At 44.0% G+C, this 144,179-nt stretch overlaps 2 protein-coding genes and 1 long non-coding RNA gene across 16 annotated transcripts; 1 reads left to right on the top strand and 2 right to left on the bottom strand.

Moving 5' to 3' along the window:
• Positions 1–42,985: 42,985 nt before the first annotated feature.
• Positions 42,986–46,016, bottom strand: LOC147022351 (uncharacterized). Its single transcript, XR_015060648.1, has 2 exons — positions 43,602–46,016; positions 42,986–43,403 (listed from the first exon to the last, which is right to left on the bottom strand). It is a non-coding gene; the product is annotated as an uncharacterized LOC147022351 (long non-coding RNA).
• A 10,238-nt stretch (positions 46,017–56,254) lies between these two features.
• On the bottom strand, positions 56,255–107,720 carry LOC147022350 (uncharacterized). Of its 11 annotated transcripts, none has more exons than XM_085893148.1 (10): positions 107,524–107,720; positions 98,027–98,085; positions 79,615–79,722; positions 72,598–72,679; positions 63,537–63,941; positions 63,221–63,415; positions 61,366–61,396; positions 60,291–60,316; positions 56,902–56,948; positions 56,255–56,785 (listed from the first exon to the last, which is right to left on the bottom strand). In XM_085893148.1, the coding sequence occupies exons 5-10, from the start codon at positions 63,655–63,657 to the stop codon at positions 56,675–56,677; spliced, it is 531 nt and encodes a 176-aa protein (XP_085749274.1). In that variant the 5' UTR covers positions 63,658–63,941; positions 72,598–72,679; positions 79,615–79,722; positions 98,027–98,085; positions 107,524–107,720; the 3' UTR covers positions 56,255–56,674. The 11 variants fall into 11 exon arrangements, with proteins under 11 accessions (XP_085749274.1, XP_085749273.1, XP_085749279.1 ...); XM_085893147.1 differs by having other exon boundaries at positions 79,615–79,708; positions 107,524–107,663; XM_085893153.1 differs by lacking the exon at positions 72,598–72,679.
• Positions 97,329–139,509, top strand: LOC147022349 (pancreatic propolypeptide YG-like). Of its 4 annotated transcripts, none has more exons than XM_085893159.1 (5): positions 97,329–97,410; positions 121,528–121,723; positions 137,219–137,299; positions 137,566–137,639; positions 137,782–137,989. In XM_085893159.1, exons 2-5 carry the CDS (start codon positions 121,542–121,544, stop codon positions 137,811–137,813), a joined length of 369 nt encoding a protein of 122 aa, XP_085749285.1. In that variant the 5' UTR covers positions 97,329–97,410; positions 121,528–121,541; the 3' UTR covers positions 137,814–137,989. The 4 variants fall into 4 exon arrangements, with proteins under 4 accessions (XP_085749285.1, XP_085749284.1, XP_085749287.1 ...); XM_085893158.1 differs by lacking the exon at positions 97,329–97,410 and adding an exon at positions 107,525–107,654 and having other exon boundaries at positions 137,782–137,973; XM_085893160.1 differs by lacking the exon at positions 97,329–97,410 and adding an exon at positions 114,944–115,079.
• Positions 139,510–144,179: the final 4,670 nt, after the last annotated feature.

The following is a 144,179-nucleotide window of genomic DNA, read 5'->3' as shown; positions in this document are numbered from 1 at the left end:
TGTAAATGTGGACTCAACCAAACCAAAAGTGATACATATCCAAACAATCACCCAAATCAACTGAAACAAGTATGAAAACAATTGAATAATATAGGTGTGTTTAATCCATTGCAAAATAACAAAATATATTAAACATTAAGCATTTTATTATTTTAAAAACGATATTCGCATTGACATTTCGGCACATATGTGATAACCCATATTGTGGACTGAACCAAAAGCGAGGATTGATGGGGGAGTAGTAGAATGCCGAACTTAAAAACATATGATAGATTAAAGCCCTCCTAAAATAACAAAATACGTATGTGAAACATTAAGCATTTTAATACTTTAAAAAATTGCACGTGAGAAATAAAATAAAATAAAAAATAAAACAAGAAAGCAAAGGCCGTCCACATCTGCTTTGGGGAAAAGGTATAAAATTTGGTGGTGTGAGGAGTGAAGAGGGGCCTGATTGTTAATGTGATATTCTCACAGCGTTTTTAGATGTCGAAAACTGAATATACAAAAAAAATTGCAGAAACAAGAAAAAAAAAACTTTTCAACAAATTATGTAAAAACATAGAGGGATGAAATCTCAAAAAAAAACAACCAAACAAGGTTGGAATGACACCCCATTATGATGCCACAATACGACATCACAATCCTCCAATCGATTACCATCACGACATCTTTTTGACATTTTACTTTAGTTGTGGGTTGTGATGGATGAAGAAGAAGACGAAGAATAACAATGAAGAATGACACCACATTATGATGTCACGATACGACACCGCAATCCTCTTCTGGTTTAGCATCATGATACATTTTGACGTTTTTCCATCACAATCCCACAACAAAAGGAAAATGTCAGGTTAAAGAAGATCACATTCCTCAGAAGATGACTCACTACGAGGACAACCTTCCTTGGGTCACAAACAGCATAAGACGACTCATAAAGAAACAAGACAGACTAATCAAGAAGTGTCGCAAATAATCAGGAGCGGCATTGGTCCGATACCCCGATACCACGTATGCCATGGGAGAACAGATGCGAATCCTGACGAAAAACATTCAGGCTGAAGTGACAAAAGCATTCTGTAATGATGTGCAATTAATCTTCACACCCGAGGAAAACTCAAAACATTTTGTATGCATGAAAAGGTTTCGGAGATTTGTCAAGTTAAACAAATCTGACGGCGGCGGAATCACTCAACTCAAATTTGAGTGGAAGATAGTGACAGAACCTGCTGATAAAGCGAACATCTTAAATTAGAGAAGGTCTTCACCGAGGAAACTCCAGTTCCACGTGATCTCCTCTCTCTCATGACTGCACCAGTGAGCTGAGATGGACCTTATCGTGTTCTCAATCCATCGGATCACACACAGCACGCTGTTCCTGTGAACAGATCGAGCTTTGTTGGTGGCTCACGCAAAACACACTGAGCTCATGACAACCAAAGAGCGAAGAGAAAGGAAGATCATATCTGTGACAAAAGCACAACAGAGCATACGTGGGACACAGGCAAATGGCTTCACATCCGAAGCAATAATACAACAACAACAACAACTGATACTGCAGTGGCCACTTTCTTTCCTTGGGGGGAAAAAAACTTCACTCTGCTAACTAACATTTCTCGTTACCGAGTACAAGTCAACATGCACGTGATATCGGTACGAATCTGGAAACCATTCACATTCACACATACAGTTGACCCAAAGTTTAGTTATTTCGTTAAGTATATGTGGATAGTTAGAATCCCTCCCCTATGTCTCATGGGGATTTAATGTGTGTGCTGCGGGTTTCTTTTATAGTCAGGTTTTTTTTTAACATCGTTAAATCTAACGACGCCAGCGGAACCCTCGCTTCACTCCTCCTCCCACTCTGCAGGCGAACAAGCGCTTCACCCGCCCAGCTTTCACTTCACACTACGGCGCCATGACGCACATGTTTCTGACTATGGACGTGGAAGGAGCCCCCCTCTCACCTCAGAGCCGACTCCGCCCCAGCAAGATGGAATGTTTCTCCCATCCAATCAGGGGTGAGATCGCCTCAGCTATAACTCCACCCCATCATAGAAGAATGTCTCCCCTCTCGACACTGGCGAAGACAACAAAAGAGCCTCTCTTGGGGGAGGAGCACCGAGACGCCGACACGCCCGCCTCCTCCAATCGCGGCTGGTCACCACGACACCCGAAAACGTCCCATCCAATCCGGAGGCGAGTTATCCAAGAGCGGATCCCTCCACCCCGCACGGGGGAGGGATAAGAAGGATCGCGAGCTGTATCCGTCCGTGGGTGTTAGTTCCTTGGTTCCTTGGAGGTCGTTCCTTGCTTCTGGTCTGCTGGGCTCTCCTGGTCGTCGGTCATCGTTCATGGCTGGCCGGGTCATTCGTAGGATCCTGGCTGCACTCATTGGATTCTGGTGCGTGGGTTCGAGTCCCATCGTGGTGGGTTGTGTTGGAGTGCTCGAGCTGGGGATCCTCGTTCCCTTCCACGGACTCCGAGTTCCACAAGTGCGAATCGATAAAACCGCACGAGGTGGCCAGGTACCAGACCAGACTCTGACCCCCAGCTTGCCTATCCTCCGTGGCTGGAGGATCCAATAAAGGCCAGCAGGCTCCATTTCTTTTTGGGTGTGTGTGTCCGTCTGTGGCCAGTCTTGTCAGTAAAACTGTTAAGTGATTGCCATTGTATATTTGCTTGCATTTATATTAGTGATTAAGTCTGCTCTGTATTTCCCTCCCTATTTCCCCTTGTAAATAAATAACCGTTAAATGTTCCAGTTCGTTGTCTGTGTTTTCTTTCATTGACCCAGTATGGTTCGGGCTTGAGAATTAGGGAGGCTGATTGTGCCGTAAATTGTTATTTGGGCCGGCGCGGCTTTGGTAATTCTCGCTTGGTTACGCCGGATCCGAGTCAGTAATAGCGATTCGGTTTGGACAAAGCCGGCCGAGGGTGTGGCTTCCCCGGTAGCTCGACCACGCGGATAATTAGGTAAATTGGAATCAGACAAAAAGACCCTAACCGTGTGGTCGAAATATTGGCGTCCACGGTCCATTAAGCGACCCGTCGACTTCGGAGTTATCTGGAGTGACGACCTTCAATTCCGGGTGTTTGGAGGGGAGACGGCCCAACTGCTCCGTCTCGCGGTTGTTCCTCACCCCCGAACCCAGCACCACAACAACATATCAAGATGTTGAGGAAATGTAAATTGTTGGGAATAAACACCAGTAAAATTCAGTCACACCATTGAATAATACTGCATTGCTGGTACATCACTAAAAAACTGAAAACCAGAACAATATTTGTACATGTGCTTGAAGGTAGTAGACTGACGATGCCAGGTTAAGAGGAAAGGCACGATCACCGGATTGACTGTCCTCAGGCGCCTGGTGATTATTCTGCCCTGTTGACACATATGCAACCACTCATCCATCAAGAACGTAGTCATCCAAGTGTTTAGGCCGAGAACGTAGATGTCCTGACCTCATGGGAGGTGACATGGTTGGCGTGCTGTCAACACCATGGCGTTGAACCTGGGAATCACAGGGATGATCAAGCATAAAGGGAAGAACTGCAGGAGGGGGACTTGGAGGCAGAACATGTTCAGCTGGAGTTGAGAGAATGGGAGGTATGTGAGGTGGATCGGGGGGAGCAAGAGGTGGCCCCTCCGAGTCATCTTCATCACGGAGAGAATAATCACAGGAACCTCGGTGCGGATGCGGGATGGTCGGTATCGTCCACGTGGTTACCATGTAACGTTCAGATTGTTGTACACGATACGATGAGCGTTGGAGTTGAGAGCCAGAAATCTTGCGGATGTCGCGCCAGTTTCCGTCCACAGACACAACCAGGTAACGATCCTGTGCTCGAAACTTGGACCCATCTGAGTGTAAGTACACCAGGTCTCCAACATGAACCGTCGGAGTAGCAGAACGTTTTGTTGTTTGTTTGGCCACAACACCCTCGTCCCCTCGGTCTCCAAGTACGTGGCAGGTAAGTTCTTCTAGTGCCATTTCAGAATCAGGCACACCCATAGCTAATTGGGCCTAGACCTTAACACCACTAAATAGTCGCAACACCACAGTACTTCATTGACTTTTTAGATAGGGGGATTTGATAAAAGGCATTAGTCAAGTCAGTGGTCATTAATTATTAGTCAAGCTGTCAGCTTGACCACATTAGTCAAGTCGCTGCCACCATGCCAGTTAGCTGAGATAGACCTTATGGTGTCCTCATTCCTTCGGATCAGACACAGCACGCCGTTCCTGTGAACACACCGAGCTCATGGCAATCAAAGAGCGAACAGGAAGAATATCATACAGGCGACACAAGCACAACAGAGCATGCAGAGTTATGGAGGCGGATGACGTCACGTCCTAAGCAACAACAACAACAACAACAACAACAACCAATACTGACCCTGAGATAACTAAAACAACAAAAGGAAGGAAGGTGCTGGAGAAACCAAGCTGGTCCAGACCAAAAAATGGTCCTACAATCCTCCTGGTCCATGCAGATGACATCACACCACTTCTCTTCAGCAATCTGTCTGGTGTCATTGCTCCAATGATGCGCAACTTCTCCAATAAATCCTATGACACCGGTGAGGTACCTGATGAATGGCGTCAAGATAATGTTGTGCTCATCGACGAGAAGGTGGACAAGTCCGAGCCAGAGAATATTCTAACAGTCAGATCATTCTATATCCTCTCCAACACCGATTCAGGGACGACAGGTCCTGTGGGCTCGTCAATGGAAACACTCAAACTCAGTAGCAAAACCCAACCTGTTACTCCTGCTGTTCCATTCGAGCAGGTTCAAACAGAAGCTTCACCAAAGAGAAGTTTCTGTCCGTAATGAACACTCCCAGCCTTGAGGAATGTTTGGTATTCTGAATATATTCTAAGTCAATATGCTTCTCATTAATCAGTAAATTTATCAAGAAATATATAAATATTAAAAAAAAATTAATTGTTTCCTTTCCAATCGATAAACTGACCATTGTTGTTCATCGATACAAGGGGACTAATAGGAATAGCAGGAGAAACAAGCAACTGAAGACAAGAAGTAACACCTGCTGTAGCATCAGAGTACTGTAACACCTGCGGTACCACCAGAGTACTGTAACACCAACTGCACCACCAGAGTACTGCAACACCCACAGTACCACCGGAGTACAATAACACCTGTGGTACCACCAAAGTACTGTCACAGCCGCTGCACCACCGGAGTAACGTAGCACCCATATTACCACTAGAGTACCGTAAGTTCATATTACCAAACCGTTTCATGCATGAGTACCGTAAGACCACTGCACCACCGGAGTGCCAAGACACACACTACCACGAGAGTACTGTAACACCCACTGTACCATTCGCTGCACCACCAGAGTACCATAGCAACCAGTATGCCACCAGAATACCATAACACCCGTGGTACCACTGGAATACGGTAACACCCACTGCACGAGCAGAAAAACATAACACCAACTGAACTACCGGAGTACCTCAAACCCATTGTATCACCGGAGTACCTCACACCAATTGTATCACCGGAATACCTCACATCCACTGTATCACCAGAGTACCTAACACCCGCTATACCACCAGAGTACCTCACATCCACTGCACCACCGGAGTACCTCACATCCACTGTATCACCAGAGTACCTAACACCCGCTATACCACCAGAGTACCTCACATCCACTGCACCACCGGAGTACCTCACACCCATTGTATCATCGGAATACCTCACATCAACTGTATCACCAGAGTACCTAACACCCGCTATACCACCAGAGTACCTCACATCCACTGCACCACCGGAGTACCTCACACCAATTGTATCACTGGAATACCTCACATCCACTGTATCACCAGAGTACCTAACATCCACTGCACCACCGGAGTACCTCACATCCACTGTATCACCAGAGTACCTAACATCCACTGCACCACCAGAGTACCTCACATCCACTGCACCACCGGAGTACCTCACACCCATTGTATCACCGGAGTACCTCCCATCCACTGTATCACCAGAGTACCTAACACCCGCTATAGCACCAGAGTACCTCACATCCACTGCACCACCGGAGTACCTCACACCCATTGTATCACCGGAGTACCTCACATCCACTGTATCACCAGAGTACCTAACACCCGCTATACCACCAGAGTACCTCACATCCACTGCACCACCGGAGTACCTCACACCCATTGTATTACCGGAATACCTCCCATCCACTGTATCACCAGAGTGCCTAACACCCGCTATACCACCAGAGTACCTCACATCCACTGCACCACCGGAGTACCTCACATCCACTGTATCACCAGAGTACCTAACACCCGCTATACCACCAGAGTACCTCACATCCACTGCACCACCGGAGTACCTCACACCCATTGTATCACCGGAATACCTCACATCAACTGTATCACCAGAGTACCTAACACCCGCTATACCACCAGAGTACCTCACATCCACTGCACCACCGGAGTACCTCACACCAATTGTATCACCGGAATACCTCACATCCACTGTATCACCAGAGTACCTAACACCCGATATACCACCAGAGTACCTCACATCCACTGCACCACCGGAGTACCTCACATCCACTGTATCACCAGAGTACCTAACACCCGCTATACCACCAGAGTACCGAACACCAGCTGTACAACTGACCAAGCAGTAATTGAAAGTGAAAAATATTCGTGAAGCAAAACAGGTACAACCATCAATAAATTATCAGAACACAAATAGTTTCATGAACGAGCCTGATTATACAAATAGTTTCATAAACAAGCCTGATTATTCAAATAGTTTCATAAACAAGCCTGATTATACAAATAGTTTCATAAACAAGCCTGATTATTCAAATAGTTTCATAAACAAACCTGATTATTCAAATAGTTTCATAAACAAGCCTGATTATTCAAATAGTTTCATAAACAAACCTGATTATTCAAATAGTTTCATAAACAAGCCTGATTATACAAATAGTTTCATAAACAAGCCTGATTATTCAAATAGTTTCATAAAGAAGCATGATTATTCAAATAGTTTCATAAACAAGCCTGATTATTCAAATAGTTTCATAAACAAGCCTGATTATTCAAATAGTTTCATAAACAAACCTGATTATTCAAATAGTTTCATAAACAAACCTGATTATTCAAATAGTTTCATAAACAAGCCTGATTATTCAAATAGTTTCATAAACAAACCTGATTATTCAAATAGTTTCATAAACAAGCCTGATTATTCAAATAGTTTCATAAACAAACCTGATTATTCAAATAGTTTCATAAACAAGCCTGATTATACAAATAGTTTCATAAACAAGCCTGATTATTCAAATAGTTTCATAAAGAAGCCTGATTATTCAAATAGTTTCATAAACAAGCCTGATTATTCAAATAGTTTCATAAACAAGCCTGATTATTCAAATAGTTTCATAAACAAACCTGATTATTCAAATAGTTTCATGAACGAGCCTGATTTTACAAATAGTTTCATGAACGAGCCTGATTATACAAATAGTTTCATAAACAAGCCTGATTATACAAATAGTTTCATGAACGAGCCTGATTTTACAAATAGTTTCATGAACGAGCCTGATTATACAAATACTTTCATAAACAAGCCTGATTATTCAAATAGTTTCATAAACAAGCCTGATTATACAAATAGTTTCATAAACAAGCCTGATTATTCAAATAGTTTCATAAACAAGCCTGATTATTCAAATAGTTTCATAAACAAACCTGATTATTCAAATAGTTTCATAAACAAGCCTGATTATTCAAATAGTTTCATAAACAAGCCTGATTATTCAAATAGTTTCATAAATAAGCCTGATTATTCAAATAGTTTCATAAACAAACCTGATTATTCAAATAGTTTCATGAACGAGCCTGATTATTCAAATAGTTTCATGAACGAATCTGATTATTCAAATAGTTTCATGAACGAGCCTGATTTTACAAATAGTTTCATGAATGAGCCTGATTATACAAATACTTTCATAAACAAGCCTGATTATTCAAATAGTTTCATAAACAAGCCTGATTATACAAATAGTTTCATAAACAAGCCTGATTATTCAAATAGTTTCATAAACAAGCCTGATTATTCAAATAGTTTCATAAAGAAGCCTGATTATTCAAATAGTTTCATAAAGAAGCCTGATTATTCAAATAGTTTCATAAACAAACCTGATTATTCAAATAGTTTCATGAACGAGCCTGATTATACAAATAGTTTCATAAACAAGCCTGATTATACAAATAGTTTCATAAACAAGCCTGATTATTCAAATAGTTTCATAAACAAACCTGATTATTCAAATAGTTTCATGAACGAGCCTGATTTTACAAATAGTTTCATGAACGAGCCTGATTATTCAAATAGTTTCATAAACAAGCCTGATTATACAAATAGTTTCATAAACAAGCCTGATTATTCAAATAGTTTCATAAACAAACCTGATTATTCAAATAGTTTCATAAACAAGCCTGATTATTCAAATAGTTTCATAAACAAACCTGATTATTCAAATAGTTTCATAAACAAGCCTGATTATACAAATAGTTTCATAAACAAGCCTGATTATTCAAATAGTTTCATAAAGAAGCCTGATTATTCAAATAGTTTCATAAACAAGCCTGATTATTCAAATAGTTTCATAAACAAGCCTGATTATTCAAATAGTTTCATAAACAAACCTGATTATTCAAATAGTTTCATAAACAAACCTGATTATTCAAATAGTTTCATAAACAAGCCTGATTATTCAAATAGTTTCATAAACAAACCTGATTATTCAAATAGTTTCATAAACAAGCCTGATTATTCAAATAGTTTCATAAACAAACCTGATTATTCAAATAGTTTCATAAACAAGCCTGATTATACAAATAGTTTCATAAACAAGCCTGATTATTCAAATAGTTTCATAAAGAAGCCTGATTATTCAAATAGTTTCATAAACAAGCCTGATTATTCAAATAGTTTCATAAACAAGCCTGATTATTCAAATAGTTTCATAAACAAACCTGATTATTCAAATAGTTTCATGAACGAGCCTGATTTTACAAATAGTTTCATGAACGAGCCTGATTATACAAATAGTTTCATAAACAAGCCTGATTATACAAATAGTTTCATGAACGAGCCTGATTTTACAAATAGTTTCATGAACGAGCCTGATTATACAAATAGTTTCATAAACAAGCCTGATTATTCAAATAGTTTCATAAACAAGCCTGATTATACAAATAGTTTCATAAACAAGCCTGATTATTCAAATAGTTTCATAAACAAGCCTGATTATTCAAATAGTTTCATAAACAAACCTGATTATTCAAATAGTTTCATAAACAAGCCTGATTATTCAAATAGTTTCATAAACAAGCCTGATTATTCAAATAGTTTCATAAATAAGCCTGATTATTCAAATAGTTTCATAAAGAAGCCTGATTATTCAAATAGTTTCATAAACAAACCTGATTATTCAAATAGTTTCATGAACGAGCCTGATTATACAAATAGTTTCATAAACAAGCCTGATTATACAAATAGTTTCATAAACAAGCCTGATTATTCAAATAGTTTCATAAACAAACCTGATTATTCAAATAGTTTCATGAACGAGCCTGATTTTACAAATAGTTTCATGAACGAGCCTGATTATACAAATAGTTTCATAAACAAGCCTGATTATACAAATAGTTTCATGAACGAGCCTGATTTTACAAATAGTTTCATGAACGAGCCTGATTATACAAATAGTTTCATAAACAAGCCTGATTATTCAAATAGTTTCATAAACAAGCCTGATTATACAAATAGTTTCATAAACAAGCCTGATTATTCAAATAGTTTCATAAACAAGCCTGATTATACAAATAGTTTCATAAACAAGCCTGATTATTCAAATAGTTTCATAAACAAACCTGATTATTCAGATAGTTTCATGAACGAGCCTGATTATACAAATAGTTTCATGAATGAGCCTGATTATACAAATAGTTTCATAAACAAGCCTGATTATTCAAATAGTTTCATGAACAAGTCTGATTATACAAATAGTTTCATGAACGAATCTAGTTATACAAATAGTTTCATGAATGAGCCTGATTATACAAATAGTTTCATAAACAAGCCTGATTATTCAAATAGTTTCATGAACAAGTCTGATTATACAAATAGCTTCATGAACGAATCTAGTTATACAAATAGCTTCATGAATGAGCCTGATTAGACAAATAGTTTCATGAACGAGCCTGATTATTCAAATTAATTGGGAAAATAGAGTAGGCTTCCAAAAACATGACATCTATAAAAAATGGTTCGGCACATTTTGGGGCCATTCATTTATTATGTACACAATGTGGTGGTATTTTTTTTTTTTTTAATCCTCTTCCCTCCCTCCCTCATCCCCTTTTTCCCCACCCCCACCCTACATGTTAAGAGTTCGGGGAGTATCATATTGAGACTGACCCCAGCATCAAACCAGTCGTGCATACACCATGCAGAGTTTCAGTAGCACCGCGTTCCAAGCTCGGGGAGGACCTCAGCCATTTGGAAGGGCTGGGCATCATCACACCGGTGACAACGCCAACCCCCTGGATGAACAGTATGATAACTGTGATAAAACCAGTAAGTATGGTATGTGATAAAACGGTATGAGTAAGTTTGGTATACGTGAGTAGAACGCTAAAGTACGCTATCTTACGTCGTAGTAAGTAGAGTACGTCAATAAATTTTAAACATGTTCAAAATTTTACGACGTACTCGGCGTATGACACACGTTCCGCATGCGATGGGGATAAGTTTTACACACGATATGTGGACGCTTACACACGTCCACAAAGGCTACTTATAAGCTACTCATAAGTCGAAACACGTCGCGGTAATGTCTTTTTTACGCGAAACTTATTTCTAACTTGTGTTTGACGTGCTTTGAACCAATTCTTTACGTAGTCCCAACACACATCGACGTATGTAGACGTATTCCAATGACGTCTTCCGGTCGACAAAAAAAAAAAATGAATGTGTTTCTAGGTTACAACTGCCATATAAAGACGTGTTCCCAGCGGTTTTGGGAATTGGTATATAAAAATGCTGCTCATAAAAGGGGAACCCAACAGTGTTTTCGAGTCCTTTTGAAGTCGATGTCCATGTCAGCAGTAACAGTATCAGTATCAGTATCAGTATCAGTATCAGTATCAGTATTAGTAGTAGTTTGTTCATGTTGGCAGTAGTAGGTGAGTGTGAGGGGGAGGGTGTGGGTTATGATGGATCGTCCTTGCGTCCGCGTGTCCACGGGTAGGTTCATAGGCTGCCACTCAACGATTTAAATGGCTGCATCTCCACTATTGAAAGTAGACGCTTGCGCTCAACAATTGGATTTTTTTTACACTCAACGACTTTTAAACGGTACCACTCAGCCATTTTCATTGTTTACAATGAACGATTTAAATTGCTGTCACTCGCCTTTGTTTTTTGACGCTGGGGTTTGGAAATTTGAAGCGTTTCTTCTGAACGTGTTAAAACGCTCAAACTCGACTATTTTAAATAGACGCTGCCGATGGACAATTGGAATCATAGCCAAGCTAGACATCGAAGTGTGAACATCCTCGTCATGCCGAAGAAAAGTTTGAAGAATGCTGCAAATAAGTGTCCTGGCCGTGGCCGTGGACGCTGACGCAAGGACGATCCATTATACCGACGTCTTTCAGCCTATGAGTAACTTAAAAGTAACGTCTGTCGACGTGTGGCAACGATCGTGTAACGTGTCAACAACACGTTAATCATAGGTTAGAAATAAGTTTCGGGTACGCTAAACATTACCTCGGCGTGTCTCAACTTATGATTAACTTACAAGTAGCATGTGTTGACGTCTGTCAACGATCGCAGACCGTGCATACAACTTGTGGCCAGCGTAGCGGAACGTGTGAGTCATACGCCGCCGGCATACGTCGTGAAATTTCAAGCATGAAAAAATTTGAGGACAACCGAAAAGTACAATGTTTAAAGCCAACGTACAACGACGTATGGCAGTGTTTTTCAGCGTGCTCTCAATGTTATCAAAACTTACCCATAACGTATTCAACGTGTGCCAGCGTTTTAGAAAAAAAATTCAAAAATCGGCATACGTTGGCTAAAACGTCAAGGTGTGACCGGGCCTTTAGGTCGGCATACGCTGGCAAGATCGCCAAGGTGTGACCGCGATGTTGACACTTCCATTTCTACGGCAGTTATGATTCAAATCGTTGTGCATCAGCCTTTTAATAGGCTACGTCACGACATCGTCGGCGATGCGTGCAACGCGCTATGCCGAAGTTAGACGATCGTTGGGCATCGGTTGTGTAGGCCGACAACAGGTTCAGCATTCGTTGGTATAAGTTATCTATAACACAACGAAACGTTCTGTGTCCATTACTAATATGTTATGCATACGACCAACTCGTTATGAATACGTCTGAATCTTAAAAAAAAAAACATCAAAAGTTCAACGACAACCAGCGTTTTACATACATTTTAATACATTGCCATCGCTGGCTAAAACGTCAAGGTGTGACCGGGCCTTTAGGAAGGAGGGAGTGAAGCCGGACCCTCATAAAGTGCACGTTTTCGTTGAGATGCCCACGCCGACGTACGTACCTTCATCGGATTTGTTATGTATCTCAGTAAGTTTCTGCCAAAGCTAAGTGACCTCTGCCATCCTCTTAGACAACTGACTCAGAGAGATATTGTCTGGCACTGGACAGAAGTCCATGAAAATGCACTGAGGTCAAGCGACTCGTCACTGCACAGCCCGTACTACGTTACGATTGCCCACATACTGAGCTGACCCTTCAAAAACAGCCAGGTGCGTTTGCCAGTAGGGCCATGTCTGATGCAGAAACTAGATGTGTGCAAATTGAGAAAGAACTTTTGGCTCTACAGTTCTGGCTCGAGAAGTTCCACCGGTATACTTATGGCCAGAAGTGCACCCAGGTCACAGACCGTGATAAATTATTGCGAAGAAGGATTTCGCTTGAGCTGCAAAACGCTTGCGGAAGATGCTATATGAGGTGGACATTCAATACGGGCCAGGCAGAGAAATGTACCTGGCTGACACCTTGAGCAGGACGTATTTGCTAATGAATACGTTGCTCTTCCTTCGCTCCAATTGGTTCTTCTGACCACGTCCTTGTCAAAGTGGACATCTCTCTGGCTGTTATCAGAGAACCACCTTACCGCCGTCGAGTCTGGCATTTCACTCAAGCCGACTGGCAGGGTCTCCGAGCAGCCATCAAACTTACAGACTGGTCTCCTATCACTACTTTCTCAAACATCAACTCATCCTGGGAATTCTTTCAAAGAAACTTGCTCTCCCTCATGCACAGATTTATCCCCTCTCGTGTTCAGTTGTCTTACCCTTCCTCCCGCCCTTGGTTTACTGAAGCTTGTGGTGAGGCAGTTGTCCTGAAACAACTTGCCTTTGCCTCATGGAAAGCAAACCCAACTGAGGGCAATCTCAGTTCTTTCCACAAAGCTCGGAACAAGTGTGTATCTACCCTCAGGAGAGCCAGAAAACAACATCTTTCTCATCTCATGTCTGAACTCTCAAACCTCTCTCCCTCCTCAAAATCCTGGTGGCGTTTAATCAAATCTGTTTCTGGTGTATGTTCCCCCTCCATCCCCTCCCTTACCTCAAATGGCCGCACTGCTGATTCAACACGTGATAAAGCTGAATGTCTAAACTCGGTGTTTGCAGCTAAATCTTGTGTCCTAAACCCATCACTATCTCTACCCACTTTACCCAGTCGCACCCAACTGTCCCTGGACTCTGTATCCTTTTCTCCTGACAAGGTGGAGAGCTTGCTTTCAAACCTCGAGTCAGATTCTGCAACCGGTCCAGACGGCATCAGCCCACGTGTCCTCAAAGCCTGCTCTTCTGCTCTTGCTCACCCACCCTCTGTTCTATTCACCCTCTCATTTGCCCAAGGTCATCTGCCATCTGCTTGGAAATCTGCTAACATCACTGCCCTGCATAAAAAAGGTGCAAAAACAGATCCCTATAACTACAGACCAATCAGCCTTCTCCCAATCATCAGCAAGGTGATGGAATCCATCATCGCCTCAGATATGAAATCCTTCCTCTTCTCCAATGGCTTGATTTCCAATCATCAATTTGGTTTCAGACCAGGTCACTCTACCCTAGATATGCTGCTACTGCTCTCCCATCAATGGATGGAGGTCCTCAATGCCAGACAGGAAATCCGAGCCGTATCCCTGGACATATCACGTGCTTTTGACACAGTCTGGCACCCTGCCCTACTCACCAAACTCTCTTCCCATGGTATTCAAGGCCATCTCCACTCATGGCTCGCAGACTTCCTCTCCTGTCGCAGTCAACGTGTGGCCCTAAATGGAGTTCTTTCATCCCCTCTTCCTGTGCAGGCTGGAGTTCCTCAAGGTAGCGTTCTGGGCCCTGTTCTTTTTCTGGTTTTCATCAATGATCTCTCGGTCTCTCTGGAAAATCCTCTATTTCTCTTTGCCGACGACTCCACCCTCTGCCGTACCATCTGTCATCCCTCAGACCGGCAAGCAGCAGCTTCTTCGCTCACTGCAGATCTGGATAAAATCACAAACTGGTCCAACACGTGGAACATGTCTTTCAATCCAGACAAATCTCACACTCTCACTATGTCTCTTCGAAAGGACCGTTTACAAAACCCCCCATCCACTTTCTCAACAATCCTCTGGAAGAAGTCTTTTCTTTCAAGCTTCTAGGTCTCACTATCTGCTATGACCTTTCCTGGGAAAGTCACATTTCCAACCTCGCCTCAAAAGCCAGTCGCCGACTGGGAATCCTCCGTCGTGCTAAGTCCTTCCTCGGCCCTCTTGAGCTCCTGACCACTTACAAAGCTTTTGTCCGTAGCCTGATGGAGTACTGCTCTCCCCTCTGGGCTGGTGCTCCTGCCTCCCACCTTTCTCGGCTTCACGCTGTCGAAACCAGGGCATTTAAGATCATCGGCATCTCCCGCAATGAAGCTGAGTCTTTGGGCCTCTCACTCAATCACCGCAGGTTGGTCGGTGGTCTTTCTGTCTTCTACCGACTCCTCTCCAGCCTTGCCCCCCCTGCTCTCTCTGCGATTTGTCCCTACCACATTTCCACAGGGCGCTCAAGGTCCGCCAACAACCCCCTTCTGGTAAAACTACCAAAATCACGAATCACTGCTCATCTTCACTCTTTCATTCCTCTTTTTTCCTGCCTTTGAAATAAACTTCCTCACTCTATTCTTTCCCATTCTTCCCTCCAGGCTTTCAAAACAGCTGTTCACCACCACCTCTTATCTTCCCCCATCCAAATCCTCGATCTTTTCTACCCCCGATAATCCACCCAAGCCCACTTCCTTCATTTCTCCTGCTTTCCTTCCTGAAAGTCCCTGAAATGTCCATCTTCTCTTCGCCATGTTCCCCGTCCCATCCCCATCCCTCTCCCTTCCACAGTTCACCTAATGTGTCTGTTCCCCACTGTTTTGTCCCTTCCACTCCCGCCCCTCTTGTCTCATGCCTCCTTGCTGTGAGTTGTGCGTTAGCTCTCATACGAGCCTCGACCAAGGTATACAAAAAAAAAAAAAAAGCCTTCTGGACATCAGCAAGAGGACGTCAACATGCTGAACCATGTCCCGTGCTCCCATCGCATCAGTCAGGATATCGCAGCACATACAAGCAACCATGGAACTTTACAGCTGGTGCAGCAAACGATTCGAGATGGATGGCCAGAAACAATCCGCTCTGTGCCCGAGGAAATTCGACCGCACTATCACGTTCGCAATGAGCTCGCAACACAGCACGGAATTGTTTATAGTGGTGAACACCTTGTCGTGCCACGGTCTCTTCGCCTTGATCTGATGAATCGCCTTCATTCAGCTCACCTGGGTGTTGTGGAAGCAGGTTCCTGCTACCTCAAGACAGTAAAATGTAAGTTCATACACAAACCGGTTATTCAGTAAAATAAAAGCCACTCCTGGATACAGGAGGAAGGCCCCAGCGTGCTACATCGTTGCAAGGTGAAGACTCCACTCTACATTGAATATTGGATGTGTGAATACAGTTTCACCAGGGTGTGTCTTGAGAACAGATGGAACTTTAAAATTGCAACATAGAAGGATAAAATTGGTCTGTTTTGGAGCTTGCTTATAGTCCCAGGAAAGGGTGTAGGGGGGGGGGGGAGAGATATTGTGGTTTCAGATGGTCATCAGATCGATGATGACACACACACACACAACCCGATGAAGAGGAGTTGATGAAGAGCAAAAGCAGAGGAGATGAGGCTAACAGTCTCTCAATACCTTGCACGATTTCCCGATTGTGCCACCAATACATTTTGGGGAGATGCTCTGCGATGCGATACCTCCCTGACAGCTGGCACATCGTCTCTTGCTTCGTGGCACTTCATGCAGCTGGCGTGGGTCCAGAGAACAAGACGCGACCGTCGGGCGTGCAAAAGGGTGACAAGGAAGAATGAGCGATTTGTGTTTGTCGCCTTGTTTTGAAAAACAAGGCATATGTAGCCGTGTGAGATGAGCTATGTAAAATTGGGAAATGCATTCTCAGGGGTAGTGGGATTATGGTGCCACAGACGTTGAGACCAAGACTGGTGATGCCAGCACATGAAGGTCAATTGGGAATTGTTAGGACCAAACAGAACTGGAGGACAAAAGTCTGGTGGACAGGAATGGAAAGAGACGTGGAGAAATGTGTCAAATCCTGCAATGGATGTCAACAAGTTCGTCGACCAAATCCTCCAGAGCCTGTCCGAAGTACATAGCTTCTCGTGGGATCATGGGAAGATGTAGCTGTCGACATTTTGGGTCCGTTACCATCTGGAGAGTCGGTAATGGTTGTGATTGACTACGACGGTCATTACTACGAGTATGTAATCATGAGATCCACTACAGCAGAGAAACCGGTGGCAGCATTAACAGAGATTTTTGTGAGGCATAGTATACCAGCCGCTCTGTATTCTGACAATGAGCCACATTTCATTGCTCAGACATGTTCGAATTTCATGGACACCGTGGGCATCTACCACCATCATGTGACTCCAAAGTGGCCACAGGCAATTGGTGAAGTCGGGCGTCGGAACCAGTCTCTGGAGAAGCGTATGAAGATTGCACAAGCTCAAGGGAGGGACTGGAAAGATGCAATGTTGTCATATGTTGCGGCATACAGGGCAGGACCTCACTCTACCACAGGGAAAAGTCCAGCAGAGCTGTTGTTTGGAAGGAAAATCTCAATGGAGATGCGAGAGCTGAAGGATGTCTTGGCTGACCAGGAGGTTCGAGTTCCTCCTGGAGTAATCAGAAGGAACAGAAGGCATCTCCAGAAATTGAGGGAGGGAGGGGTGATTGATGACGGTAACGTGGGTGAATTCCTCATCTGAGGTTTGTGAGGCACCTGAAGATGAGGTTTGTAAGGACCTGACAGATGTTGGTGCGTCTGATGGTCTGACCAGCGTTGAGCCACCTCCAGTCCTGGGTGAATGTGAGACCGAACCCTCGCGGGAGTCAATGATGTATAATCAACCCGGTAGGCAGACACGGTCTGGCAGACTTGTACGTAGACCCGCCAGGTTGAATGATTCTGTCTGTGATCCGTGACTTAGGGAAATTTCAACTGTTCATGACATTTTTTTTTTCTCATTGTTCTATTTTTCCTTTTCTTTTATTGTTTGGTTGTGTTTCTGTCTATTATTGCTCCATTTACAGATGTGAGAAACATCTCCCAACCATCCTTCTTTTCTCTCCCTATCCCTCACACACACCCCAACCTCATGCCCTCTTTCTCTGAAAATGTTTCCGTTGTTATAAAAAAAACCGGACCGTGCTGTTCAAGTGAACATTTCATTCCTTTTTCACTCCCAGCCTTGAGTCGTGCTGCTTGACATAGATCACACTCAGAATGTTTCCTGACCAAGTTGCTGTAAAGGTGCAACTCCTCTCATTTTCTCTCTTGTCCTTTGTGCAGTGCCAGGTTGCTCTCTTCAGCTTGAGGGAGCTGTTGGAGATGGTTGAAGGAACAGAGGAGCAGAATTAATAATAATAATAATAATAATAATAATAATAATAATAATAATGCTCTTTATTTCGTGCCATAAAGACACATAAGGCTGCCGAGGCAGTTTCATTGGCCTGGATGGGTTACCCCGAATAGTTATTACCCCAATACACTGGAACTCATTTCACCGACCTCGGAAGGATGACGGGCTGAGTCAACCGCACCAGACAAGGGGTTGAACTCAAGACCTTAAGATCCCAAGCCTCCCTTCCTATAGTCAAAAAAAGAACAGAAAATAGAGAAGTCATGACACAGGATGGGAATTCAGACCACGGCTTGACGGAGGAAACCTAACAGTAGGCTTGGAGTAAAACAGAAAGAAACAAGAAACAGAGCAATCAGAGATTGCAGACCCTCACCAGGACTTATTTTGCGTGGCGTTTGTGTTCTGGTCTGTGGCATAATTATTAATAACAGACATAATGAGAACTGTCACTTTATAACTGTTGGCAGTGATGACCGGGTACCAAGCATGCCGCTCTGATGCAACCCCGCTTTGATCAGACTCCTGACCCTGACCCATGATGTTTTTTTTATCTTGCCAAAACGAAGGTTTTGCAAGATATGTTAGTCAGCTTGTATTTTTTTTTTTGTTTGTTTGTTTTTGTTTGTCTGCAATCACGTATAAAAAATTCTGCAGAGCACAGTTATCATTGGAAATTTTTGTAACTTCGCATATCAGAGGCCAATTGAGGTCCCTTTCAGCGCACAAAATGTTGAAGGTCAAGGTCAAAGGTCAAGGTCACTTTGTCACAAATCAGGGGAGTCGACGAAACGCTTATTTTTTGAGTAATTTTGATCGGATCGTCTTCAACCTTCATGGGAATATAGTTCATGGTCTGGTGCTCAGCTGATTAATTTTTGGTGGTGATTGGCCTTTACCTTCATGGTTAGCGCCTCAGGTCAAACATATTTGACCCCAAGGTCAAATTTTCAAGTTTTAGGAACCATATCGTGTAACACCTCAAATTGAACACCTCGATGAGTGCTTTCTAGATCTGTCAAGCTTGAGACATTATGACGTCATTTGGTGACGTTATGACGCAAACGCATATTTTTCATGGTTACTCTGTAGAACGATTCTCATCGGAATCTCTCGTAGGCAGATATTCCTCAAGGAGTCGCTCCTGGTGGATAGCAGCTCTGTTCACCTCAGTGTGACCTTAAAGAAGTCACACATGGTCACCTTCTGGCAAGATACAGGTCACCCTGTGGGTGACATTGGTTTATTTTATTAATATTCAATTGAATTCAGAATGGGATAAAAATAAATTCAAATCAAATCAAATGGAAGACCAAATAGGTACAGTCCTGCATTGGTGGAATCAGAAGGAACCCAAACAAGCAAAAACAAAAGATGAAGTCATCAGGAGGAAACTGGATAGGATTCGCAATTCAGTTGCTACTTCTCTCCCCTCAAATCCATCCAGACACAGTGGAGAGCCTCATTCAAACAAATAATAAAAACCCACATCAAGACATTAAATTATTCTGGTTGCCAGACCATGTGTCTGATCAAGTTGATATTTAAAACATATATTCCCCATCGCTGCAAGGTCACAATTGTGAAGTTTCACATTGATTGATTAAGCGGTTCCAAAGAAAACAATATTTAATTTTGTTTTTTTGTTTGTTTTTGTATACCTTGTTGAGGCTCGGATGAGAGCTAACACACAACACCCAGCAAGGGGGACATGAGAGAAGAGGGGTGGGAGTGGGAAGGACAAAACTTTGGGGAACAGAGTCATTCGGACAGGGGTTCTTAACCTTTTTTTGAGTCAGGGATCCCTTTGAGAATTTGGTGAAAGCTACGGAACCCTCCCCAGAAAAATGCACATAAGCATAGTGTTACGGCTGTGGAAATTCACAGAGCACCATAAAGGTCCTTCGTTCAGTTCGATAGATAAGTCTGTGTTCAGTTAGATTTCCTCACCGTTGTTTAATGGGAATTTATTCGTGTCACAGGGCTGTGATCTTTGAGATAGCCGTTTTTCTTTACTATCGTTAATTTGGACCAACCACCAACATCACTCTCATCAACCGCCTCACAACAACCACAACCACACCTGCCTCTCAACAACCACGCCATCCTCACCACTCCGCCAGAAACCGTCAACATCTCCACACCATAAACATCGCCTCACCTTCGTCCCCAAACGCCACCATCTTTGCGCCAGCCACGGTGAGTTCCCAGCGAACAGCATCACTACAGGCACATGCGGGGGTTCGCTCATCGAGCAAGTCTGGTGATTTCAACCACGTCCGCTCTATGTGGAGGCTTTGCCTCGGAAAACGGATCACAGGAGAGGAAGGGGCGGGGCCTGTGGGGGTCGAAGGGTGATGATTTCAAACACGTCGGCTCGCTCGCGGAGAATCGGATCCAGAGGGTCGGTGATTTCCGCGACGTCCGCTTTCCGTGCAGAGGTCAGAGGTGAGAGGGCGGAGATCAGATCTCGTCTCACCAGCCCTGTAAAAGGCCGCGCAGAGCACCAGTTCAACGAGTCAAGTCGGGTCTGGAGGCAAGTCTGGAGAGGTCGAGGAGCTGCGCAGAAGTCTGCAGCCTGGCGCTTGGAGCCTTCAGTCGGTGGAGTGGTTCGGACACCAGGAGGAGACGCGAGCTGGGAGCGCAGCCCCGCCTGCTGTGCCGTGCATACCTGCGCGCTCGTGTACGAGCCGGAGAGAACTCGCCAACCAGCTCCGAACAGTCTGAGGTGATCGGGCTTCGGGACAGTCCGAGCAGCGCGAGGGACGGACGGGCTCTCAACGAGAGCATCAACTCAAAAAGAGCGAAGGCCTGTTCGTTCCTCTGAGGCATTGCCGGCTGAGCCCAAATCACCGGGCCGTCAGACGAGGCCTGGGCCGGACCGCGGTTATGCTAGCTGCCGTGGGGAAGGAGCGTCGTGGGTCGCCCCAGCGAGGAAGGTAACCTGCGCGGCCTCGCGGAGCCTCTGCGGTCTACACGGCTCCACGTTATAAAGGCCCACGGGCCCAGTCTGACTCCCTTGTCTTTGGGGGTGGTCTTTTTCCTGGGGTTTTGCTTTCGAATGCATGTTGTGGCGCCGTGTCTTGTCAGTAAAACCTGTTAAGTGACTGTATATAATCGCTTATAGACGGTTGTAGTGCTTCGCCTTGCCCGTGTCTTTGTCCCCGTCCCGTAGTCTTCATAAAACAACTGCATGCGTGTTTTGCTTTTTTGACTGTATAAGTGTTTTTCATTGCTTTCTGGTATATGTGTGTGAATAATAAATGTTCCTGTGCGAATGTTAACCCGTTCGTCGTCTTTTTTCCCCATTGAAATGCCATCTTGTATTGCGGAATATTAGTTGGTTTTTAAATAACCGATAAATAGAATCGGGTCCGGCGAGGTCTGGCGATAATACCCGCTCAGTTATCCCAGAACGGAACGGACCGCTTAAGCGGTTTGTGTCCAAGTAGGCCTTCGCCGTGGTACGGTCCCTCGGTAGGTTACCCGTGCGGGTACTTAGGTATATCGATATTCGACGATTGACCCTATTTCGCGTGGGTAGAATACGGACTGGGCCATGGTGGGATTAAAAACCCACCCGTGACTGGTTTCTGGCGTTGTTCCAGAAAGTCACGACTGGATTGTCCGTTCGGTGGGCGAGCGGCCGTTATTAGTTAACGCGGTCACTCGCACGCCGGGCGGGCGGAGACTCGTAACAATATGAACACAAAATTTTGCAGCAATAAATAAATTTTATTGCGTCGGAAAATTATTTCCTTCACATAACGTCATAATCAGAATTATGGTGCAATTATTGTACAAATTGTGCAAATTAAACAAAAAAATAAACTTCAATTCTGCTCAAAAGTACATTTCAGTGAGAAGGCTGTTGTTGTTGTTTGGCTGCAATAAGAAGATGAAATTTGAAGTGGTCTTTGGCAAAGCAACACGCATGTCATGTTTGACATCCAATCGATTTCTACTTTTCGTTTTGATGGTAAGAAGTGCTGAAAATCCTGACTCACAAAGATATGTGGTTGCAAACGGAATCAGAGCTCCCATAGCTCGCTTTGTCAGATGAGGGTAGGCTTGTGTCAAGGAACACCAACATTCTCCAAGACTCTTCGAGTTGAACTCATGTCATATCATTTCCTTTGTCCTCAGGTCAATGAGGTCATCTTTGGCAAGGTCTGCATCAGTAATACAGTTTATATCAGCAAGGAAATGATTACGAATCCACGTTTGAACTTTAAGGTCATCTGAGCAGAAGTAACCTTTGAAAGAGTTCTGCAGTGTTTCCAGGTGTCTGCACATTTCTGCCTGCATAGAAATTGACAGTGCTTTGACTCTCTCGACTCCATCCTGCAGAGGCACTTCCTCCAACATTGGAAAGTTTGCATAGTTGTCTGCCTCCAATCTTCTCTTCCACAGTGGCAGCTTGGCCAAAATTTAATTTTGTTTTTTTGTTTGTTTTCGGTTTGAAGCGTCGGCAGGTCTCTTTCAGGGAGCTCTGCTGACGATCTCAAAGTTAAGTTTCCGGTCGAAATCTGTCCCGTTTATACTGTTTAATTTCTCACCGACATGTTACTGTGTGTTCCTCGTTTGGTTTTGTTTCAAAAATCGTGCTATTTTGTGAGTTTTCATCGAACTTGTCTTACCGGGTGCTTGAGGCCTACCCATCCCTCCCCTCGGTGTACGATCGTGTTTATTTATATTTTCTCCCCATTACCTTCAATTTCTATCTTCCCCACTTTTCCAACGTCCCCCATCCCTCCCAACTAAACACTATTTATTGACTTCAATCCCCCCCCCCCAAAAAAACTACCTTTCTCCTTGCACACTCACGAGTCTCGATCCTTCTTCCTCTTCTTCTTCCTCCTGACGGCACACGGCTTCCTCTTCCTCCTCCTGTTTACAACCCCTGGGTTTACCGATCCAATTCCACCATTCACCTCACGATTTTTTCTACAACACTTCCATGATGAAAACTCTCTCAAACAATAATAATCACAATAAAAACGATCTCTTATAATGCTTCATCTCCCTCTTTCACATGTGTGGTACTCTTTACTGTATCATAATGCACTACTCTTCCACTATTTAAACAGACTGCTCTCAATTCGATCTTTCCTTCAAACCTTTCCTCAAAAATCCAACTGTTACATCATTTCTTCTCTCCCTTCTCTGAATTCACCTTTATTGCATCCATTAAGAAATGTGTTTTATCGCATCTCTGACCTAAAACTGAAAAAAAACCCAGTTTGCAATGAATGTTCACTTTCCCTCAACCATTCTTTTTTTCCAATTTCAGTGCCAACTCACCCCTCTCACCCCTCACTCTCAAAGCAACCATCACATTCTTCTTCCTTAAAGCCTCCCTCTCACCTCTCTCAAAAACTCCTTCTCACCTTTCTCCCTCAACTCTCCCTTCTCCTACCATTCATCCCCCTCACTCACCCTTCTCAAAGTTGCCCCCCCTCTCATCCACAAAGCTTCCTCCTTCCACTGCAATCTCACCTCCATCTCTTCACTCCACCTCCTCAAATCCTCAACTGCCTTCTGCCCCCTCTCTCTTGCCCCCCCTCTCCCCCAGCACCACAGAGCCTTATGTCCTCCTCATCCGGCACCCTCCCCGAGCTATTCTGCATACCCCACACTTTTTCTACAATCCTCCTTACCTCCCCCCTCGTCCCTTGTCCTACACTCCCCCTCCCATCGCACCCCCTGCACCCAAAGCCTTCTCCCCCCCTCTTTATTATCAGTGTGGACTTCAAATATCCGGGGCCTTCGCTCAAACCTGACACATCTTTCCATACAGGTTGCCACTGACAAACCAGACAATCTGCCGAACAGAAATTTTCCTCCCCCAAGACGTCTCTGACTCCCAAGTACCTCTCCCTGGTTACTCCGTCGTCTGGTATGACAGACCTGAGCCTCGTCCTGGTGGAAGAGTTGCTCTCTTCATCAAAGACTCCATTGCTCACTCTCCATGCACTGCCCTCACTCCCCCACACCCCCAGGAATACCGCTGGCTACGGCTTCCCCTCCACTCCCACCTCATGTTTATACGTGTACTGTACCGTCCACCAAACAGTGATGACTCCATCTACACCTCACTATCCAAAAACATGGACCAACTTCTATCTTCTCATCCAAACTCTCTCTTCCTCATATGTGGTGACTTCAATTGTCATCATGCCAGTTGGCTTGGTGTGGGTACCTCTCTCACCTGTCATGGCACCTCAGCAAAAGCTTTCTGCGACTCATTGGGACTGACTCAATCGGTCAACTTCCCGACCCGGATCTCAACCAATGGTACTCCATCTCTTCTGGATCTGATTTGACAAATTTCCCTGACAATGTTTGCTGCTCTTTCTCCGCTCCAATCAGTTCTTCTGACCACGTCCTTGTCAAAGTGGACATCTCTCTGGCTGCTATCAGAGAACCACCTCACTGCCGTCGAGCCTGGAATTTCCTTAAGCCGACTGGCAGGGTCTCCAAGCAGCCATCAAACTTATAGATTGGTCTTCTATCACTACTTTCTCCAACATTAACTCATCCTGGGAATTCTTTCAAAGAAACTTGCTCTCCCTCATGCACAGATTTATCCCCTCTCGTGTTCAGTTGTCCTCTCCTTCCTCCCGCCCTTGGTTCACTGAAGCAGTTGTCCTGAAACAACTTGCCCTTGCCCCACGGAGAGCAAACCCAACTGAGGGTAATCTCAGCTCCTTCCATAAAGCTCGGAAAAAGTGTGTATCTACCCTCAGGAGAGTCAGAAAACTCTCTCTCTCTCTCTCTCTCTCTCTCTCTCTCTCTCTCTCTCTCTCTCTCTCTGTCTCTCTCTCTCTCTCTCTCTCTCTGTATCTCTCTCTCTCTCTCTCTCTCTCTCTGTATCTCTCTCTCTCTCTCTCTGTATCTCTCTCTCTCTATCTCTCTCTATATCTCTCTCTCTATATCTCTCTCTCTATATCTCTCTCTCTATATCTCTCTCTCTATATCTCTCTCTCTTTATCTCTCTCTCTCTATATCTCTCTCTCTATATCTCTCTCTCTATATCTCTCTCTCTATATCTCTCTCTCTATATCTCTCTCTCTATATCTCTCTCTCTATCTCTCTCTCTCTATATCTCTCTCTCTATATCTCTCTCTCTATATCTCTCTCTCTATATCTCTCTATATCTCTCTATATCTCTCTCTATCTCTCTATCTCTCTATCTCTCTCTCTATATCTCTCTCTCTATATCTCTCTCTCTATATCTCTCTCTCTCTATATCTCTCTCTCTATATCTCTCTCTATATCTCTCTCTCTATATCTCTCTCTCTATATCTCTCTCTCTATATCTCTCTCTCTATATCTCTCTCTATATCTCTCTCTCTATATCTCTCTCTCTATATCTCTCTCTCTATATCTCTCTCTCTATATCTCTCTCTCTATATCTCTCTCTCTATCTCTCTCTCTATCTCTCTCTCTATCTCTATCTCTCTATATCTCTCTCTCTATATCTCTCTCTCTATATCGCTCTCTCTATATCTCTCTCTCTATATCTTTCTCTCTATATCTCTTTCTATATGTCTCTCTCTATATCTCTCTCTCTCTATATCTGTCTCTCTGTATCTCGCTCTCTATATCTCTCTCTCTATCTCTATCTCTATCTCTATCTCTATCTCTCTCTCTATCTCTATCTCTATCTCTCTCTCTATCTCTCTCTCTATCTCTCTCTCTATCTCTATCTCTCTCTCTCTATCTCTCTCTCTCTATCTCTATCTCTCTCTATCTCTCTCTCTATCTCTCTCTCTATCTCTCTCTCTATCTATCTATCTCTCTATCTCTCTCTCTAAAATCCTGGTGGTATCTAATCAAATCTGTTTCTGATGTATGTCCCCCCTCCAACCCCTCCATTACCTCAAATGGCCGCACTACTGATACCGCACGTGAAAAGTCTGAATGCGTAAACTCGGTGTTTGCATCGAAATCTTGTGTCCAAAACTCATCGCTTTCGCTACCGACCTTACCCAGTCGCACTCAACTGTGCCTGGACTGTGTCCTTTTATCCTGACAAGGTGGAGAGCTTGCTGTCAAACCTCGACTCCGGTGAATAGAGTGAAGGAGTTTATTCCAAAGGTGGGGAAAAAGAGGAATGAAAGAGTGAAGGTGGGCAGTGATTCATGATTTTGGTAGTTTTATCAGAAGGGGGTTGTTGGCAGACCTTGAGCGTCCTGCGGAAATATGGCGGGGACAAATCGCAGACACAGCAGGGGGGAGCGAGAGCAGAGAGGAGATGGTAGAAGACAGAAAGACCACCGACCTGCCTGTGGTGATTGAGTGAGAGGCCCAAAGACTCAGCCTCATCGTGGGAGATGTCAATGATCCCACATGCCTTGGTTTCCACGGCGTGAAGCCGAGAAAGGTGGGAGGCAGGAGCACCAGCCCAGAGGGGAGAGCAGTACTCCATCAGGCTGCGGATGAAAGCTTTGTATGTGGTCAGGAGCTCAGGTGGGCTGAGGAAGGACTTTGCACGACGGAGGATTCCCAGTCGGTGACTGGCTTTGTAGGCCAGGTTGGAAATGTGGCTTTCCCAGGATGTTGGTTTGTGGTGGGTTGTTTTTCGTGGCAGATTGTGAGACCCAGAAGCTTGAAAGAAAGGACTTCCTCCAGAGGATTGTTGAGAAAGTAGATGAGTGAGGATGTCCAAACGGTCCTTTCGGAGAGACATAGTGAAAGTGTGAGATTTGTCTGGATTGAAAGACATTTTCCACGTGTTGGACCAGTTTGTGATTTTACCAAAATCTGCAGTGAGTGAAGAAGCTGCTGCTTGCCGGTCCGAGGGATGACCGATGGTACGGCAGAGGGTGGAGTCATCCGCAAAGAGATAAAGACGATTTTCCAGAGAGTCAGAGAGATCATTGATGAAAACCAGAAAATGAACAGGGCCCAGAACGCCACCTTGAGGAACTCCAGCCTGGACAGGAAGAGGGGATGAAAGAACTCCGTTTAGGGCAACACGTTGACTGTGACAGGAGAGGAAGTGTGTGAGCCATGAGTGGAGATTGCCTTGGATCCCATGGGAAGAGAGTTTGCTGAGCAGGGCAGGGTGCCAGACCGTGTCAAAAGCAAGCAATATGGCTCTGATTTAATGTCCGACATTGAGGACCTCCAGCCATTGTTTGGAAAGCAGAAGCAGCATATCCAGGGTAGAGTGACCTGGTCTGAAACTAAATTGATGATCGGAAATCAGGCAATTTGACCTGAAGATGACCGTTGACTTCAAAATCAATACGCTTGTCAGTTGAGACTACCTCTACATCTTAGTCATGTTTCATGATGATCAGTTTAGAATTGTGACCTGCAGGCAATTAACAGACAAAGAAACAAACAGACAACCAGACAAACAGACAGAATAACAAAATCGACTGACAAATATACTTGAAAAATCTTCGATTTTGCAAGTAACAAACAAACAGACAGAAAGGGGTGAAAACATAACGTCCTCCCACCTTCGGTGGTGGAGGTCAGAATACACACCCACGCCTTCTCGAGGGGACTAACCTAGACAAGATGACTCTTACACAGACAGAAGGAATAAAGCAAGAACCGTAGATAACGATGGAATAATAGCAGAGGAAGTAAAACGAGTAAAAGTAGAGTGGAGAAGGGGAGGAAGGCGAGGATGATGGTGAGCAGCGTAGACTGAAAGAGGAGATGAGATTGATACCATTTAGGGAAGGACCATGACTCTAACGGAGAGAAAACATCAAATACGAGGAAGAAGTTTAAACCAGCACTCAGAAAAATCAAACAAAATCAACCCCCTTGAAAGAAATCAATATTGTGTGTTTTGCAGCGGCGCAACCAACCCCTCAATCAGACTCACCAGCTATATCACATGTAGAAGATCTAACCATTAATTTTATTTTTGGATCCATAGTCGAGGCTCATGGAAGAGCTAGTACTTTTCACATTTCTTCACGGCATTCCAATTTTGTCCAAACTACCAACACCTTTCAACAATATTTCTACAATCTTGGAAACTGTCCCATATTGAATCACAGGATTGCATCGCCCACCAAATCTTTTGTAACCCTTTTCACCCGAGCTGGACAGACATGGATAAAATGCACATCGAACAATTATTACGCTTTGATATCAACAACTTATTCTCAACAGACATCAAAAATAACTGGGCGTCACCTTGGATACCCCCATGACTGGGCGTTACCTTGGATACCCCCATGACTGGGCGTCACCTTGGATACCCCCATGACTGGGCGTCACCTTGGATACCCGCATGACTGGGCGTCACCTTGGATACCCCCATGACTGGGCGTCACCTTGGATACCCCCATGACTGGGCGTCACCTTGGATACCCCCATGACTGGGCGTCACCTTGGATACCCCCATGACTGGGCGTCACCTTGGATACCCCCATGACTGGGCATCACCTTGGATACCCCCATGACTGGGCATCACCTTGGATACCCCCATGACTGGGCGTCACCTTGGATACCCCCATGACTGGGCGTCACCTTGGATACCCCCATGACTGGGCGTCACCTTGGATACCCCCATGACTGGGCATCACCTTGGATACCCCCATGACTGGGCGTCACCTTGGATACCCCCATGAGTGGGCATCACCTTGGATACCCCCATGACTGGGCGTCACCTTGGATACCCCCATGACTTTTCACACATCACACAGATCAACTCACGGCCAATGTTAACCACAAAATCAACAAACAAAAAGCACTCATGAATACAAACTATGGACATCACACTTTTAACAACCTACCAACAACAGCTCATCCAGACTACCAACAATTATACCAGCCGAGTTGTGCTGCCACTCCTTCAGACCATAATATTGTCGTGGGGATAGCCGGTTCAGGTTAAACCCCCCGAGACCCAAATTGTGTTGACGGGCGGTTAACACCACCAGCCCCTGAAGGACCGAGCGGTTCTTTATTATTAGGAGGCGGACACGTTGATCCTCTGAGATTAATGTGTGTGGCAGGAAAAGGGCGCAATGGCGGAGGGACAGAATAGAACAATACGGGGGGGTGGGGGGGATATACTCGAATCCCACTACAAAATACACGGATGGAGTTACTTAAAATGAACACGTTAAATGAAAATAGACAAATATTTAAAAAGGACAATTCCTCATCTGAGGTTTGTGAGGCCCCTGAAGATGAGGTTTGTAAGGACCTGACAGATGTTGGTGCGTCTGATGGTCTGACCAGCGTTGAGCCACCTCCAGTCCTGGGTGAATGTGAGACCGAACCCTCGCGGGAGTCAATGATGTATAATCAACCCGGTAGGCAGACACGGTCTGGCAGACTTGTACGTAGACCCGCCAGGTTGAATGATTCTGTCTGTGATCCGTGACTTAGGGAAATTTCAACTGTTCATGACATTTTTTTTTTCTCATTGTTCTATTTTTCCTTTTCTTTTATTGTTTGGTTGTGTTTCTGTCTATTATTGCTCCATTTACAGATGTGAGAAACATCTCCCAACCATCCTTCTTTTCTCTCCCTATCCCTCACACACACCCCAACCTCATGCCCTCTTTCTCTGAAAATGTTTCCGTTGTTATAAAAAAAACCGGACCGTGCTGTTCAAGTGAACATTTCATTCCTTTTTCACTCCCAGCCTTGAGTCGTGCTGCTTGACATAGATCACACTCAGAATGTTTCCTGACCAAGTTGCTGTAAAGGTGCAACTCCTCTCATTTTCTCTCTTGTCCTTTGTGCAGTGCCAGGTTGCTCTCTTCAGCTTGAGGGAGCTGTTGGAGATGGTTGAAGGAACAGAGGAGCAGAATTAATAATAATAATAATAATAATAATAATAATAATAATAATAATGCTCTTTATTTCGTGCCATAAAGACACATAAGGCTGCCGAGGCAGTTTCATTGGCCTGGATGGGTTACCCCGAATAGTTATTACCCCAATACACTGGAACTCATTTCACCGACCTCGGAAGGATGACGGGCTGAGTCAACCGCACCAGACAAGGGGTTGAACTCAAGACCTTAAGATCCCAAGCCTCCCTTCCTATAGTCAAAAAAAGAACAGAAAATAGAGAAGTCATGACACAGGATGGGAATTCAGACCACGGCATGACGGAGGAAACCTAACAGTAGGCTTGGAGTAAAACAGAAAGAAACAAGAAACAGAGCAATCAGAGATTGCAGACCCTCACCAGGACTTATTTTGCGTGGCGTTTGTGTTCTGGTCTGTGGCATAATTATTAATAACAGACATAATGAGAACTGTCACTTTATAACTGTTGGCAGTGATGACCGGGTACCAAGCATGCCGCTCTGATGCAACCCCGCTTTGATCAGACTCCTGACCCTGACCCATGATGTTTTTTTTATCTTGCCAAAACGAAGGTTTTGCAAGATATGTTAGTCAGCTTGTATTTTTTTTTTTGTTTGTTTGTTTTTGTTTGTCTGCAATCACGTATAAAAAATTCTGCAGAGCACAGTTATCATTGGAAATTTTTGTAACTTCGCATATCAGAGGCCTATAGAGGTCCCTTTCAGCGCACAAAATGTTGAAGGTCAAGGTCAAAGGTCAAGGTCACTTTGTCACAAATCAGGGGAGTCGACGAAACGCTTATTTTTTGAGTAATTTTGATCGGATCGTCTTCAACCTTCATGGGAATATAGTTCATGGTCTGGTGCTCAGCTGATTAATTTTTGGTGGTGATTGGCCTTTACCTTCATGGTTAGCGCCTCAGGTCAAACATATTTGACCCCAAGGTCAAATTTTCAAGTTTTAGGAACCATATCGTGTAGTACCTCAAATTGAACACCTCGATGAGTGCTTTCTAGATCTGTCAAGCTTGAGACATTATGACGTCATTTGGTGACGTTATGACGCAAACGCATATTTTTCATGGTTACTCTGTAGAACGATTCTCATCGGAATCTCTCGTAGGCAGATATTCCTCAAGGAGTCGCTCCTGGTGGATAGCAGCTCTGTTCACCTCAGTGTGACCTTAAAGAAGTCACACATGGTCACCTTCTGGCAAGATACAGGTCACCCTGTGGGTGACATTGGTTTATTTTATTAATATTCAATTGAATTCAGAATGGGATTAAAATAAATTCAATTCAAATCAAATGGAAGACCAAATAGGTACAGTCCTGCATTGGTGGAATCAGAAGGAACCCAAACAAGCAAAAACAAAAGATGAAGTCATCAGGAGGAAACTGGATAGGATTCGCAATTCAGTTGCTACTTCTCTCCCCTCAAATCCATCCAGACACAGTGGAGAGCCTCATTCAAACAAATAATAAAAACCCACATCAAGACATTAAATTATTCTGGTTGCCAGACCATGTGTCTGATCAAGTTGATATTTAAAACATATATTCCCCATCGCTGCAAGGTCACAATTGTGAAGTTTCACATTGATTGATTAAGCGGTTCCAAAGAAAACAATATTTAATTTTGTTTTTTTGTTTGTTTTTGTATACCTTGTTGAGGCTCGGATGAGAGCTAACACACAACACCCAGCAAGGGGGACATGAGAGAAGAGGGGTGGGAGTGGGAAGGACAAAACTTTGGGGAACAGAGTCATTCGGACAGGGGTTCTTAACCTTTTTTTGAGTCAGGGATCCCTTTGAGAATTTGGTGAAAGCTACGGAACCCTCCCCAGAAAAATGCACATAAGCATAGTGTTACGGCTGTGGAAATTCGCAGAGCACCATAAAGGTCCTTCGTTCAGTTCGATAGATAAGTCTGTGTTCAGTTAGATTTCCTCACCGTTGTTTAATGGGAATTTATTCGTGTCACAGGGCTGTGATCTTTGAGATAGCCGTTTTTCTTTACTATCGTTAATTTGGACCAACCACCAACATCACTCTCATCAACCGCCTCACAACAACCACAACCACACCTGCCTCTCAACAACCACGCCATCCTCACCACTTCGCCAGAAACCGTCAACATCTCCACACCATAAACATCGCCTCACCTTCGTCCCCAAACGCCACCATCTTTGCGCCAGCCACGGTGAGTTCCCAGCGAACAGCATCACTACAGGCACATGCGGGGGTTCGCTCATCGAGCAAGTCTGGTGATTTCAACCACGTCCGCTCTATGTGGAGGCTTCGCCTCGGAAAACGGATCACAGGAGAGGAAGGGGCGGGGCCTGTGGGGGTCGAAGGGTGATGATTTCAAACACGTCGGCTCGCTCGCGGAGAATCGGATCCAGAGGGTCGGTGATTTCCGCGACGTCCGCTTTCCGTGCAGAGGTCAGAGGTGAGAGGGCGGAGATCAGATCTCGTCTCACCAGCCCTGTAAAAGGCCGCGCAGAGCACCAGTTCAACGAGTCAAGTCGGGTCTGGAGGCAAGTCTGGAGAGGTCGAGGAGCTGCGCAGAAGTCTGCAGCCTGGCGCTTGGAGCCTTCAGTCGGTGGAGTGGTTCGGACACCAGGAGGAGACGCGAGCTGGGAGCGCAGCCCCGCCTGCTGTGCCGTGCATACCTGCGCGCTCGTGTACGAGCCGGAGAGAACTCGCCAACCAGCTCCGAACAGTCTGAGGTGATCGGGCTTCGGGACAGTCCGAGCAGCGCGAGGGACGGACGGGCTCTCAATGAGAGCATCAACTCAAAAAGAGCGAAGGCCCGTTCGTTCCTCTGAGGCATTGCCGGCTGGGCCCAAATCACCGGGCCGTCAGACGAGGCCTGGGCCGGACCGCAGTTATGCTAGCTGCCGTGGGGAAGGAGCGTCGTGGGTCGCCCCAGCGAGGAAGGTAACCTGCGCGGCCTCGCGGAGCCTCTGCGGTCTACACGGCTCCACGTTATAAAGGCCCACGGGCCCAGTCTGACTCCCTTGTCTTTGGGGGTGGTCTTTTTCCTGGGGTTTTGCTTTCGAATGCATGTTGTGGCGCCGTGTCTTGTCAGTAAAACCTGTTAAGTGACTGTATATAATTGCTTATAGACGGTTGTAGTGCTTCGCCTTGCCCGTGTCTTTGTCCCCGTCCCGTAGTCTTCATAAAACAACTGCATGCGTGTTTTGCTTTTTTGACTGTATAAGTGTTTTTCATTGCTTTCTGGTATATGTGTGTGAATAATAAATGTTCCTGTGCGAATGTTAACCCGTTCGTCTTCTTTTTTCCCCATTGAAATGCCATCTTGTATTGCGGAATATTAGTTGGTTTTTAAATAACCGATAAATAGAATCGGGTCCGGCGAGGTCTGGCGATAATACCCGCTCAGTTATCCCAGAACGGAACGGACCGCTTAAGCGGTTTGTGTCCAAGTAGGCCTTCGCCGTGGTACGGTCCCTCGGTAGGTTACCCGTGCGGGTACTTAGGTATATCGATATTCGACGATTGACCCTATTTCGCGTGGGTAGAATACGGACTGGGCCATGGTGGGATTAAAAACCCACCCGTGACTGGTTTCTGGCGTTGTTCCAGAAAGTCACGACTGGATTGTCCGTTCGGTGGGCGAGCGGCCGTTATTAGTTAACGCGGTCACTCGCACGCCGGGCGGGCGGAGACTCGTAACAATATGAACACAAAATTTTGCAGCAATAAATAAATTTTATTGCGTCGGAAAATTATTTCCTTCACATAACGTCATAATCAGAATTATGGTGCAATTATTGTACAAATTGTGCAAATTAAACAAAAAAATAAACTTCAATTCTGCTCAAAAGTACATTTCAGTGAGAAGGCTGTTGTTGTTGTTTGGCTGCAATAAGAAGATGAAATTTGAAGTGGTCTTTGGCAAAGCAACACGCATGTCATGTTTGACATCCAATCGATTTCTACTTTTCGTTTTGATGGTAAGAAGTGCTGAAAATCCTGACTCACAAAGATATGTGGTTGCAAACGGAATCAGAGCTCCCATAGCTCGCTTTGTCAGATGAGGGTAGGCTTGTGTCAAGGAACACCAACATTCTCCAAGACTCTTCGAGTTGAACTCATGTCATATCATTTCCTTTGTCCTCAGGTCAATGAGGTCATCTTTGGCAAGGTCTGCATCAGTAATACAGTTTATATCAGCAAGGAAATGATTACGAATCCACGTTTGAACTTTAAGGTCATCTGAGCAGAAGTAACCTTTGAAAGAGTTCTGCAGTGTTTCCAGGTGTCTGCACATTTCTGCCTGCATAGAAATTGACAGTGCTTTGACTCTCTCGACTCCATCCTGCAGAGGCACTTCCTCCAACATTGGAAAGTTTGCATAGTTGTCTGCCTCCAATCTTCTCTTCCACAGTGGCAGCTTGGCCAAAATTTAATTTTGTTTTTTTGTTTGTTTTCGGTTTGAAGCGTCGGCAGGTCTCTTTCAGGGAGCTCTGCTGACGATCTCAAAGTTAAGTTTCCGGTCGAAATCTGTCCCGTTTATACTGTTTAATTTCTCACCGACATGTTACTGTGTGTTCCTCGTTTGGTTTTGTTTCAAAAATCGTGCTATTTTGTGAGTTTTCATCGAACTTGTCTTACCGGGTGCTTGAGGCCTACCCATCCCTCCCCTCGGTGTACGATCGTGTTTATTTATATTTTCTCCCCATTACCTTCAATTTCTATCTTCCCCACTTTCCCAACGTCCCCCATCCCTCCCAACTAAACACTATTTATTGACTTCAATCCCCCCCCCCAAAAAAACTACCTTTCTCCTTGCACACTCACGAGTCTCGATCCTTCTTCCTTTTCTTCTTCCTCCTGACGGCACACGGCTTCCTCTTCCTCCTCCTGTTTACAACCCCTGGGTTTACCGATCCAATTCCACCATTCACCTCACGATTTTTTCTACAACACTTCCATGATGAAAACTCTCTCAAACAATAATAATCACAATAAAAACGATCTCTTATAATGCTTCATCTCCCTCTTTCACATGTGTGGTACTCTTTACTGTATCATAATGCACTACTCTTCCACTATTTAAACAGACTGCTCTCAATTCGATCTTTCCTTCAAACCTTTCCTCAAAAATCCAACTGTTACATCATTTCTTCTCTCCCTTCTCTGAATTCACCTTTATTGCATCCATTAAGAAATGTGTTTTATCGCATCTCTGACCTAAAACTGAAAAAAAACCCAGTTTGCAATGAATGTTCACTTTCCCTCAACCATTCTTTTTTTCCAATTTCAGTGCCAACTCACCCCTCTCACCCCTCACTCTCAAAGCAACCATCACACTCTTCTTCCTTAAAGCCTCCCTCTCACCTCTCTCAAAAACTCCTTCTCACCTTTCTCCCTCAACTCTCCCTTCTCCTACCATTCATCCCCCTCACTCACCCTTCTCAAAGTTGCCCCCCCTCTCTCCACAAAGCTTCCTCCTTCCACTGCAATCTCACCTCCATGTCTTCACTCCACCTCCTCAAATCCTCAACTGCCTTCTGCCCCCTCTCTCTTGCGCCCCCTCTCCCCCAGCACCACAGAGCCTTATGTCCTCCTCATCCGGCACCCTCCCCGAGCTATTCTGCATACCCCACACTTTTTCTACAATCCTCCTTACCTCCCCCCCTCGTCCCTTGTCCTACCCTTCCCCTCCCATCGCACCCCCTGCACCCAAAGCCTTCTCCCCCCCTCTTTATTATCAGTGTGGACTTCAAATATCCGGGGCCTTCGCTCAAACCTGACACATCTTTCCATACAGGTTGCCACTGACAAACCAGACAATCTGCCGAACAGAAATTTTCCTCCCCCAAGACGTCTCTGACTCCCAAGTACCTCTCCCTGGTTACTCCGTCGTCTGGTATGACAGACCTGAGCCTCGTCCTGGTGGAAGAGTTGCTCTCTTCATCAAAGACTCCATTGCTCACTCTCCATGCACTGCCCTCACTCCCCCACACCCCCAGGAATACCGCTGGCTACGGCTCTCCCTCCACTCCCACCTCATGTTTATACGTGTACTGTACCGTCCACCAAACAGTGATGACTCCATCTACACCTCACTATCCAAAAACATGGACCAACTTCTATCTTCTCATCCAAACTCTCTCTTCCTCATATGTGGTGACTTCAATTGTCATCATGCCAGTTGGCTTGGTGTGGGTACCTCTCTCACCTGTCATGGCACCTCAGCAAAAGCTTTCTGCGACTCATTGGGACTGACTCAATCGGTCAACTTCCCGACCCGGATCTCAACCAATGGTACTCCATCTCTTCTGGATCTGATTTGACAAATTTCCCTGACAATGTTTGCTGCTCTTTCTCCGCTCCAATCAGTTCTTCTGACCACGTCCTTGTCAAAGTGGACATCTCTCTGGCTGCTATCAGAGAACCACCTCACTGCCGTCGAGCCTGGAATTTCCTTAAGCCGACTGGCAGGGTCTCCAAGCAGCCATCAAACTTATAGATTGGTCTTCTATCACTACTTTCTCCAACATTAACTCATCCTGGGAATTCTTTCAAAGAAACTTGCTCTCCCTCATGCACAGATTTATCCCCTCTCGTGTTCAGTTGTCCTCTCCTTCCTCCCGCCCTTGGTTCACTGAAGCAGTTGTCCTGAAACAACTTGCCCTTGCCCCACGGAGAGCAAACCCAACTGAGGGTAATCTCAGCTCCTTCCATAAAGCTCGGAAAAAGTGTGTATCTACCCTCAGGAGAGTCAGAAAACTCTCTCTCTCTCTCTCTCTCTCTCTCTCTCTCTCTCTCTCTCTCTCTCTCTCTCTCTCTCTCTCTCTCTCTCTCTCTATCTCTCTATCTCTCTCTCTCTCTATCTCTCTAAATCTCTAATCTCTCTCTCTATATCTCTATATCTCTAATCTCTCTCTCTATATCTCTATATCTCTATATCTCTAATCTCTCTCTCTATATCTCTATATCTCTAATCTCTCTCTCTATATCTCTATATCTCTATATCTCTATATCTCTATATCTCTATATCTCTCTCTCTATATCTCTCTCTCTATATCTCTCTCTCTATATCTCTCTCTCTATATCTCTATCTCTATATCTCTCTCTCTCTCTCTCTCTCTCTCTCTCTCTCTCTCTCTATATCTCTCTCTCTCTATATCTCTCTCTATATCTCTCTCTCTATATCTCTCTCTCTATATCTCTCTCTCTATATCTCTCTCTCTATATCTCTCTCTCTCTCTATATCTCTCTCTCTCTCTCTCTCTATATCTCTCTCTCTCTCTATATCTCTCTCTCTCTCTATATCTCTCTCTCTCTATCTCTCTCTCTCTCTCTATATCTCTCTCTCTCTATATCTCTCTCTCTCTATATCTCTCTCTCTCTCTATATATCTCTCTCTCTCTATATCTCTCTCTCTCTCTATATCTCTCTCTCTCTCTATATCTCTCTCTCTCTCTCTATATCTCTCTCTCTCTCTATATCTCTCTCTCTCTCTATATCTCTCTCTCTCTCTATATCTCTCTCTCTCTCTATATCTCTCTCTCTCTCTATATCTCTCTCTCTCTCTCTATATCTCTCTCTCTCTCTATATATCTCTCTATATCTCTCTCTATATCTCTCTCTATATCTCTCTCTCTCTCTATATCTCTCTCTCTCTCTATATCTCTATCGCTCTCTATATCTCTATCTCTCTCTATATCTCTCTCTCTCTCTATATCTCTCTCTCTCTCTATATCTCTCTCTCTCTCTATATCTCTCTCTATCTCTATATCTCTATCTCTATATCTCTATCTCTCTCTCTCTCTCTATATATCTCTCTCTCTCTCTCTCTCTATCTCTCTCTCTATATCTCTCTCTCTATATCTCTCTCTCTATATCTCTCTCTCTATATCTCTCTCTCTATATATCTCTCTCTATATCTCTCTCTCTATATCTCTCTCTCTATATCTCTCTCTCTCTATATCTCTCTCTCTCTATATCTCTCTCTCTCTATATCTCTCTCTCTATATCTCTCTCTCTATATCTCTCTCTCTATATCTCTCTCTCTATATCTCTCTCTCTATATCTCTCTCTCTATATCTCTCTCTCTATATCTCTCTCTCTATATCTCTCTCTCTATATCTCTCTCTCTATATCTCTCTCTCTATATCTCTCTCTCTATATCTCTCTCTCTATATCTCTCTCTCTATATCTCTCTCTCTATATCTCTCTCTCTATATCTGTCTCTCTATATCTCTCTCTCTATATCTCTCACTCTATATCTCTCTCTCTATATCTCTCTCTCTATATCTCTCTCTCTATATCTCTCTCTCTATATCTCTCTCTCTATATCTCTCTCTCTATATCTCTCTCTCTCTATATCTCTCTCTCTATATCTCTCTCTCTATCTCTCTCTCTCTATCTCTCTCTCTCTCTATCTCTCTCTCTATATCTCTCTCTCTATATCTCTCTCTCTATATCTCTCTCTCTATATCTCTCTCTCTATATCTCTCTCTCTATATCTCTCTCTCTCTATATCTCTCTCTCTATATCTCTCTCTATCTCTCTCTCTCTCTCTCTATATCTCTCTCTCTATATCTCTCTCTCTCTATATCTCTCTCTCTATATCTCTCTCTCTATATCTCTCTCTCTATATCTCTCTCTCTATATCTCTCTCTCTATATCTCTCTCTCTATATCTCTCTCTCTATATCTCTCTCTCTATATCTCTCTCTCTATATCTCTCTCTCTATATCTCTCTCTCTATATCTCTCTCTCTCTATATCTCTCTCTCTATATCTCTCTCTCTATCTCTCTCTCTCTATATCTCTCTCTCTATATCTCTCTCTCTATATCTCTCTCTCTATATCTCTCTCTCTATATCTCTCTCTCTATATCTCTCTCTCTATATCTCTCTCTCTATATCTCTCTCTCTATATCTCTCTCTCTATATCTCTCTCTCTATATCTCTCTCTCTATATCTCTCTCTATATCTCTCTCTATATCTCTCTCTATATCTCTCTCTATATCTCTCTCTATATCTCTCTCTCTATATCTCTCTCTCTATATCTCTCTCTCTATATCTCTCTCTCTATATCTCTCTCTCTATATCTCTCTCTCTATATCTCTCTCTCTATATCTCTCTCTCTATATCTCTCTCTATATATCTCTCTCTCTATATCTCTCTCTCTATATCTCTCTCTCTATATCTCTCTCTCTATATCTCTCTCTCTATATCTCTCTCTCTCTCTCTCTCTCTCTCTCTCTGTCTCTCTCTCTCTCTCTTTCTCTCTCTCTTTCTCTCTCTCTATCTCTCTCTCTATCCCTCTCTCTATCTCTCTCTCTATCTCTCTCTCTATCTCTCTCTCTATCTCTCTCTCTATCTCTATCTCTCTCTCTATCTCTCTCTCTCTATCTCTATCTCTCTCTCTATCTCTCTCTCTATCTCTCTCTCTATCTCTCTCTCTATCTCTCTCTCTATCTATCTATCTCTCTATCTCTCTCTCTAAAATCCTGGTGGTATCTAATCAAATCTGTTTCTGATGTATGTCCCCCCTCCAACCCCTCCATTACCTCAAATGGCCGCACTACTGATACCGCACGTGAAAAGTCTGAATGCGTAAACTCGGTGTTTGCATCGAAATCTTGTGTCCAAAACTCATCGCTTTCGCTACCGACCTTACCCAGTCGCACTCAACTGTGCCTGGACTGTGTCCTTTTATCCTGACAAGGTGGAGAGCTTGCTGTCAAACCTCGACTCCGGTGAATAGAGTGAAGGAGTTTATTCCAAAGGTGGGGAAAAAGAGGAATGAAAGAGTGAAGGTGGGCAGTGATTCATGATTTTGGTAGTTTTATCAGAAGGGGGTTGTTGGCAGACCTTGAGCGTCCTGCGGAAATATGGCGGGGACAAATCGCAGACACAGCAGGGGGGAGCGAGAGCAGAGAGGAGATGGTAGAAGACAGAAAGACCACCGACCTGCCTGTGGTGATTGAGTGAGAGGCCCAAAGACTCAGCCTCATCGTGGGAGATGTCAATGATCCCACATGCCTTGGTTTCCACGGCGTGAAGCCGAGAAAGGTGGGAGGCAGGAGCACCAGCCCAGAGGGGAGAGCAGTACTCCATCAGGCTGTGGATGAAAGCTTTGTATGTGGTCAGGAGCTCAGGTGGGCTGAGGAAGGACTTTGCACGACGGAGGATTCCCAGTCGGTGACTGGCTTTGTAGGCCAGGTTGGAAATGTGGCTTTCCCAGGATGTTGGTTTGTGGTGGGTTGTTTTTCGTGGCAGATTGTGAGACCCAGAAGCTTGAAAGAAAGGACTTCCTCCAGAGGATTGTTGAGAAAGTAGATGAGTGAGGATGTCCAAACGGTCCTTTCGGAGAGACATAGTGAAAGTGTGAGATTTGTCTGGATTGAAAGACATTTTCCACGTGTTGGACCAGTTTGTGATTTTACCAAAATCTGCAGTGAGTGAAGAAGCTGCTGCTTGCCGGTCCGAGGGATGACCGATGGTACGGCAGAGGGTGGAGTCATCCGCAAAGAGATAAAGACGATTTTCCAGAGAGTCAGAGAGATCATTGATGAAAACCAGAAAATGAACAGGGCCCAGAACGCCACCTTGAGGAACTCCAGCCTGGACAGGAAGAGGGGATGAAAGAACTCCGTTTAGGGCAACACGTTGACTGTGACAGGAGAGGAAGTGTGTGAGCCATGAGTGGAGATTGCCTTGGATCCCATGGGAAGAGAGTTTGCTGAGCAGGGCAGGGTGCCAGACCGTGTCAAAAGCAAGCAATATGGCTCTGATTTAATGTCCGACATTGAGGACCTCCAGCCATTGTTTGGAAAGCAGAAGCAGCATATCCAGGGTAGAGTGACCTGGTCTGAAACTAAATTGATGATCGGAAATCAGGCAATTTGACCTGAAGATGACCGTTGACTTCAAAATCAATACGCTTGTCAGTTGAGACTACCTCTACATCTTAGTCATGTTTCATGATGATCAGTTTAGAATTGTGACCTGCAGGCAATTAACAGACAAAGAAACAAACAGACAACCAGACAAACAGACAGAATAACAAAATCGACTGACAAATATACTTGAAAAATCTTCGATTTTGCAAGTTGAAAACATAACGTCCTCCCACCTTCGGTGGTGGAGGTCAGAATACACACCCACGCCTTCTCGAGGGGACTAACCTAGACAAGATGACTCTTACACAGACAGAAGGAATAAAGCAAGAACCGTAGATAACGATGGAATAATAGCAGAGGAAGTAAAACGAGTAAAAGTAGAGTGGAGAAGAGGAGGAAGGCGAGGATGATGGTGAGCAGCGTAGACTGAAAGAGGAGATGAGATTGATACCATTTAGGGAAGGACCATGACTCTAACGGAGAGAAAACATCAAATACGAGGAAGAAGTTTAAACCAGCACTCAGAAAAATCAAACAAAATCAACCCCCTTGAAAGAAATCAATATTGTGTGTTTTGCAGCGGCGCAATCAACCCCTCAATCAGACTCACCAGCTATATCACATGTAGAAGATCTAACCATTAATTTTATTTTTGGATCCATAGTCGAGGCTCATGGAAGAGCTAGTACTTTTAACATTTCTTCATGGCATTCCAATTTTGTCCAAACTCCCAACACCTTTCAACAATATTTCTACAATCTTGGAAACTGTCCCATATTGAATCACAGGATTGCATCGCCCACCAAATCTTTTGTAACCCTTTTCACCCGAGCTGGACAGACATGGATAAAATGCACATCGAACAATTATTACGCTTTGATATCAACAACTTATTCTCAACAGACATCCAAAATAACTGGGCGTCACCTTGGATACCCCCATGACTGGGCGTTACCTTGGATACCCCCATGACTGGGCGTCACCTTGGATACCCCCATGACTGGGCGTCACCTTGGATACCCGCATGACTGGGCGTCACCTTGGATACCCCCATGACTGGGCGTCACCTTGGATACCCCCATGACTGGGCGTCACCTTGGATACCCCCATGACTGGGCGTCACCTTGGATACCCCCATGACTGGGCGTCACCTTGGATACCCCCATGACTGGGCATCACCTTGGATACCCCCATGACTGGGCATCACCTTGGATACCCCCATGACTGGGCGTCACCTTGGATACCCCCATGACTGGGCGTCACCTTGGATACCCCCATGACTGGGCGTCACCTTGGATACCCCCATGACTGGGCGTCACCTTGGATACCCCCATGACTGGGCATCACCTTGGATACCCCCATGACTGGGCGTCACCTTGGATACCCCCATGACTGGGCATCACCTTGGATACCCCCATGACTGGGCGTCACCTTGGATACCCCCATGACTGGGCATCACCTTGGATACCCCCATGACTGGGCGTCACCTTGGATACCCCCATGACTTTTCACACATCACACAGATCAACTCACGGCCAATGTTAACCACAAAATCAACAAACAAAAAGCACTCATGAATACAACCTATGGACACCACACTTTTAACAACCTACCAACAACAGCTCATCCAGACTACCAACAATTATACCAGCCGAGTTGTGCTGCCACTCCTTCAGACCATAATATTGTCGTGGGGATAGCCAGTTCAGGTTAAACCCCCCCGAGACCCAAATTGTGTTGACGGGCGGTTAACACCACCAGCCCCTGAAGGACTGAGCGGTTCTTTATTATTAGGAGGCGGACACGTTGATCCTCTGAGATTAATGTGTGTGGCAGGAAAAGGACGCAATGGCGGAGGCACAGAGAAGAACAATACGGGGGGGGGGGGTGGGGGGGAGGTTATACTCGAATCCCACTACAAATACACGGATGGAGTTACTTAAAATGAACACATTAAATGAAAATAGACAAATATTTAAAAAGGACAATTCCTCATCTGAGGTTTGTGAGGCCCCTGAAGATGATGTTTGTAAGGACCTGACAGATGTTGGTGCGTCTGATGGTCTGACCAGCGTTGAGCCACCTCCAGTCCTGGGTGAATGTGAGACCGAACCCTCGCGGGAGTCAATGATGTATAATCAACCCGGTAGGCAGACACGGTCTGGCAGACTTGTACGTAGACCCGCCAGGTTGAATGATTCTGTCTGTGATCCGTGACTTAGGGAAATTTCAACTGTTCATGACATTTTTTTTTTCTCATTGTTCTATTTTTCCTTTTCTTTTATTGTTTGGTTGTGTTTCTGTCTATTATTGCTCCATTTACAGATGTGAGAAACATCTCCCAACCATCCTTCTTTTCTCTCCCTATCCCTCACACACACCCCAACCTCATGCCCTCTTTCTCTGAAAATGTTTCCGTTGTTATAAAAAACCCGGACCGTGCTGTTCAAGTGAACATTTCATTCCTTTTTCACTCCCAGCCTTGAGTCGTGCTGCTTGACATAGATCACACTCAGAATGTTTCCTGACCAAGTTGCTTCAAAGGTGCAACTCCTCTCATTTTCTCTCTTGTCCTTTGTGCAGTGCCAGGTTGCACTCTTCAGCTTGAGGGAGCTGTTGGAGATGGTTGAAGGAACAGAGGAGCAGAATTAAGATTAATAATAATAATAATAATAATAATAATAATAATAATAATAATGCTCTTTATTTCGTGCCATAAAGACACATAAGGCTGCCGATGCAGTTTCATTGGCCTGGATGGGTTACCCCGAATAGTTATTACCCCAATACACTGGAACTCATTTCACCGACCTCGGAAGGATGACGGGCTGAGTCAACCGCACCCGACAAGGGGTTGAACTCAAGACCTTAAGATCCCAAGCCTCCCTTCCTATAGTCACAAGAACAGAAAATGGAGAAGTCATGACACAGGATGGGAATTCAGACCACGGCATGACGGAGGAAACCTAACAGTAGGCTTGGAGTAAAACAGAAAGAAACAAGAAACAGAGCAATCAGAGATTGCAGACCCTCACCAGGACTTATTTTGCGTGGCGTTTGTGTTCTGGTCTGTGGCATAATTAATAAGACATAATTAGAACTGTCACTTTGTAACTGCTGGCAGTGATGACCGGGTACCAAGCATCCCGCTCTGAGGCAACCCCGGTTTGATCAGACACCTGACCCATGATGTTTATTTTATCATTATTCAATTGAATTCAGAATGGGATTAAAATAAATTAAATTCAAATTAAATGGAAGACCAAACAGGTACAGTCCTGCATTGGTCGAATGAGAAGGAACCCAAACAAGTAAAAAGAAAAGATGAAGTCATCAGGAGGAAACTGGATAGGATTCGCAATTCAGCTGCTTCTCCTCCACCCTCAAATCCATCCAGGCACAGTGGAGAGCCTCATTCAAACAATAAAAACCCACATCAAGACATTAAATTATTCTGTTTGCCAGACCATGTGTCCGATCAAGTTGATATTTAAAACATATATTCCCCATCGCTACCAGATCACAATTGTGAAGTTTCACATTGATTGATTAAGCGGTTCCAAAGAAAACAATATTTAATTGTTTTTTTGTTTGTTTTTGTATTGTTGCGAATTCTGGCCCGGCCGGCGTGCGATCGGCCACGTAACTCAAATGGCGGCCGCTTCGCCCACCGAAATGGACAATTCAGTCGTGACCCTCCTGGGACTACCGCCAGAAACCAGTCACAGGTGGGGGTTTAACCCCACCACCACCCAGTCCGCATTCCACCCGCGCGAGATAGGGTAAATCGCCGAAAGTCGATATACCTGTGGTACTCACACGGGTAATCTGCCGAGGGATGGGACCACGCCACAGGCCGACTCCGGACACGAACCGCTTAAGCGGTTCGTTCCGTATTACAGGGATAACCGAGCGGAGTTATCGTCGGCCTTGACGGTTCTGATAAATTACCAGGTGTTTTAAAACGCACTATTAATCCCTTACGTGATGCAAGATGGAGATTCAACAAAGGAAAGGATGCAGCGAAACAGGGAACAATTGGACAAGCACACCTTTATTTCACACACACATGCACGTATATACAACCATACAGTAATGCACATATAAAAGCAAGGACACAATGCAGAGCTCAACCGAATATAATTATTACACAGGGACACTTAAACAGTTCTACTTTACAAGACTGGCACCACACACATATTTACACCAAACCCCAAAAGAAAATGGAAGTGCGACTTCCCTGAGCACGTCGAGTCCTCCTCCCGCAACCTCAGCTCCTCGCTCCTCCGGCGTGGTCGGTTAGCTAGTGCCTCGCGCCGCACATGTGGTCCGCTCGACAACACTTCCATGATGAAAACTCTATCAAACAATAATAATAACAAAAAAAAAAAACGATCTCTTATAATGCTTCATCTTCCTCTCTCACACATGTGGTACTCTTTACTGTATCATATTGCACTACTCTTCTACTATTTAAACAAACTGCTCTCAATTCGATCTTTCCTTCAAACCTTACCTCAAAAATCCAACTGTTACATCATTTTTTCTCTCCATTCTCTGAATTTGCCTTGATTGCTTCCATCAAGAAATGTGTTCAATCGCATCTCTGACCTAAAACTTTTTTTAAAACCCCAGTTTGCTATGAATGTTCGCTTTCCATCAACCATTCTTTTTTTTCCAATTTCAGTGCCAACTCACTAAGAAAATGAAACCAGCACTCAGAAAAATGAAACAAAATCAACCCCCTTGAAAGAAATCAATATTGTGTGTTTTGCAGCGGCGCAATCAACCCCTCAATCAGACTCACCAGCTATATCACATGTAGAAGATCTAACCATTAATTTTATTTTTGTATCCATAGTCGAGGTTCATGGAAGAGCTAGTACTTTTCACATTTCTTCACGGCATTCCAATTTTGTCCAAACTACCAACACCTTTCAACAATATTTCTACAATCTTGGAAACTGTCCCATATTGAATTACATGATTGCATCGCCCACCAAATCTTTTGTAACCCTTTTCACCCGAGCTGGACAGACATGGACAAAATGCACATCGAACAATTATTACGCTTTGATATCAACAACTTATTCTCAACAGACATCCAAAATAACTGGGCGTCACCTTGGATACCCCCATGACTGGGCGTTACCTTGGATATCCACATGACTGGGCGTCACCTTGGATACCCCAATGAGTGGGCGTCACCTTGGATACCCCAATGAGTGGGCGTCACCTTGGATACCCCCATAAGTGGGCGTCACCTTGGATACCCCCATGACTGGGCGTCACCTTGGATACCCCCATGACTGGGCATCACCTTGGATACCCCCATGACTGGGCGTCACCTTGGATACCCACCTGACTGGGTGTCACCTTGGATACCCACCTGACTGGGCGTCACCTTGGATACCCCCATGACTGGGCGTCACCTTGGATACCCCCATGACTGGGCATCACCTTGGATACCCACCTGACTGGGCGTCACGTTGGATACCCCCATTAGTGGGCATTACCTTGGATACCGCCATGACTGGGCATCACCTTGGATACTCCCATGACTGGGCATCACCTTGGATACCCCCATGACTGGGTGTCACCTTGGATACCCACATGACTTTTCACACATCACACAGATCAACTCACGGCCAATGTTAACCACAAAATCAACAAACAAAAAGCACTCATGAATACAACCTATGGACACCACACTTTTAACAACCTACCAACAACAGCTCATCCAGACTACCAACAATTAGACCAGCCTAGTTGTGCTGCCACTCCTTCAGACCATAATATTGTCGCGGGGGTAGCCAGTTCAGGTTAACCCCCCCCCCCACCACCGACCCAAATTGTGGTGACGGGCGGTTAACACCGCCAACCCCTGGATGGCCGAGCGGTTCTTTATTATTTGGAGGTGGACACGTTGATCCTCGGAGATTAATGTGTGGGGCAGGAAAAGGGTGCAATGGCGAAGGGACAGAGAAGAACAATACGGGGGGGGGGGGGGAAGGTTATACTCGAACCCCACTACAAATACACGGATAGAGTTTCTTGAAATGAACACATTAAATGAAAATAGACAAATATTTACAAACGATAAAAATCAAAAGGTAATGATAATAACACGAAGTAAATAAATCCTAAAGTCGAGGCACCTCCACACGGACTTAAATTTTTTTTTTATACCTTGTCGAGGCTCGTATGAGATCGAACACACAACGCACAGCACGGCGGGCATGAGACAAGAGGGGTGGGAGTGGGAGGGACAAAATAGTGGGGAACAGAGACATGAGGAGATCTATGGGTCGGGGAACACGGGGTACACAAAATGGACATTACAGGGACTTTCAGGAAGGAAAGCAGGGAATTTGAAGGAGGTGGGTTTGGAGTGGATTATCGGGGGTAGAAAAGATCGAGGATTTTGATGGGGGATGATAAGAGGTGGTGGTGAACAGCTGTTTTGAAGGCCTGGAGGGAAGAATGGGATTGAATAGAGTGAGGGAGTTTATTCCAAAGGCGGGAAAAAAGAGGAATGAAAGAGTGAAGGTGAGCAGTGATTCGTGATTTTGGTAGTTTTACCAGAAGGGGGTTGTTGGCAGACCTTGAGCGCCCTGCGGAAATGTGGTGGGGACAAATCGCAGACAGAGCGGGGGGGGGCGGGGGGGACCGCAGAGAAGATGGTAGAAGATAGAAATTAAATGCAGAGAAAGGGAAAACAAAATAAACAGAAAACCCTTCCTTAATTCTTGTATTGAGCATGGCCCAGAGCCGGTCCCTGTGGAACATGGAATTGAGGCGCCTCCACCAGTATGTGCAGACATGCACAAAATGGCGCCATGCTGCTTCTCTTGTCACAAGACAAACGTATGTCAGGAAATCCATGAATGGCCCTCTACACCAAGGCTCAGAGCCCCAGTGCAGCTGCTTCATGCATCGATCGTCCTCACCAAGCCCAACCAAGAGCGAAAGGCCAGCGTCTTGCCTCCCTATGCGAGCCAAATCGCCTCAACACGAATACAAGAATCGTGCCGTCCTCTTCGTGCGTCAAAGGAAAGCCAGCCATTCGCCCTGTTCTTACAGGCCATCTCCTAACTACATTCTTTCTCTACCGCTTGCGTTCCTTCCGTCAACTCAACTCTGTCTCGTGTGTGCGCTCACCCTGAACTCTACTCTCCTCTCCTCTCTGGCCTCGTGCATGCACTCTGCCCATCTCTCGTCCGAGTTAGATTGATGCCTCGCACGCCCTCTCTTCTTAAAACTTCTCACGTCGAACAATCCTCTGCCTGCTCGCAGACCTGGGTGTGGCCTGCTCGACGAAACCCAGGAAGGCGGGGCTTCTTCCTGCTCGGCTGGCTACTGACATCATGCCCATCACTCATCAGCCTCGGGGGCGTGACTTTGTCCACCATCACTCTTGGAGGCGGGGCTTCTGCCTGCTCGGCACGTTTGCTTCTTTCTCATCATGGTTTTGGTTATAAAAAAACAAAGGGAAAAGTCACAGGGAGGCAATTACATATGGGGGGAAGCTTATTCTTAAACCCTAGCTAACCAACACCACACCACCCCTGTGTATTGACACATAACACTTAAGCTCACAATTTCCCTACTTAATTACATTGAGATGCCTCCTACACGTTCACGGACCAAACTGCTCTATTCAATGCTAAATTCCCTATTAAATTCCTCCATCTACCCCCACAAGCGTTACAATATCCTGCAGGAATACCTCACTTAACACTGCCCCAGACTGCTGATTCATTAAAGAGCTTTGTCCTGGAGAAAATGTTTACTTAAAAAAAAATTAAAAAATGAATAAAATCCTTAACATACAGGGCTCGCCAAGTCAACCCATCCGTGACAAATGTTTGCACAGTATGCACGTTGCACAGCAAGATGAACCTCGTCTTCCATCAATACCATGTCGGAGCTGAGTAGGAGTGATGGCATCGATCCTTTTTATTGATGTACGAGAAAAATTGCCCGTCCCAAGTGACAGGAAATGCATGCAAACGTACCCGTCCCCAGTGTCAAGAAAAGTTTCAGTTAATCCATCAATTTCAATCATATTTAATGGATTTTAAACAGGTCAATTAATTGTGTTGCCCTCTTGGGACATGTGGTGGGTGGTAAACGTTGCAAGACCAACTCACGATGGAGCGACAGGTTGAAGGCGGCATGGCGGTCATCAAGAAACTGCTGCTGGAGCAGCGTATCTCTGTGTCCACTTTCCGTCGGTACTCCGGGGCCTCCGTCTGGCCATCCCCCAAGCAGATGCCTGGCCCTTCTCCATCTCCTTGAGATGCCGATCAACCTGCTGCAATTACGAGGCATGTGGCCGGCCCGTTGGCCTCCTCCACACACGAGGCTCCCATGTTGAGATGATCTGGTGAGCAGGATCAGCATCCGGAAAATGAGCCACATATCCAAACAGCCGCAGCTGATGCGCATGGACTACATAGGCATTAAATCTCATCTGAGTCTGTCGGCAAACACTCATTGGACACAAAGTCTGACCAGCCATAGTCAAGGATTCTCCAAAGAGACACCTCGTACCATAAGAGTTAAGTCTCCATCTCAGTTTCTTGGTCAGAGTCCAAGTCTCACATCCACATCCACATCACTGACAGCATCAAGGAGTTAAAGACTCATATTTTCATCCTCCTGCCGAGGTACCGACAGTGCCACACTCAATGATCCAGTTAATCCATGACTCCCCTGACCCGACCCAAGCATCTATTGGCCTCTGGCTCACAACATGCGGAGACATGAATATTACTGCCAAGGTAAGTGAATCTCTCTGTGACCTCAATGTCGTTTCCACAAACAGGTGCAGACAAGTTAGCAGCATCCAAGATGTCATTGAAAGCTTGGGTCTTAGTTTTCACCCAATAAACCAATAATCCCAGTGGCTCCGACTCCCCATTCAGTGCCTCGAGTACCCCCACAACAATATCCAGCGTCTCCACAAAGGTGACTGCATCGTTCGCGAAATCAAGGCCTGATATCCTGACATTCCCAAACGATGCACCACAGCTTGAGCTCTCCAACATCCTCCTCAGAATCCAGTCCATACAAGCGATGAAAATGTGGGGGCCAGTACACACCCCTGATGAACTCCAGTAACAGCTGGAAATAAGACAGGGATGGAACGACCACACATCACAGCACTCTCAGTACCAGAGCCTAGCTCACAAATCAGATTGATCAGTTTTGGTGGCACCCCACGAAGACCAAGAATCCTCCAGAAGGCATCCCAATTCTCTGAATCAAATGCTTTGCAGAGATCAACATAGGGGGCAAGCAGCCCCTGCTGAAACTCTCGTCTGCGTTCGGTGAGGACCCGAGAGCAAGGATACGGTCAATCGTTGACCTCTTTGGTGTAAAGCCTGACTGCTCTGGATGTTGGTGCTCAAGCAAATGGTGGCGAACCCTATCAAGAATTATCTGAGCAAAGACCTTGCCCAACACTGGGCAGCGTCACCCCTCGGGAGTTGTTGCAGTCTTGGCGATCTCCCTTCCCTTTCCAGAGAGGGATAACAAGGCCCCTCTTCAGGTCAGTTGGGATGATGCCTGTGTTCCAGGCAGAGCACAGAACAGAATTTGGACATAGTTTGACATTTCGGGCGTCTCCATGAGGTGTTTTATATGATGGATCGGCATTCGCTAATCGCTTGCCAAGTCAGCCAGCCATTCAATATAATTTAAGTTTGGATAGTGGGGCAACTTAGCTCAATATAGCATAACGATTGTGCATTTTGTGAGGAAAGCACCAAATTTGGCACACGAGTGGCCGATCATATTATGAACAGATTTGGATATTGGGCCATCTCAAAATTGTTGATGTCAGTGGAAAATGGCTGCCACAGCCATCAGCGGCTGAATTTGAGATGGCCCAATATCCAAATCTGTTCATAATATGATAGGCTACTGGAGTGCCAAATTTGGTGCTTTCCTCACAAAATGCACAATCGTTATGCTAAGTTGCCCCACTAGAAGGATCAGATCACATGTTATGTGCCTGGTGTTGGCTTAATAGTTCGGGTGGTGGATTTGTGGTGTTGGCTTAATGGTTGGGGTGGTGGATTTGTGGTGTTGGTTTAATGGTTAGGGTGGTGGATATATGGTGTGGGCTTAATGGATAGGGTGGTGGATTTGTGGTGTTGGCTTAATGGTTAGGGTGGTGGATTTGTGGTGTTGGCTTAATGGTTGGGGTGGTGGATTTGTGGTGTTGGTTTAATGGTTAGGGTGGTGGATATATGGTGTGGGCTTAATGGATAGGGTGGTGGATTTGTGGTGTTGGCTTAATGGTTAGGGTGGTGGATTTGTGGTGTTGGCTTAATAGTTAGGTTGGTGGGTTTGGAATCCTAAGGTGTTGAGTTCAAATCCTAAGGTCTTGAATTCTGATCCTGTTTGGCTGTTGGATTAATACCAGGTGGGGTTGATTCAGCCCGTCATTCCTAATACCAAGCAAGGACAGGCACCATGACACACACACACACACGCACACGCACACGCACACGCACACGCACACACACACACCCCGATGAAGAGGAGATAATCATGAGAAAGGAGAGGAGATGAGGGCTAACGGTCCTGCAATACCTTGCACAGTTGGCCGGCCGCGCAACCCAGTACACTTTGGGGGATGCTTCGCTGAGCGATCCCACCTTGAGGGTCGGCACGATATCTCCTGCTTGGTTTCTGTGCCGGGTGCAGCACATGCACCGGTCCATGGAATAGGTGGAGCTGACAGACGGGAGGAAGGCGGTGGGAGGCGGGGCCAGCAAACGAGATTTAGCAGGTGGAGCCAGGTGGGTGGGTGGAGAAGTGGGGCAACAGGCGAATGTAGAGATCCCAGTTTTTGACGCAAGGCGAGCTTGCCCGAACGGCTTTGCGATCCGTCTTTTATAAGGTCCATGGTGTAGGGAGGTGGCGACAACCCGAAGCGATACGTCGTCACCCTAATCGGGCACTCCCATTAGACCCCAGCCACCGCGCGGTCCAGCCACCATGGCCGGAAGCGGTCTCATTTTATATCCAGCGAGACGTGGCTGAGCTGCGGAATTGTACCGCTCCGAACCCCACGATATGAATCACTTTTCACCGAACTCCCGGGCCGTGCTCCGGTGACTGGACGAGGGTTGTATCGGTCCCGCATGCCGGCTCGGGCACCCCTGGTGCTCCGCGGCTGGCACTGATCAATGCGCTTGTTCCGTCCGTACGCCATGCAGTCCAAGCAATCTGGGCCATATAGTATGCCTCTGCTTGGTGGTGGCCGCACCGAGGCGGAGGCGTGAGAAGATCCCCGCCGTCCGCGGGAGACATTGGTGGCCGCGGTGGTGAGTGAAGATCGAAGGTAAGACACCATTGTAAACCAACGCGCAGACCCAAACAAAGATGTGCACCATGCGCGTCCCGTTCAGTGCGAGGGTAATTATCATGGGGCTGCACCCGGGTTTGTTATTGTGCGTGTTGTTAGCACATAGCGGTGATCCTCACAGGCGGCCACCTGAGCGCGGGGCTGGCCCCGATCTGTGTCATGAATTGAAGGAAAGGATTGGATAGAAGGATTGAACAGGGCACGTCACGCGCGCCCTGTACATTGTCGTGATTTAGCGTATGATTCTATTGGCCTCCGCCAGACAGTATTCTTGGAGTGGAGGGTTTTTCATCATACTGCACGCGTCCTGTGCAGTCTGGTGGTGGAGGTTGCTGCTGTGGTTTTCACAGGCGGCCGTCTGGGTGTGGTGCCTGCTTGGATTTATTTCATGAATAAGAGGAAAGAGTTGGAATGAAGATTGAGATTGAATGGAATATGGAGATATAATTCGACCTAGCTGCAAGACCTACACAACGCACTTCATCCCGTTAACGAATTAGACATGAGGGGCAGGTCTAACTGCACATATACTAATGAAATAACTGTCTGCGGATCATTGTATGTTGGGTGCCATTGCCTTAGAGGCATGCGGTTTCCAGAACCGCAACAATATATATACATATATGTATATGGAAAATGTAGTGAGAGTGTGTGTGTGTGTGTGTGTGTGTGTGTGTGTGTGTGTGTGTGTGTGTGTGTGTGTGTTGTTCATAAAGCATAACATTTTCTCTCTGCTAACTCCCCTCACCCCACCTTTCCGTGTGTATGTATATCTATCTATCTATCTATCTATCTCTCTCTCTCTCTCTCTCTCTCTCTCTCTCTCTCTCTCTCTCTCTCTCTCTCTCTCTCTCTCTCTCTCTCTCTCTCTCTCTCTCTCTCTCTCTCTCTCTCTCTCTCTCTCTCTCTCTCTCTCTTCGTATTCCCATCAGCGAAGCGACAGATGGTATTTGCCGGGAAAGTAATCAGGCCAAGATTTTCTAGTAACAGACAAAACAGGTTTATTTTGTTTGTATCCGTTACCTGTTAAAGCGTTGGGTATGCTGGTTACGTGATGACTCAAATGACAAACAGAAGAGATGACTTGACCCAAGCGTTAAACGATTACTCATGACACGAGAAAAGTTTCCGTGTTAATTGAATTAGCCAATAAGGAAATGAAGTCCAATATTTTTTGAGTCAAAGCTCAAAACTCATCCTTCGTGAAGGTTTTGATCAATTTGATGTTATGATTTCAAGTTGGGTGCAAAGAGTCTAGAATGTTCCCTCCTGAGTATTTGTGGAATGGTACTCATTGCATACGGGGTCATCATCTGGATCTCAAGTTCAGCCAAACAATGACAACTAGAAAACATCTCGAAATGTAAAGCCCATCCGTGTCTGCTTTATACTCAAACTAAATTTAACCAAAACGACAGTTAAAAAACACAACATTGCACATTTTATTCATTTTGGGCTCTTCGTATTCTCATAATAAAGGCTTGTTCAAGATTTGATGACAAAAGCTCAAATAGTAAACATGTTACGGCCTGGACGGATGAACGGACAGACAGACAGACAGACATACAGACAGACAGACAGACAGACAGACGTGGAACTGTTGTTGAAAAAATCAAAAGTTCCAATAGATGTAAAGAAGCGGAGCGTGCTGTTCAAATTGAGATTTTATTACTTTTTCTCTCTCCCGGCCTTGAGTCCTGTTCGACTAAATACATCATGCTTAGTCTATTTCTTCAGGACCAGGACCCTCTAAAAGGTGTAACCATTGTCCCCTGTTTGGTGCCAGGGATGCGCTCTTCAGCCTGACGGAGTTGTTCGAGATGGCACAAGGAACATTGGCACGAAGTTATTTAAGTAACAGTTGGGAAGTCGTTTTTTTTTTTCGTGTAATAAAATTATCCAAGAAAGAGATTAATTCTAATATTGATTCAGTGAAACCTCAAAGCCAACCCATCCCGAAAGCCTCCATTAACCTCACGTTGATTCCAGGTCGGGAGAGGAGAGTCCCAAACATTCCCACAATGGTTTTACTGCAGATTTTGATGCATTTTGTTAAAATCGGAATAAATCAAGAACATGGTATTGATGCACGAACTGTTATCTTTTTTTACATTTTCTCTTTGTTTAAGGTGTGCATGTTTTTTGGGGGGCGGGGGGGGGGTCATCTACAAAATATGTACACAACTTTTTTTGGACCCTCACTCTACCTGATAGCAACAGCCAGCCATTCCAATTCGAGTTGTCACATCTAACATTTGTTACCTCCATCACCGAAGGTGAAGGAGGTTATGTTTTCACCCCTTTTTGTCTGTTTGTTTGATTGCTTGTGTGCAAGATATCTCAAAAAGTTGTGCACGGATCCGGAAGAAACTTTGTGCACACGTTGGGTGTGCGGCAAGGACGAATTGATTCGATTTTGTTGAAGATCTGATTCCGAATCTCGATACGAGAGTTATTTAATTACTCAAGTGATTCTTCACCCTTGAGCAATAGGGCCAAAAACGATATATAGCACGATATCTCAAAATTGTAGTGGGCACACTATGTTCTCGTGGATCAGGCATTGCATGGCAAAGGTATACACTCTACCAAGTGCCCTTCTAGTTATAGATCATTCCATTCCATTCCAACCATACTATGGACAGAGCATCGGTGCTGCCAAAGCAGTCTCCTGGGCTATTGGGCACAATCCTGAACAGGTCACCACTCCAACACAGGATACCCAAATGGCTCAATCATCCCAGCATGCTGGTACTGATTTTGCCAACCTTGGAAGGATGGCACGCTGAGTCAACCCCACCGAGTATTAATTCAACAGAAAGGAGAATTTGAACTCAGGGCTCTGGGATCCCGAGGATCCCAAACCTGCCACCCCAACCATTAAGCCAACACCAGGCATATTACAGATCATAGATTTCAGTAATGCAATCAAACTTTAGTAATGCATTCAGAAAGTAAAGTTTAATCTCAATGTTTACATGCTTTGTGTTGAGGAATGGATAATGCAAACTGAGACACTCACCTGGGTGATATTTTCACTCGCACCATTAACTTCCATTACCTCTTCCACTTTTTCATTATTTTCCCGATTCCCTCCTTTTTCCACATTCCTCTGGCACACCCCATTCCCTCTCTCACTATACAATTCCTCCCATACTTGTCTCCTCGAGAGGTGAAATGCCTTGGCACACGCTCTTCACTTCGTTTCGACCCAGTCGATGATCATTCTGTGGTTGAAGCCTTTGCTTTCGGATAAAAATCTCCGGATGTTTTCTTTATACCGTTTTGAGAACCCTGGAATTTTTGAACATTATGTATTCCAACGACATATTCATCGATATGAAAGAATCTCTCAAAAAATATTACGTTTTCACCTCTGTCTGTCTGTTTGTGAGTCGGATATCTGAAAAAGTTGCGAACGGATTCGGACTCAATTTAGTAGACAGGTTGAGTGTGTGACAAGGACGAAATGATTAGATTTTGGTGAAGATCCCGATCCGTATCCGAGAATTTTTTCAAGTGATTCTTAACCATTGAAAGATGGGGCCAAAAACGATATACCATACAGCATGATGTTTTAAAGAGTTGTGGACAATCCGTGACAAAAACCTGGTGGATGAGTTGGGGAGATGACAAAAACAAGCCCATTCGATTTTGGTCTGGATGCAGATCCGACCTATCAGTGGGATACAAAACGTAAACTTTTCAGCCTGTCGGAGGTATGCGTTCCACCGAGTAAAGCAATTGGGATGGCAGGATAGTCTATACTCTAGACTCTAGAGGTATGTGCACACACCTCTCAGCTGTCAGCCCGGCTTCGACGTCTGATGCACCGACAAACTCATATCCTGGTGTTCCGCAAGCAAGATGTGGGATCATAGTGCATGCTGTTCCTTGGATGGACGTTAAAGATCCCATGAAGTCGTTTGTGAAAAGTAGTTGAGATATCACAGGCACCCTCAATAATTTACAAATGCCCTAACGGATGAGAATACAAAGCTGAGCGCTACATTCGAACGCCAACCACGACGACTAGTAAAGCAATGTTCCGAACATTATAAATGGCACAAACACAGCCGTGAACTTTCCCTTTGCCAATGCAATATTTATTAATTATTTTGACAAATACATTTTAGCAACAATGTAAGATTACAGTATTCATGCTCTGAAATGTGCAAAAAAAAGCCTGATGCAATCATAACATAAATTATCCAACAACACTTTTACAAAGTTCACATATTTTGTATTGATTCGAACTGTTCAACAGTTATGAAAATCAAGCTATCATTTATATTTGACTGTTTAAGTTGGTTCTGTGCAGTCGTAGAGACAATAGCTATACTGTATGTCCCATTATATAGTTGGACCAACGGAAGTTTCATGTGGTTCAACTTGTGTATTCTTGCTTTGCCATCACTCATAATACTGTACACTGATCATCTCCACCAAGGTGATTGTTTTAACAAATGAGAGGTGCAAATGTGGAGCTTGAGAGGTTCCATTACTGGAATGCAGCATAGGTGGTGGAACTGATGCCGCATCCTTTTGAATCCCTGAGAGGTATCAATACGTTGGGGCTCTTGATATCCAAGATGGCATATTGTAAGTTATCCTTGAAGGTGGACGAGGAAATGGGACACCTTTATTTATTTCATGGATATCGATCAATGCTTCTTTACATCATCGACTATTTCAAAAGTTCAGTGAGCTTTTCTTGTAAAATCTTACCTCGGGATCTGGTCGTTGAGAGTATGCCATGGATGGACCAATAGGGGCTGGAAAAGAACAAAGGTTTGGCTCATGTTATTTTTTTTACACTTTGCACAAAGTATGAGTACAAACAAACAAACAATTCATTTGGAAGGATTGTGTAAATGTAAAATGTAAATTTTCATGAACACCATTGCAAAACAAATTTGTGTTCATGATGAAACCTGTTTTAAATTATTTTCTGACAAAACAACACACACAAACAAAACAAAACAACAAAACAACACACACAAACAAAACAAAACAACACATAAACAAAACAAAACACAAACAACAAAACACAGACAAAAAAAAAAAACACCAAACAAGGCAAAACACCACACAAACAGAACACAAACAAAACAACAAAACACAAACAAAACAACACACAGAATAAGACAACACAAACAAAACAACACAAACAATACAAACAAAAAAACACAAAACAACAAAACACAAACATAACACACAAAAATGACAAAACCCAAACAAAACACCACACAAACAGAACACAAACAAAACAACACACACACAAAATAACAAAACACAAACTAAACAACAAAACACAAACAAAATACACACAAAAATAACAAAACACAAACAAAATACACACAAAAAACAACACAAACAAAACAAAACAAAACACCAAACAAGCAGAACACAAACAAAACAACAAAGCACAAACAAAACAACACACAGAATAAGACAACACAAACAAAACAACACACACAATACAAACAAAACAACACAAAATAACAAAACACAAACATAACACACAAAAATGACAAAACCCAAACAAAACACCACACAAACAAAATACACACAAAATAACACAAAAATAACAAAACACAAACAAAATAACACACAAAAATAACAAAACACAAACAAAATACACACAAAAATAACAAAATACACACAAAACAAAACAACCCAACCAAAACAAAACAAAACACCAAACAAGACAAAACACCACACAAACAAAACAACAAACAAAACAACAAAATACAAACAAAACAACACACAGAATAAGACAACACAAACAAAACAACACACACAATACGAACAAAACAACACAAAATAACAACACACAAACATAACACACAAAAATGACAAAACCCAAACAAAACACCACACAAACAGAACACAAACAAAACAACACACACACACACACACACACACACACACACACACACACACACACACACACACACACACACACACACACACACACACACACACACACACACACACACACACACACACACACAAAACAACAAAACGCAAACAAAATACACACAAAATAACACAAAAATAACAAAACACAAACAAAATACACACAAAATAACACACAAAAATAACAAAACACAAAAAAGACAACACAAAAAAAAACAACAAAACACAAAAAAACACCACACACATAAAATAACACACATACACAAACACCACACAAAATAACAAAACACAAACAAAACAACAAAATGAAACACCAAATATGACAAAACACCACACAAAAGGAAAACAAAAAACAACAAAACACAAACAAAACAACACACATTAGAAAACACAAATAAAACAACACACACACAATAAGACAACACAAACAAAACAACACACACAATACAAGACAAACAAAACAACACAAAATAACAAAACCCAAACAAAACACCACACAAACAAAATAACACACAAACAGAACACAAACAAAACAACACACACAGACAGGAAACAAACAAAAAACCCACAAAATAACACACACAAAAATAACAAAACACAAAAAAGACAACACATAAAAAATTACAAAACACAATCAAAACATCACATACAATAAAACTCAAATAAAACAACGGACAAACAAAACACTACACAAACAAAATAACAACACACAAACAAGACAACACACAGATAGAACACAAACAAAAAACCCACCAAATAACACAAACAAAAATAACAAAACACAAACAAGACAACACACAAAAAATAACAAAACACAAACAAAACACCACACACATAAAATAACACACATACACAAACACCACACAAAATAACAAAACACAAACAAAACAACACGCAAACAAGACAACACACAGACAGAACACAAACAAAAAACCACAAAAGAACACAAACAAAAATAACAAAACACAAGCAAGACAACACACAAAAAATAACAAAACACACAAACAAAACACACAAACACAAACACCACACACATAAAATAACAAAACACAAGCAAGACAACACACAAAAAGTAACAAAACACAAACAAAACACACAAACAGAAACACAAAATAACAAAACACAAGCAAGACAACACACAAAAAATAACAAAATAACATAAACAAAAATAAAAAACAAACAAGACAACACACAAAAAATGACAAAACAATCAAAACACCACACACAATAAAACTCAAATAAAACAACACACAAACAAAACACCACACAAAATAACAAAACATAAATCAAACAATACACACACACACACACACAACAACAACAAAACACAAACAAAACAACATACACAAAACAACAAAACATAAACAAAACAAGTTTTTATTCCGAGTGGACAATGCTCAAACAAATTGTACTTTTACACACAAAACTTCAAATTTCTATCCACAATTCACAAACACTGGTTCTCCAACTCACTGATTCATCTGTGAAAAGTCCTTCTCTTGCAAAAACAAAACGATGGAATATTTCATAGTTTCACATGATTGCATGCAGGAAAGAGCGAGCTCATAGTCTCCAAAAATAATGACAATGATCATTTCTCAGGTCCCGTATCCCAAGGGTCTAGTTGTCGTCGCTGTTCCACATGGGATCTTTAACATTCACCAACTAATGCTAGCAGATGGGACGCCCAGTTTAACGTCCATCTGAGGGACGGCACACACATTGATGTCTCATCCTGACTGTGAAACACCAGGGTGACAGTTTGTTTTTTGTATACAACGTCAATGCTCATGGAAGAACAACAATTCAAACTCAGTTGATAGCTGAGCCAAAATTAAAACTCAAAATAGCTCAGAGGTGAGTGTGAGGGTCCCAGTGAGAAGGAAAGATTACTTTTTTTTTAATAAGAAAAACCTAGATGTGCAATGTTTTAAAACGACTCGTCGACTCAAATCCAAACAAACCACTGGAGCATATTGTGGACACCACAGTCGACTGCTCGACTTGCAGGTCCTCTCAATGAGAAATAGCACAATATTATGCCTGGTAGTTAACAACCTTTGGTACAAAGTTTTCGTGATTTGGGTCCAAGCTGTGTTTGTCAAAAGCGGATTGACATCCTTTGAAATGGTTATGAATTAATAACCCTTATTGTCCCAATACTATTGTACATAAATCAGTGTAAGACAATTCACCTTCATCAGGCATGGTGCTTGTATCCCTGTAAAGAAAATAAAAGGAAGCATAAGATCAGCAGTACTCATTGAATTTTATCATCTCAAAGAAGATTCCAAACACGACGTTTGTTGTAGTTTGATCCTGGGGAAATATTGGACTTAAACGAACCAACCATTTCCATTACTAGCAGAAGTGTTGCATTCAACAGAATGAAACTTTTTGAGATATCATGCAATATCATTTTTAGCCCCATCTCTCAATGCTGAAGAATAAGTTAAAAATCAAATAATTCTCGTATCCAGATCTAGATTCGGATCTTCACCAACATTTAACCAATTCTTCCTCGTGGCACTCTCAACTTGTCCACCAAGTTTCGTGTGAATCCATCCATAACCTTATGAGATATCATGCAATATCATTTTTGGCCCCATCTCTCAACGGTGAAGAATCATTTGAAAAATTCTCAGATCAGGATCTGGATTTGGATCTTCACCACAATTTAGCGTTGCCATCCTTGGCCGGTCACCTACACACACAAAAAATTTCAAAACGATTGCTCGAAAAAGTGGCCAAAAAAATCGTGTGACAGACAGACAAACAGACCGACAAACGCTCCAGACTTGGCCTCATAATTGGCAAAAAAAAAATTTTTTTTCGCAAAGTAATAACGCACATGACCAACCAAAATACTTGAAGAATCTTCGATTTTCGCAAATAAAAAACAGTTCAACTACAACAGTGGTGACGGAGGATGAAACTTCAAAGACGTAGGAAGTAGTAGGAATTGATATTTCCCTGAAAGTTGCGGCGTAGCTCATCGGATGATGGGAAGCACGTCGCAGGAAGTGAACTCCAAAGCAAGACAACACGAGGGAAGAAATAACTGTTTGCATTTCGTTCGACATTTTGAAACAGTAAAAGTGCGTCATGGGTGTGCAGATATGGCAACCGAGTGCTGCGTCCAAACACTCGTACGGAAGAAAGCAAGTTAGAAAAAGCAGCGGAACAGTTGCCATGAAAACATAGGAGGGTTTTAGGTTGAGATAATAGTTGTTCTCAGGTACAGCATGCAGTTACTGTGTAATCACCAACCTGTTGGCATTTGCTTTCATTGTTGATAATTCTGCATACAGTGAGAGGAAGGGAAGATGGTGGTGGTTAGAAAGATCAGGTTATGTAAAAATCGTTGGTGAAAGCTTGGAGGATCAATCATAAACATAACATGTGAATGTTTGCATTATGCAAGCTCCATCATCATAAGAACCTGATCCATTTCCATTTAAAGAATGATAGAATTTGTCTTCAATGCTCCAAGAAGACCATTTCACAACCCAAACACTTCAAAATGTCCCTCATCATGACTTAGTTCTTGATATTTCAACAAAACACCTTAACATTGTCATTTGGTCCCATTAGTGTTTCACAGTCATATAGTGGGATTTCAGGAACCTAGAATTTGCCATTTGTGAAAATGTTATTTTGGTGCAGATCTTCTCCATGGGTGTAATACATGTTTGCTCACTGAAAACTTGTCCATTTGTACTCGTTTTGACACAAACCTGAAACGTAATCATATTTCAGGTCGATCACCTCGATGCGACGTATGTCATGTGCGACATTGTAAAATAATTGGATCAGCATGATTGAAAACACCGTGGCAAAAATCTCCCACGATTTCTCACAAGGTCTGAGAGAAACCTGCTGAGAATCTTATGAGAAATTTATGGAACCACAACAAGTCTGAAATGGGGATAAGCAAAGATATAACATTCATTCCTCCACGTCCCACAACCTTCCCGTCTCCTGGCATTGGTTGGTGGACGTTAAAGATCCCAAGGCGTCCTTCGCGAGAAGTAGGCAAGCCATCACCAGCACCCTGAACAAATTCCAAAAATCCTGCCCTAACCTGCAGAAGTGCCCCCAGCCAATGATGATACCCTACAACTTTGTTATGATTACAAAATAAATAAATAAATAAATAATAATAATAATAATAATAGTAATAAAAACTAGAAAGGCACTCGGTAGAGCACATACCTCCGCCACGAGAACATATCGAGCCCAATACATTTTTGAGATATCGTGCTATATATTGTTTTTGGCTCCATCATTCAATGGTGAAGAATCACTTAAAAAATTATCTACTTCTCGTATCCAGATCCACATACGGATCTTCACCCATATTGAATCAGTTCTTCCTTGTCAAACACCCAACGTGTCCACCAAGTTTTATTTGAATCCGTCCACAACTTTTTGAGATGTCGTGCTATATATCATTTTTGGCCCTATCTCTCAATGGTGAAGGATCCCTTTGAAAATTCTAGAAGTCGGATCCGGATCCGGATCTTCACCAAAATCTAATCAGTTCGTCCTTGTCAAATCGACAAAATTTCATTCGGATCAGTCCACAACTTTTTGAGATATCCTGTACACAGACAGACAGACAAACAGACAGAGAGGGGTTGAAAACATAACCTCCTTCACCTTCGGTGGTGGAGGTAAGAGGGAGTACCATACTCTTTTGCAGAGCGTCGTTCCTGCCGAAGCACGAAGTTTTTTGGCCCAGAGTTAAAATCCTGGACAGGTCGCCACTCCAACACAGCAAACTCGATTGAGAGCTCAGGAATTTGTGATTTGGCCATGGTGCCAGCGATAGCTCACCTACTCCTCGCAAAAAAAAAACACCTTGAGAACTTTAACGTCCACCAACTAATGCTGGGAGATGGGACAACCAGTTTAACGTCAATCCGAGGAATGGCACACACACATTGATGAATCACTCTGCCCGTGGAACTCCAGGATGGGAGTTTATAGCTGGGTGTTTGGGTCATCTGAAATTCAAACCTAGGCTAGGGAGGTCAGATGGGAGTGTGCAAAACCTCTCGACTATCTTTCTAGCCCACGAATATTTATGACGACTAAAATTTCTGCAGTAAAATACTCTTACCTGTTTTTAGCTTTGTGGTCTTGTATACAAAGTACATGATAATGAATGCAAAGCAGAATATTAACGCCACTAAGCACAGGAAAAGCTCAAAGTATGGTGATCTGTTTGATCCGTGCAGGGACTCGGTGGAACAAATAGAGTGAGTGGTGGAGGAGCTCGGACTTGCGAGGGTTGGAGATGAGAAGCCATCTTGGCCTAGAGGGGACATTGAATTATGAGCACAAGACAGAGAATGGACGATCCAGATGGATTTGAGATTTGTGAACGTTTATGATTGAATTTAAAGGATGTTGTCAAATCGTTCATAGTAACCCACCTGTCTTTACTCTAAGGTTGAAGGTTTTATTGTATGCCTGCGGAGCATTTGCATCATCTTGCGGCTCCGGCTTCAGCTGACATTCGTACAATCCAGTATCATGTACAGTCACGTGATGCATCACCAAAGAGAAGTTTCTGGTTTGTTTCTTCCACCCTCATCCTATGTGACGCACTCCATCCGCCACAACCCCCAACGTACTCCTCAACCCCTTCCACACCATTGTCCCACTCTGGGACCCTTCACTCCAGCTCCTTGAGCTCAGCCCGAGAGACCACCCTACCACCTTCAGCTTGCCAGAGCTGTCAGAAATGGCACAAAGCAGCACAAGGGACGAGTTCTCCATCACAATCAGATCTTCGTGGTTCCTCGGGGAAACATCTGGACTCTCCATCGCCGCACAACCTGGAAAATAAGAAGAGAAGTTCATACTGTAGAACCTTGTCATTTCACTTTCCAACATTACATAATTATATAAACCACACTTCATCCTGCAGTCAGAGGAATGTATCGAATGTGATGAAAAAAACCATGAGAATGGTGCTACCCTTTTACACTGAGGTTCTCTGGAGCTCCTGACCAACGTATGACCATATCTGCTCGCACACAGGATTGGAGGCCAAATAAGGTCTGATAAAAATGGTGTTTAACAAGTGGAAAGGAAGCAAATTCAGAATAAAGGTGAAATGGAATACAGTAAGAAAATTCTGCAATTTGACAAAATATTAGGGGTGGTGTGGGGGGTTGGGTAGGGAGGAGGGGAGCGGTCTGGTGGAAAGAAATTCGAATTGCCCCAATTATGGAATCGTGAGAACGGGATAATAAATCTTTCCTTACATGAACTCAATCAAATAGACAAATTTTTTAAAAAGGTCTCGTTAACTTGATTGCTTCCTGCGTCACCCCCTGATAGGAAGTGACACTTAACCCCAAAAATCAGGCCAAGAGAGCTAATGTTTTGATAACACAATTGTGGTTATGGCAGTTAAATTCCTTGAGATGAGAAAGTAAATGTCCCCTCTAGGACTGATGAGCTTGCGTTGGAAGTCGAGAGGGGACAACAATGCAAAATGGTTTAAATCAATGTCAAATTGGAAATTAATTGAGAAATACCTCGGCTAATTTGATAATGATTGCACGTCGCTTTTACTCGGCATAAAAAAAAAAAAAACGAATGGAAGAGAGAAGAAAAATAATTAATATTGTTCCAGTAATCAAATGTGATCCGATTAAAATCTTTCTGATTAAATGAAAATCCATTCTCAAGTGTCATATTTAAGGAGAGATTGATATTAAAAGCTCTGTTTAAGAAGAGGGAAGCGACATTGCCAGGAATTCACTTCCGAATAAAAAAAAAAAATCTAAAGAATATGGAATGAGAATGAATGTGAGGAAGACCAATGGCAAGTATTCATATCAAACTACAACGATCGGATTGTTTCGGTACATTGGTAGCTTGGTGACCGAGGATGCTAAATGTAATAAAGAGATCAGAAAGAGAACTGGCATAGTCAAAATGAGCTTATGACAAAGAGCTTCAACAAACGGCACAAGGAGAAGTTGATGAAATCTTTGATATGCGGTGTGGTCATGTCAGGATCTGAGATGTGGACCTTGAGAAAGGAGGACCATCAAGAGACTGGAAGCTTTCAAAATGTGGGTGTGCCAAAGGTCGGAAAAGCTTGGATTGGTTTGACGATGAGATAAGGCAACAAGTTCTTGAGTTGGTGCAGGAGAAGAGGAGTTTCATTGAGACGATTAGGAAGAGACGGAAAAACCGGCTCGGTCACATTTCCAGAAAAGATGGATTACTCAAAGGATGTTCTTGGATCTAGGAGGGAAGGAAAGAAGTGGATAGGAAGAAAAAGAATGATGTTGCTGGATTGGATTTTTTCGATGGATTTCCTCCGCAACCGCTTATCCGATTGACACAAAATTTTCAACATAAGTGTGATTATTCATGTGGAATGCTTTAATGATAATTATGACGTCATAGGTCCCGTGATGTGACAACTATGTTGGAAAAAAGGAAAAACTTTGGACCTCTGTATTTCCGAAACTGCTCCGCGGGAAAGAATTGAAACTTGGCGCGTGTCATGTACTCTCTATGGGAAATAAGTGTGATGATTTTTTTTTTATGATGTCATCGGTGGCTTCGTTATGACATCATATTTACATACGTCAAACGCTTTATCTGATCAGTATGAAAAATTTTGAGGGTCATCTCGGGATAAATTGTGTTGGGGAAACAATTTGAAGACATCGTTGGTCACGTGGTTCGAAAGCCATATATATATATATATATATATATATATATATATATATATATATATATATATATATTTTTTTTATTAACATAAAAGCCTTTAAAAATCTTCTCCAGAACAGGTGGACAAATCGACGGGAAACTTTACACACGTGTGTCCCCATCCTGTGAGGATATCAGGTTGTTCACGAATAACTGATGGGTCACAAGGTCTGGCGGCCATATTGGATTGAACAATAATCTTTAAAAAAAAATTCTCTTCAACCAGCCGTTTCATTCATTGACGTGAAACTTCACAATTATGATCTCATCGTGATGGGAAATATCTGTTTTAAATTTCAACCTCATCGGTAGCATGGTCTGGCAGCCAGCATTATTGAATTTTATTAAATCTGGGTTCAGGGTTTTATATCCAACTTGGTACAAGTATGTATAATGATGTAACAATGTGGGCGGAGGCATATCTGGCGACATCACGACGTCGAACAGTGTCCTCCCTTCTAGTTTATAAAAAAACAAAACTTTTTCATTGAGAAATTCGGTATTTGGGATGTGCAGGATATGTTCTACTGCAATGGGCAATGTCCTTCATGCATTCTCATTGTTAAGCCATGGATTAAAAATTCATTCTCATTGTTTGATCATTGATTATTTATTAATTATCATTGTTAAGCTATGGATTATGAATTCATTGTCATTGCTAAGTCATTGATTAATAATCATTAAGCCATGGATTATTAATTCATTCTCATTGTTAAGTCATTGATTATTAATCATTTAGCCATGGATTATTAATTCATTCTCATTGTAAAACCATGGACAATTCATTCTCATTGTTTAATCATTGATTATTTATTATCATTGTTAAGCTATGGATTATTAATTCATTCTCATTGTTAAGTCATTGATTATTAATCATTAAGCCATGGATTATTAATTCATTCTCATTGTTAAGTCATTGATTATTAATCATTAAGCCATGGATTATTAATTCATTCTCATTGTTAAACCATGGATTAATAATTCATTCCCATTGTTAAACCATTGATTATTAATTCATTCTCATTGTTAAGGCATTGATTATTAATCATTAAGTCATGGATTATTAATTCATTCTCATTAAGTCATTGATTATTAATGATTAAGCCATGGATTATGAATTCATTCTCATTGTTAAACCATGGATTAATAATTCATTCTCATTGTTAAACCATGGATTATTAATTCATTCTCATTGTTAAGTCATTGATTATTAATGATTAAGCCATGGATTATTAATTAATTCTCATTGTTAAACTATGGATTAATAATTCATTATCATTGTTAAGTCATTGATTATATTAATCATTAAGCCATGGATTATTCATTCATTCTCATTGTTAAACCATGGATTAATAAATCACTCATTAAGTGATGGAATATTAATTCATTGTCATTGTTAAGCCATGGATTATTAACTAAATCTCATTGCCAAGTCATTGATTATTCATTCATTTTCATTGAAAAACCATGGATAATTAATTCATTCTCATTATGAAGTCATTGGTTATGAATTCATTCTCATTGTTAAACCGTAGATTGTCATTAAGTGATGGCATATTAATTCATTCTCATTGTTGAGCCATGGATTATTAATTCATTCTCATTGTTAAGCCATGGATTATTAATTGATTCTCATTGTTAAGTCATTAATTATTCGTTTCCAAGTGTCCTGTAGTGTTTTGATTATTCCAAAGTGAGACTGCAGTTGCCCGAAGGAGTTTGAAACTGTGAGTGTAAGTTAGTGGATTGCTCCCTCTATTACTTTCTCCAAATGAGAGAACAAAAAGCATTTACAGACTTCTTTTTTCAAGGTTTAATGTGAGGTCATGTTTTCTTTTTATACATTGATCTCAGGCTCAGTGGTTGAGCTTGTACTTAAATGATATGCAGGAAAAAGACAAAAGTAGAGATCAGTGACTATTTTAACGTGATTTACACGGTGATTAGTAAACAACGAGCAAATATAACCCGTCCCTTCGCCAACGGAAAAATTAAGGGTGCGGGGGGGGGGGGGAGGAAGAGGAGGGAGGGAAAGGATAGAGGAGGACGATAGGATGGAGTGAGGAGGGATGGAAGGGAGGGACAGAGGAGGGAGGAAGGAGAGGGAGAGAGGAAGGAGGGAGGGGAGGAAGAGAGGACATTGCGGAAGGATAGAGAAGAGTGATAAGAGGGAATGTGGACGGATGCAAGGGAGAGAGAGGGGAGGGGGTGAATAGGAGAGCGAGGGGGATTCAGACAAATGTGATGCTCAATTTAACGTCCATCCGAGAGATAGCACACACATTGATAAATCACTCGCATGTCAAACACCAGGATGACAGTTTATAGCTGGGTCATCCCTCTCTCTCTCCCTTTGCCCCTCCTCTCTCTCTCTCTCTCTCTCTCTCTCTCTCTCTCTCTCTCTCTCTCTCTCTCTCCCTCTCCTACCCCTCTCTCTCTCCCATCCCTCCCCTCTCTCCCCCCTTTGCCCCTCCTCTCTCTCTCTCGCTCTCTCTCCCATCCCTCCTCTCTCTCCCACCCCTCTCCCTCTCTCCTCTCTCTCCCACCCCTATCCCTCTCTCTCCCACACCAATCCCTCTCTCTCCCTCTCTCCCACAACTCTCTCCAATCCCTCTCCTCTCTCTCCCACCCCTCTCCCTCTCTCCTCTCTCCCACCCCTATCCCTCTCTCTCCCACACCAATCCCTCTCTCTCTGACAACTATCTCCCACCCCTCTCTCTCCCATCCCTCCCCCTCTCTCTCCCACCCCTCTCCCCATCTTCCCCTCTCTCTTCCACTCCTCTTTCTCTCTCTCTCCTTCTCTCCTCTCTCTCCCACCCCTCTCCCTCTCTCTCTCCCACACCAATCCCTTTCTCCCCCCACCCCTATCCCTCTCTCCCTCTCTCCCATCCCTCTCCCCCTATCCCTCTCTCCCATCCATCTCCCTCTCTCCCATCACTCTCCCTCTCTCTGTTAAGGGGACTGTTAAGGACTGACAGTTCAGTTTTGAATTTGGGGGGAGAAAGAGGGAAGGGGATGGAGAGAGAGGCAGAGGGATTGGAGAGAGGCAGAGGGGACAGAGGGAGAGGGGAGAAATAGGGGAGGGGAGAAAGAGGGGGAGATGGGTGGGGAAGAGAGGGAGGGAGAAGGAGTCAGGTGGGAGAGAGAGGGAAAGGGTGGGAGAGGAGTGGGAGAGAGAAGTAGAGGGGTGAGGAAGAGGGGTGGGAGAGAGAGGGAGAGGGGTGGGAGAGAGAGGGAGAGGGGTGGGAGAGAGAGGGAGAGGGGTGGGAGAGAGAGGGAGAGGGGTGGGAGAGAGAGGGAGAGGGGAGAGAGGGAGAGGGAGAGGGGAGAGGGATGGGAGAGAGGAAGAGGGGTGGAAGAGAGAGGGGAGGGCTGGGAGAGAGATGGAGAGAGATGGAGAGAGAGAGAGAGAGAGAGAGAGAGAGGGTGAGAGATGGAGAGAGATGGGGAGAGATGGAGAGAGAGAGAGGGTGAGAGATGGAGAGAGATGGTGAGAGATGGAGAGAGAGAGAGGGTGAGAGATGGAGAGAGATGGTGAGAGATGGAGAGAGATGGTGAGAGATTGTGGGAAAGGCAGAGGGAAAACAGATGGGAAGGGGTGCGAGAGGGGAGGAGAGTGGGGGAGGGGGGGGTATTCCAGCAGATGTGATGTCCAGTTTAGCAGCACACATTGATGAGTCATCCTGCCTGTAAAACACCGGGATGACAGTTTATAGCTGAGTCGGGATTCAAACCCAGGCTCGACAGCTTTGAGCGAGTGTGTTTACCTCTCGGCTGTCCTGCCATGATGTGAAGGAAACGTTTTATATTTTTACCTCCACCACCGAAGGTGAAGGAAGTTATGTTTCACCCCTTTCTTTCTGTTTGTCTTTGTGTGCAGGATATCTCAAAAAGTTGTGGACGGATCCGAATAAAATGTTGTGGACGGGTTGGGTGTGTGACAAGGACGAACTCATCAGATTTTGGTGAAGATCCGGATCCGGATCCGACTACTAGATTTTTATCGTGATTCTTCACCATTGATAGGGCCAAAAACGATATACATCATGATATCTCAAAAATGGATTGGGCCAGATATGTTCTCGTGGTTCAGGCATTACCTGGTGGAGTTATGCGCTCCACCGAGGCCCTTCCAACTTTATTTGTATTTATCTATGCCAAAGTGACCGCTGATTAATGTGACCTTTGCACGTCTCCAGTCGGTTCACTCCAAATCTGATTTGTACATGCTGCAGTCCCCTCAACAGTGGGGATGGGGTGGGGGAGCAGTGGGAGGGGGAGGAGTGGGAGAGAGAGAGAGGGGGAGAGTGATAGGAGAGAGAGAGAGGGATGGAGGAGGAATATAGGAGGAAGATAGGAGGAAGGATGGAGGAAGAGAGGAGGAAGGATGGAGGAAGAGAGGAGGGAGGATTGAGGGAGACAGGAGAGAGGACGGAGGGAAGGGGAAGGGAGAGAGAGGAGGGAGGGGAGGGAGGACAGAGGAGAGGGAAAGAGAGAGGAGAGAGAAAGAGCAGGGGACGGAGGGAAGAAGAGAGGAGGGAGGAGTGAGGGGAGCAAGGGTGGAGTTCGGAATGGGGGAAGAGTTCCATATAAAATGGGGTGGGAACATTTAAAACCCACGCGATCCACCTGGCAAAGGCCTGCCTGCATGCTCGCACATGCACAAATAGGAAAAAAAAAAACCCCAAAAATTTCTCGTATTTTTGAATATTGAAACTTGAGACCTTCCCGTGGGATTTGAGACTTCACTCAAGTGACTTATTGACAACTCTGTTGCAGAGTGATTCTCGTGATTGTCATCCCGCTTGGAGGGCAATGCACGCATTGCGTTCCTCCAAGCCCATCCCTCGGTGTACTGCAGTTAGAGCAGAGGGTGATAGGCTCTTGATAGAGAAGTCCGAAGTGAAAGCCCGCTGGGCCGGTTACTTTGAGTGGCTGTACCAGGCTGATCCACCAGTCGAGTCGAGTTGGATGTCAGGGGTGTTACTGTCCCTTTTGCTGACCCCCCCAATCAACTGTGATCCACGTTCATTTGTGGAAACAGGCTACAATGAACCGGTTCAAAAGGGATAAAGTTTCAGGGATCTGTGGCATCCAAGCTGAACTTCTCAAGGCTGGTGAAAATGCTGCACTCGTGTCATTGCATGCAGTTCTGTGCTCTGCCTGGAACACAGGCAACATCCAAACAGACTGTAAGAGGGGTCTTGTTATCCCTCTCTACAAAGGGAAGGGTAATTTCCAAGACTGCAACAACGACCGAGGGGTGGCGCTGCTCTCAGTGCTGGGCAAGGTCTTTGTTCGGATAATTCTTCATAAGGTTCACCACCATCTGCTTCAGCACCAGCCTCAAGAGCAGTCAGGCTTTACACCAAAGAGGTCAACGATTGACCGTATCCTTGCCCTTCGTGTCCTCACCGAACGCAGACGAGAGTTTCGGCAGGGGCTGCTTGCAGCCTATGTTGATCTCTGTAAAGCATTCGATTCAGTGAATCGGGATGTCCTCTGGAGGATTCTTTGTCTTCCTGGGGTACCACCAAAAATGATCAATCTGATGTCTGAACCTTCTCTGGTACTGAGAGTGCTGTGAGATGTGGTGGTTGCATCTCTGACTTATTTCCAATTGTTACTGGAGTTCGACAGGGGTATGTACTGGACCCCACCTTTTCAGTGCTTGTATGAAGTGGATTCTGGGGAAGATGTCGGAGAGATGAAGCTGCGGTGCATCATTTGGAAATGTCAAGATCTATGACCTTGATTACACAGATGATGCAGTCATCTTTGCGGAGACCCTCGATATCCTTGAAGGGGCCCTCGAGGCATTGAATGCGGAGCCGGAGCTGCTGAGATTACAGGTTTCCTGGGTCAAAACGAAGATCCAGACTTTCAATGACATCTTGGAAGTTGCTATCTTGTCTGTAGCTGTTTGTGGTGAGGATGTTGAGGTCACGGATAGATCGACTTTCCTTGGCAGTGGTAGTCATGTCTCTGCTGGCTATGAGCCAGAGGTCAATGGACATCTGGTTCGGGCCTGGTAGTCATGGATTCACTGGATCATTGGGTGTGGTGCTGCCGGTACCTGTGCGGGAGGACGAAAATCCGAGTGTTCAGGTCCTTGGTGCTTTCAGTCTTGCTCTATGGATGTGAGACTTGGACTCTGAGCAGGGATCTGAGATGGAGACAGAACTCCTTTGACACCAGGTCTCTTTGGAGAATCTTTGGCTATCGCTAGTCAGACATTGTGTCCAATGAGCGGTTGCTGAGAGGGACTCAGATGAGCTTTGTTACCTGTATAGTCCTTGAGCATCAATTGCGGCTGTATGGACATGTGGATCATTTTCCTGACGCTGATCCTGCTCACCAGATTCTCTCCTTGGGGGAGCTTTGTTAAAGGGAGGCAGCCAACGGGCTGAACATGGGTCTCATGTTTGCAGCAGATTGATCCACATCTCAAGGGGATGGGGACGGGCCAGGCATCTGCCTGGGGGATGGCCAGATGGATGCCCCTGGAGTACCGGAGGAAAGTGGACGCAGCGACGCGCTGCTCTGGCGCATGCTCCCATACTTGACCTGACCTGACCTGTTGCAGAATGACATCGGTTTAAGCTCCCAGGAGTGTCAAAGTGAATTGTGGTTCTAATAAGAATAGTGAAGCAGTCAATAGTCAGGTTACACATTCTGTTTTATGTTAATTTATGATGTAACGCATCTCCAGCCCCTCCACGAGTAATTGTGGTTGAAATGCAATTGCTGTACCGTACAGACTTGTCCCAAGTGCCTTCAAAGTTGATAAAAGTGCAAGAAGGATGAAGCTCGTCATTTTCTTTTCCACTTCACTCTAAATAAAAACAAAACACGAGACCCATTAAATTTTTCAAACAAGAAAACAAAAATACAAAAACCTTTCTCACACACACGAAAACTTGTAGGGAACATCCAGATTAAAAAAAGGAAGGCAACACCAAAGAGTATCGCCGCACAGTAGGCAAGGCCCAACAACCTTCCGTTTCTGTGTGTGGTCTATTGTCCGTCCCTCCAACTTTAATGACTCAAACTGTGATGCCCTTTCTCATATCCAAAGTGTCGGCTCTTTCAAGAGCAGTCTCTCTCCATCGAGTGCAGCCTGTGGCTGCTGGTTGCATCATTGGTTGGGAAGCGGCTATGTCACTGATGCAGTGCCCCCTTACCAGTGCACTGGTACACATTTTGCTGACCTCGGAAGGATGACAGGCTCAGTCAACCTCCTGGTGTATTAATTCAGTGGCCCAACGGGGCTTGAACTCAGGAACCGAGGATCCCAAATCGCCACCCTAACCACGAAGCCAACACCAGGCTGATATAAGAGCAGCAACATAACATGAATGAGAGAAGAGAGAAAGTTTATACTGGGTAAAAAGATCATGGCTAGTGTTGGAGGGTGACATGACATGGTAGCGCACTGTTACGTTGAAGCCATCGAGGGAAGAGTGGGATTGCACTGGATCAGCAATATGTTTCCACAAGTGGGAGAAAATAGGAACAAAGGAATGGAGGTGAGCAGATAGTTTGGATTTTTGGAGTTTAACAAGAATGATGTCAATTAAAAGCTCGATGTTGTGGTATTTGTATATAAGCATTAGTAAATGCCTTTAAATGAAGGATTTAAATTGACTGTTACATGTTATAATTTTTCTGCAGCATGGATCAGTGAATTGTATGATAAAATGCTTGATGTAATGAGATAATTTTGGCTGTAGATGGCAGGATTGTAATGTAAACTGCTGAGTGAGATTTGTGAAGATGCTGGATTGTTGGATGCTGGAAGATGCTGGATGCTGGATTTGTGAAGATGCTCAGACGAAACTTCCAGGATGGACAAGAATCACATTTTCTGGAAGGCATGGGATCATTCTGCGTCACTATATAAACCCGCGAGAAGGAAGGTGTAGAGAGACAGGAGACGTGCGACGAGACGTGCGCATCGTTCGTCCCTTGCTCGATTTAACTCTGATGAGTGAATGAGGTGTTAATGTACAGAGTGGTCGGTAAAGCGTGGAGACGATTATAATCATGTTGACTAAAACTCATTAAGATTGTGTATCAGGTTTTACCACCGTTTAACCAGTGTCGATTGCACCATCCTACCTAACATGTCACATTAATTATTCGTGCCTGTTGTTTGTGTCCTTTATGACATCCATAAAAACATTAAGTTTCCTGTTTGGAATGATTTCTTTCGACCAGGCAGGTAGACAGAGTAAAAATATCTCCCTCCTCTCTGTGCATGTGCAATCAAGACAAATTCAGAGCCAAAGTAATGTTTAACAGCAGATTTGTCTTCTGATTCATGTTCCGATTAGTGTTCAAATATAACATTCAATTTAATCAAAATATAGACCGATTACTGCATTGTCGTCCCAAGAAGAAAGCCAGACATAACAGTACACACACACACACACACACACACACACACACACACACACACACACACACACACACACACACACACACACACACACACACACACACACACACACACACACACACACACACACACACACACACACACACACACACACACATTATGTACTGGTAAGTATTTACAAAAGTTATTTTATTTGAAGTTATAACCTTCACTTGTAAGCAATTGAATGATTTCTCAACTGCCGGGATCATCAGCCGGGCACCGTTTTTCATCGAGGTTTCGATCCTTTCAGGCCAGAACCTCTCCAAACGGCGGGTTCACAACCCCGGTCACCGGTCCACATCAGTAGATTACTCAACATCAATGGACCTACAACCTCAAAGTTGTGTCCTGACAGTCAGTCAACACAGCAATGTAATGTCCTTATTAAAACTTATTTAATTAATTATTTTGTTGAAAGTAGTACTACATATTAATAAGTTTAATCATATGTACATAACTTTATATGATAATATAGTGATAAACACTTTACCTGATAGACGTTTCCATGACACAGCACCTCCATCGAACCATAGACTCAAACTGTCATTCAAATCTTCAAACTGTCATTAATAACCGATTTTAATATGCTGCACTGCGTATCCTCGCAACCACCAATAAATTATTTTAATTCTTATTTATAATGTATTTTAGAAATAACATTTATTTATTTGATTTTTATATAAATACCTCCATTATATTATACCATCTATAAATATATACATTTTAAATCAATGATATTAATTAAAGAATTGACCTCACTAAAATAATCAATTTATTGTTATTATATCAAATGCAATGCAATAGGAACTTGTTTCCACGAAAACCAACCAAACCTAAATAAAAGGCGACGTTGGAGTCGAAAGACATTCTAACAAGACCTGATCAAACAATCAGCCAAATGTCCTCTGTTTAACATGATGGAAAAAAATCTTCTGAGTACATTCCACAAAATCATCCTTTACTGAACAAATTCTTTCAAATATAAGTAACTGAGATGAAAAGACATTGTAACCCATTTTAATTGGTACATTACTACCTGGAAAAGTGTACAAGACTTCAGGGAAACTGAAATCATCAACTTTATGATATACACTCGTACTCAAAGCCATTCTGTCCAACTCTAACCAATACATCCAGATATGCAGCAACTGTACAATCATTACCACTCCTGTTTGTATTCTGGCTATCTGGATCAATCTTATGAAGCTGCCTATCAAAAAAATTATAGTTATCCACACAAATATCATCGATATAACGACATGTATGAGATAATTTTTGAGCTAATCCTAATTTTTTTCTACTTTATCAGTTTCTGTATAAATGAAAATTCACAGAAAATAAGAAAAATATCCGCTAGTGGGTGGCTGCAATTCTCACCCATGGGAATACCTGGAACCTGTTGAAACATTATCCTACAAAAAGATACAAAAGTATTGAATACAATGAAATTAACAGCATCCTTAAACTTCTGCTCATCAAAACAATGAAAACTTGAGTATTTATTTTTTAGAAAAGAATGCTCCAACAAACCTGACACATAAAAACTTATTTAAAGAGTTAAAAACCTTGTCAATCACTTTGAAGAGTGAATCCCTCACTAGTACTAAATCCAAATTTGTATGAAAAGTTGAAAAATCAAAAACTTCAACTGACTTGATATTGAGGCATCAAATTCTATCTTAGAACTCTAAAGAAGAATTAATGCTCCAGAAAGTGTTCATACCAGAATTATTCTCAATTACTAAACAATATTTCCTGAACTGTTCCCTAACAACTTGTAAGCCTGATTTAACTATAACTGAAAACTGTTTGGTGGAACACTGCCTGGTACCCGCTATAAACCTATACTTGTGTGGGTTCTAATGAAGCTTCGGGATCCAGAACAGTCGAGGAATACAAAGATTTACCTCTTTACAGAAAATACCGAAATTATTAACGAAAACTTCCTGATGCTCAGAGATAATATCTTGGAATGACTTATGACAAGGAACATATGTGCTATTTCCTATACCAGTGAAAGTAACCGTATCAATGCCTAACTCTCTTAAAAAAAACCTCTACATAAAACATTTTACAAATCACAATAAAATTATTAGCAGCCTTATCCGCTGGAACTCTAATGTACCTATCATGGAGATCCCGAATGTCTTTACAAACACTCGGCTTGTTCAGCACTGGTTCAGACTGACCTAGTGAAAGCAAGCCCCGACTACTAAAAAACTCAATCATATTATCCAGGACTTCTACAACTCTGTTAAACCATGCATTGAAACTGTTTACAGATAACTTAAACTTGGTGCACATTTTGTTAACAAAATTAGAGAGAATCCACAATTGAAGACCGAATGCAGCTTCAAGGTTGAGTTACTGGTTCCCTATATTTAGCTCCCATTTCATCAGATTCCTAATTTCACGATTACTAATTATTATATTCAAATCCCCAGAAACTACATGTCCACAAGGACCATATAAAAAAATGGGAAGACGAACATGCACAGTCAGTTTCCAAAATGTCTTTTATTACATCTATACGAAGAGTTTTAAGAAATTTACCATAATTGAATAAGGATTGTCCTATGGTCTTAGTGAAAGTGAAATATACCTTTAATGGGGTTCGCTCCCTGACTTTATCTGGTAATAAACACTCCACACGAATATCCCTAAAAATAGAATGAAGCCGAAGCCTATCTACCTGCATGCTGGAAAAATTACAAATTAAGAATTCGTGGATCCAATAAACTTTGGGAGTAGATTTCTTCACCAGTCCCCTGCTACAAAAAGCTTCGATCAAGAACAAGCACGTGTCATATGAACCTGCTAAACTCTGGAGAACATTAGCCAAGACTTGTTTGGAGCATGACCTCAGAAGAACATAAAAATCATGAAAAACGTTTCCTTCATAAAAACCTTTAAGTTTATCAATTATCTCTGAAATTTCCATTTTTGGAGCCGTACGACACCGACAACAGCGCCCATGACCTCTGGGTCTCCTGATTGGATTAGCAAGATAGTCGTTACCGAAAACATTACCTTGAGAAACTAACTCAATACCTTGTACCCTGTCATTGAGGCCCAAAGGATAGATCGCACATCGTGACCTGATCCAAAAATCCTCCTTGCATTCTTGCTCAACATCACATTCCTCTTCACTATCAAAATCATGAACATAAACTGAGTCTATAATTGGAATGGAACAACCACTAAAAGCATGCCCAACTTCATTGAAATGATTATATAAATATGTCTTAATACCAGATGAAACAGCAGACCTATGTCCATTCAAACGCTGATGTAAACATTGAGATTTTTTTACCAACATATTGCAATCCACAATCTCCACAAGTGAGAAGATAAATAATGTACTTTGATTTACATCCCAACAAACATTCACAATCAACAACAACAGTCTTACCTGTCACATGACAAACAAAAGTTTGGCAAGGTCTAAAAACTTTACAACACAAACAGAGAGGAATTACACTTTTCAAAAACAGCTTTACAAGTACTTGACAAAACATACTGACTCATTCTGATGCTGAATGCTTTTTCGTTTTTCATAAGCCTGACATTATTGTCACTGTTCGTTTTTTGACAGAGTCTGGTTGGCTCAGACCAGCCAGAAGAGACAGGCTGACCAGGACACCGATTTGCGAGGGGCTGCCTCACTTGAGGCGGGCGTTAACTGGTATAGAACTGAAAGTTATCCCACCTACACTGACAGTTCCTATCAATCCTCGATCATAAACTGATAAGACAGACCGATGGGTGGGCAGACATTAACCAATTGCTTCATCCCACTTTTCGTTTCGCGTGCACGGGGTAACAACAACCCTCACTGCTTACCTGCAGTAGTCGGAAGGCGACAAAAAAAAATGAAGCGGATCGTGTGGACTTGTAAGGTTTTGTTCAAGAATGTAAAGGTGACTCTGGTTGGTAAAACATCTTTGGTCATGTCACACACGTCACGAGTGAGTGCTCCACGTCTGCACTCGTGGTTTTTCTTGGAAACTCTCTGGCTATCCTACTTTAACCACAAGGCCTAATCAGGTGAGCGCACATTACTGTGTTTATATAATAAAAGCGTTTTTGTAATTTGCTTTCCCAAACAGGGGGTTATATGAGGTACAGTAGATTGCAGATATCAAGACCATTAATTCCATGGAAATTAACCATACTTGCTCCAAATGGAACATGTGAAACACCTTACATGGGAGCACAGAGTGAAAATTGGTGAAGAGGTAGATCGGAGGGAAACGAGGTTGGAATTCAAACAACGTGGGATTCCAATGTGGGATATCCAAATTAAAAAAGATTTTTGCTCTGATTGTAATATTTTCCTGTTTTGAGAAACAATTGTCCTTTATACAACTTTTTGAAAGAGGGGAAAAAAATGTGCACTTACTTTTAGAATAAATGAATAAATGCTCTTGTTAGACTTACAAAGTAAATGCACATTGAAGGCAGAAAAATGTACTTTGTTGGCCAGATGATGACACGATGGAATTCTGTTTCAAGGGTTTTTAAAGGAAATGCCATTTTAACACTAAAATTTAAGAAAGCAAGATCATCAAAGCTGGTATACATGCATTTAGCCATATTATCTTTATTCATACCTCCACCACTGAAGGGGGACGGAGGTTATGTTTTCACTCCCGTTCGTCAGTCTGTCGATTTGTTGTCTGTGAGCAGGATATCTCAAAAGATGATGGACTGATTTGGACAAAACCTGATTGGCAGGTTGATTGTGTGATGAGGACGAATTGATTAGAATTTAGTGAACATCCGAATCCAGATACGAGGATTCTTAAAGTGATTCTTCACCATCCATTGACAGAGAGGGCCAAAAGGATATATCGCATGATATTTCAAAAAGTTATCATCAGATTGTGACAAAACTTAGTGGATTAGTTGGGTAGGTGACAAGAACAAGTCGATTAAATTTTGGTTCAGGTACGGATGCAGATCCAGCCTATCAGTGGGATACAAAACAAACTGTTCAGCCTGGCGGAGGCATTTGCTCGACCGAGTGCTCTACCGAGTACTCTACCGAGTTAGGGGTTTTGTATCTCAATGAAATCATCAATTTCAGTCTGGGAAACATGGAGTACTGATACATTTGGCATCAATTCAGTTGCCAGCTTGTCAAAGTCTGTGGAATTTTGCACCAAACACCACTGTACGTACACTTTGCAAGCAAAATAAATGAAATGGCATTTATTAACTCACAATCCAAGTGTTTCCAAATATAGGCATTCCCTAATCGCAGTCATGTTAAAATGTATAAACAAAACAAAATCTAAATGTACAGTATATTACAATGTACTCACTTTGTTTACTTGAGACACCCCCTTGAACAGTGTCAGCCATCTTGGAAGTTTTGCAGAACATGTGCTGAGTCATTCATCTCCTTGGTGACATCACCTATCCAAAAACAACTTCGGAATTTGAAAAGGTGGGATTTGGTGTGAGAGACATGGAGAGATTACATTCAATGTAATTCATTCGATCAGAGAATGAACGGACGTGCAACAGACATCATCAAAAATGTAACACGCGGAACACGTTTTTGATGATGTAGATGTTGGATATTGTCAAATTGTGGGAAAAAAATTAATTTATGCTGAAAACATTTACCACTACCACATAATTTGATTCTGCATTTAAGTTTAAAAGAACACAAACATCACAGAAATATGGACTTTTATTGTATGACCCTTCTGCAACAGAATTCTCTGACCGTAACATACTGTTACGAATTTCGTCCGCCCGGCGTGCGATTAGCCACGTAACTCAAATCGCGACGTGTCGCCCACCGGAACGGACAATTCAGTCGTGACCCTCTTGGAACTACCGCCAAGGAGCTAGCCACGGATGGGGGTTTAACCTCACCACAACCCAGTCCGCATTCTACCCGCGCGAAATAGGGTGAATCGCCGAATGTCGATATACCTAAGTACCCATGCGGGTAGCGTACCGAGGAGTTGTACCACGCCGCAGGTCGACTCCGGACACGAACCGCTTGAGCGGCTCGTTCCGTGCTGCAGGGATAACCGAGCGGAGTTATCGCCGACCTCGATGGTTCAGATTATTTACTGGGTGTCTAAACCCACTACCAATCCCTTAAGTGATGCAACATGGCACTTTCAATGGGGAAAGAGACAACGAACGGGATACATTTCACACAAGCACATTTATAACAAAGCACATATTGCACACACAACACAAGCAAGGAATCATGTAACATACAAGCAACAAATAGAATACAAAAGCAATACGACTGACTATAATTATTATTTACAAGCACTTACACAGTTTCCACTTGGCAGGACACGGCGCCACAGCATGCATACAAAAACAAAGAAAGACCTCCCTCACAGGCAAGGGGGTAGACGGGGTCCGTAGACCTTTATGGTCGTAGGCCGTGGATGACCGAAAAGGCCCACGAGACCGAAGGGTCTTACCCGCACCCTCGTGGTGCGACGGTGGGCAGGTCGCGACGTCTCGTCCCCACGGCAACTAGCGTAGCCGTGCCTGATCTCGGGCCTTGCAACGGTGGGCAGGTCGTGACGCCTTCTCCCCACGGCCACAAGGACAGCCACGCCTGATCTCGGGCTTTGCATTGGTGGGCAGGTCATGACGCCTTCTCCTCACGACCACTAGAACAAGACTTCCACCCGACTGCCCCAAGTCTGTCTACGACGAAGACTTGGACCACGACTGACTTGGACCAAGACCATGACGACCAAGACTTCCAAATGACTGCCCCAAGTCTCTGCTATCAGCGCTCTTTTCCAGGCGTTCATCTTGCCCTTTTATTTCTCCTGCGCCTGCCCCGCCCTTCACGGCGCGTGGGTTGGGGGAGGAACATTCCAGAGAAATTGGGACGGGAGTTGGTTTCCAACCGTCAAACTTGTTTACCGGAGGAGAAATTGGGGTGGGGCTAGTTTCGTTGCTCCTTTAGCGGCGTTGTGGTGTGGATGGCGTGGTTGTTGAGATGGCGTGGTTGTTGAGATGGCGTGATTGTTCCAAAATAATGACAGGTAATGAAAAATGGCTAACTCAAAGCGTCGCAGCCCGGATGAATCACATAAATTCCCTCTATACAACGGGTGTGGACCAACTACACATGAACTTATCGATATATCTAACCTGAGGACCTTTCTGGTGTATTGCAAATTTCCACAGCCGTAACACTACGTTACACAGCAAAATCAACCCCATAATCCTATATGCCATTTAAAATGGTGATTTGAAGTGTCAGTTTCAAAGAAAAAATATTCGATGAAAGAGACTGACATAACTTATCAAATATATCTCGCTTATTTAGGTTTTGAGCAAAGAGAAAATAGGAGACAAAGTTGTTTCGGGATTGTCACACACGTAACATGGAATGGGCCAATTCAAAAATTTGAATGTATGATGAGTCACAATATTGTGTCCTTAAATGTCCGTTCCCCCTTCTATTGTCAGGTCAGGCCAGATCAGATCTGTGACTTACTGCAGGTAACAAGTAAACCTGTACCAACATGTTTCATGGTCGGGTTGTCGGCGACTAAACCGTCTCCCCCACCAGGTTTTCTGGTGAGGAGGGTGTATGGATATGGACACCCAGCAGGATTAAAAACAAAACATGTCAAAGAGGGAAGGAGCTCCTTGTGAGCCAACGGTCATCCATATCTCATGCCCAACTGTGCCTGTGGACGTCGTCCCACAGTGGGGTTACTTTTTTCTCGGAGGTTGGTGGCAGGATTTTCACTCCGGCCACCAGAAAATATTTCATTCTGCCAAACACAAAAAACACACAAAACAAAACACAAAAACCGCAAAACACAAAAACCCACTCCATTAAAACCCACCCTTTGAAAACTGAAAACCCACCCCTTCACAGGGCAGCTCACCGGATGACGGATTGGGGCAAAGCCTTCGGGACCCCCATTCATTGATGATAGGAAGAAAAGCACGGGATAATTCCTTCTTGGGTCAGATTGCAGTGGTGTGTGCCAGGGTGGTGCAGTGGTGTGGTCCACCAGACGGCGGTCTCCTTGGGTTAACCTAAGGTGGTCCCTTTGGGTGGGTGCCCAGGTATGTCCTATTGCAAAGAGAGGATGATTACCTGTCTATGAAATCATCCAATAACTGACTCCAGTGATAATCGAGGCAACAATGATCAATGAGCATATTATGAAACTGAGGATTCGTCACTCATTGGGTCTCATTTCCCTGGTCCCTGTATATGCTCCAATTGAGGTGAGTGATCTCACTATGAAGGACGCATTCCGTGCCACGTTCATGTCTGTGGTTGATCAGTGCCCCAGGCGAGATACTCTTCTTGTCTGAGGGATTTCAATGCGTCATCTGGAACTGATGGGGATGGTTTTGAGACATGTGTTGGTCCTCATGGGTCTGGAACTGTGAATCTGAATAGCACTAAGTTCCTTGACATTGCAAGAAGTCATGGACGTAGGGTGGCCGATTCATGGTTTCAGCGCCCACAAGCTCATCACGAGACTTGTTGTTTCAACGCTGGTGTTATGGCAAAGGAGATTGACCATATGCTCGTTGAAGGACAATTCAGAACTGCAAGGTCTACCGGAGTGCTCAGTTCTTCAATACCGTCCACAGGCTTGTGGTAGCAACTCTGCAGTTGCAGCTTAAATCCATGAGAATCCTGGCTGAGACTGGATGTTGGCAAGCTCAAGGAAGAGAGGGTAGCTGAGGAGTTTGCAAAGAGGTTGAGTGGGGATTTGGGGGGTCTGGGTGCTTTGGGAGACCCTGAAGATTGTGGAGTGCCTTCAAGACCACCGTCTTTGATGTTGCCGGTGGATGTCTTGGAACTCACCACAGGGCGTAGAAGAACTGTCTCCCAAGGGACACTGGATACCATTTACCAGAGTCACAGCGACAGGCTTAATGGCAGAGCTGAGCTGTTCAGGAAATTGAGGAATAAAACTGGACGTGTGCTGAGGGCAGACAAGGAGGCCTATGTGGAAGAATCTGTGAAGCGGTAGAGCATCACCTGTGGTCAAGTGGTTCTCGTCCTGCTTACAGAGGAATCCATGCATTGCGTTCCTCCAAGTCCGTCCCTTGATGTACTGCAGTGGGTTCTCAGTTTTTTCATGGAGTGGATTTTCAGAGTGGAGGGTGGTAGGCTCTTGAGAGAGGAGTCCGAAGTGAAGGCCAGCTCGGCCGGTTACTTCGAACGGCTGTACCAGGCTAATCCACCAGCTGTTGAGTTGGATGTCAGGGGTGTTACTATCCTGATTGCTGACCCTCCAATTAACTGTGAACCACCTTTGTTTGTGTAAATACAGGCTGCGGTGAACCGGTTGAAAGGAGGAATATCTCCTGGGATTTGTGGCATCCATGCTGAACTTCTCAAGGTTGGTGGAAATGCTGTACTCCTGTCATTGTATGCAGTTCTGTGCTCTGCTTGGAACACAGGCATCATCCCAACTGACTGGAAGAGGGGCCTTGTTGTCCCTTTCCTGAAAGGGAAGGGTAATCGCCAGGACTGCAACAGCTACCGAGGGTTGACGCTGTTCAGTGCCACGCAAGGTCTTAGCTCGGATAATTCTTGATAGGGTTCGTCACCATCTGCTTGAGCACCAGCGTCCAGAGCAGTCAGGCTTTACACCAAAGAGGTCAACGATTGACCGTGTCCTTGTTCTTCGGGTCCTCACCAACGGCAGATGAGAGTTTCGGCCAGGGGCTGCTTGCTGCCTATGTTGATTTCCGCAAAAAGCATTCCATTCAGTCAATCGGGATGTCCTCTGGAGTCTGGAGGATTCTCGGTTTTTGTGTGGTGCCACCAAAGTTGATTTGTCTAATTTAGGAACTATACTCTGGTACAGAGAGTGCTATGAAGTGTGGTGGTTCCATCTCCAACTTATTTCTAGTTCTTACTGGAGTTCTTCAGGGGTGTGTATTGGCCCCCTCACTCTTTAAACAATTGTATGGACTGGATTTTGTGGGGAAGATGTCAGAGAGATCAAGCTGTGGTGCCATCACTTCGGAATGTCAAGATCTCTGACCTTGATTTTTCAGATGATGCAGTCATCTTTGTGGAAACACTTGATATTCTTGTAGGGGCCCTCAAGGCAATGAATGAGGAATCAGAACCGCTGGGTCAAAACTAAGATCCAGGCTTTCAGTGACATCTTGGATGCTGCCATCTTGTCTGTACCTGTTTGTAATGAGGATGTTGAGGTCATGGAGAGATTCACTTACCTTGGCAGTGATATTCGTGTCTCTGCTGGCTGTAAGCCAGAGGTCAATAGTCATCTGGGTCATGCCTGTGGAGTCATGGATTCACTGGATCATGGGGTGTGGTGCTGCCGGTACCTGTGCGGGAGGATGAAAGTCCAAGTCTTCAGGTCATTGGTGCTTCCAGTCTTGCTCTATGGATGTGAGACTTGGATTCTGACCAGAGATCTGAGATGTAGACTTAACTCCTCCAGTAACTGGTCTCTTCAGAGCATCCTTGTCTGTCGCTGGTCAAAATTTGTGTCCAACGAGCAGTTACTGAGGGAGTCTCAAATGAGATTTGATACCCGTGTCGTCCGTGATCATCAGCTGCGGCTGTATGGACATGTGGCTCCATTTCCTGATGCTTATCCTGCTCACCAGATTGTCTCAGTGAGGGAGCCTCATGAGTGAAGAAGCCCATCGAGATGACCACATACCTGCTTGCAGCACGTTGATTGTCATCTCAAGGAGATGCAGATGGGCCAGATGGAGGTCCCTGGAGTACCAACGGAAAGTGGATGCAGCGACGCGCTGCTCCGACGCATGCTCCCATACCTGACCGAACCTAACAGTTTCTCTACTTCCTGCAACCATAAAGCCATTTGTGTGTTTGGTACTTTGTGTTAATCAATTTGATCTCTCACCCATTCTGACAGTCCTCTCAGTGTAAGTTCCATTGCTTTATTCCAGTTAATCCTTTTATTCTCTCTATAATTTGGTCCTTTTGTAAGTAATGCATGTAAATTTTCTGTCTTTCACTTTTCTGAGATCATCTGTGATAATGTGTTTGTGATGTGAATCTTTAAATAAGGAATGTCCACAATTACATTGATGTGTGTTCGTCAACCATTCCTCCACATCTATAGATGGCACAGTTTCCTTGTAGTTGAAGATTATTTTCATCACACACACACACACACACACACACACACACACACACACACACACACACACACACACACACACACACACACACACACACACACACACACACACACACACACACACACACACACACACACACACACACACACACACACACACACACACACACACACACACACATCTGGTGAATCGCTGAGCCACCACGTCATTTCCCTGCCTCAGAGGGATCCTCATGTCCAAGACTATGTTTCCGTGACAATTGAGATCCTTGCACCGGTTGAGTGGCGTGCCGACGGCAATCATGGGAGAAATTTTACCTTTGGCCGAGTGACCAAGTCCCATGTGATGCTGGGAAGTCAAACAGTAAAAGACCCTGACCAATCTCCACCTTCAACAGGATTTACTCAGTGCCACCAGATGAAACTGTTGGGGCAAGCAGGATGAGCCAGTGATCAAGAAAGGTTTATATCTGTATTATAATATAATATATGAAACAACAAACAGGATTTGTATGTGAATGATGGTTTGAATCCCTCTAACCCTTACGCAACACTCGTGCCCACGGAGCGGATCAGATTATACGAGATATTGACTGAACACAACGACATATTTAGGGACCGCATTGGGTCGACAGAAACAGAACGATACAACTGGGGATTTGGACAAGATGCCCCCCACTACCCCCGACTTGGTGTGATGGGCTCTGAAGAGCCTGCCACGTCCCTATCAGATGTTATATGAGTTTGAAGGCCTCAGCTCACGGAAGGTGTCAAAATCCCTCCGCGACTTCGGTGAATAATGCCCCCAATGAGCTCTGTTTTTTTATGGTGGCCTGTTCGGTTGTCGGACGCGACCCACAACAGCCGCGAGGTTCAGGACATCTCCACCGGTGCACTGAGATGTCAAACTGCCACGCTGCCGGGCTAAACACTTGCTTGGTAACGTCAATATTTGTTCTGAATGCTTCCCATACAGTGAGTGTGGGAAATAGATGAAAGTCGGAAAAATCAACAACACAGCTGGGCGTGGAGAGGTCCGAGACTATAAGACTATACAACAAACAATTTCAAGCTCATCAGCATTCCTCGATCCTACACATCATGTTAACACACCATATTCTCTACGATTCTATACCCTCTTCAAGGAGGAGGAGATTGGGACCATACTCTGCAGAGCGTTGGTGCTGCCTAAGCAGTCTCCTTAGCTATTGAGCACAATCCTGGACGGGTCACCACTTCGACACAGGATACCAGAATGCTGGCACTCATTTTCCCAACCTCACAAGGATGACAGGCCGAGTTAATCCCACCTGGTACTAATTCAATGGCTGAGCAGGATTTGAACTCAGGACTCGAGGACCCAAAACCCACCATCCTCACCATTAAGCCAACAACAGGCTTAAACCCCTTCAACCTACATCATAACAATGACTTGGTACAAATCCAAATAGATTTATTTCAAAATGCTGGAGGGGAAAAAAAAGGACAACATGGCAAAGGCTGAAGATGAAGATGAATAGAGCTAGAATTTTGGTATCTATGAATGAGTTTTAGTGTTAAACTGGGAGACAAGATGGATGCTCCAGATTTTTCTGTAAACGATTTCGTTGTGTTTCGACTCAACTGTGGAAGTGAACAACATTACAGCGGATTGCAGTCGTATAGTGCTCACAGTGTTTTATATTAGATTTTATAATAAAATAACAACAATTAGCCTTCAGTGATTAATAATCCTTTTGCTCACCACTCTGTGGTGCCAGAAGGTAAATATACATGGAAATGTTGACAGTGTAATTGGATTACAGTTATTGGTGACTGCAAAGAGGAATTGCAGAGAAACGAGTATTTATCAAAAGGCAATAACAACTGAACAGCGCAGCAATTGAATTGTGATTTGCAGAAACAAACAGAAAACTGCCATCCCCCCCCCCCCTCCCCGTGCAATCTTGATTCTGATATCCACCATTTTGAGGTATTCACACGTCGGAAGAAACTTCTTCAGCATTCCCATCCCGGATTGTAAACAGGATGTTTTTCATGCACAAGATTTATTTTTTTTCTTTCTTGGAAGTCTTGCGCATCTTTTGACACTAAATTTTATGCAATTTTTTTTTGATAATATGCATAAAATTAGCATACTTGCTTAATGAATGATTAAAAAAAAAAAAACTACACATTTATTGCTAATTCAATGATGTCGGCATATTGTAAAGAAGATTTTCCATCTACACACAAAATTTTGTGTCAATCGTGCGTTCCATTTCCGAGATCTTATGGGGGAGGTGGTTTAAAATGATGCCCCCCCCCCAAGCCTAATCATACTTCAAAAAAGCCCAGCTAGTGGGGCAACTTAGCATAACAATTGTGCATTTTGTGAGGAAAGCACCAAATTTGGCACACGAGTAGCCGATCATATTATGAACAGATTTGGATATTGGGCCATCTCAAATTCAGCCGCTGATGGCTGTGGCAGCCATTTTCCACTGCCATCAAAAATTTCGAGATGGCCCAATATCCAAATCTGTTCATAATATGATCGGCTACTCGTGTGCCAAATTTGGTGCTTTCCTCACAAAATGCACAATTGTTATGCTATATTTAGCTAAGTTGCCCCACTAAGCCTGAATCGGGTCAATTGATTTCCCCCCATGGGTGTCGTTCCGGCTTCTCCTTGCAGTGCCACACTGACCATCACCATTTCTGTATTTGCCATACTTGATGCTGTTCTTAATGTTTGCTGCCATCTGCTGTTTGCCACCAGCTTGGCATCACTCATGGCATGTTCCCTTTCATACTCCTCATTCAGTTTGGCAAGTCTCTGCTCATAGTCCTTCCGATTGGCTTCCAACTCAGCATCCAATTTCTGGCCTCTCTCTTCTGCTTTTAAACCTTGCTTTTTCACTAACAGACTCTTTTTTTTTTTTTTAATTGGTCTCCTATTTGGCTCCAAGATCCTGCAGTTTGGCCATGAATTACTTAGTGCGCCTTAAGAGGTTCCATCCCATTTCTTCTGCTGCTTGCGGCTGAGTTACGCCTCAACTGCCCCTCCTCTACCTCCATGTCTACTGATTTTGATGTTGCATTTAACAATTACCCATCCTCCCTTTGGGCTGTGCTCATCCTTCGTAGCATTTATATTTTGTTAAAATAAAACGATTACCCCTTCAATGCATCACTGCATAAGGTGCAAAAAACTGATACCCTTAACTACAGAACTATCAGCTTACTTCCAGCAAGTTAATCAAATCCATCACCACAGTTTATATGAAATCTTTCCTTTTCTCCACCAACCTCATCTCATCACCAGATCACCAAAATCCTCTATATCTATTTGCAAATGACTCCACCCTCTGCCATGACATCCCACATTCTTTAGACAGGCAAGCTACAGGCTCTTCGGACCTTGAAAAAACACACAACATCACAAGCTAGTTAAACACTTGGAATGTGTCTTTCAATCCTGATCTATCTATCTATCTATCTATCTATCTATCTATCTATCTATCTATCTCTCTCTCTCTCTCTCTCTCTCTCTCTCTCTCTCTCTCTCTGTTCTCTCTCTCTCGTTCTCTAAAAGGGCTGTCTTGCATACCCTCCACCCTCCTATCTACTTTCTGAAACAATCCTCTTGAAGAAGTTCAGTCATTCAAACTCTGGGGTCTCAATATCTATCATGACCCTTCTTGGGCAAACCACATTTCAAAGTTGGCCTCCAAAGCCAGCCGCTGACTGGGCATCCTCGGTCATACAAAGTCCTTCCTTGGCACACCTGAACTCCTATCCACCTACAAGACCTTCATCCACAGCTTGATGGAGTACTGCTCCCCCTCTGGGCTGGCACCCCTGTCTCACATCTTGCTCATCATGACACCATGGAAACCAAGGCGTTTAAGATTATTGGAATATCCCACGATGAAGTTGAATCTATTGGGCCTATCACCTCACCATCGCAGACAGGTCTGCGGTCTCTCTGTTTGCTAGCACCTCCTTTCTGGTCTTGTACCCTCTACTCTTTCCTTGCTTTGTCCCCACGAGGTTTCTGCAGAGCTCACATGGTTCAACATCAACCTCCTTCTAAGGAACCTACCTAAATCCAGGATCACTGCTCACTTCCACTCATTTGTTCCTCTTTTTCCTGCATGTGGAACCAACTTCCACATCCTTTTCAATTGAATTGTTCCCTCCAGGTCTTCAAGACAGCTGTTCACCACCATCTCAGATTGTCCCCAATCAAAAAACCTTTTATACCCTCATTAACCCCACCCAAATTCCTCCTCCTTCCAAATTTCCAGTTTTCCCTCCTTGGAGTTTCCTTCCCCCCCCCCCCTCGCTACTGCTCCTTTTGTGTGCATCTCAACTGTTCCGTTTGTGTGTTTTGCATCCTGTTTTTGTCTGTTACATCCTGATCTGTTCAGTATCCTAACTCTTCCATGAGCCTCGACGAGCGATACAAATTTAATAAAATATATAATCCAATTTAAAAGGAATTTTTTGAAATATCATGCTATACATTACTATATCGTTTTTGGCCCAATCTCTCAATGGTGAAAAATCACTTCATAAATTAAATAATTATCGTTTCCAGATCTGGATTCAGATCTTCACCCAAAATCGAATCAATTTGTTCTTGCCACACACCCAACATGTCCACCAAGTTTCGTCCGAATCAGTCCGCAACTTTTTGAGATATTGTGCTATATATTAGTTTAGACCCATTAATGGTGAAGAATCGCTTAAAAATCAATTTGTAATTCTCATGTATTATATGTACTACTTGTGAATGTCTGCAGCTGTAGAGGAATCCAGGTAGGGTTTGACACAGCAAAGGGTTGATTTACCTTGTGTCACTTTTCTTACTTGCTTTCTGCAGCTTTCTTTATCTGGAAGAGCGTGGCAGTTTATTTATGGAAACCCTATCCACCTGGAGGAAATAATTATTTGAGAGCTGATTGTTTTTTCCCTCCAATTATGGGTGAGAGACATAACAAGGAATAACAAGGAATAGTAAGGAAATCCAACACAGGTGGAGGACATCCATCCCATCAGGCCTGCATGAACACCGAACCACACCAACGCAAGATCATTTTAATTAATAAAAGAAAGAAAATATTGTATTTATTTTTTGCTGTTGCTTTTTGTATTTTTTTTGCTGTAATTTTTTATTTATTAATTTATTTTCTTACCCTCGGGGAGGGGGCATATGCTTGGTTAAAAACACATCGACCACACAACCCCCTTTTAACAAGACCCCCACCAACAGCACTCCGTACACAATCACCCATCAATACTCAAACTACCTAAAAGTCTGATCAACATCCCCACACCCCTCTATCTCCATAACTTCCAGGTACCTATCTAATTCTAATTTAAACTTATCCACTTTTTCTGCTGCCACTACCTTTCCAGGGAGACCATTCCATACATTAACTACTCTCTGAGTGAAAGTCCCCTTCCTTACTACCGTCTTAACTCTCCTCTTCTTTAATCTCAGGTTCTGGCCCCTGGGCCTTTCACTGTCTACTCTGTTGAATAATTATAATTCATCTTCACATATTTTATCTCTACCTTTCATTATATTAAACATCTCCATCATATCTCCTCATAGCTGAGTCGAGCTCGGCCCGGAATCAATCTTGTAGCCCTGAGCTGAACCCTCTCTATGGCATCGATGTCCTTCCTGAGTTGTGGTGACCAAAATTGTATACAATATTCTCAATGTGGCCCTCACTAAATTCCTGTACAATGTCAACACCACCTCTTGATTTATAATTGATCCCCCTCCAGATACAACCTAAAACCTTATTGCTTCACCTATAGCTACCTGGCACTGCGCTACCTGCTTACCTCCCATATCTATTACCACCCCCAGATCCTTCTCCTGTGTGACACGCTCCAACATTACCCCTTCCATCCTGTAATCTCCATTTCCATTGTTCTTTCCCATCTCCAACACCTCACACTTGTTCAGGTTAAATTACATCTGCCAATCTTTTACCCAATCTGTACAAGTATCAATACTTTCCTGTATCTGATCACCACCCCCTCTGCTATCCACCTCACCTCCAAGTTTTATGTCATCTGCAAATTTGGAAAGCTTACTCTTCACCCCGCCATCCAAATCGTTGATGTAAATAATGAATAGTAATGGTCCGAGTACTGATCCTTGAGGTTCCCCACTACTTACATCCTCCCACTCACAGCCACCCTTTGCTTCCAACCACTAAACCAGTTTGTAATCCAATTAACTACCTGACCAGCCACTCCACAAGCCCTCACTTTGGCAAACAACCTCCGATGTGGTACCTTATCAAATGCCTCCATAAAGTCGAGATATAGTCTCCACTGCCATTCCATCATCCACCCAATCAGACACTGCTTCATAAAACTCGAAAATATTTGTTAAACAGGAGCTACCTTTGGTAAACCCATGCTGACTACATTGAATTAGTTTGTATTTGTTTAAATAGTTGATTGAGTCTTGTTATATATTTTAACATGGAAAGTTTCCTCATCCCACGTTCACCTCCACTTCTTTATCTTCACTACCATATAATGTGGGTTCGATTCCCATCCTGTAGAAACGGTGCTTCATAACCGATATGAAGGATACATCGCCAGATGTATCCTTCAGATCGGAGTTCAGCTGAGTGTCCCCTCCGATAGCATGAGTGGACATCGATGATCCCATTGAGTCTTTCGTGAGCCATCACCAGCACGCTGAACAAATTAGTCCAATTCCATATTCCTGTCGAACGCCAGGTCTGGTCAGCCAGTTCGTGAAAGACTTGGACCACACCACACCTACTGCAGCCGACGATGTGAAAATGTAATTAACTAGGACTATTTAAAGTCACGGTAATTGGTTACGAGCAAATTCATGGATCAGCTTATACCTGCACACCAGGGCACTTCCTCTTCCATTTCGACAAGAAAATAAAAAAATTAATCTTTGAATAATCCTGGTGAAAAATAGAAAATGAACAAAGACTTGCACGAAGATTCAAAACTTCACCCAATAATTACATCTTTTTTTTTATCCCCCCCCCCCCCCGAACAAAGGGCTGGGAATGAAGATGACTCGGAGCAGAAATTTTTTTAATGACGATTCTTCCTCCAGTGTGCAACTCTCTCCCTCACAATGCAATCAGGAAATATTGGAATACAACAAAGCTTGCCTTTTCAGCATTCACATTAATATTGATACAGTGTGAAGATATTACACTTCACGTACGTCGAACCAAATCCTCTGCAACCACCAAACCGATGCGTTCCATTCGAGAAACTCCCGCTTCAATCAAACTGCCCGATAATTGTGAAAATGCATTTCAAGTTGTTGCATGAAATTGCTACCAGGTTACTTAATCAAACAAACAGCTCCGCTGAGGTTGTGCGCTCCGCTTTCCTCTCCGCTCCGATGAGCACGCACTGCGCCTCGCACTCACCGTCGCTTGAAACGCCGTCGCTAAACTAACGCTCAACTGTGATGTCATGTTTTGTTTTACGTCATAAAGGTCCAACATGAGAACGAACTTAGGTTGAAACTAATTCGCGAAATTAAATGTGAAGCAAGCTGTTCCTCTAATGGTGATCAAAGCCCGTGAAAATGATAGTCCAGTGACAAATCTGTGCAGTCACCGTGACCTGTTGGACAAACTAATGCAAGATGGTGAATATGAACCTCTCAGGCACAGCTCCATTTTATTATCAATTCATTACACCTCAATTTCTTCTGAAATGGATCAACTGGTAACCATCCACCCAACTCCGGTTTCTTGTATGCTTCCATTTCAAACTGCCACCATGCCAGCTGGCTGGGTGTTACCTTTGCGGAAACAATTAGCTATGGTATTGCAGATCAGGCTTTCTGAGATTTTGTGAGTCCGACCCAATCTGGTCGGGCTTCAGGGAACATTGCAGACAAACAAGGGGTGTTCCTCTTGAGAGCACTGGCAATGCAAACCGCTGGCATTGGATGGGCCTCCCAGAACGCCATGCTCGGTGTGGCTCCAGTCGTGAACTCGCAGAGAAGAGCACCGTAGATTATGCAGCACATCATGAGGCAGCCTACCGAGGAGGCTACACCTGGGTTCGGACTTCTAGCCTTCTTGGGACAAGTCGGTAGGAACACCAACTCCAACAGTGCCCTCCATCAGGCACTGCAGAACCAGGAATGCAACCCTTAAGGGAGAACAAAACCCACAAACCCCCAACCCAGCAGCCTGCCCCGAAGAGCTTCCAATAGAACCAATGTTTCACTAAAAGCTCCTCAGAGACAGATGGTGGGAGCACCCCAGGTGACTGTGAACATTCTTGCTTGTGGGTTGCTGTGTTTCTCTCCCATCTTTAACCTCCGCCATCGAAGATGGACGGAGGTTACTGTTTTCACCCGTTTGTTTGTTTGTTTGTTTGTGAACAGTATTACGGAAAAACTCCTGGACGGATTTCGACGAAACTTGTTGGGGGGGGGGGGGGTTAGGTATGATCCAAGGATCATGTCATTAGATTTTGGACTTGGTCCAAAAAAAGAAACTTTTTTTCAAAACATTTTTGATTTTATTTGAAAAATATTTGAATCCTTTTTTGCATTTCTACATGTTTTAAGTGATTTCCAACCCCCCCCCAAAAAAAAATTTGTTAGAGAAAAAACAACAAATTTTGCAACTTTTTTTCAAAAAAATTTCGATTTTATTTTTTTGGGCATTTCTACGTGCACGTCGATCTAGTTTAGTTTATTCAATCGTGGTTCAGTAGAGTCTGACCTGTTTTGACCTACAATGAATAGGATATCAGGTTCACTTAAGTGACCCAGCAGTATTGGCGGTGGAGGTTTTGCACTCTACCGAGTGCTCCCCCTCTAGTTTCCTGTGAATTCATTCCATCCATCCATCCCTTGGGACCATACTCTGCACAGAGCATTGGTGCTACCTAAGCAGTCTCCTGGGCTATTGGGCACAATCCTGGACCGGTCGCCACCCTGACACCTAATTTGTGTATTTTTCTTCTGACACACCGGAAATATATCCTCAAATTTACCTAATTTGTGTATTTTCCAATTTTCCTGTATTTTACCGTGAAACCCCCTCCAATTATAATCAACATGAAATAATTTCCCCAACAGGCTCAGCGTGAGGCTCCGAGTATATCAAACGACATAAAACTCTCCTTCAAATGGTACCAAATACAGCTTTGGTATATTTTTTAGAAGGTTCGGCCTATTTTTGGCCTATCTCACCCAGACTACATGAACCAATCGCTTAATCCTGAATTTCGTTTCGCGTGCGTGGGGTAAATACAACGGCTCATGGTGGAGGGCAGACCTCCGCCAAGCTGAACAGTTTACGTTTTGGAACCCACTGATCGGCCGGAACTGCATCCGGCCCTTTGTCGGCTAAAAAAACAAAAAACAAACAAAAAAAAACAACAACAACAACTTCCGATATTTCGTCACGTGCTTTGATTAAGACAATAGCGAGACCCGTCATAATGTATTTACGTATTTACGATATATATAGTGTATTTACAAAATTACAATACGATAAATGGAATAATCTTTAAATAGTAACGTGAACTTTTCAAAACTTTAAAGCAAATGTCCGAATATATTTAAAAGTTCATGATAGACGCTCTCAAAAGGCACCGTCTATGTGAGGATGTGTACATGTGCTCAGTATTTAAGGAGATCCGGATCTTGTATATACAAGAGCCGAGTCCGGGAGGTTAAGGTTTTGTCTTCACAAGAAGAACAAGAAGAAGAAGAAGAAGAGGAAGAAGAAGAACAACGCCGAGCTCTCGATGAGCAGCGTTTGCTACGCGAGACGCTGCTAAAAATTTTTTTTGAAATATCGTGCTAAACATTATTTTTGGCCCGACCTCAATGGAGAAGAATCACTTTAAAATTTCATAAGCAATTTGTTCATGACCGTCCGTCTGTCTGCCTGTCCGTCTTATCATTTTATGATCGTCAGTTTATGATCGAGGAACAACTTATTTAAATAGAATGCTACATCTTGAACACAAATCAGAACAAGAATAGAAAGACAAGTTTCTCGTTTTACAATATTTTGTCTCTGAATTTATCCTGACTGCACATGCGTAGAGAGGAGTGATATAACAGTCAAAAAAAAAAAATCATTCCAAACACTAAACTTAAATGTTTTTAAGGACGTTATAAAGGACACAAACAACAGGCATGAAGAACTAACATAACATGTTAAACGAGGTGGTGTAAAAGATGCTGCATCAATAATGGTTGATGTTAATTGTTGACAAAATGGTTGACAAAATTAATTTGTCGAAGACAAATTAATTGGGGCCATGCGGTCGCCTTCTTCCTGCTTGATGTCACACTGTATGCAGAGATAGCCACACCGGCACACGTGGACTCGTTCACTTCACGCAAGTCTGACGACATGGAGAACAAGCTTCATCCTTTGATCGTTGCTAATGGTGGGTGGTTTCCTTCATCTCTTGCTGGAGAGCTGTTCTTGCTGATAGTGGTGCTTTACTGCGGTTGGGGCAAGGCCAGGGAGGCAGTGCTTCACATGGGTGTCGCGTGGCCTGAGTTGGGCCAAAGTTGGCTGCTTGGCTAGTTTCGCGATTGGCCTGGGCGGTGGCGACACTGGCAGGGCACCTTCCCTATTCCTTTTGCAAGATAGGTCAGTTGCGGTTGTCTTGCGTAACTCTCGAGATAATCTGAATAACTACGTATTTGAAATCGGCAACACGCGACTTTTCAAATGACATAATCCGCCCCTGAATGCTCGGTGCGCATGCGCAGAACCCCTAGTAATAAGATACATTGGTGATACATATCTCATGTGTGCCAGATAATGATTGTAGCATGAAATGTCTCTCAGAGCTTTTAAAGAAGCCAAAAATACTTGGAAACGTACCCACGAGAATGGGGGGTGCCTCAGCAAAACAAAAGATTTGGAGAACTTCCTGATTAACTCTCCCAAAAAGTTGATATCTTGCCGTACTGAGCCGTACTGCAAAAACTCTTGACGACGTTGGCCCGTGAGCCTCGAGCCCGTGAGCCTAACCCAAGCCCTCCATCTTAATGATGAAGCAAACACCAGGCATGAATTAATAATGGGGGTTACATAATCAGGTTATTCGAATATTTTCTTTGCCGAAGCGAAAGTTGGATAGAAATTTTTTTTTTTTACCTACTACAGTACATTACCGAAGGTGATGATGTTTACCATAAATCATGTTTGAGAGGTGAGGGTGAAGAGTTGGAGTTGTGAGTGCTGTTATAAGTAAATATATATTTGGCTCTGAGGCCACAACACAAATTCTACGAGATTTTTGTATCTGTTGGTGAAAGGAGACATGTCCATTCATGGGTGTTATAACCAAGGCTGCTGCTTGCTAATTGTATTAACAGGAAATGGTACTGTTACATGCTGCCTTCATGCACCAGATGGAATACCCCAGTTACCCGAAGGGGAGCACGGCAGAATTACATATTCCGTCTATTGTTTAACGTCATGAAACAGAAGGATATTTAATACTAAATTTATGAATCCCTACTCTCTACGTTTCAAACACCAATACCATTTAATAAGATTCCATCACAATGATTTTAAAAGTCCCCAGAGTTGCACACACAGTTTCAATGCAGTTTTCAATGAACTCCTGACTTTCAAGTCTGCAACTTATCTCATGTATCTTAACAAAATATACCCTTAGGATATGACTTGGTGTCACAGTCAGTCGTGTTCATGTTCGAAGCAGGCTCTGTTGCCTCGATAAGTGCACGAGTGCGCACAAAGTGACGCCCGACTGGCCAGCCGCGTTGCGAGCCCCCAGCGGGTGATCGATGTGCTCAGAGAGGGTTCGTCTGCTTTCATGTCAACCCTGTGACCCCAGCAGGATAATATTGGTTTGTTGAGAACCCAACCGGCCAGCCAGGCTGGACCGACCAGCATCTGCGAAGATGCAGCTGGATTGAATCAGGATGGTGGTCAACATGCAACACCTTCAGTTGTGGTGAGCATGCAACCCTCACAGCACCCTCATCGCTGGTTTGAGGCCAGTTTCATAAAATGTGCTCGGCCCCATGCTGAACCTGTTCCATCTCTCACAGTCCACATTGCGTTCTCCCTCCTCTGTCTGGTTTACATCGCGTTTCCCTCTTCTTTGCATATGGTTCTGTGCTCGCCCTATATTGTGTTGTATGCAAGGTCATTTTGAGGCCTGGCGACAAGGTGTCTGCATTCCTTGTCTGTGCAGAGGCTTGTCCACAGTCCGGGTCAGCATGTCCCATAATTATTATTTGTCGAATTGCGTTTCTCTTTCACGTAGGAGTACAGTTTGAACACACTAATCCATTGCACAAAGTGATTTCTCCAGCCATGTGAACATTTTAGCCAATACAAAGCTTTCTTCAAAGTAATACTGGCATTCCAGCACTCTGCCGAGTGCCACATATGTATGCAGGTGTCTACACGAGTGTCCGTTCACATAGTAACACAATTCGTAGTTAATTAAACTTGCCTTTTTCCACAGCAAATACCGTGGCAACATTTTCAATTTTGTGGTATCTAATATATAAAGCTCTTTCTAACCATCGACTGACTGACTGACTGATATTAAAGATCGGTACCTTTCAGGTAACGTAGAAAGCTGAACCTTTTCGTGCCGATGGATATCGAAGCCGATACACTGGGAAAAAATCACAAAATCGTCGGACAACATCCATAAATGAAAATATAAATTAATGAAAATAAATAAATGAAAAAAACAGGGGTGAGCGACTCAAGACAATGGGGAAGCACAGTAATTTTGCGTGCCGATGGACATCGAAGCTGATACACCAGGAAAAAATCACAGAACCAAACAGAAAGCATCTGCAAATGAAATTATAAATAAATGAAAAATCAAATGCAGGTGTGCAACCCAAGACAATGGGGAAGCACGGTTCGTATGCTTACACAATGTGTAAGCACAGCCCACTAGTATATTATGGATCCGTAACACTCTCCCCCTTCAAAAAGGAAAGTTTTACCAAAGCCTGCTTACCTTTTACATAAAGTCTAAACAACACCAATTCGCTTTAGAAATATAAAAAAAATGCACAAATTATTCTCCTGAACACTTCCCAACTGATTACAAGAACCATTCGAGAGGTTTTCCGATCTCACCAAAGCATCTGTGATCACATCGTTTTTGCCTTTGATGTGTTTAATTTCCAAGCTGAACTCTTGTAACACGAAGCTTCATCTAATCAATCGCTGATTTTTATTCTTCATTAATTTTGTAAGGAAAGGTTAACGGATTGTGATCTGTGAAAACAATTCCTGGAAAAGTAGTTACACTCAGGTACACCTGGAACAATTTCAAAGCCAACAGAAGAGCAAGGGTTGTGGACCAACAACAGAAGAACATCTCTTTTTCTGTTGGCGAATAGTTCTTCTGGTGTTTGTTAAACTTTTTCGAATGATATCACACAGGGTGATCAAGGCCTGTATTATCTTGTTTCATTAGAACCGCTCCGGCTACCACATCGCTCGTATCTAGAGACAATTAGAAGTTTTTCAGAAAAATTGGTGCGGCAAGAACTGGAGAATTCGTACGTATGGCTTTGACAGTGTCAAATGCAGTCGACATTTGTCATCCCACACAAATTTTGCTTTTCACTGAATAAATTAGTCAAAGGAACCACAATGTCAGAGAAATTTTTACAAAATCTCTGATATCATCCTGCCTATCCTGTCCTAGGGATTGGATAAGAATCCATTCTCATCACTGCATTAACCCGTTTGAAGTCAGTGCAACAACGAAAACTGCCATCTGGCTTGGGTTCCAGGACGCAGGGCGAACTAAATTCAGTGTCACGATGTTCAATGGTGACATTTTCGAGCATGTATTTAATCTTCTCATTCAGGTGTTCTAGTTTTACAGGATTCATCCTGTATGGGTGTTGTTTCACTGGCGTAGCATCTCTTACCTCGACATCGTGATACACTCAGTCAGTATGGCTTAGTACATCTGTAACCAGGTGAGCAAAGTCACGAATTAAGTCTGAGACTTGACCCTGTTGTTCTGTTTGGACATCAAATGACCCAATTTCTGATCTAAGTGTGATAACACCTCAGTGTTTGTCAGACTCAGACAAGCGTTGTCCCTAATGTGCTCAAATTTAATCTCATCACACATCTCATTTTACTTCTGCACAATAACTACAGGTAAAGCATGTGAGGCTGAAATCATACTTTCTGGTTGCTCTGCCATGATAATTTTTAAAATCATATTTATGTGACACAGTCGCCTCTGCTTGCGTCTACCTGGAGTTTGCACGGCATAATCAGTCTCACTGACTTTTCGTTCAATGAGTTAAGATCCAAAATACCTTGCCTGTAATGGTTGACTTGCTATTGGTTAACACCAAAACCTTATCACTAGGACTAAATTCCCTGTCCTTGGAATGTGTATCATGTCTCGCTTTCAATACCTCCGCCACCGAAGGTGAAGGGGGTTATGTTTTCACCCCTTTCTGTCTGTTTGTTATTTGCAAAATCGAAGATTTTTCAAGTATATTGGTGAATCGATTTTGTTATTCTGTCTGTCTGTCTGTCTGTCTGTCTGTCGATCACCAACAGGTCACAATTTTAAACCGATCTTCACAAAACTTCACCAGATGGTAGAGTTTGTCAAAAGGAAGAAGCCAATTGTTTTTGAGGTCAAAAGGTCAACAACTTAGGAGAGATTTCTAAAATCCTCAATTTTCATCCGATTGACTTTAAATTTGAAGAGGATTTATATTTCAGGTCACTGAATTCAACGAGCCAATTTTTTTTGAGGTCAACATCGACCAAAAGGTCAACATAGGCCGAAGGTCAACAACTAAAGAGGTATTTCTAAAATCCTCAATTTTCATCTCATTGATTTGAAATTTGAAGAGGATTTATATTTCAGGCCACTGGATTCAACCACCAATTATTTTCGAAGTCCACGTCGGCCGAAAGGTCAACATAGGCCGAATTTCTAAAATTGTCAATTTTCATCTGATTCACATGAAACTTGAAGAGGATTTGCATATTTGGTCATTGAATTTAACCACCAATTATTTTTGAGGTCAAATTTGTTTTATGGATTTTGCAAGTGTCGTGCTCTGCATGACGTCTTCTTCTTGTTTGTTTGTTTGTTTGTCTGTTTGTGTACAGGAAGGATATCTCCAAAAGTTGTCTACGGATTCGGATGAAATTTTGTGGACATGTTGACTGTGTGACAAAGAAGAATTGATTCAATTTTGGTGAAGATCCGAATCCGAATCTGATAATTTTTTAAGTGATTCTTCAACATTGAGGGACAGGGGTAAACTAACATAAAGCACGATATCTCAAAAAGTTGTGCACGGATTCAGACAAAACTTGATGAACATAGGCAGAATTTCTAATATTGTTAATTTTCATCTGATTCACGTGAAACTTGAAGAGGAGTTGCATATTTGGTCATTGACTTCAACAAACAATTATTTTTAAGGTCCCCAAATGTATTTTATGGATTTCGCAAGTATTGTGCTCTGCACGCCGTCTTTCTTGTTTGTTTGTTTGTTTGTTTGTCTACGAGCAGGATATCTCAAAAGGTGATCGATGGATTCGGATGAAACTTGATGGACAGGTTGGGTGTATGACAAGGACGAAATGATTACATTTTGGTCCGGCCTGGATACTTTAGAGAAATAATGTTCTCTCCCCAGACTCCACCCTCGTCAACTCCAACGTTTCTTCTGATCTGCCATGTTGAATTGAATTGTCGTTGTTGTTGTTGAATTGTCGGTGCTGAGTTCCCATTAATTTTTACAGTTGGAAATCAACAAATATTACACGATGACGATTTCAGATGTTTTACGATAACATCTGAAAACACTGTGGGGGTAACACTTAACGAGCCGCAGTACTGAAAATCTCACAACACTGAATTCTTGAAGTGCTCTAGCCTTAGTAACACTGCACGTCCATTTTACACCGATTCAACGGTCAGCAATTACTCTGATTTTAACTTTGCTTGTGTTAGGGAGAGACACAACCAGCGTGCCGTTGCGTTCCCCACCCTGGCACCGAGGTACAAAATACAAGATTCGGGCTACAATTTCTCAAATATCAAGATTATACTGGACTGTCTGTGCTGTGCAGTGCAAATCCGGTGTCACGTGATCAAAGCCAGTGTTGTGCTGAACGATTTTGGGTTTTTTTTGTATACCTTGTCGAGGCTCGTGTGAGAGCTAACACACAACGCACATCATGGGGGACATGAGGCAAGATTGGAGGGAGTGAGAAGGACAAAATAGTGGGGAACAGAGACATTAGGAGATCTGTGGAAGGGAGAGCGATGGGACGGGGAACATGGGGAATAGAAGATGGACATTACAGGGACTTTCAGGAAGGAAAGCAGGGAATTTGAAGGAGGTGGGCTTGGGGTGGATTAACGGGGGTAGAAAAGATCGAGGATTTGGATGGGGATGATAAGAGGTGGTGGTGAACAGCTGTTTTGAAGGCCTGGAGGGAAGAATGGCATTAAAGAGAGTGAGGGAGTTTATTCCAAAGGCGGGAAAAAAGAGGAATGAAAGAGTGAAGGTGAGCAGTGATTCGTGATTTTGGTAGTTTTACCAGAAGGGGGTTGTTGGCAGACCTTGAGCGCCCTGCGGAAATGTGGTGGGGACAAATTACAGAGAGAGCAGGGGGGCGAGCCTGGAGAGGAGACGGTAGAAGACAGAAAGACCACCGACCAACCTGCAGTGATTGAGTGAGAGGCCCAAAGACTCAGCCTCATTGCGGGAGATGCCAATGATCCGAAAGGCCTTGGTTTCCAAAAGCCGAGAAAGGTGGGAGGCAGGAGCACCAGTCCAGAGGGGAGAGCAGTACTCCATCAGGCTGCGGACAAAAGCTTTGTAAGTGGTCAGGAGCTCAGGTGGGCTGAGGAAGGACTTTGTACGATGGAGGATTCCCAGTCGGCGACTGGCTTTGGAGGCGAGGTTTGAAATGTGGCTTTCCCAGGAAAGATCATGGCAGATAGTGAGACCCAGAAGTTTGAAAGAAAGGACTTCTTCCAGAGGATTGTTGAGAAAGTGGATGGGGGCGGGGGTTTCTAAACGGTCCTTTCGAAGAGACATCGTGTGAGTGTGAGATTTGTCTGGATTGAAAGACATGTTCCATGTGTTGGACCAGTTTGTAATTTTATCCAGATCTGCAGTGAGCGAAAAAGCTGCTGCTTGCCAGTCTGAGGGATGACCGATGGTACGGCAAAGGGTGGAGTCGTCAGCAAAGAGATATAGAGGATTTTCCAGAGAGTCCGAGAGATCATTGATGAAAACCAGAAAAAGAACAGGGCCCAGAATGCCACCTTGAGGAACTCCAGCCTGGACAGGAAGAGGGGATGAAAGAACTCCATTTAGGCCCACACGTTGACTGCGACAGGAGAGGAAGTCTGTGAGCCATGAGTGGAGATGGACTTGGATACCATAGGAAGAGAGTTTGGTGAGCAGGGCAGGGTGCCAGACCGTGTCAAAAGCACAAGATATGTCCAGGGATACGGCTCGGATTTCCTGTCCGGCATTGAGGACCTCCATCCATTGTTGGGAGAGCAGAAGCAGCATATCCAGAGAAGAATGACCTGGTCTGAAACCAAATTGATGATTGAAAATCAAGCCATTGGAGAAGAGGAAGGATTTGATGTCTGAAGCGATGATGGATTCCATCACCTTGCTGATGATTGGAAGAAGGCTGATTGGTCTGTAGTTACAGGGATCTGTTTTGCACCTTTTTATGCAGGGCAGTAATGTTTGCAGATTTTCAAGCACATTGCAGATGACCTTGAGCAAATGAGAGGGTGAATAGAACAGAGAGAGGGTGAGCAAGAGCAGAAGAGCAGGCTTTGAGGACACGTGGGCTGATGCCGTCTGGACCAGTTGCAGAATCTGACTCGAGGTTTGAAAGCAAGCTCTCCACCTTGTCAAGAGAAAAGGACACAGAGTCCAGGGACAGTTGGGTTTGACTGGGTAAGGTGGGTACAGAAAGTGATCGGTTTCGGACACAAGATTTCGATGCAAACACCGAGTTTAGGCATTCAGCTTTTTCACGTGCGGAATCAGCAGTGCGGCCATTTGAGGTAAGGGAGGGGATTGAGGGGGAACATACACCAGAAACAGAATTGCTTAGACGCCACCAGGATTTTGAGGAGGGAGAGAGGTTTGAGCGTTCAGACTTGAGATGAGAAAGATGTTGTTTTCTGGCTCTCCTGAGGGCAGATACACACTTGTTCTGAGCTTTATGGAAGGAACTGAGATTGCCCTCAGTTGGGTTTGCTTTCCATGAGGCAAAGGCAAGTTGTTTCAGGACCACTGCCTCGCCACAAGGTTCAGTGAACCAAGGGCGGGAGGAAGGGGAGGACAACTGAACACGAGAGGGGATAAATCTGTGCATGAGGGAGAGCAAGTTTCTTTGAAAGAATTCCCAGGATGAGTTGATGTAGGAGAAAGTAGCGATAGGAGACCAGTCTGTAAGTTTGATGGCTGCTCGGAGACCCTGCCAGTCGGCTTGAGTGAAATGCCAGACTTGACGGTGTTGAGGTGGTTCTCTGATAATAGCCAGAGAGATGTCCACTTTGACAAGGACGTGGTCAGAAGAACCGATTGGAGCGAAGGAAGAGCAGCAGATATTGTCAGGGAAATTTGTCTTAATCAGATCCAGAAGAGATGGAGTACCATTGGTTGAGATCCGGGTTGGGAAGTTGACCGATTGAGTCAGTCCCAATGAGTCGCAGAAAGCTTTTGCTGAGGTGCCATGACAGGTGAGAGAGGTACCCACACCTAGCCAACTGGCATGATGACAATTGAAGTCGCGACGTATGAGGAAGAGAGAGTTTGGATGAGAAGATAGAAGATGGTCCATGTTTTTGGATAGTGAGGTGTAGATGGAGTCATCACGGTAAGGTGGATGGTACAGTACACATATAAACATGAGGTGGGAGTGGAGGGGGAGCCGTAGCCAGAGGTATTCCTGGGGGTGTGGGGGAGTGAAGGCAGTGCATGGTCTTTGAGGAATAGAGTTTTTGATGAAGAGAGCAACACCTCCACCAGGACAAGGCTCAGGTCTGTCATACTGGAGGAAGGAGTAACCAGGAAGAGATACTTGGGAGTCAGACACGTCTTGGGGGAGAAAAGTTTCTGTTTGGCAGATTATGTCTGGTTTGTCAGTGGCAACCTGCATGGAAAGGTCTGAAAGGTTTGAGCGAAGGCCCCAGATATTTGAGGTCCATACTTTTAATGAAGAGGGAGGGGAGGAGTCTTTGGGTGAAGGGGTGGGAGGGGGGAGGGGGGAAAGAACAAGGGGCGGGGGGGGAGGTAAGGAGGGTTGTTGAAAGAGTGTGGGGGATTGCAGAATAGCTCGGGGAGGGGCCGGATGAGGAGGACAAAAGGCTCTGTGGTGCTGGGGGAGAGAAGGGACAAGAGAGGAGGAAGAAGGCAGTTGAGGATTTGAGTAGGTGGAGTGAAGAGATGGAGGTGAGAGGGCATTGGAAGGAGGCAGCTTTGTGGATGAGAGGGGGGATGAATGGTGGGAGAAAGGTGAGGGGGGAGTTTTTAAGAGAGGTGAGAGGGAGGCTTGGAGGGAGAAGAGTGGGATGGTTGCTTTGAGTGTGAGAGTGAGGGGTGAGAGGGGTGAGTTGGCACTGAAGTTGGAAAAAAAGAATGGTTGATGGAAAGCGAACACTCATAGCAAACTGTGGTTTTTAAAAGTTTGAGGTCAGAGATGCGATTTAAAACGTTTCTTGATGGATCCAATAAAGGTGAATTCAGAGAATGGAGAGAAGAAACGATCTTCGATCTTCGAATGCAGTGAACGATCTTCACTGATCCGGGTAATCTTTGCCCCGGATGAATTAAAGTTTTGGTGTCATGGCTTTTTATAAATTTCTCCAGCGGAATGACTATTCGCAGTCACCGTATCGGTTGAAAACACTCGGTGTACAGCTCCTGCCATGGATGTGATGAAATTGGGTAAGTGTGAACAGACGCAGGTGTAAGACACAGGTGGTCCACTTTGAGACCTGGCACAGCATCGTTCGGCAGGGATCTCTTGGTAGAACCTTCAATCCAGAGTCCACCATATAATTGTCTCTCAAAATCCAAAATTTCATGAAATGGAAATCGTTTTGTAGTCACTTCTCAGCCTGCTGCACACCACGGCCCTACAAGGTGTCCTCCTACCCAGCTCACTCCCCTTCCATTTGCGTCACTTCCAAATTTTCACAAGTTTTCTTTTCCAAAATAGGGTATTTGATCTCCTCGCATGCTTCACCTTCCTCAGATAAAGGAAATATCCCTCGGAGGGAAATGAAAGATACATCATAAACCCCGCAGATAAAATCTCTGCAATGCAACTTGACGTATACTCGTATGACTTCGGGGTCATTTTTCGCCTGGGTTTGTTCCCTTATGAATGAAAATAAACCAAAAGCATGAAAATCAAAACGCCTGTAAAATCGGACCCAACCCGAGGACGCCTGCGGTCCCCGCTGTATGGAGCGGGGATGTTGCCGTGGAAGCCAGGGGTGAGGATGAGGGAAGGCTCACAAGAACTGGTTAAAGTGCAAATGGCAGAAAGTAACCAAATATGCAACGCACAGATTGATTGATTCCCAAACCGCTACGTCACATGTTTGAGAGGTTCTAATCTGAGCAATTGTCACCTACCGGTCTAAAGGACCAAGGTGACTCTTTTGATCGTGCAGTTATTAAGTGCAACGGAGCCAAAATGGCTTGTTGTGTGGAGGTGAATGACCCTTTGTGCGGTCATCAAATGGACAAGGAGCCACAAGAATGACGGATTATGTAAAAGCTGAAGTTGAAAATGTGTTCCACAATTTAAATTCACGATGCACAGGGGGGCAATTCCTCGGGAAATAACTACGATTTGTACAGGTAATCGAACAGTTTGAAATCTCACAAACCCACATAGTAGCAATTACAGAGAATTTGAAAAAAATAAAATAAAAAAAATAATGTTTATAGATAATGTCAACGATGCCTTAAATATTTAAACTTAAACACCCAACATAAACCCACAGGCAACCAAAAGGGAAAGGAGAACGATTTTTAAGCCTCAGTTTTTCTTTTCCACTACGAAGTTTCAAAGTCCGTTCTGGGCAGACAAACTGTACTGAGATGACGAGGAGTCGGAGAACAAAAAATGTTAAATATCACAGTTACATAATTCCGAGCAGAAAAACAAACAAACAACCAAACAACCAACCAAACTTGCTCACAGTTGCAGAACTGTTCACACAGGTGAAGCACCCAGGCTGCAGGGACTCATGGTTCCACCCCGAGTAGCTCATGAGTCACTTGTCATTATCAATGAGGAAACATTTGCAATTCTATTAAGATTATAGACACCAATATAAATGACACATACAGAACTGAAATAATATAGCGCAATTTAAAAGTGAAGTGCATCATCGGACGTCGACAACCGGTGCACTAAATCATGATATGGCACGAACATTTTATTGCGTTAGCAGTGCGTTTGTGAGTTCAATAGGATTTTCTGTTGAACTATTTATCTTACTGTCATAATTTGGCTTCCAATAGGTGTGTGGCCCAAGTGTCATCTTGCATTGCTAATGCCACCTAATGGTTTTAATACCAGCTTGTGGCCGAGATGCCAGCTTGTGGCCCGGACTACTCAAACTGGTGCTGCTGTCGCTGCAAATGGAATTGCCAACAAGCACTCAGTTTAATGAAACGCTCAGCAAATGTAACCGCTGGAATATTGTTCACCTCATGAAGTGCAAGCACGGAGAATGGTGGCCAGCGGTGGAGGGTAACCATAAAAATAGGATGTAAAGAGTTTATAAGAATGAGAGTACGGGATATGGAGGTGGGCATGGGGGGGGGGATGAGTAGACTGAAGGACAGTTAACATGGGGAAGAACAAAACAATGGGGGGGTGATGAAGGCATTGGAGTGAGTGCATCAATGAAGAGCCACAATTAAGGAGGAAGGGGCCCGTTGTAGGTAAAAGGAGATAGGAGCACACGATGCAGAATCTCGCTCGTCCCCAAGGGAAGGGATGGGGTTCGGAGGGGTGGGGGGTTACTCACCGCCCTTATAAGGATTCACATTCAGTTTGTGGCGCAGCAAGCTTCGAACACGACTTTGGAGTCAGAGGATCGAGGTCACTCTTCCGAGACTTTGGAGTCAGAGGATCGAGGTCACTCTTCCGAAACCAAAGGTATGGCCACAGCACGAGCGTGAGTTCCGAGCAGTGCACAGTGGAGAGCGCACTCTCTCCGTACACAATGCTAGAGGAAAAGTTTAACGGTATATTCACATCACCATACATGTTCATGTTCACTCAATATATGTGGACCTGAAGGTGAGTTTGAAAGTTCCATTTCAATCATTGCTTGAAAGCGGTACAACCTTCGCTCCACACGTGCTCACCTTGGGACGTTTCAAACTCCATCTCCACCTTCATCCTTTTTGAGGCTCCTTTGGATGGGATGTGAAAGTTCCAAAGTGTTGCTTCTCCAAACCCCAATGTAATCGATGGATTCATAAAAAAAAATCAATTGATATTATAATTATGTTCAAATGCTCTTGACAAACTTTTGGTCCTACCCGAGATGAATGTACGGAACTGTTATTATTACCTCCGCCACCGAAGGTGGACAGACGTTATGTTTTTGCCCATTTGTTTGTCTGTGAGCAAGATATCTCAAAAAGTTTTTGGACGGATCAGAACGAAATGTGGTGCACAGGTTGGGTGTGTGACGAGGACAAATCGATTCGATTCTGGTGAACATTTTTGGATGCGGATGCTCGAATTTTTAAAGTCATTTTTCCACATTGAGAGATACAGTGACCTGCAAAAGTATTCATCCCCGGCCAGTAATGCCAGATTTAGATTTATTACGAATTATGTAGAAACAATTTTTCCAAATGAACTTTTTTAAAATTCATAACTGGAGAGATCAAACTAAACACTGTTACCCGTTGAAGGAGGTTACATATCAGGAATATCTGAAAAAAAAACACAAACAAATCAAAATTCACTGGTTAATCCTTGGTGTTGGCTTATGATCCTAGGGTCCTGAGTTCAATCCCCGTTGGCTGCTGAATTAACATCAGGTGGGGTTGACTCAGCCTGCCATCCTTCTGAGGTCGGTGAAATGAGTACCGGTGTAGCAGTCAAAAGGCCTCGCACGAAGGGAAGGGGTATCGATGGATTTATTAAAAATCTGGTATTGGTGTGGTGCAGGCATGATGGGTCGAATGGCCTCCTCCTGTGCAAAAATTTCCTTGTAATTCCTTGTTATTCAGCCCCTGAGGTCAGCACTTAGTGGAAGCACCTTTTGCAGCAATGGCTGCTGTGAGTGTTTCTGGGTAAATCTCTACCAGTTTTACACAGTGAGATGGTGAAATATTTGTCCATTGTTCACGTGAAAATTGCTCCAGTTCTGCCAAGTTTGATGGGGGATCATCCACGGACTGTAATCTTCAAGGTGTCGCCATAAATGTTAAATTTTGTTCAAGTCAGGATGTTGACTGGGCCACTCAAAAACTTAAAAAAAAAATTCAGCCACTCCAGTGTGGCTTTAGTTTTGTGCTTCAGATCATTGTCCTGCTGAAATGTGAATCTCCTACCCAGTTTCAGATTCATGGCTCACTCGAGCAGGTTTTCATCAAGGATTCTGCTGTACTTTGAACCATCCGTTGTCCCTTCTATCCTGACAAGTTTGCCAGTCCCTGCTGATGAAAATCAGTCCCATAACATGATGCTGCCACCACCATGCTTGACAGTAGGGATGGTGTTTACTGGGTGATGTGGAGTGTTCGGCTTGCTCAAGATGCAACGCTTTGAATTTAGACCAAAAAGTTCCATTTTTGGCTCGTCTGACCACAAAACGTTTCTCCACATGTCTGCAGCATCATTAAGATGCTTCTTCCCAAACTCTATACGAGCTTTTAGATAAGTCTTTTTCAGTGATGGTTTCTTTCTTGCCTCCTGTCCATTGAAGCTAGCTTTGTGAAGGGAACGGGATATTGTTGATTGATGAACACTGACCCCCATCTCGGACATATAGCCTTGTAGATCGTTCAAAGTCATTGTTGGATTTACAGTGAAATCCCGAACCATTTTTCTGCTTCTCCGGCTGCTGACTTTGGATACACGACCCTTGTAGTGTGCGTGGTATTATACGTTTTCCACACCTTGATGATGGATTTCACCGTACTCAAAGGGATAATGAGTGACTTTATAATCTCTTTATAACCCTCTCCTGAATGATGCTTCTCCATCACTTTATGTTTGACTTCTTTGGAAAGCTCCTTGGTCTTAATGTTTGCCTTGTTGGTTGACCTAGTGAGTTTCACCATAAATCTACTCAGATAAATGGGGAAGTTTAATTTAAAATAAATTAAATCATTGATTACATGCAGGTTAAACTCATGACACTTATTTTACAAGGAATTAAAGTGGAGGAGGAGGCCATTCGGCCCATCATGCCGACACCACACCAACACCAGATTTAATCAATCCGTCAATACCCCTTCCCTTTGTGTGAGGCATTTGTGGCTGCCACACTGGTACTCATTTCAGCGACCTCATAAGGATGACAGGCTGAGTCAACCCCACCTGGTGTTAATTCAGCAGCAAACAGGGCCTGAACTTAGGACCCAAGGATCCCAAACCACCACCCCAACCGCTAAGCCAACACCAGGAAAAAATTTTTGTAACCTTTCAAACAAATAATTTGCTCCTGAAGTGTTTTAGGGTTAATTAGGGAATGGGTTTGAATACTTATACAACTTAGAATCATCTGATTTTTTTTGTTAATGTCACTTAATCACATTTTATCTGCATTTTTTTTCGCTTTATTGTTTTGGAGTAGTTTGTAAAGACTCTCGATATCAAGTGTGATTTGAATGCACCATGAAACTACAAAACATCTGAAAATGCAGAGCCTGTCCACTTTGTATTCGGACCTCTCATTCTTCTGGATGCTAAACTGTAACTTGGACCTTTTGACCAAATTCTTAATTTGTATTCTCCATATTCTCATTCTAAAGCTTTGTTGATCATTTGATGACAAAAGCTCAAAAAACACACACACACACACACACACACACACACACACACACACACACACACACACACACACACACACACACACACACACACACACACACACACACACACACACACACACACACACACACACACACAATCTCAGGAGTCATTAGAATCTGAACACTTTGGGAGAGGTGTGAATACTTTTTCAGGCCACTGTCAGGTGAAAATGAAAAATAACACGATATCTCAAAAAGTTATCTTGGTGGACAGGTTGGGTGTGTGACACAGAATAATTGATTAGATTTTGTTGAACAGCTGAATCTGGATCCAGATCTGAGAATTTTGAATTACTAATCGATCCTTCACCTGAGAGAGGAGGCCAAAAATGATATATATATATATATATATATATATATATATATATATATATATATATATATATATATATATATATATATATATATATATACATACATACATATATACATATATATACAGCTTGATATTTCAAAAAGTTGTGTACAGATATGGACACCCAGCAGGATTGAAAACAAAACCTGTCAAAGAGCGGAGGAGCTCCTTGTGAGCCAACGGCCATCCATTTCTCGTGCCCAACTGTGTCTGCGGACGTCCTCCTGCAGTTGGGTTACTTATTTTTTAAGAAGGTTGGTGGCAGGATTTGCACTCCGGCCACTGTAAAACACTTCATTCCCCAAAACACACAAACGCAAAAAAAATCTGAAAACCCACTCCGTGGGAGTACCTCCTGTGCTACTGCCCTCTCGCAGGGCAGCTCACCGGATGATGAGATTGGGGCAAAGCCTTCAGGACCCCCATTCCTTGATGATAGGAGGAAAACCACGGGGTAAACCTTCACGGTCAGATGGCGGTTGTGTGTGGTGGAGGGGTGCTGAGGTGTTGTTCACCAGATGGTGGCCTCCTTGGGTTAACCTGAAGCGGTCCCTTCAGGTGGGTGCCTGGAATGTCCCATCTCTAAGAGAGGATGATCACCTATCTCTGTTATCATCTGAGCTCAAGCATTTGAACATATAGTATGTATTGCAGCACTCCCTCAGGTTCAGGGACCGGATCGTGGCGAGATCATGGCAGGTGCTTTCACCTACTGTTGGCTCTGATGGTTACCATGCCCAAGGAGTTGCTGTAGCTGTGTCCAATAAGCTGACTCCAATGATAATTGAGGTGACTCCGGTCAACGAGCGTATTATGAGACTCAGGATTCGTCACTCCTTGGGTGTCGTTTCCCTGGTCTCTGTATCTGCTCCAACGGAGGTGAGTGATCTCACCGTGAAGGACGCATCATATGCTCGGCTCTTCTCTGTGGTTGATCAGTGCCCTAGTTGAGACTCTTCTCGTTTTGTGTGATTTTAATGCATCGACTGGAACTGATAGGGATGGTTGGTTATGAGGCATGTGTTGGTCCCCATGGGTCTGGAACTGTGAACCTGAATAGTACTAAGTTCCTTGACTTTGCAAGAAGTCGTGGACTTAGGGTGGCTGGTTTATGGTTTCAGCGCCCACAAGCTCATCGTTGGACTTGGTATTCCAACGCTGGCGGTGTGGCAAAGGAGATTGACCATGTCCTCGTTGATGGTCGCTGGAGGATTATGCAGAACTGCAGGATCTACCGGAGTGCTCAGTTCCTCAACACTGACCACAGGCTTGTTGGGGCAACTCTGAAGTTGCAGCTTAAAACCAGGAGAATGGTACCATCCCAGCCGAGGCTGGATGTTGGAAAGTTCAAGGATGAGAGGGTAGCTGAGGAGTTTGCGAACATGCTGAGTGGGGATTTGGGGGGTTTGGGTGCTTTGGTGGATTCCTGAAGAGTTGTAGAGTGCCTTCAAGACCACAGTCTTTGATGTTGCCGGTGGATGTCTGGGGACTCACCGTCAGATGAAGAAGAATTTTTTTCTCTCAATGGACACTGGATACCATTGACCAGAGTTGCAAGGCCAGGCTGAATGGCAGAGCTGAGCTGTTCAGGGAGCTGAGGCGTAAAACAGTACATGCACTAACAGTGGACAAGGAGGGCTATGTGTGAGGAATCTGTGAAGGGGTAGAGCATCACCTGCGGTCAAGTGATTGTCATCCTGCTTACAGGGGAATTCACACATTGCGTTCCTCCAAGCCCTTCCCTCTGTGTACTGCAGTTGGAGCGGAGGGTGGTCGGCTCTTGACAGGAGTCCAAAGTGAAGGCCCGCTGGGCCGGTTACTTTGAGCGATTGTACCAGGCTGATCCACCAGCTGTCGAGTTGGATGTCAGGGGTGTTACTATCCCAAATGCTGACCCTCCAATCACATGTGATCCACCTTCGTTTGTGGAAACACAGGCTGCGGTGAATGGGATAAAGCTCCTGGAATCTGTGGCATCCATGGTGAACTTCCCAAGACTGGTGGAAATGCTGTGCTTATGTCATTGCACGCAGTTCTGTGCTCTGCCTGGAACACAGGCATCATCCCAACTGACCAGAGGAAGGGCCTTGTTGTCCGTCTGTGGAAAGGGAAGGGTGATCGTCAGGACTGCAACATCATCCGAGGGGTGACGGCTGCTCTCAGTGCCGGGCAAGTTCTTTGTTCAGATAATTATTGATAGTGTTCACTACCATCTGCTTGAGCACCAGCGCTCAGAGCAGTCAGGCTTTACACCAAAGAGGTCAACGATTGACTATATCCTTGCTCTTCGGGTCCTCACCGAACGCAGATGAAAGTTTCAGCAGGGGCTGCTTGCAGCCTATGTTGATCTCTGCAAAGCATTTGATCCAGAGAATCGGGAAGCCCTCTGGAGGATTCTTGGTCTTCTTGGGGTGCCATCAAATCTGATGAATCTGATGTCTGAAGTATACTCTGGTGCTGAAGGTGCTGTGTGACATGGTGTTCCCATCTCCGACTTATTTCCAGTTGTTACTGGAGTTCATTAAGGGTGTGTACTGGCCCCCACACTTTTCAGCACATCTTTGGACTGGATTATTGGGAGGATGTCGAAGAGATCAAGCTGCGGTGCATCATTTGGGAATGTCAAGATCTCTGTCCTTGATTTTGCAGATGATGCAGTCATCGTTGCGGATCCTCCAGATATCCTTTTGGGGGGCCCTCGAGGTGCTGAATGAGGAGTCGGAGCCGCTGGGATTATGGGTTTCCTGGGTAAAAACTAAGATCTCGGCTTTCAATGACATATTGGATACTGCTTTCTTTTCTGTACGTGTTTGTGGTGAGGAAGTTGAGGTCACGGAGAGATTCACTTCCCTTGCCAGTGATATTCATGTCTCTGCTGGCTGTGAGCCAGAGGTCCATAGACGATTTGGTCTTGCCTGGGGAGTCATGGATTCACTGGATCATGGGGTGTGGTGCTGCTGGTACCTGTGCTGGCATGAAAGTCCGAGTCTTCAGGTTCTTGGTGCTTCCCGTCTTGCTCTACGGATGTAAAGGCGCCGTCAGACCTTGACGATTTAGCCAGCAATGGCAACGTATAAAAATGTATGTAAAACGTTGGCGTACGCTGAAATTTTGATTTTTTTTTTTTTTAAGTTTTGGTCGTCTTCATAACGTGTTGGTCGTATGCATAACATATTAGTAAAGGGCACAGAACGTTTTGTTGTCTTAGAGATAGCTTATACCAACGAATGCTTAGCCTGTTGTCGGCGTTCACAACCTATGCCCAACGATAGTTTAACTTAGGCATAGCGCGCTGCACGTATCGCCGACGAACTCGTGGTGTAGCCTGTTAAAAACCAGCCACACGCAGATTTAAATCATAACCGCCTGAAAATTGGAAGTGTCAACATCGCAGTCACACCTTGACGATTTAGCCAGCGTATGCCGACCTATGAAAAATGTGTCTAAAACCCTGGCACACGTCGAATACGGTATGGGTAAGTTGTGTATACGTTAGGAGCACGCTGAAAAACAATGAAGTACGCTGTCATATTTCGTGGTACGTTTAGTACGTCGTGAAATTTCAAGCATGCAGAAAATTTTACGAGGAACTCGCCGTATGGCTCACATGTTCCGCTACGCTGGGAATAAGTTGTAACCACGATATGCGATCGTTAACACACGTCAACACACGTTTCTTGTAAGTTACTCAAAAATCGAAACACGTCGAGGTAATGTTTAGCAGAACTCGAAACTTATTTTCTCCGTCAAGGCACATTTTCTTTTTTCTCCTTGGCTCCGTGAAGGCACGTGACGAAATATCTGAAGTTGTTGTTGTTGTTGTTTTTTTTTTTTTTTTTTTTTAGTCTATCACGAATTTTAAAATATATTCGCACATTTGCTTTTAAGTTTCGACGTCGACGTGACGATATCCTCAAACAGAAAATATTCACAGAGAAGGAACTAAGAATAAGACATGAAGAGATAATCGGACGTGAGGTAACGGCACGTGACGAAATATCGGAAGTTATTGTTGTTGTTGTTTTTTTTAAACGCTGCCAATACGCCATTATACGGTAGCTGTAAATAAGAAACACGTTCAGTAAGTTCTTTGGTCGTCCGGAAGACGTCAATCAAATACGTCTACATACGTCAATCAAATATGTCTACATACGTCAATATGCGTTGGAGGTGCGTTACACATAGGTTCAAAGCACGTTACTCATAGGTTAGAAATAAGTTTTGGGTACGCTAAGCATTACCTCGACGTGTTTCGACTTATGATTAACTTACAAGTAACGTGCCTCGACGTGTGTCAACGATCGCATAACGTACCTACAACTTATGGCCAGCGTAGCGGAACGTGTGAGTCATACGCTGGCATACGTCGTAAAATTTCAAGCATGCTAAAATTTGAGGACAACCGCAAAGTACAACGATGAAAGCCAGCGTACTACGACGTATGGCAGTGTTTTTCAGCGTGCTCTTAACGTATACAAACTTACCCATAACGTATTCGACGTGTGCCGGCGTTTTAGCCCAATTTTGCATACGTTGGCTAAATCGTCAAGGTGTGACAGGGCCTTGAGACTTGGACTCTGACCAGGGATCTGAGACAGACACTTAATTCCTTTGGTGCCAGATCTCTTCGGAGAATCTTTAGCTTTTGTTGGTCAGATTTTGTGTCCAACGAGCGGTTGCTGAGAGAGATTCAAATAAGATTTGTTACCTACATAGTCCGTGAGCGTCAGCTGCGGCTGTATGGACACGTGTCTCATTTTCCTGATGCTGATCCTGCTCACCAGATTCTCTCAACGAGGGAGCCTCATGAGTGGAGGAGGCCAATCGGCCGACCATGTGCCTCACGGTAGCGGCAGGTTGATCGGCATCTCAAGGAGATGGGGATGGGAGAGGCATCTGCTTGGGGGATGGCCAGACGGAGGTACCGGCAGAAAGTGGATGCAGCAATGCACTGCTCCGGTGCATGCTCCCATAACTGACCTGACATGACTGTTCACCTCGACCTCCACTCATTTGATCCTCTTTTTTTCCCCCCACCTGTGGAACAAACTTCCACATCTTTTTCAATGTCATTCTTCCCTCCAGGTCTTCAAGACAGCTGTTCACCACCATCTCAGTTCGTCCCCAATCCACAAACATGATTTTTTTCTACCCTCGTTAATTCCACCCAAATCCCTCCTAATTTTCCAGTTTTTCCTCCTCGGGGTTTCCTTATCCATGCATGTTTTCAGTCCTCTTTTTGTCTGTTACGTCCTGATCCATTCAGTGTGCTCGCTCTTCCGCGAGCCTCGACTTTGCATAAAAAAATCACAAAATCCTGTTGTACGAATGTACAACTTGGTGTGCAATGTACGTCCATGTAGAAGTGCAGCAGGAGTCTGATGAGTTGTTGCGTGTCTTGTAGCTCGATATGTTTGCAACAAATCGGGTACGAATGATTTCCTGGGTTTCCCTTCGAGGTTTGCATTGTGTAAACGGTCCTTAAACACTCTGTTGAATCGTTCAATCTCTGCGTTGGCTTGGGGGTTGTAGATAGAACTATGGCAGTTGTTGATGTTTCTTTCCTGCAGGAATGTTTCAAACTCTGCTGAAACAAATTGAGATCCATTGTCAGAGATAAGTTCCTGTGGGTTTCCTTTCTGGCTGAATACCCATAGTCAGGAACTTGATAACTGCAGCAAAGGTCACTTGTGTAGTAAAGTTCATTTATGGCCATCTGCTGAAGTAGTAAATTAAGGTAATGGCATAGCGACAGTCCATTGGACCTTTGTCAAGCAGTTCTACGATATCAATGGCAAGTTTTTCCCATGCAGCATTCGGGAGAGGAACTGGTTTTCAAGGTGGCACCTGAGTGACAGGTGGTTTATCATGCATTTGGCAAGTAATACTTGACTGAATGACAACTTCGATTTGAGAGTCCATCCCTGGCCATCAGTAGAGGTCTTTCAGCCTTTGTTTGGTTCTTACATTTCCTAGATGTGTATCATGGGCAAGATGGATTCACTTGGGTTGAAGTTCTGTCGGCGCTATCACATGGTGAGTGCCACGAATTGAGTAATCACGGAGAGCCAGTTCATGCCGAACGTGAAATATTTGGGTGAATGCACCTTGCGTTGTACGGCCATCCTCTTGAGATGTATTTCAGCATCTTCTGTAGAACAGGGAATCGATTACAAGTATCCTTGAATTGTTCCGCAGGCACAGCAGGTAAGTCATCGAGTGTAATTTTGGTTCCCCAAGAAGTGCAACCTTGAAATGCTCCAGGTAGGACAGACTCTGTAAGTGTTGAAACAACTAAACCTGTGTCCACCAGTAATTTAGTTGAGCACACCTGCCCGTTAGGCATGCAAAAGAAGAACATCACAAAAGAGGTTCCCTCTAATTTCTTCAGAGACGTGTGTTTATGCTTAAAACAGCCGTCACATCTGGGTATGGCATCTGGTTTCATCGAAACTTCCTGAAACTTGGTATATATATATATATATATATATATATATATATATATATATATATATATATATATATATATATATATATATATATATATATATATATAAATACCCTGCGCAGACAGTAACCATCTCTGATTTTGGAAATTCTTCCTAGAAAAAATTGTTGACGTCATAATATCGCCGCTAATGGAAATCGCCGTTACCATTATCTCCGAAACTCGTCAAGCTGTTTTAATTTTTTTTTGCGGGAATCAAGCCGGGCATTAGCACAGATATAATTTATCGCAAACCTGATACATCACAATGACGTCATATTCGTTTTTATGACGTCATCATTAAGAGGACGAGGATCTTAGCTCATTTGAGCTTGTTTGCAGGACATTTGGGGTAACTGGCTAAGTGCATTGTAGACCCACAATGATAGTACGTACTCCTTTGGTGTACCTTTGAAATATTTGGCTTTGAAGGTTCATTTGAAGTGTTCCTGGGTATGGCATCGCGTCTGCATTGCTTCCTTCTCGTGGGACATGCTGGGATTGTATTTACAGCCTGAAAAGACGTCGGTGTGCCGTATGCAATTGCTTTCGCCTCCGCCATTGCCGATTCCATTTGGCCTGCCATGACAAGGGTTTTCTGCAATGGAAGCTCCGGTTCCAAAAGCAAACATTCACATATGAGGGCTGTACGGGGGTGTTGTTATTTTGTATTTGAACGAGTTGATCTCGTGTCATTTCGTCAAAGAGATCTTTAAACTCACAAATCATCTCGATCTCATGTGAAGCAGTAGCGAACTGAGCAGTCCATTCACCTGGCCTTGTTGCTCACTTAAAATATGTTAGATAGTAATGGACAACAGCAGCAGCTGGCAGTTCAGCTCAACAATTTAATGGCGTCTCTTCTCCAACCATTCTCTCACATCACGTCACGACCGGTTCAGCATTATTTCCGGTTCATCATGTACTCATGACCTCTGCCACCGAAGGTGAAGGAGGTCATGTTTTCACCTCTTTCTGTCTGTTTGTTTGTGTACAGGACATCTTCAAAAAGTTGTGCACGGATCTGGATGAAATTTTGTGGGCGGGTTCGGTGTGTGAAAATGACGAACTGATTAGATTTTGGTGAAGATCCAGATTTGACTACTAGAATTTTTTTAAAGTGTTTCTCCACCATTGAGGGATGGGGCCAAAAACGATATATAGCATGATATCTCAAAAAGTTGGGGACAGATTCGCCTGAAACTTGGAAGACAGGTTGGGTGTGTGACCATAACGAATTGATTCGATTTTGGCGAAGATCCATATCTGCATCCAGAGACGACAATTATTTAATTTTTAAAGTGATTCTTCACCATTGAGAGATATGGCCAAAAACGATATAGTGCTGTATAGTGTGATATTTCAAAAATGTCTTGGGCCCGATATGTTCTCGTGGATCAGGCATTGCATGGCGGAGGCATACGCTCGACCGAGTACCCTTCCAGTTAGCATTAAAATAAATTCCAATACCACAAAATCCTGTATTTTCACATTATTCAGCTTTGAAAACTCAGGAAGGACAGGTTGGAGTTTTTAAGACTTCAAATAAATAAATATATATATATTCTTTCCTCTGCTACCTTTCTTTCAAACGAATTGTTCAGATTTTCAATGTACATAAACTCAGTGGTACTCTTTATTATACGAAAGTTTTCTTTTGGTGGTGAAAAGTCGACTGCTGCCTCGATCGTTCTCCACCAAACATGCATTACGTCATTTTCTTAGTGATAATCAAAACATACTCTTCATTCCTCAAAAGGTACCTTCATTTCATGATGGAGGACGCATTGTTCAGTCAGTACACCATGTCCACCATGTACACCAGAAGCCCGAGGCCGACGCGGAGCGAACAAAATGGCGGCGATTTGATTTCTATTGAAGAAAGTTGTGGGTGGAGTCATGCCAGCAATGCTCCGCCCTGGACAGACAGACTGGCGAAGAATATATATGACTTGCAGGTATCCACGGATGGGTGTCCTTTTCAAAGTGAAAAGTGACATTTTTTTGGAGTCGGAGGTGCCCTTATCAGAGGGGGAAATGCATCCTTTTTGTAATGAAAAAGTGTGATTTTGATGGTTTTTTTGTTTGTTTTGCCCCCACAATTCTGAAATGCTTCGTTACACCTGGTGCTGGGTAGTTTGCTATTGCCTTCCTAGCACTCAGTCAGGGCAGGAATTTGAAATTTGGCCAGGGACCTAGGGTGCTGGCGATACCTCGACTACTCTTAGCAAAAGATACCGAGGCATCTTTAACATCCACCAACCAAATAAATGCTGGTTGATGGGACGCCCAATTTCAACATCCATCTGAGGGACGGCATGTTGATTCTTCGCCCAGCCAATGAAACACCAAGGTGACAGTTTATAGAACTGGCTCGAGATTCAAACTCAGGCTGGACAACTCAGAGGTCAGGGCACCCACCCGGGGAAGCTGTTCATTTCCCAAATTTACAGTTAGGTCAGGAATCAAACCAACGAGGCAAGACAGCGTAAAGGTAAGTGCACTTATTCTACAGCATGATGTTGGACCTAATAACTTATGAGGTGTTTTATAAACGCGTGTCGAGATTCAAACTAAAGGCCAGTGCATACACCTCTAGCTTCTCTTGGCAGCACATACACGACATACATTCACGCACATGCACACACCAATTAAAGTCAGAAAATGGTTTTGTTTTACACATCAGATATACTTAAGGATTGATGAATACAAATTAGCTTGTTGGATTTTTGTATCTCATTCCTATAATTTTTTTTGAACACCCTTCGTTTGTTTCTCATGATGCTTCTTAATTGGTGTTGGTTATACTAGAAGCACCCGCTCCCTACGGGAGCCGTCAAGGGGGTCATGTTATTTTATTTATGTCTATTTTACTCCAAGGGGTCCCAGGATTACACACCCAAAAAATTGTTGCGATTGGTTCAGCCGTTTTTGTGGTACCTGGGAACAGACAAACGGACAGATGGTGAATTATAGTAAGATTATTAAAAGAACATGCATACCAAACCCCAACTATTCACCAAACAAACTTTTTAATATGATGCTAGCTTTAAAAAAAAAAAATCTTGCATCAACCATTCGTGCACTCTCTCAATTTGTTTAAAACATTTCAAGTCTCACTACCTGCTTGCAAAACACTTGCACAAAATAAATTCTCCAATTTGCTCAGTGGACTCACCATGTTTTGGAACTGTTGAAGAATACTCAATTCCTCTTGTACATTTGCATATGGAGAACAAGAGGAGACTCAATAACACAATTAAGCAACATGCTCTTCCTCTGATTCTGCCTTACATGGATTTTTTGAGTTCTTGTATAACATGCAGGGGTTAGGTGGGGGTAAGATCATGAGTCAATGTCTGGTCATCGAGAAAGAATGGCGCCACGGCTGAGGATTGGGGTTCAGCGAAGAGATCACTCGTAGCCTTATTGCAGCGGCCATTCGGAGGTTGGCTTGATTTAAAAGGGCTGGGGAACATTTACGATCTGAAGTTTGATCGGAGTTCAGAGACATCCGGACATTACCTTCACACACATTCCATTTAAGCGAGACTCTTGCTTCCAGCCAGACTTTCAGACACCAATACATCATTATTTATATATAAGAATCCCCTAACAAGCTAAACAGAATAATATATATATATATATATATATATATATATATATATATATATATATATATATATATATATATATATATATGATTCTATTCTACTGAATAAAGATTAAAGATGATTTGGAAGGCCAATCTGTTTTGGGGAAGAGGGGTGTTTTAAGCAGACTGATAACCTTCCAATACAGTCAAGAGATACAAAGTCGTTTAAAATGCAAAATTATATCGATATATAGTCAAAATCGAATCATGTTTGAGCACATAGATGTTATAACCATGTATTCAAATACATTTCCCATTAAAGGATCAGAACCATACATTGTGCTATATGCTAAAAACATTGACTTTTTCAAGGTAATTATCAATTAAGTTAATAAAATGGCAACATTTTATCTTTTTATCACCGTTAAACCAATCATGCTATTTTTGGAGAAATTTGCATCCACAGAATCATTGTACCATTTACACATCACAGACTTCCATCCTTGGTGATAAGAGTGCATTCGTGTTTCAATCAGATCAAGGACCCCAAATGAACACGAATGTGTCCCACCTGTTGCTGCTGGTGCTGGCCCTATGTGCCCTGCTGGGTGTCCTCCAAGGTTCGGCCTTTCCAAGGCAACCTCTTGCACCACCTGTAAATGCATCTCCAGAAGACATTATGAAATATATGAATGCCGTACGCCATTACCTCAACCTCATCACCCGGCAGAGGTATGGTTCATAGTTAAGCCCCTCTGTGGGGATTAAAGACTGTGTTACTCCTGCAATCATTGATTCGAGGATCCCCATAAAGGCCGGCAGTATACATACACATATTTAAAGTAGTACAGCCAGGTATTTTTGAAGATTACCCCCAAAAATTCCTATTTTACCATTTTGCAACCGTAATTTAAGTAGAGTGTTGTTGCACTTCTCCCAATTATTGTAACATCAGGTTGTGTATGAAATGATATTTGTCACTATATCGATGATTGTCGAAATTTGATCGCAATACTGCAGAGTTTGGTTGGGTTCACAGGGCATCGGTATATTACGCTTATTCTGATTGGCTCAGTGGGCACATGTAGCCGTTCAGAGAGTGCAGGACAACTGAGTTGGAATTCACCTGAATTCCGCTGAAAGCACATCACTCGTGAACTGGGCCAAGTGCCTACCTTACATTGGCGAACAAAATTAAGCCCTCTCGGCAAATTAGTTTAGCAGAAAGCGGCAACAAGAGCTACTGCAGGTGGTGATATGGGGCTTCAGCTTGAACTTAAAGGTAAGAGGTCTACAGCATCAGCCTGCAATAAACACGACCTAAGGGAGTGGATGTTTCTAGTACTGGTCAATTAATTATCGTTCATTTACAATCCCTTTAATAAAAAAATCATCATACTATATACAGTACCTACAGAAAGTCTACACCCCCCCCCCCCCACCTTCAAATTTTTCACCTTTTGTTGCCTTATTGCCTGGAATGAAATTGCGTTAAATCAGACTTTTTCCATCTTTATTTAAAAAACATCATAACCCACAACTTCCAAGTGAAAAACAAATTCTACAAATTTCAGAAAATTAATTCAAAATACAAAACTGGAATATCTTGGTTGGATGCGTGTCCATCCTCCATTTAATAGCAATTGTAAATTAGCTCAGGTGTAACCAATCACCTTCAAAATCACACAAGTCAATTGGCCTCCACCTGTATTAAATTATAATGATTCTGATTATTTCAGAATAAGATCGGTTGTTCCTGTCGGTTTCTTCTACTGGGTAGTGCATTTCACAGCAAAGACTCAATCATGAGTATCAAGGAACTTTCAAAAGACTTCTGGGATAAAGTTGTGGAAAGGCACAGATCAGGAGATGGGTATAAAAATATTTCAAAGGCCTTGAATATCCCTTGGAGCACAGTCAAGGCTCTCATACGAGCCTCGACCAAGGTATACAAAAAAAAAAAGACAACCATTAAGAAGCGGAAGGGATACGGTATCACCAAGACCCTGCCTAGATCAGGCCGTCACTCCAAACTGGATGACCAAGTGAGGAGGAGACTGATCAGAGAGTCCACCAAGAGGCTAATGGAAACTTTGAAAGAGCTGCATGCCTTCGTGGCAAAGACATCCCAAGCACTACACAAGTCTGGCCTGTACGGTAGGGTGGCAAGAAGGAAGCCATTACGCAAAAAAAGCCCACCTAGAGTCCAATTATTTGAGGTATGCAAAAATCCACTCTGGAGATTCTGAAGCCATGTGGCAAAAGGTTTTGTGGTCTGACGAAACAAAGATGGAACTTTTGGGCTACAATACAAAATGTTACGCTTGGTGCAAACCTAACACATCGCCCAAAGAACACCATCCCTACTGTGAAGCATGGTGGTGTGAGCATCGTGTTATGGGGATGTTTCTCATCAGCAGGGACTGGGGCACTTGTCAGGATAGAAGGGAAAATGGATGGAGCAAAATACAGAAAAATCCTCGTGGAAAACAATCTGCCCTCTGCAAGAAAGCTGAGATTGGGATGGAATTTCACCTTTCAGCATGACAATGACCCGAAGCACACAGCCAAAGCTACACTGGAGTGGCGAAGGAAGAAAAATATAAATGATCTTGATTGCCTGGTCAGAGCCCCGATCTAAATCCAATCGAAAATCTGTGCCATGACTTGAAGATTGCTGTCCATCAACACTCCCCGCACAACTGGACAGATGTTGAACAGTGAGTTGTCTCAAGATTTTAGAGCTGATGGTTCGAAAAATCAAAAACAAAACGATGCAAGGGTTGTATGGTCTATGTGCCGATGTTATTGTTACCGCTATGACGGAAAAGATGCACAAAAATGCACATGAAATACAATGTAAATGTGATGCTCACCTTCCCTTAGTTATATAGTGTTTACTCCATGTTAAATTCCCCTCCCCCCAAAAAAAAATTCGTTGCAGTGAGTGTCTGTCCTGTTTATGAATCCTCATGTTATCCCCTCTACATCCACTTGATCTATTCGGTTTTTTAGATCCTCGTGGAGGATCTCTAAGTCTTACTCACGTTGTTGTTCTTGTGGACTTTTTTGTTTCACAGCCTACAGTTTTCATCGAAACTTCCTGAAACTTGGCATATACATATAAAAATACCCTGCGCAGACAGTAACCGTCTCCGATTTTGAAAATTCCTCCGAGAAAAAAAGTTATGACGTCAAAATATCTCCGCGAATGGAAATCGCCTAAAAATTATCTCCGAAACTAGGCAAGCTTTTTGAATTCTGTTTGCGGGAATCGAACAGGGCATTAGCAGAGATGAATTACCGCACATATGATACATCACTATGACGTCATATCAATTTTTATGACGTCATTCCTATTTTTTGAGATTTTTTGTTTCACATCCCAGAGTTTTCATCGGGTCTTCGTGAAACTTGCCATGTATATGCAGAAAGCCCACGCGCATACAGTAACCACCTCCGATTTTGGAAATTCTTCCGAGAAAAAAAGTTGATGTCATAATATCGCCGCTAATGGAAATCGCCTATACCATTATCTCTGAAACTTGGCAAGCTGTTTGAATTTTGTTTGCGGGAATCAAGCCGGGCATTGGCACAGATAACTATATTTATCGCAAACCTGATACATCACAATGACGTCATATTCGTTTTTATGACGTCATCATTAAGAGGACGAGGATCTTAGCTCATTCGAGCTTGTTATGTACGTGGCATATTGCTGCTGAATTTAACTGCAGTTGCCCATAGTGTTTCAGAGTCAGGTTTTCAGCCAACGGAGAGAACTGAACAGGGCAAAGCAACAACAGCCGGTAAATTTCTCCAGGTAGAAAAGAGGCCTCATGTCAGGTGACGTAGCAGTAAGTGCTCCCCGAGCATCAAAAACAGTTTGGGGGAGGAAATTCTGGAACATTTTCAATTGGACCGGAAGTGTTTCACACTCGAGTTCAGGATACATGTCGATGTGAATTTTTCCTTTTTATTTTTTTTTGTATACCTTGTCGAGGTTCGTATGAGAGCTAACACACAACGCACAGCAAGGTGAGCATGGGACAAGAGGGGTGGGAGAGGGAAGGGCAAAACAGTGGGGAACAGAGACAGGAAATCTGTGGAAGGGAGAGGGATGGGGTGGGGAACACGGACAAAACAGTGGGGAACAGAGACAGGAAATCTGTGGAAGGGAGAGGGATGGGGTGGGGAACACGGACAAAACAGTGGGGAACAGAGACAGGAAATCTGTGGAAGGGAGAGGGATGGGGTGGGGAACACGGACAAAACAGTGGGGAACAGAGACATTAGGAGATCTGTGGAAGGGAGAGGGACGGGGTGGGGAACACGGGGCATACAAGATGGACATTACAGGGACTTTCAGGAAGGAAAGCAAGGAATTTGAAAGGGGTGGATTTGGGGTGGATTAACGGGGGTAGAAAAGATCGAGGATTTGGATGGGGGACGATAAGAGGTGGTCGTGAATAGGTGTTTTGAAGGCCTGAAGAATGGGATTGAATAGAGTGAAGGAGTTTGTTCCAAAGGTGGGGAAAAAGAGAAATGAGAGTGAAGATGAGCAGTGATTCGTGATTTTGGTGGTTTTACCAGAATGGCGGTGAGAAATAGGGTGGGGACAAATCACAGACAGAGTAGGGGGGGGCGAGACCGGAGAGGAGACAGTAGAAGACAGAAAGACCACCGACCTGCCTGCGGTGAGAGAGTGAGAGGCCCAAGGACTCAGCTTCATCGCGGGAGATGCCAATGATCCGAAATGCCTTTGTATCTTCAGCGTGAAGCCGAGAAAGGTGGGAGGCAGGAGCACCAGCCCAGAGGGGAGAGCAGTACTCCATCAGGCTGCGGACGAAAGCTTTGTAAGTAGTCAGGAGTTCAGGAGGGCCGAGGAAGGACCTTGCACGACGGAGGATTCCCAGTCAGCGACTGGCTTTGGAGGCGAGGTTTGAAATGTGGCTTTCCCAGGAAAGGTCATTGCAGATAGTGAGACCCAGAAGCTTGAAAGAAAAGACTTCTTCCAGAGGATTGTTGAAAAAGTGGATTGGGGGGGGGGGGGGTTCCAAACGGTCCTTTCAGAGAGACATAGTGAGAGTGTGAGATTTCTCCGGATTGAAAGACATGTTCCACGTGTTGGACCAGTTTGTGATTTTACCGAGAGATGCAGTGAGCGAAGGAGCTGCTGCTTGCCGGTCTGAGGGATGACCGATGGTACGGTAGAGGGTGGAGTCATCAGCAAAGAGATAAAGAGGATTTTCCAGAGTCAGAGAGATCATTGATGAAAATCAGAAAAAGAACAGGGCCCAGAATGCTACCTTGAGGAACTCCAGCCTGGACAGGAAGAGGGGATGAAAGAAGTCCATTTAGGGCCACACGTTGACTGTGACAGGAGAGGAAGTGTGTGAGCCATGAGTGGAGATGGCCTTGGATACCATGGGAAGAGAGTTTGGTGAGCAGGGCAGGGTGCCAAACCGTGTCAAAGTTAACACATTTTAGAAGTTAACACCTCGTTGTTTCCAAACACCGATGTAAAGCCAACCCAGTCGTTGATGTTGTGTTCAGTAGCTCATCTCACTGCTGAAGAGCGTGCTCCACTCAGGGGCAGATCCGGGGCGGGGGGGGGGGCGGCACCCGACACCCTCTAAACATCTCCCCTCCTCCCATCTGTTTAACGTGTATATAACCAAAGATGTGGTCTCACAATGTGGGATCACCTGATATACCTCAACCACAGCTGATGTTGAACGAAAGATGTGGTCTCAGAATGTGGGATCACCCGATATTCCTAAGACTACAGGTGATGTTGACCGCAGTGTTCAACATGGAACCGAGTTCTTCAAAATGGAACTCATTTGTCCCTCTCGTTCTGTTTTAAATTGACACTCGGTCTGTGTTTTCAAGACTCAAGAACATGATTTTTGAACGTGGGAAATTCTCCAGCGTATACAATGGGCATTGAATGTGTTGAAGAAGAAATCTTTGTTACTCACAAACAACCCGTCGCTTCATTGACGGTAATACTAAAGTATGGAGGGAGAAAAAGAGGGGGTAAGAGGGAGAGACTGGTGGGGGAAAGAGCGTGGGGAGAGTGAAGGGGTGAAAGGGGTGAAAGGAGAGAGGAGGGAGGGTGGGGGAAGAGAAGGCAGACGTGTGGTGGAGCGTGAATCATGATTCATATTATCTCATCAAAATGATTCTGCAAAGAAAAACTGTGAAGATGGAAACAAAATAATGTCTGAAATGCATTTTCTACCAGTCATACTATAAACACGGCCTGGAGCCAAACACCCATTGAAACATAAATACCACCCGGATGCGTCTAGAGCCGAACTGGACAGAGACAAACAATGCCAGGACACGTCCGGAGACAAACCCTGTCCAGATATGTCAAGAGGCAGAGACAGGGAAAGAGACAGAGACAGACAGACAGACAGACAGAGGCAGACAGAGGTGGGGGTAGGGGAATTAGCAGAAATAATGTTATGCTTTATGAACAACACGCACACACGCAGGCACATGCACACACACACACACACACACACACACACACACACACACACACACACACACACACACACACACACACACACACACACACACACACACACACACACACACACACACACACACACACACACACACACACACACACACACACACGCTTGGCCAATATCAGCAATTTTTCGGGAATCGGCAGGTTGGAGTCAGTGTGATTACCAACTACAGCACGTAGTGTATATAACCCAGAAACCTTGAGTGTCTTTCACTGAAAAACAACGTTATTTATATATGTTTCAGGGATATGTTCACAAACATTATTCTTTATCAACAGCTGCGTGTGACGGGTAGAAAAAAAATTTGGCTCGGTAATTTAGAAAACACGTTAATACTCCAAACAGCTTGAAATAGGGTGTTATTGCACAAAGCACTCGCTCAAGGTGACGGAGCACGATGCACTCACTCAGGGTGACGGAGAACAAAGCACTCGCTCAGGGTGACGGAGCACGAAGCACTCGCTCAGGGTGACGGAGCACGATGCACTCGCTCAGGGTGACGGAGCACGAAGCACTCGCTCAGGGTCACGGAGCACGAAGCACTCGCTCAGGGTGACGGAGCACGATGCACTCGCTCAGGGTGACGGAGCACGATGCACTCGCTCAGGGTGACGGAGCACGATGCACTCGCTCAGGGTGACGGAGCACGAAGCACTCGCTCAGGGTGACGGAGCACGAAGCACTCGCTCAGGGTGACGGAGCACGAAGCACTCGCTCAGGGTGACGGAGCACGAAGCACTCGCTCAGGGTGACAGAGCACGAAGCACTCGCTCAGGGTGACGGAGCACGAAGCACTCGCTCAGGGTGACGAAGCACGAAGCACTCGCTCAGGGTGACGGAGCACGAAGCACTCGCTCAGGGTGACGGAGCACGAAGCACTCGCTCAGGGTGACGGAGCACGAAGCACTCGCTCAGGGTGACCGAGCACGAAGCACTCGCTCAGGGTGACGGAGCACAAAGCACTCGCTCAGGGTGACGGAGCACGAAGCACTCGCTCAGGGTGACGGAGCACGAAGCACTCGCTCAGGGTGACGGAGCACGAAGCACTCGCTCAGGGTGACGGAGCACGAAGCACTCGCTCAGGGTGACGGAGCACGAAGCACTCGCTCAGGGTGATGGAGCATGAAGCACTCGCTCAGGGTGAGGGACCACAAAGCACTCGCTCAGGGTGAGGGACCACGAAGCACTCGCTCAGGGTGACGAAGCACAAAGCACTCACTCAGGGTGAAGGAGCACGAAGCACTCGATCAGGGTGACGGAGCACGAAGCACTCGCTCAGGGTGACTGAGCACAAAGCACTCGCTCAGGGTGACGGAGCACGAAGCACTCGCTCAGGGTGACTGAGCACGAAGCACTCGCTCAGGGTGACGGAGCACGAAGCACTCGCTCAGGGTGACGGAGCACGAAGCACTCGCTCAGGGTGACGGAGCACGAAGCACTCGCTCAGGGTGACGGAGCACAAAGCACTCGCTCAGGGTGACGGAGCACAAAGCACTCGCTCAGGGTGACGGAGCACGAAGCACTCGCTCAGGGTGACGGAGCACGAAGCACTCGCTCAGGGTGACGGAGCACGAAGCACTCGCTCAGGGTGACGGAGCACGAAGCACTCGCTCAGGGTGACGGAGCACGAAGCACTCGCTCAGGGTGACGGAGCACGAAGCACTCGCTCAGGGTGACGGAGCACGAAGCACTCGCTCAGGGTGACGGAGCACGAAGCACTCGCTCAGGGTGACGGAGCACGAAGCACTCGCTCAGGGTGACGGAGCACGAAGCACTCGCTCAGGGTGACGGAGCACGAAGAACTCGCTCAGGGTGACGGAGCACTAAGCACTCGCTCAGGGTGACGGAGCACGAAGCACTCGCTCAGGGTGACGGAGCACGAAGCACTCGCTCAGGGTGACGGAGCACGAAGCACTCGCTCAGGGTGACGGAGCACGAAGCACTCGCTCAGGGTGACGGAGCACGAAGCACTCGCTCAGGGTGACGGAGCACGAAGCACTCGCTCAGGGTGACGGAGCACGGCACTCGCTCAGGGTGACGGAGCACGAAGCACTCGCTCAGGGTGACGGAGCACGAAGCACTCGCTCAGGGTGACGGAGCACGAAGCACTTCGCTCAGGGTGACGGAGCACGAAGCACTCGCTCAGGGTGACGGAGCACGAAGCACTCGCTCAGGGTGACGGAGCACGAAGCACTCGCTCAGGGTGACGGAGCACGAAGCACTCGCTCAGGGTGACGGAGCACGAAGCACTCGCTCAGGGTGACGGAGCACGAAGCACTCGCTCAGGGTGACGAAGCACGAAGCACTCGCTCAGGGTGACGGAGCACGAAGCACTCGCTCAGGGTGACGGAGCACGAAGCACTCGCTCAGGGTGACGGAGCACGAAGCACTCGCTCAGGGTGACGGAGCACTAAGCACTCGCTCAGGGTGACGGAGCACGAAGCACTCGCTCAGGGTGACTGAGCACGAAGCACTCGCTCAGGGTGACGGAGCACGAAGCACTCGCTCAGGGTGACGGAGCACGAAGCACTCGCTCAGGGTGACGGAGCACGAAGCACTCGCTCAGGGTGACGGAGCACAAAGCACTCGCTCAGGGTGACGGAGCACAAAGCACTCGCTCAGGGTGACGGAGCACGAAGCACTCGCTCAGGGTGACGGAGCACGAAGCACTCGCTCAGGGTGACGGAGCACGAAGCACTCGCTCAGGGTGACGGAGCACGAAGCACTCGCTCAGGGTGACGGAGCACGAAGCACTCGCTCAGGGTGACGGAGCACGAAGCACTCGCTCAGGGTGACGGAGCACGAAGCACTCGCTCAGGGTGACGGAGCACGAAGCACTCGCTCAGGGTGACGGAGCACGAAGCACTCGCTCAGGGTGACGGAGCACTAAGCACTCGCTCAGGGTGACGGAGCACTAAGCACTCGCTCAGGGTGACGGAGCACGAAGCACTCGCTCAGGGTGACGGAGCACGAAGCACTCGCTCAGGGTGACGGAGCACGAAGCACTCGCTCAGGGTGACGGAGCACGAAGCACTCGCTCAGGGTGACGGAGCACGAAGCACTCGCTCAGGGTGACGGAGCACGAAGCACTCGCTCAGGGTGACGGAGCACGAAGCACTCGCTCAGGGTGACGGAGCACGAAGCACTCGCTCAGGGTGACGGAGCACGAAGCACTCGCTCAGGGTGACGGAGCACGAAGCACTCGCTCAGGGTGACGGAGCACGAAGCACTCGCTCAGGGTGACGGAGCACGAAGCACGAAGCACTCGCTCAGGGTGACGGAGCACGAAGCACTCACTCTGAATGACGTGATGGGACAAAAGCGTCCGCAGTGAGTGAATGATTATCTCAGAATGACGCATCACAGTACTGCTATTGACAATGGGTGCTCGACAAGTGGCTTAAGCACTCATGCAAGTACTCCAATTAAATCATTGGTGAGAAGCGATTGGCCAGGCTGTTGCTGCATCCCACAAAGGATCCCTTTAACTTTAAGGTTGGTCTTTACCACACACACAGCAGTTAATGAAATAAAATTAATAAATGAAATAAAACAACTTTTTCCACAAGAGTTACTGCTCAATGCAGAATAACCCTGGAGACATCTTAAAGTTGAATCGCCAGTGAAATAAACATTGCAGAAATTCCGCCATTTTTCCAGCTCGTCTGTGGACGTGTCACATGGTACATCGGTTCGGGGTCCGTGCAAACGTTACAACTTTTTTTTAAAACGTCCATTTTTCACCAGATTTTTTTTTGATTCCCGGTAAAGCACCCCAAGAAACCTCCAAAAATATCGACACAGATCTCGCAGACGCTATGGATGGGCAGACCCTCTGGGGGACATGGAGCGAGGTCTAACAGTGAATGCATTAAATCATATAGCTCAATGAAGCTGGTTAATTTTTGCATGTTCCTAAATTTTTTCTTAAGTCAATATAATTCTCCAAACAGCAGAAAAAGATAAGTTTCATGCTTTGGAAATTTCAAACTTTCTTGTGTATGTATGGAGAAGTAGGGAACATAACCTTCTTCATCAGACTCGTCGTTTCTTTAAATTATCAGATTTCACAACAGATTTTGACGCTTATTTAGTTCAAATGATATCCAATCCTAAAATACCGAAATAATATTTCAATGATACACTTTAATTTGTCCGTGAGAGTAGATCATGGAAAATCGTATCATATCATGCATGAAATCGCTCCAAGCTCCCAATTTGAAAACTATCGTACTTACAAAAGTGATGTATGCAGCAATTCGTAGCTATGATGACCAGGCATTCGATAATATGAGTGAGGAAAGTGAAAAAACAAAACTTTATCATTAAGAAATCGTTGCGGCCTATTTCAAGTCAAGGCATGGTTGAGCAGGCCAAAAAACATCGCGGCTTCAGACCACAGCGAGGTTACCCAGGAAACGTCTGAAGACACCAGATAGCGAGGTGGCCGAGGATCGCCTGAAGAAGGATATAATTAAATAAGGCCGTTAATTCTCTTCAAAAGGAGTGTTTTAATTAACCCAAACACCCAATTTTCAGTTCTGCTTCCTTGGAGTTTTCTTAGTATGCATGCAAAGTTTCAGGCTGCAAGGTTTTATGGTTTTGGAATTATGGAAGAGATACTCTGACTGACTGACTCAAACACACACGTACGCATGCATGCACGCACGCACGCACGCACGCACGCACACACCAGGTTACAAAGAAATCGCTTCTTCCGAATTTTTTTCCGGCGTAACTCCAGATTTTGACTATTATTGAGGCCATGAGTTTCGATCATCAAATATGGAATCAGATTTTGAATATCAGTTTTCAATAAACCGATACGATAATCTTGCCAGTTGCCAGGATCCAATCACATTGCACCTCGCCTCACACAGCCAATCAGATTGTATTAAATAATGGAGGGGTTTATATAAAAATAAATAAATATTATTTGTAAAATACATTATAAATGAGCATTTAAATAATTTGTTGGTGGTTGCGAGGATACGCAGTGCAGCATGTTAAAAGTTGGTTGTTAATGACAGTTTGAATATATGAATGACAGATTGAGTCAATGGTTAGATGGAGGTGCAGTGTCATGGAAATGTCTATCAGGTAAAGTGTTTATCGCTCAATATATTATCATATACAGCTGTGTATGATTAAAGTTATTAATATCTAGTAATACTTTAAATATAATTAATAATGATACAAGTTTGAATAAGGATATTGCATCGCTGTGTTGACTGACTGGATGGACACAACTTTGAGGTTGTAGGTCCGTTGATGTTGAGTTATCGACTGATGTGGACCTGCCATCGGGTTGTGGATCCACCGTTTGGAGAGGTTCTGGACTGAAAGGATCGAAACCTCGATGAAAAACCATGCCCGGCTGATGAGCCACGTGGTCGGGAAACCATTCATTTGCTTATAAGTTAAGGTTCTAACTTCAAATATAATAGATTTTGTAAGTACTTACCGGTACATAATACAAATGTGTTTGTGTTTATATATGTGCATTTGTATGTGTATGTGTGTATGTATATGTATTGTTACGGACTTGGAGTTCGAGGCTCGCCACGAAGGAATCACTCGGGTCCCTCCCGATTGCCGGTCTTGAGGCCACCGGACACAGATAATTCCACGCACTGGCAGGTTGCTCAGCAACAACGAACGCCGATTGGCACTGCCAGTCCTGACAGGGTTACACTACCTCGTGTAATACCTTACCTGTGGACGGCCAAACCAAATGGAGTTTCATGCCCTCAGCCCAGACCTGGATTACTGCCGAACTATACAGTGAGTGTGCGCTGGCTAACAAGGGCAAATTAGTGGGGTAGAACTTTCCGGCTAAACTAATGTGTGGACCATGCTGGACCAATGAAGGAAAAGATAAAACAGGCTGGGTTCATTTATAACATAAGCAATTTCTTTATAAAGACAAGGAAAAGTATGTGCAGCAATAAAAAGGGTTTTTCCATAAAATGTCCAGCAGGGTAAGCAAGGATTCGTGGGGTGTGGCAAAATAAATGCAGTCATATACAAAATGAAGACACAGGGCAGAGCTAAACCGATATAAAGAACTTATACATTCTTATCTTAAGCAAACATTACAGGCACCATGAGACACACATCAGAGGAAATTAGAAAGAAGAAAGAGGAAAGGCAGTTGAGGGGTTTTGGACCTCGTTCAATACCTGGTGTTGCCAACGGACCTGCGCTTTCCAGTCGCTGAGGAGGGAGGAGGGAATAAAACTGGGGGTGTCTTTGGTGTGTGAGTGGGAGGTGATAATGTGATGCAGAGGAGGTGTGCAAGAGTGCATATCTGTAATTGCTCTTTTAGTGATGTGTGTCCACAGCAGATGAGACAGTGGATGGGAGAGACAGAAGTGCAAAAGGATAGCTTAACATGGCTTGTGAGAGAATCTGTAAATGTTAATGGTAATGAGTATTGGCTGCGGAATGCAGCAGAAGCCGAGCACCGATGATGACCTGGCTACTGCTCACTCGGCTCGGTGACTAACGCTGCTCTCGGCTCAGTCAGTGTCGCTCTCGCTCATTGGCTGGCGTTTGGCTTGAGCTTGGTGGGTGAGTCAGATCTGCTCTCGGCTCTCTGCCGCTATCGTTATACAGCCCGGGAAAAGAGGAGCTAGTAAACAGACCAAAAGGCCCTGTCGGCATTTTGAGGATTCTCATTGGCAAGCAGATGCCACCCTGAGTAGCCCCGCCCCACCAGACTCCGGATCCGAAAATGGCCTCATTTTCTCCCAGGCTCGGCCACGCAACAGAGCTCCAGGATTTATATGGGGTGTGGGTTTTTGGGAGAGATCTCCGGCCACGAACGTGTGCTGGGCTTCATTCAAGCATTGCTATTTAGCGGAGCGCCAGTGCTACCCACATGTCGTTGAATGAGCCATAGTGCTTATTTGTGCTTCGAGTTATACGCCAATGCAGACCTGTCAACCACAAATTATGAAAAAGAATGAGAATGTAAAATATGTTCAACAAGGTCACGTAGCGACCGAGAATTGAGGGCACGAAGCGCCCGAAAAATCTAGGAGGGTCTGGGGGCATGCTCCCCCAGAAAATGTTTGCTTTCTGGTGTGTCGAAGATGCAATTTGTTGCATTATAGTGGCAAATTCATCCACATTTTATTTCAGTCAGATCGGTTTGTTGTTATGTTGTTCCTGTTTAGTCCACTACATGGACTAAAAAACAAACAAGACATCTTTTATTTTCATCAGCAGATCAAATGCTGCACAGGAATGAGAACAATCATCATCCTTGAAATTTAGATTTATTATTTCAGCATATTGAGAGTATTTCCCACTATTTTGCGGTGATTTCGCATGAAAAATGAACCTCCTGAAACAAGATATGTCATTCGATCAGGATGGTCGTGGATAATTGACCAATCGTACTCAGTCTCTGATATGGGAAGTGTGGAGCGACGCGAAGCAATCGGATTGAAGTCGGTATTCAAGGCAATAACATCAGTTAAACCAGTCCGCAATGCAATAATGTTGGAAATATTTTTTGGTGCTGAGAAATTTTTTTAAAGTGACAATTTCCAGTGAGAACGTGACTTTCAATAGAAAGTCATGAGTCTCACGACAAAAAACGTGAGAGTTGACAGGTGTGCCAATGTGCTCCGACTCACAATGTCCTCTGTTCCCCGGTATTCCAAAGAACTGTGGTGAGCGTCCGGAGAAGTAACTGTCGTTGCGGCGGTTGTAGTGAGGTGGGAGAAGTGCCGTGGTGTTTGTGGAAAGGACTTTGAAACGTTGGGAGCAGTTGTGGTGAGGAGACTGAAGCATTTGTAGCGATTGTGGTGAGGAGGTCGCGCTTAGTTTTTTGTTGGGATTTTTAGGAGGCGTTGTGGTGATTATGATGCGGGTGTTGTTGACGTGGTGATCATGGTGAGGGTCTGAGGTGAGGTGTCAGTTGGTGAACGGTGTGCAGTTTGAACGGGGAAATGGCGCACGTATGTTGAGGCTGTTGTCCACATGGCATGTGTTCTCACCGGGTGGTTTGTGGAGTACAAGGACCAAGTTACCCATCTTAGATGGCCCTCCTAATCGTCAGACCTCAATCCCATAAAGCAGTTGTGCGGCTGTCTGGAGAAGCACCCAAGACAGCAGTCTGGAGAGGCGCCTAAGACCGAAGACATACTGTAATGGATGCACATGGTGGCCCAACACCCTATTAAGTGACATTCTGTTGGTGTTTCCATTTTTATTGTCCACTTCCTGTACGTTCAGTGTTACAAAAGATATCCCACAATGCCCTGCATTTTTAATATGGCGCCACCCAATAACGATGGCTGGTCTTTTGTCGGTGCGAGAGACCTGGAGAAATAGTGCTTTAACTTTAGTTCATATCGAAATAATACATATCGAAACTTTGATCAGATATTTCTGGGAAAAAATTGCGGCTTATACACGAGCGATTACAGGACTTGGAAAAGTAATTGCAAGTATGCCTCTGTACAACAAAAGAGTTGGGAGAACTTTCTTAGCTCTCTGAAAGGGTTGAGATCTTGCGGTTACCCGTCCTGCAGACTCCCGCCGAAGTTGACCGGTGCAAGGTCCGAACTGTGGATGGACACGTGCTACCCAAACCCTCGACCATCTGTGCCAGTGAGTGGATTGTAAACTATGCCGGATGGTGCCTATGCCTGGTGTTGGCTAAATGGTTAGAATGGTGGGCTTGGTATCTAAGGATCCTGAGTTCAAATTCCACTCAGATGTTGAACTAATACCATGTGGGGTTGACTCTGCATGTCAACCTTCTGAGGTCAGCAAAATGAGTGCTAGCTGGCTGGTATCCTGTGTCGGAGTTGCGACCCGTCCAGGATTGTGTCCAATAGCCAAGGAGACTACTTAGGAAGCACCAACGCTCTGCACAGAGTATGGTCCCCATGGATGGATGGATGATGAGAGTGCTTCCTGTGAACACGGCAGGTTTGGTGATTTGTTTAATTGACGTCTACAATTGGAAAGACCAGGCGGTGCGTCATTACCAACAAAAGTAATGGTTATAAACATTTCGGCAAAGTACATCTTCATGACATGAAAATACACAAAGCTTGTGCCAGCTATATTTTGGTGGGAGCCGGATGTAACAGGCAGACTTCTCTTAGGAAGACACCGTATCTTGTTTGGGTGCTTCTTCACACTGATGGGAAGGTCATATTGGGAAAGTTATTTGGATTTTTAAAAAATTAACTACGTCATTCATGGAGGTTGTGGTTTTCAACCCCATCTGTCTGTGAGCAGGATATCTCAAAATGTTGTGGAAGGTTTCGGACAAAACTAGGTGGATGAGTTGGGTATGTGACAAAATCAAGCTGATTAGATTTTGGTTCAAAGTCCGGATGGAGATCCGACCTACAAGTATTATACAAAACATCGACTGTTCAGCCTGGCACGGGCTTGCGCTCCATTGAGTGCTGTTCTAGTTATCTAAGTTAATAAAAACTTCTTTTTGCAAGATAGAATTGTCCCATCCTCCCCCAAATAAGGACGAAACTAAATATCATCATACCTTTTCAAATCCCAAATCAAAAGAGGCTATTTCAAAAATTGTTTCGTTACATCTCTCATGTCCCACCATTTACTTACACTGAACCCTCATTCTTGGTGTACCCTGTAATCTGCCTTTTCCCTGAAACACCATAAATGGTGGTTACAGGTATGGAAAACGCATGACGAACAACGAAGCGACAGCCAAGTGGTGGATCCTCCAGCAACTACCAGAGCAACCTATTTACGAGTAAGGAACATGCACATTTAGGGTTTAAATGCCACACAAATTACTATTGGAGGTCTCTCGGAGAAGGACAACCCCGCAGAGGAAAGCATATGTAACCTCAGCACGTTAATCACACACTCGGTGTTAGCGAGTATGCATTTTTAGCACACACTTGGTACAGCAAATCTATGATAACTGGGAGGTTTGGTTTGACACTTGGCCTATTTACATTTGTGATGGAATCAGTGCTAGGACAAGAGCCAAGGATGCCATCCTGCTTCACTCAGGTTTAAATTCACTGCTGGAAAGGGTGAGGAGGTGGAGGGAGTAGTGGGCAGTGTTCGTGTTATTTACATGACAGGTGACTTACACCTCAACACCTTATGCTAAATTATCAGGCTGTTTCCAGCATAATTCATTCATGACTGTAATGGCAACAATGTCTTTTGTGATGTGGTGCGACCCGATCTTTCAAAACTTTATGAAATTCCTGTGCGTTGCAGATACGAAGACGATGTACTCCAAGGATAAGTGAACTCCAGTCCGAAAACCTGTCCCTCCTGCAACTCTATACGCACTCAAAGACATTTCAGGGCTGTAGAGCTCCATCTCGTTTCATCTCACCACATTGCCATTAGAGTCCACCTGTTATGTCCTCATGATCATATATATATATATATATATATATATATATATATATATATATATATATATATATATATATATATATATATATTGTAAAGTCATTGCAAAGAACATAATAAAGCATTTGCAATTCCTCCATCCCTTGTGAATTAAAAATATGTAGCATGTGGCCATGTGTCATGCTCTTAACACTCGTTATATCTTTTTCAGGTCGTTGTCCACCTGTAAATTCCTGCATAAACTACCCATTTTACACACAATCCAATTTGACTGTAGTTGTGCTTGTTTGAGTGCAAGGCAAAAAAAAAGATTATTTTTTTTATTATGTACTCCGTTAATTGCTAATAAACCTAAAAAATAAATAAATTGGTAAACATGGTTGAGGCTCGTGGAAGAGCTAGAGCAGAATAGAAGGGAAAACAATGGAAAGGGGGGGGGGGGGACACTAACAGCAGAGTAGAAGTGAGAGTGAGAGTGAGATCAAGAGAATGGGGAGGAGAAGGACACATGGGAGTGAGCAAGCTGCACACAAGCTGAATGAACATAGAAAAAAAGAGGAAGGGGAAGAAACAGAAAGGGGAAGTGGGGTTGAGAGTTGTGGTTATAAGATGGTCCATGTTGGCAGAGAGGGAGGTGAAAATAGTCATTCCTGTTTGGAGGATGGTCCAGCACAAAGACAAAGAAGAGATGGTTGTGGAGGGGAAAGCATAGCCAAATGTACTCCTGGGGGATAGAAGGGTAAGGGTAGTAGATGGAGAGTGAGAAATTGAGTTATTGAGAAACAGCAACTCCACCACTGGAACAGGCCTGTCAAACCGGAAAAGACAATACCCAGGGAGATACACCGAGGAATTGGGGACATCCTGTGAGAGGGAGGATTCTGTGAGGCAGATAGTTCGGTTTACCAGTGGCAGCTTGGATTGAGAGATCGATCAAATTGGAGTGTAGAGCTCGGATGTTGGAGGTCCATAGAGTTAGCTATGGGGGAGAAGGTGATGTTGGCAGGGAGGGAGAAATAGGGGAAGTGGGGATGATGTAGAATAGGACACAAGCCGAGCAGCAGAGGGGCCGGGACGCAGGGAAAGAAGAGGGGGCCAGGATGCAGGGGGAAGAAGAGGGTCTGTTACGACTAAAGGCCCGGTCACACCTTGACGTTTTAGCCAACGTATGCCGATTTTTGAATTTTTTTTCTAAAACGCTGGCACATGTTGAATACGTTATGGGTAAGTTTTGATAACATTGAGAGCACGCTGAAAAACACTGCCATACGTCGTTGTACGTTGGCTTTAAACGTTGTACTTTTTGGTTGTCCTCAAATTTTTTCATGCTTGAAATTTCACGACGTTTGCCGGCGTATGACTCACACGTTCCGCTACGCTGGCCACAAGTTGTATGCACGGTCTGCGATCGTTGACAGACGTCAACACATGCTACTTGTAAGTTAATCATAAGTTGAGACACGCCGAGGTAATGTTTAGCGTACCCGAAACTTATTTCTAACCTATGATTAACGTGTTGTTGGCACGTTACGCGATCGTTGCCACACGTCGACAGACGTTACTTTTAAGTTACTCATAGGCTGAAAGACGTCGGTATAATGGATCGTCCTTGCGTCAGCGTCCACGGCCACGGCCAGGACACTTATTTGCAGCATTCTTCAAACTTTTCTTCGGCATGACGAGGATGTTCACACTTCGATGTCTAGCTTGGCTATGATTCCAATTGTCCATCGGCAGCGTCTATTTAAAATAGTCGAGTTTGAGTGTTTTAACACGTTCAGAAGAAACGCTTCAAATTTCAAAACCCCAGCGTCAAAAAACAAAGGCGAGTGACAGCAATTTAAATCGTTCATTGTGAACAATGAAAATATCTGAGTGGTACCGTTTAAATGTCGTTGAGTGTAAAAAAAATCCAATTGTTGAGCGCAAGCGTCTACTTTCAATAGTGGAGATGCAGCCATTTAAATCGTTGAGTTTATCATTTAAATCGTTAAACGCAAGGACGATCCATCATAACCCACACCCTCCCCCTCACGCTCACCTACTACTGCCAACATGAACAAACTACTACTAATACTAATACTAATACTAATACTGATACTGATACTAATACTGATACTGATACTGATACTGTTACTGCTGACATGGACATCGACTCAAAAAGGACTCGAAAACACTGTTGGGTTCCCTTTTATGAACACCATTTTTATATACCAATTCCCAAAACCGCTGGGAACACGTCCTTATTTGGCAGTTGTAAGCTAGAAACACGTTAATTTATTTTTTTTTGTCGACCGGAAGACGTCATTGGAATACGTCTACATACGTCGATGTGTGTTGGGACTATGTAAAGAATTGGTTCAAAGCACGTCAAACATAAGTTAGAAATAAGTTTCGCATAAAAAAGACATTACCGCGACGTGTTTCGACTTATGAGTAGCTTATAAGTAGCCTTTGTGGACGTGTGTAAGCGTCCACATATCGTGTGTAAAACTTATCCCCATCGCATGCGGAACGTGTGTCATACGCCAAGTACGTCGTAAAATTTTGAACATGTTTAAAATTTCTTGACGTACTCTACTTACTACGACGTATGATAGCGTACTTTAGCGTTCTACTCACGTATACCAAACTTACTCATACCGTATTTGACGTGCCCCAACGTTTTAGACACATTTTTCTTAGGTCGGCATACGCTGGCAAGATCGCCAAGGTGTGACCGCGATGTTGTCACTTCCATTTCTACGGCAGTTATGATTCGAATCGTTGTGCGTCAGCCTTTTAATAGACTACGTCACGACATCGTCGGCGATGCGTGCAACGCGCTATGCCGAAGTTAGACTATCGTTGGGCATCGGTTGTGTAGGCCGACAACAGGTTCAGCATTCGTTGGTATAAGTTATCTATAACACAACGAAACGTTCTGTGTCCGTTACCAATGCGTTATACATAAGACCAAGTCGCTATGAATACGTCCGAATCTTTAAAAAAAAACATCAAAAGTTCAACGTAAGCCAGCGTTTTACATACATTTTAATACGTTGCCATCGCTGGCTAAAACGTCAAGGTGTGACCGGGCCTTCAGATGGGTCCCATCTTGATAGATGCTTTCAAAGTCAGTAATAACGGTTGTAGCAATTTCAAGATCGCTCATAAAAAAAAAGCAGCTTTCAATTCTGAGTTGGACTAATTTGAACTTCAGTCCTTGAGCATCTTCGATCTTTCACCCAAAACGTTTTGGAATCTTGTTAAAAAAAGACAAAAACAAAAACAAACAACACAATGAAGACATTACATTTACCGCTCTTTTAATTTCTTTTGAAGATTACACAGCTCATACCAGTACGAGTTGGAGTCGGTGGCCTCTGCGGTGTGCACACGAGAGATTAGGATTGCACTTTTCTCTGAGCAAAAAACTTGTACTTCACCACGTCTTCCAGAGAAGTTTTCAGCTCCATCAAAGGCACAAACAGCCATCTGTTTCGGGTTGAATTTACAATCATTTAACAGTTCAATGATTGGGTTATCACAGATGCAGCCGACATTTCAACCATCATCTAAACATACAGAAATGCATCCACTGGCCTACCACTGACATCAAGATGGCGTACGCAATGACTTACTCTTATAATTGACGCCGATTTACCATTCGGTACTTCATTGAACGTGGTGAGAAAGTTGTTAATTTGTTTTTCAGCTGTTGAGTCTTCACTGTTGCACTGCATGCTTTTAGCCAGTCAGTTGAGTTTATCGCATTTGTCGGTCTTGGTTGAAACCAGTGTCAAACTTCAGGGTTAAAGAGTAATAATGCACTCAACATTAGCCTCCAGTATGTAGTGTGTGGTACCTTCTTGGTTAATAGAAAGTACGCTGCAACAGCCATGTTTGTTTGCATTGACCGTCTTGAGTCTTCAGCATTCGTAACAGCCTCAAGAAGGACAACTGAAACTGGTTTTGACAGCGACTGCTTCCTTAGGCTTTCAGCATGCCGATGCAGACCAGAGGCTCGGTGTTTTTGCATCTCAACACATCTGTCAGGATAGAACTCTCCGATACACATTTAACCCTTTGTTATCATTTGGGTCACTCACATGAACAACCAAGTGGATTTTCTCCCAACTATAAAGTTTTTTTTGTTTTTTTAACTACTACATCTAGTTGCAAAACTAATAAATTGGCAACACTGCTGGGAGACTGCTGGGAGAGGAATGGGGGTAAAAGGGAGGCGGGTGTACAACCACCCATCTTCCCCCTCCGGGAAGGGGGTGTAGGGGAATCATTGTCTCTAACCTATATATACCATGCAGTTTAGCTGATAACTGATGCATACTGTACATGTTTTTCTCCACCAAAGTCCATCAACTTCCTTATGTCAAAACCAGTAAATTTTTATTGGCCTGTGCTGGCCATTTTATTTTAGACAGATATTTAGTCAATGAAAATTTGAAGGGCCCAAGTCCATCGATGATGTAACTGGAATTTTGTATCGATCAATTCAGCAGTTCTGGAAATCTTTGGAAACAATTCACAACTCCAAGATGGCAGCACAACTCCAAGCAATATGGCAGAGACTGCTTAAGCCGCACCAATGCTCTGCAAAGAGTATGGTCTCAATGTCCTCCTTCTCCTCCTCCTCCTCCAAGATGGCCACAAAGCCTTTGGACCAATCAGGTTCATTGTATTACATACACCATATCCAATGAGTTGGCACAATCCTGAGAAGGTGTTTATCGCTGTAAAGCTCTCCAAGTAATGGGATCAATGACAAAATTTTAGTTGAAAGAACAATTTCCAATCCCAGCAAGAATGACAGTGTAATAGAGCAAAGTCGATGGCGTACCAACGCAAAAAGCAAAGTTGAAAGATGGCAAAAACTTCCACCAGAATTGACTCAATATCAAGCTTTGGGTTAATTTCTTTTTTCCGATTTGACCCGTGATCTTAAATCCCCACCCCCTGGTGAATGAGCCGGAGGTCAAACAAAACAAATCGTTACATATTTCATGTGTCCCCCAATGTTGTTGCATCGACAAAGTTTCATTAAAAAATGTTTACTAAATGTACCCGTAATTGCATTTTCTTTGGTATTTTACCTTTTGACCCCACCCCGGGGGGGGGGGCACAGCCAAAATAATACTGCTGTCACACCTTCATGTCATGTGGTGATCATAATGACCAACTTTGGTGAATTTCTACACAACCGTTTAGGAGGAGATAGGATGATGGATGGAGACAGACAGACAGAGCAGATTACAATACCCCCCCCCCGTTTTTAGCTCACCTGGACTTTCGTCAATCAGCTCACCCCAAAAAGCTATTTGTTCTCCTCTCCAAAACGACATACACAATTTCGATGAAACTTGATTACAACCTTCATCACCTGTGATGTACTAAAGTGCATCGACTGCATCAAAATCTGCACTCATTAAGGGGTCTACGAGGGGGTGGGGAATTGAACCCCCCAACATATGTACTTGCTCTCTTCTCTGAAAATACGCACACAATTTTGATGGAATTTGGCCACAAGCTTCATATCTGATGCCTAACAAAGGTGTAGTGACCGCATCAAAATCTGCGCTCACTATGAGGGTTTACGTGGGTGCAGGGGGGGTTGACCCCCCAAAATATGTATTTGCTCTCTTCTCCAAAACTACAAACACAATTTTGATGAAACCTGACCACAACCTTCATCACACGATGTCCCAAAGCTTGTTCACGGCATTAAACCCAGAGTTGGTGTCAAAGCCACCCAATGCCCGCCTGTTTATACATTTATCATTTTTAAAAGACGAGTCTAATAATTAATATTTTTAATTCTCTAAAAAAAATTTTTTTTGGGGGGGGGGGTTGGAAATCACTTAAAACATTTAGAAATGCAAAAAGAAATTTCTTTTTCTCTAACAATTTTTTTTTGGGGGGGGGGGGGTTGGAAATCACTTAAAGCATGTAGAAATGCAAAAAAAAAAAAAAATTCTCTAACAATTTTTTTTTGGGGGGGGGAGACAAAGTCCAAAATCTAATGGCATGATCCTTGGACCATACCTAACCCCCCACCAAGTTTCATCGAAATCCTCATCACTTAAAACATGTAGAAATGTAAGAAAAAGAAATCAAAATTTTGTTGAAAAAAAACTTGCAAAAACATTTTTTTTTCTCTAACAATTTTTTTTTGGGGGGGGGGGGTTGGAAATCACTTAAAACATGTAGAAATGCAAAAAAATAATTCTCTCACAATTTCTTTTTTTGGGGGGGGGACC

The sequence above is a fragment of the Eptatretus burgeri genome, chromosome 8 (genome assembly GCF_056783735.1).
Source record: "Eptatretus burgeri isolate ZD-2024b chromosome 8, Ebu_testis_v1, whole genome shotgun sequence".
In the NCBI taxonomy this organism is placed as follows: Eukaryota; Metazoa; Chordata; class Myxini; order Myxiniformes; family Myxinidae; genus Eptatretus; species Eptatretus burgeri.
Note: the sequence above shows the minus strand (reverse complement) of the source record. Positions and strands in the feature narration are given on the sequence as shown.

Coding starts and splice junctions, on each gene's coding strand:
- LOC147022349 (XM_085893159.1), top strand. CDS start 121,542: ATGAACACGAATGTGTCCCACCTGTTGCTGCTGGTGCTGGCCCTATGT. Junction 137,300..137,565: donor CCAGAGCAACCTATTTACGA/GTAAGGAACATG, acceptor TGCTTCACTCAG/GTTTAAATTCACTGCTGGAA. Junction 137,640..137,781: donor TCGTGTTATTTACATGACAG/GTGACTTACACC, acceptor TGTGCGTTGCAG/ATACGAAGACGATGTACTCC.
- LOC147022350 (XM_085893148.1), bottom strand. CDS start 63,657: ATGCATCACGTGACTGTACATGATACTGGATTGTACGAATGTCAGCTG. Junction 61,397..63,220: donor GACCACAAAGCTAAAAACAG/GTAAGAGTATTT, acceptor CACTGTATGCAG/AATTATCAACAATGAAAGCA. Junction 56,786..56,901: donor CTCAACGACCAGATCCCGAG/GTAAGATTTTAC, acceptor TCCACCTTCAAG/GATAACTTACAATATGCCAT.